At 44.1% G+C, this 144179-nt stretch overlaps 1 protein-coding gene across 2 annotated transcripts; it reads right to left on the reverse strand.

Moving 5' to 3' along the window:
* Nucleotides 1–18866: 18866 nt before the first annotated feature.
* Nucleotides 18867–110866, reverse strand: OGDHL (oxoglutarate dehydrogenase L). Of its 2 annotated transcripts, none has more exons than XM_066600418.1 (23): nucleotides 110776–110866; nucleotides 99043–99264; nucleotides 82562–82753; nucleotides 81573–81675; nucleotides 74079–74194; nucleotides 73780–73934; nucleotides 72590–72736; nucleotides 70019–70109; nucleotides 69694–69873; nucleotides 69480–69608; nucleotides 69195–69374; nucleotides 68347–68499; nucleotides 66715–66817; nucleotides 66500–66628; nucleotides 54280–54430; nucleotides 49768–49895; nucleotides 36583–36761; nucleotides 33763–33834; nucleotides 33295–33420; nucleotides 33145–33217; nucleotides 21388–21551; nucleotides 20492–20646; nucleotides 18867–19659 (listed from the first exon to the last, which is right to left on the reverse strand). In XM_066600418.1, the coding sequence occupies exons 2-23, from the start codon at nucleotides 99241–99243 to the stop codon at nucleotides 19536–19538; spliced, it is 3051 nt and encodes a 1016-aa protein (XP_066456515.1). In that variant the 5' UTR covers nucleotides 99244–99264; nucleotides 110776–110866; the 3' UTR covers nucleotides 18867–19535. The 2 variants fall into 2 exon arrangements, with proteins under 2 accessions (XP_066456515.1, XP_066456516.1); XM_066600419.1 differs by lacking the exon at nucleotides 81573–81675 and adding an exon at nucleotides 81755–81854.
* Nucleotides 110867–144179: the final 33313 nt, after the last annotated feature.

Raw genomic sequence — 144179 nt, forward strand, 5'->3', positions numbered from 1 at the left:
GCAACGGACTCCTCCGCAGCCGCGCCTCCCGTCCCCGAGGCTTGGGGAGGGAAACGGAACTGCAAGGGTCCCCTGAGGGACTCCTGAGCCGCCGGCGAGCCAAGGGAGCGCTGTCCTCCGCGATAAGTCTCTCGGGCGGTCTTGCCCGACGTGCCCTCCGCTCTGGCTCACGTGGTCCCGATACCTCCGCTGCAGCTGCTGCCGCTGCTGCTCCGCTCCCCAGCGCTCCTGCCACTTGAGCCTGTAGCCAATCTGGCCCGAAGCGTCTTGCCGCTGCCCTGAGGTCCTCCAGCATCTTCTCCACGTTCTCCATCTCACGAGGTTAGTTTTTACTGCTCTGACAAACTGTACTCTACTCTCCGCTATCTTCTCTCTAAGGTGACCTCCCCCCCTCCCACTAAACTTTCCACCTATCTTCTAGCACTTTCTACCCCCACCTCCACCCAACATTAACCCCTTACTGACTACCGGCTATCTGGCCCCACGCGTCATGCCGGGCTTCCTCTTAAAGGGGCCACGACCCCTCCCGCTCCAGCCCCTGACTTTCATGCACTTTAGAGTAATATACAGATAAGGGAGCTAACTCAAACCCTCCACAGTACCACCTATTGGAAGACAGCATTTCTTCAAATTAACGTTAGACTCTTTATACAAGCCTTGTAACAATAACCAGGAATTGAAAGCAAAGACAGCGTCCTGTGAAGGGGATTGGATCTTTGTGGCAGATTGTGGTGTTACCCGGAGGCGGTGAATGGCCTTCGTCCCACCTTGTGGGGTGCTTGGCCATCACATGCCTGCACATGCTGGTGGTGGTGAGGCTGGTAGTGGTGGCTCCCCGGCTGATCTTGGTGCGGCACACGTTGCACACCACTGTTTGTCGGTCGTCCGTGCTCTCACTGAAAAACCTCCACACCTTTGAACATCTAGCCCTCTGCACAGAGGCTTGCCGCGAGGGGGTGCTGTGGGAAACAGTTGGGGGATTCTTTGCTGCACACATAGGACGGTATAGCTGCAATGATCTGCAGTGGGCCAGGAAATATTTGCGTACTATTTAGCGATGAGAGTGGGCCCTCTGCCTAAGTCATTACACACATATAACGGTATAGCTGCAATGATCTGCAGTGTCCCCGGAAATATTAGAGTACTATTTAGCGATGAGAGTGTGCCCTCTGCCTAAGGCACTGCACACATAGAATGCTATAGCTGCAATGATCTGGAGTGGGCCAGGAAATATTTGCGTACCATTTAGCGATGAGAGTGAGCCCTCTGCCTAAGGCACTGCACACATAGAATGGTATAGCTGCAATGATCTGCAGTGGGCCAGGAAATATTAGAGTTCTGTTTAGCGATGAGAGTGAGCCCCCTGCCTAAGGCACTGCACACATAGGGCGGTATAGCTGCAATGATCTGCAGTGTCCCAGGAAATATTAGAGAACTGTTTCGCGGTGTGACCTCTGCCTAATGCACTGCAGACTGAGAGCTGTAATGCTCTGCAGAGATATATATATATATATATATATTTAAAAAAAGGTGCACTACTGCTCCCAGCCAGCCACAACTGTAATGCACACGATGGGGAGTAGCCCTAAGAAGGACCGTTGGGGTTCTTGAAGACAGGATCCTACTCAAACACGTTCCCTATATAAGCAGCTCTTTCCCTCAACTCTGCCTAATGCACTGCAGAAGGAGAGCTGTAATGCCCTGCAGAGAGATATATATTTAAAAAGAAAATTGGTGCACTACTGCTCCCAGCCAGCCACAACTATAATGCACATAATAAGGAGTAGCCCTAAGAAGGACCCTTGGGGTTCTTGACGACAGGATCCTACTCTAAGGCCTCATGTCTACGGGCAAAAGAAGAATTAAAATCCGCAGCGGATTTTAACTCTTCTCCCGCACGCGGATCTGCACCCCATAGGGATGCATTGACCACCCGCGGGTAGATAAATACCCGCGGATGGTCAATAAAAGTGATTTTTTTAAAAATGGAGCATGAAAAAATCTGGACCATGCTCCATTTTCGTGCGGGTCTCCCGCGGGCTTCTATTGAAGCCTATGGAAGCTGGGTGGATCCGCGGGAGACCTAAAATAGGAATTTAAAAGAATTAACTCACCCGCAGCGGACCGGGAAGGTCTTCTCTTCCTCACGGCCGGATCTTTCTTGCTTCGGCTCGGCGGATGTGCCCGGCGCATGCGCGCGGCACGCCGACGTCGTGCCGGCGACGTGCCGCCGGCGTGACGAGTTCATCCGCCGGCCGAAAAAGAAGATCCGGCCGTGAGGAAGAGAAGACCTTCCCGGCCCGCTGCGGGTGAGTTAATTCTTTTAAATTCCTATTTTCAGTGCTCATGTCCGCGGGGCAGGAGGGACCCGCTGCAGATTCTCCATGGAGAATCCGTAGCGGGCTTGATTTTCCCCGTGGACATGAGGCCTTACACTTTCCCCATATCAGCTGCAGTACTTTCCCTAATCACTGCCAGCATGCGTCTGAGACGAGCCGTGGGCAGGACCATTTTAAGTACTCGGCGGTCACCTGATCGGCCCAGCCACTCACTGCTGTTGGCGGGCAGAGGGCTGGCACGTCACAGCAGGAAGTGGTAATGCCTTCCCCGCATGTTTATTGGCTAGAAAATGGCGCTAAACATGCAGGGAAGGGAAATGGAATTGACTCGAGTACCGCGTGGTGTTCGTCTCGAGTAACGAGCATCTCGAGCACCCTAATACTCAGACGAGTGTGCTCGCTCATCTCTACTCGTCAGTCTGTTTCCTGTTTTTATACAAAACCTCTTCGTCTTCTGTACTTGGTTACTCTTCCTGTCCCAACCTTCAGCTTTCAGGTAGTATGTTGTGTAGACTGGAGGACACACAATGTTAGTGACCCTAGAATAGAGACTGAACCCCCATAACACTTGTCATGTAATGTGAGACAGGATTTGGCATAATAGGTGGAGTGATATGTTCTCTGTTCTCTGTATGTGGAGTCCACCAGAGTTTCTGTCCCTCAGCAGCTGCCGCCATGTCTTTAGGAGATGATACACATCTTTATGTATGCAGGATAAGTCTATTTGTACTTCTGGAACACTAATCAGCAGCAATCGCTCTCATTATGGCCAGCACATAAGACGATAAAAAACAAACATCACAATATCTATATTTTTAATGTCTTTATTGAAATAGCAATAAGCAACATTGTAATAAAACATTACCGGCCCTTTAATAAATAATAGAAGGCTCTCAGAGACTCTAATGTCAGCGCGGTGGAGACCACAGAACTTGCTGCGCCCGTTCACACCATTGTTCTGAGATGAGAATCCCTGGACCCCGAGATCCAGAGGAAGGCGAAGAAAACCCCCGGAAAGTCATCAGGGGAAAAAAAATTCCTTCCTGACCCCAGATGTGGCGATCGGATATCACCCCGGATCTAATCTGTCCTGCTGCCTATTGCTGTATCTGTATATTATTATAAGCTCAGGATCCTGTAAAGAAAGCGACATGTTATACAACCTGCTCCTAAGAGCTTACAATCTAGTGTACAATAGAAAGTCTGCTCTTAAGAGCTTACAGACTAATATGCAGTAGAAACTCTAGTCCTAAAAGTTTACAATCTAAGGGCGCGCCCAGATGTCACACATCGTATAGCTGAGAAAGTGTGTACGAGGCCTCAGCACTAAGCAAGGAGTCGCATACTTGGATTCGTCCTCTTCAGGATGTCAGGCTGAAATGACACAAGGTGGTTCAGCATTAGAACTTTAACCAGCTGCACCAATTGTGACATCACATGATGTCTATGATGTCATCTGCTTGTCATGTCGCTGCTGTTGTGTATAAAGTTTGAAACATTAACCCTTAGTGACCCAGACTGTTTGTGCCTTAATGGCCAACTAGTTTTTCTATTTTTTTCATCATCGCATTCCAAGAGCCATAACTTTTAAATTTTTCAGTCGACACCGCAGTATGAGGTCTTGTTTTTTGCAGGACAAGTTTCATTTTTAATGACATCATTTTTACATATGTATAATGTTATGTACTGTAGAACCTTTATTAATTATTTAGGGGGATTGGGGGTAAAACAGAGAATTCTGTCATTTAGTTGTTTGGATTTCATTTTTATAATATTTTACAAAATACATACCATGATAACATTATTCTCGGGGTCAGCACAATCCGGAGACACGAAGTTTAGACGGAACTCTATAAAGGCTTGTTTTTTTGTGAGATGAACTCTAGTCTTCATTTATCCAATTTTTGGGAACATATAAGGTTTTGATTGCTTTTTATTTCAGACTATATTAGACAGTATATCTGCTGAATGTAGTCAGGGAGCAAAAAATTCCCTCTTACTTAAAGAGAATGGTCAGCTTTTAATTTGGTATTCTAATAATGCTCTGCATGTTCGCAGAGAAACTGTTTCTTGTTTTTCTTTCCCACATGCTTCCCGGTTTTTGATCCCGATAAGTGGATTTCCTTTTTTTCTTTCAGTATCCACCCCAAAATTTATAAATAAAGAATTTATACAAAAAAAATCTGCAATTTTGATATGTTTTTAATGTTATTTTTAACAGTGTTCACCATGCAGTATATATAACATGTTAATATAATTCTGCAGGCTAGTACGATTACACCAATACCAAATTTATATAGTTTTGGGGGGGTTTTGGCAACTTAATTTACCTTCTGTTTAGCTAATTTTGCCATGACCGCGGTGTGTAAAGAGTTAAATAGCGGGAATTAGGTGTCTCTTCGGTCCCTGCGAGTAGAGCAAGTGCCCGTCTACTGAGCACCCCACCCTCCGCCCCATGTCCCACAATACATTACCTAAGAGGCGCTGTCTGCTCCACTGCACGTCTCCTTGCAGGCCCCTGGCACACTTGCTTGTAGTTGTTCCCCAGCGTTTCCTTGTCAGGGGTTCAAAAACCCCGCATCCAGGAAGCACTGGCTCTGATTGGTTCTTGAGCGCCACAGCTCAGGCAATCATGGCAGCAATCAATGAACCAATCACAGCCATCATGACTTTGTAGCAATACAAAATCGCAGCAATATCGCACAGAACACAGTTGTGAGATCGCTGTAGCCTGTGTTAAAGAGGCCTAAAGCTGAGGCTCTTCAGCAGTATCTCCCTACAACGGTGTTACTGTGGTCTCTGATTATTTCCCTCATTGTTACTACCTATAATATTTTTATTACTTTTTACCCCTATTGATGCCCTTTAAGGAGTTTCATGAAGGTTTTATCACAACATAAAATATATTTATATGCTCTGCCCGTATTACCGTAATGATACTCACCCAACCCTTATTCTCTTGACACATCCAAGTACGTACACACCTAAATATACATGTGTATACACACATATAAGCACATATAGATACTCACAGGCATACTTCTACTAGTTCATCTGGCAGCTTAGCCAGCGCCATATCTAGAGTTCATACTGCCCGTATTGCATGGTGTATTGCACATTTGCGCATATATATTAAGTGCACATTTGCACACCTCCCATAGACTTCTATGAGGCCCTTGGTGCGCAGATACACACAAAAATAGAGCAGGTCCAAGACACACTCATGAGAATGAACCTACTGATATGAATGGGTTCTATTCTCTGCATATTGCAGAAAAATATTTCACACATGCAAAAACACAAGCAAATACAGTCGTCTGAAGCCGCCCTCAGGCATTTAGATAGCGGTCAACGCAACACTTGTGAGACCACCAGCTATCCTTCCTGACTCCCGTGCAGAGGTGAAACTTCAGTACATATACTACTTGTATTTAAATGAGAAAGACTTTAACAACTTATCATTTTGCCCAAAACATCCACTTTAATGGATTTCCATTGTTTCGATATGAATGAAAATGATCCAAGTCTCCACTTTACTGTTAAGGGCTAATTCCCACGAGCGGATTTCCGCCGCGTATCACGCAGCGGAAATCCGTCACATAGCCCAGCAGCTATTAGGTTCTATTGAACCTAATAGCACAATGCTCATAGTGCGGAATTCCACCGTGGAATTCCGCATCGTGAAATCATACATACTTACCCGTGGCATTTTCTATTTTGCCGCGGGTGTCGCGCGCGGATGGCTTCCATTGCAGTCAATGGAAGCCGTCTGTCACGCTATTTATCCGCTGTAAGCACAGCGGAAGATAGAGCGAAACCGCTTCCCCGCCTACCGCCAGCCGCGTCACATGACACTGCCAGCACGTCATGCGCTCTACTGCGCATGCGCTCCGGAGCGTTATGCAGGACGTTGTGCGGCGGATCCAGAGGTAAGTATGGGGTCTCTGGGGAGGATGCCATGACAGGCTCCGCTGCGGTATTCCACTTGCGGAGCACGGCACGGCCGTGGGCAGTAGGCCTAAGACGCCTTACATTATTAATCGTCAGTAGAGATAAGTGAGCACACTCGTCCGAGCTTGATGCTCGCTCGAGTATTAGGGTGCTTGAGATGAACACCACACGGTAACTCACAGCACCTTAGGTCACACAAGGAGAGCCTGGGATTGAGCCTGACCCTGGGTCCGCTCATGTGCTTCCCACACAGAGTATTGCTGCATTGTGGAGATGTGTAGAAGTGCTCGCACCTGAGTCCCCTTTATGCCTACGTTTGCGGCTCCTGACAATTTTTGTGATGGAGGTGGCACAAGATTGGAATGATGATGGGCCTGTGGAACTTTTTCCTGGCTAATCCAGTCTTTGGAGCGGTGAAAGAAAGCGTAACTGATTTATTGAGACCTTCACAGGTGTACTAGCATCAAAGTCCGCTTCATGCCTGCGATTGCTGAGGGTGTGGGCTGAAGCCTATGTCCTCGGCACAGTGAAAGTCTGCCATGTTTGGGCACTCTGATTTCTTCATGGTTCATGTCTTGGGTTGCCTAGGACCCACCTATGCTGTGGGTGCACACAGACTTCCCATAGCGGTGTTTGACCTGTCTGACACAAAGACACTGACTGAGTTGGGTAGAGGGCATTGTGCAGATGGCTTTCCCCTTGCGGTGTCGATTGAGCTATCCGACACCAACACAAAATGAATAGTGTGTGGGCACATAGATTCCCCATTGCTATGTAACTCGCGGCACCTTGGGTCCCACAAGATGGAGGCTGGGAACGAGCTTGACCTTGGGCCCACTTATGTGCTTCCCACACTGAGTATTGCTGCATTGTGGAGATGTGTAAAAGTGCTGGCACCTGAGTCCCCTTTATGGCCACGTTTGCAGCTCCTGACGGAGGTGGCACAGGATTGGAATGAAGACCGCGCCGTTTCAAAGAGGGTCGCTGCCTGGCCCTGCCAACTCTCTGCAGTGTGTGCATCCGGTTACTGCTCATCCACTACGCACTTATTAATAGACATGAGGGTGGTGTAGCTATGAAGAGAGCGTGTGGCATGAGGGCAGCTGAAGGCTGCGCAGGGAAACTTTTGTGTGTGCTGTGGACGTAGGGTCGTGCAGGGGGTTGGGCAGCATGTAACCCAGGAGAAGAGGCAGCGGTGTCACCCGCAGGCAGTGATTGCCCTTGGTTGCAGATAGTGTGGTGCTTAGCTAAGGTGTGCCTTGCTAATGAGGGTTTGTCCAAATTAACAATTGTTGGGGGGGGGGGGGGGCAGACTATTGCCCCTATTGTGGCTTAATAGTGGGACCGGGGAGCCTGAGATGCAGCCCTGCATGCTGCCCCTGCCCTGCCCTATCCCTTTCTGTGGGGTTCGTTACTCGAAACGAGCTCTCGAGCATCGCGAAAAGTTCGACTTGAGCAACGAGCACCCAAGCATTTCGGTGCTCGCTCATCTCTAGGTACAATCCATTTAATAAACTGAATGCTATGTGAGGCTGCAATTATCCCCAATGAAATCTAGTTTATGGGACCCCAAATATTCTGCTGTACCCACTCTAGTAACCAACGGTCTATGAAAACTGCTTCATCTAAATGGGCCAGAAGTCTTAGAAGAATATGTATGGCCTGTATATATTATATCTTTACTGTCAAAGAGTTTTTTTTTATTGTTTTAAAGAAAGTTTTGGATTTATCCTAAACTGACATTAAACGTTTTACTAAAAGAGTATATGACACTGCCAATATCGGTCAGTAAAAAAGTATTAAAAGATGTTTGTTCAATCCTGGCCAGCAGGATTTGGCTGTTTGAAGCGCTACCACAATTTTTCCAGGATTCATATGACCTGGCAAGTAGATGCACTGTGGCATCAGAATGCTCCTGTGCCAATTCCACAGTACTTCCAGGGGTCTGTGCAGTCTTTTATTACATGCTGATCAGCTAGAAAATTCCCCTCGGAGAGGGTGCAATAATGTAGTTTCACAATACAAACAAAATATTTAAACAATTAACTTCCATACAGATATTTCTGTTGTTCTCTTTCAGTCTTTCTCTCCATTTGTCCATAGATCTAAATGAAAGATTAGAAAAAATTTAGAAATTTAATAGATTATTAGAATAATAATATTAATACATTTATTGGATGTCTCGATAAAGGTATTAGTTATGGTGACAATATGGAGGTTTTAGCAGTAGTCAAGAACTTATATATTTAAATCTGCATGTGATAGAATATCAGTTTTTAATCCCTTAACGACCAATGACATATAGGTACATCATGGAGCGTCGGGGGTATGTATGAAGAGAGGTTGCGTGGCAACCTCTCTTCATACAGTGCGGGCGTCAGCTGTCTATAACAGCTGACACCCGCGGGCAATAGCCGCGAGCGGCCGCGCGGCCGATCGCAGCTATTAACCATTTAAATGCCGCTGTCTGAAATTCTGACAGCGGCATTTAAATCGTCCCGCACGCCCGCCCCCACCCCCCCGCTGTGAGATCGGGGGGCCGTGCAGGTGTCATGGCAGCCGGGGGCCTAATGAAAGGCCCCAGGGCTGCCTTAACAGACTGCCTATGAAGCCATCCCCGTGGGGTGGCTTCATAGGCTGCTTGTCAAAAAGCAGTATGACGTAATGCTATAGCATTGCGTCATACTGCAGGAGCGATCAAAGCATATTAAAGTCTCCCAGGGGGACTTCAAAGCAATGTAAAAAAAAGAATCAATAAAGTTTTTTTTAATTGAAAAAAAAAAGTTGCAAAAGTTTAAATCACCCCCCTTTTGCCATATCTATTATTAAAAAATCTAAATAATAAATAAAAAATATGTATTTGGTATCGCCACGTCCGTAAAAGTCCGAACTATCAAAGTAGCACATTATTTTTCCCGCACGGTGAACGTCGTCTGAAAAAAAAAAAAACGCCAGAAATACACTTTTTTAGTTACCCTGTCTCCCAGAAAAAACGCAATAAAAAGCGATCAAAAAGTCGTATTGGTACTATCAGAAACTACAGAACATCCCGCAAAAAATGAGACCTTGCTGATCTATGTCGATGGAAAAATAAAAAAGTTACTGCGCGCACAAAATGACGGCAGAAAATAATTGGAAAAAAATTAAATGTCTTTGAAAAAAAATAGAGGAGTATAGTAAAAAAAAAACCTATACAAGTTTGGTATCGTAGTAATCGTACCGACCCATAGAAAAAAGTTATCATGTCATTTTTTTTGCTGTTTGTGCGTCGTAGAAACAAGACACACTAAAGGATGGCGAAATGTAGTTTTTTTTTCATTTTACTCCACTTAGAATTTTTTAAAAGTTTTTCAGTACATTATATGGTATTTTAAATAGCACCATTGAAAAATACAACTCGTCCTGCAAAAAACAAGCCCTCATACAGCGACGTCGATGGATAAATAAAGGAGTTACGATTTTTTTAAAGGGGGGAGGAAAAAACCGAAATGGAAAAAGAAAAAGGGCCGCGTCATTAAGGGGTTAATGGTAATAAATTTTATATAAAGTCATGTATTTTTGGATTTTAAAATGATATTGCTATAATTTATATAAATTATTAGTATCTAATGGTATTAGGTTTATGTAATAACTATAAGAGAACGAGTATATTAATGTAGGGTATATGATAGTGATAAGATCGATGCAGTACTGGGTTAAAGATAATAGGAAACACTCTGCTATAGTAGAAGTGGAATTTAAGAATGAATGGATACACGGAACGCATAGTGCGTTCCATTACGGAGAAGCAGTGACGTATGTGGTCACGTGAGCGGAAAAACATTCCCTCTGACTACGGGGGCGGGAAGAATGATGAGCGTCCACCGCAAGCTCTTTTTGAAAACTGTGTGTGTTTTTACTTAAGTATATATAGATGTAACTTGTATATTATGTGTTGTATGCTTAAGAAAGGCAAATGAAGATTGCCGAAACACGTTGCATTAAATACTTTTACATTTATGTGATACGGAGATACGACTGGTTTATCGGAGACTCCAGAGCGCGGGGATCTTTTTTCTTTCTTGATTGAATTACTTCAGCCCTTAATGAGTGTATTCCCCAGGACAACTCTCCAGGGAACTGGATCGGGAGTCAAAGATACCTACTGAAGGAGAACGTGGATGTGGGTGCTGGTGGTTTCTCTTACCAGATAAGTCCACCGAGCACCAGGTGAGTGCACACCGCCCATTCACGTATATGAGTTCGGCTGCTGTTTGTTTATCACGAGGCGCTTATCTGTTTTTGTTTGTCTCTCCATTTGAGGGGAATGTGAAATCAAGATTAGAACTATTAAAACTATGAAAGATGGTAGGGGGAACTAGGGTCAGGACTTCAGTTTCCGACATATGTCCCGTCTTACACATTCCTTCTGCTCGTTTTCTATCCCATATTGAGAACTCTAGGCAGTCCAGGTATGTCCAGGGAAACACACCATGGTTGCCAAGTTTTTAGGAATAACTCCATTTTGTCCATATAGCATCATTCTTGAAACCCTAGCTACCATTGGGTTAGCTAGAAGAGTGGGTGAGAGCCATTGAGAGGCAATGTATATTCAGGCAGCCATACAGATGAACTGCGAGAGTTTATGCTGTTGATTGTTGAACCCCATGGGTTTGTCGACCAGGAGCCAAGAGGATGGAGAGAGGGGGAATGGTTTGCCTAGGGCTCTGGAAATGAGGTTAGTCACCTGCCTCCAGAGAGACCTCACCTCCGGGCCTGTCCACCAGATATAAGGGGGTGTCCCCAGGGAGTTACAGCCTCTGAAATAATTTGGTGAGGTGCTTGTATTTGTGGATTATCGAAGGAACTAAATATGTCCTATGGAGTATTTTTAATGATGTTTTAGCAAGAGTTACCTGATGGCTGCCTTTTGATATGAAAGTGCAGCAGTGATGCTATCGAGGTAGGGAGATCTTTAGATCTGATTCCAAGCATAGCATGAATGGGAGCTTATCTTCCAGTGACAGACAATTCATATTGGTATATTGATGTGTGGTATTGATATCACACTGGGTTGAAGGGTGGACCATATACATAGTCTCTCAAAGCCAGTGGGTTTTGCAGCGGGGTTGTTGTTGTTTATTAGGGATCGGATGAAGCTATACATTTGTAACAATTCTAACCAGAGATGTCCTGGGATGGAGTATTTATGAGTTCTTGTGGTGCAAGGAGTCTGCCATGCGGCATGTAGTAGTAAAGTTAAGCCTCCATTTCGTCATCATAGGAGGCTGTTTTCTTGAGAACTTAATGCAAATGCTTCATTGAGGATAACTGGTAGCAAAGGATGAAGATTTTACATCAGTGAGAACTTGCATCTACAGCTCCTCCAGATGAAAAAGAAATAGTATGTTAGTGGTGATAGGTGTTCAATGGTTGAGGTATTTACTTTTTTATCCCAAAAAATTGCTTTGAGGTGGATTGAAGCTATAAGAGATGTTTTTATTTCCATCCATAGAGGAGCTCTTAGACCAGCCGACATGGGGGGAATTTGTGACAGTTGAGCTGCTAAGAAATTTTCGCAAATTAGAGGCTGATAGACCTCCGACCCTTTTATGGAAGTGCATAACTTTTTGTTTGATGCGGAATCTCTTGTTTCTCCATATAAATTGGAAGATTGCATGTTGCACTTCCTTTAGATCGGGGGTGGGAACATTGATGGGTAGACATCTGAAAAGGTAGAGGAGGCGGGGTAGTACTGTCATTTCAATGGAATTTATACATCCTGCCCTGGAGAGGGTGGGTTGGTCACATTTTTTATGTCAGCTTTCTGCTAAATTGTGGGGGGTAGTTCCATTTATATAGGGATTCTAAGTAGAGGGAGAGTTTGATACCTAAATAGATAATGTGATGTAGGAGTGTCTGAAAAAATGAGATTGGACGATAGTTTTTAGAGGAGGTAGGGTCTTTATTTGGTTTAGGAATGACTGTTATATGGGTACTTAAAAATTCCTCAGGGGTATCTTTTCCAGTTAGTATATCAAAGTAAAAGAGTGTTAACGGATGGGGATAGGAATGTGGTAATTTTTTTTGTAGTAGAGGGCTGTCAATTCATCTGGGCCAGGTGTCTTGCCTAATTTGAGTTTTTTTAATAGTCTAACCCACCTCCTCTTCAGTGATTGGATGGTTAAGTTGTTAGTTTTGTTGTGTGGTGAGTTTCGGGGGAGAGAGATAGTTTTCAGAATATCTGATGTGGTAGATGGAGTTTTTTGAGGTTTGTATTTATATAAAGTACGTTCGAAATTGTAGAATGTTTGGACGATTTTATCTGGGTTCGAGGTGGAAGAGCCATTTTCGTATCTGATGGAATGAACTGTGTGGATTCTCTCTTTTGCACTTAATCTCGCTGCTAATATTTTGTCAGGCTTATTGGCTAATCTGAAATATGTAGCTTGGGTCCAGTGGAGGGCTTCTTCTGGCAAGGAAGTGTATAGGAGGTTAGGTTTTAGTTTTGTGTCCTTAATGTCTTTTATTTGTGATATACTAGACCTTTGCTGGTTAGCCATTTCGAACAGGGCGAGACATCTTTCCAGTGCAAGTTGGGTCCGAGTTTTTCTCTGTTTTTATGGGAAGCAATTTGAGAGATCTGGCCCCTCATGAAGGCGTTATGGGCCAGTCAAATCCAATCAGTTTGCAAGTCACCATTCTTTGGTGCAAAATATGTCATAAGTTGTTCTGTTATATTTGCAAGAGATATGGGGTCCTTTGGCAGGGATTTGCTTAGTTCCTTTTTAAACCTCACACTTTGTACTAGGCTTGATAGTCTATGTTTTTCTGAGCTCCATTCGTCTCCTCTGTTCCAATGCTTCTGTTTTGGACCCAAGCCACCTGTCCTGCATCTATTGCTAAGTTTGTAGTCCTGAGGATCTGTCTTGACCTTTAATTTATAAAAGTAGTTGTCCTATTTCTAGCTCTTTTGCTGCAGAAAGCAGACAGCTCTCTACAGTGTTCAGTGGCCCAGGCCCTACTGAAGTGTCTAAGCCACTGCTCAGTGTATGCAGCTGTCTGCTTCTTGCAGCAAAACAGCGCGAGAAGCGGGACAACGCCTTTAAAACCTTTGTTCATCTGATACCGGTCATATCATTCCTGCTCGTCGCACCCTAAAGAGGGCCACAATCTTGCCTGAAAGACCCTCATTCCACAACAAGTTCTGGTCTTCTTTCTTCCAGAGTCTAAAAGATCACAATACCTAAAGTCCCATTTAAACAGGACAAATGTCGGGCAAACTATGCCCAACACTCGTCCCCGCCTGTACTCACTCTCATGCTGTTGCACAGGAGCATGTATCGCTGGCTCGCAGCAGGGTGACAGGAGATTTAACTCCTCGCTCTCACCCGCCCCTCTCCATTCACTTAACACAGTGGCTGTTTACACTGAATGATCATCCTTCAACTTATCTTTCATCATTTAGGCTGCATAAATAATGAAAGATGAACGATGATTGTTCAGTGTAAACAGCAGCCGTTCAGTACAGATCAGCCACTGTGTTAAGTGAATGGAGAGGGGCGGGGGAGAGCGAGGAGTGAAATCTCCTCCAGCCGTCCCAGACCCTGCTGGCTGCTCTGTCGGAGAGCCAGCGATACTCTCTCCTGTGCAGCAGCACGGGAGCGAGTAGGTGCGGGGTTGCGCGTTGAGCATCATTTGCCCAGTGTGAATAGGGCTTGTCTTTTTTTGTGAGGAATTTAATTGAGAGATTGGATTACAGGTACTGTCCCCACACTTGGAGACATTGTTTTAGTATCACTTTGCAGAAAGGGCCACTTTCTGTAGATGATTTTGATGAGTTTTGGGCATGTTTCCTTAACCTTTAGGAGATTACAAACACAGTGAAGAGGGTAGAGTTGGAGTTGAAAAGAGTTTGGAGAGTGTGCCCCTTCCACAGAGGAGCAAGAAAACGGTTGTGTAGCTTTAGTAGTGACCTACAATTCACAGCTAGAGGTACTAAGGAAAACCGCAAAGAAACTCCATCATACCCTACACAATGATGACTGTCTGAAAACCCTATTCCTGGAACCTACCATTCTGTGTTACAGGCAACCTCCTAATTTGAGGAACCTTATAATTAGGAGTTCATTGCCCCACAAAAAGGAACTTATCCCTGCAATGTAAGGAGCTGCAAGACCTGCTCACATGTACTGACCAGGGACAGGATACAAATCGCCAACACACAGGACTACAAGATCCTGGAGACATCCACATGTTCCATGTCCAATATTATGTACCTGATCCGATGCAGTAAATGTCCTGTTGGCTTTTATGTGGGAGAAAGAAGACAAAAACTGAAAGGAGGATGAGATCGCATCGACACACGATCAAAGAAAGACAGAATTACCTGTGGCAAAGCATTTTTCTAGTCACGGACACAACATATGAAAGTTATTATACTTATAGGCAATTTTAAGTCCCAACGTCAAAGAATTTGGGAATATACGTTTCTAACCACCTTTGTTACCATCAGAAACGGTGTGAATCGCAGTTTTTACATCAGTGGAGATTATGAGATATGAAAAACCCAGAGCAGAGGTAAAAACACTGGCCTGTTAACCCCCTAACATCAATTTACAGACTATAAACTTTCCAATTCCTTGTTACTGAACTAATTATTTACTGTTATGGTCATCCCTCCCGAGTATTTTTCTAAGTGCTATTAATCACAACATGTGTGTGCCCTCTTATCCTGGCTCTGGTATTTATCCATGTGCAAATTAGGTTCACCATGGTTGTGTCTTCCCATGTGATCATGTGTATATGTTTTAATGTAAATACATCTTTAGATTTGTTCCATTATGCCTGAAGAAGAATCCTAAGAGGTTCAAAAGCTCGCAGTAACATCATGTTACTCAGATTACTGGGTTTCTCTTACTGAGAACAATCACACGTTCATCTGTAATAAAAACCAAGGGAAACTTAGTAATGCAGTACGACAATGATCTGAAGAGCAAAAACCAAAATCTACCTCTAAACAGGTAACCTTGGTATAAAGTTTGTAGACAGGAAAATATAGGAGCAAGATGAATTTTTCCCTCAATTGAGAGGATTTAAAATGATATTAGATTGATATGACAATTTTGCTTGAAACTTTTATAGAACTGTATACATAAAAAGACTGAAGTATTAGAATTTACGGCTTTGGGCTACCAGGAGGCTGGCAAGAGAAAGCAAAAATTATAACCTAAAATAAAATATTCTGTCACATGAACACAATATAAAACTATACATCACTGTAGGAGAAGTTTTGTTAATACGTAGATCTAATTAGACAGAGAAAAACAAAACAATTGAACTAATTAGTGCTGTGCACCAGTACATTAGACCCATTATACATTTCTAGCTCAACATTGAAACAAATAATCCAATTTGAGCCAGCGGTTAATAGCTTTCTTCAAAACACAAGAAGTTCAAATTCAAAACAGCCATAGTGATGTCAGACAAATCAGTCACCATTACTTACCAATATGCTTCTTCTTGTGTATAAATGTACACTTTCCATTAGATTATTAAGGCTTAAACTGCACATAATTAGGTTGTTGATATCTTCAAACCTATTAGGATTTAGGCATTATACTCCATTTTGTTGTCTTCATTTTTGAAAAACACATTTGAGTTTAGATTCTTTAAAAACACCTTAAAAGTTTTCTGTTCCAAGTGTACGGCATACAGGTAGTTTATAGAATTCATGTTGGATTGGAGAGGATCCCAGCGGTTAGGCTGAGAACTGGGGACCTATGAACCTCACATGGAAAGTGTTCAGTAAGGATGTATAGTATTGCTTCTTTCTGCTCTCTTATCCCAACTGAGCAGAAAGTTGCAAACGGACAGCCATTTTGGAGAAATTGTGCAGAGTTGTCCTATTTGCAAGTATGTATAGATATTTTTCTGAGCTCTCTCTCCTCACCATTTTCTTTCTCCATGGCTGTCAATTTTGTATTTATATTTTAATCCCTTTCCACAAAAATAGTTCCACTTTCACAGACTAGAACCTAAAAACATAAACTTTTAATAGAGCTAAATATAAAATCAGAGCAGATGACACAAAGAGCAAAAAATACATATCCAGTCAGGACAGACTTTTTAGACTTTGTGTATTAGTCATGTTCCCAGTCGCATTGCCTACTTTGACAAATGTTCCAGTTCACAATAAACCAATAAACTCTAGTAGGGACAAAAGAAAAAAAAAGGTAATTCCACCCTGTATGCAGCAAACAAAGGTCCAATTGTCAAAAATTGATGTAGGCAAAAATAACTGCATAGCCAAATAAAGGATGATAAAAATATTCACCAGGCAGAGATCTATAGTATCCTAGCATTATTACTGAACAGATCTTTATATAAACTGATCACTATTCTAGATAAAGAAATAAAACCAGCCAGACTCAAATTGGATTGATTTCTATCTAGTGTGGCAAAGTGGTGCACAGAATGGCTTGCAGGGAGCTGTAGACTGGCATTCAGATACTAGAAAGGAGAGAGAACACCTGTAGGTGGGGCAGGAAGTAAGATAAAAGTATCAGTTCTTCACACACTCAAAAGCGGAAGTTGGCTGAAAGCCGGATTGAGAGGCCGTGATGATAGCATCAGGAGCTAGAAGCATGAAGTCCGGTGCAAACAAGACTAGGGACCATCATGTGTCTAACACCTCGGGTGGGGAATTGTGATGGGGACCCTGAGAGTTAGAAACCTTGAAATCATATGTTCCAGTACAGGTTTTCTGTGTGTGAAATAAAACTGGTGGAAGCCAAAATATTAAGTCATTTGGTGGTCCTGAGCCATTAAGCGTGTGGAGCCAACCCTCTTGAATAGAGAAGATGGCTATCACAGAGAGCGACTAACCCACCCAGATTGCCAGATTTATGTGTTCAGAGCTCCGCCTCCTTATCAGGGGGCTCAGCCCCTACCTCCAAGGAGGAGCCACAATGTGAGTGCTCGGGTACCGCCCAGCACTAGCACCATACACCACAAACAGCTTTGAATGTTTAGAATCTTTATTACCCCTTCTGTGAGAGTGGCCTTCCCACAAATAAGATGTACCATTCTGCCCTAATTGTGGTACTCTCTCTACAATAGGATGTTAAGGTATGTCCAATAGATGGTGCAGTTGCTATGTATGTGCTATCAGTAGCAGATAGTTAGCTGTAAATTGTAGAATTACCATTAAAAGGGCTGGGATCTAAGTGGTTTTACCGCTCAGAAGGGGTTGTCCCGCAAAAAAAAAAAAATTGTTTATAGTTAGAGGTTCTACCAGAATTAACATTTATCACCTATCCATAGGATAGGTAATACAACACGGTCCTGTGAGGGTCTCTAAATTTGGAGAACAGGGGATCCTGTGTCTTCTGCACCCAATGCAGTAAGAAGATTGAATGGAATGATAGTTGTACATGCATTTTGTGTATTTCCATTTAAAAACGTTTCTATCCTCACATATTTCAGGAATGATGTTAAAAAGAAAAAAGGTTTGGTATTGTGTTAGCCAGAAGAGCAAAATGTGATTGTTCCCAGCAAGAGAAACCAAGTGATCTTGTATTTTTATTAGCCATTAAAAGGTATCATATTTACATGAGGTTATAGTGAGCTTTTGAACCTACTCAGGGTCTTTCCTCAGACATAATAAAACAGATCCGAAGACGCATACATATATACGCACATAGATATGAAAAGGCACAGACATGGCGTGATTAATTTTCACTTAAAACAATACCAGAACAGGATTAGTAGAGGAGTAAATACTTAAAGGGGTTGTCCTGCGAAAGCAAGTGGGGTTCAGCACTTCTGTATGGCCATATTAATGCACTTTGTAATATACATCGTGCATTAAATATGAGCCATACAGAAGTTATTCACTTACCTGCTCCGTTGCTAGCGTCCTCGTTTCCATGGAGCCGTCTAATTTCAGCGTCTAATCTCCCGATTAGACGCGCTTGCGCAGTCTGGTCTTCTCCCTTCTGAATGGGGCCGCTCGTGCTGGAGAGCTGCTCCTCGTAGCTCCGCCCCGTCACGTGTGCCGATTCCAGCCAATCAGGAGGCTGGAATCGGCAATGGAACGCACAGAGCCCACGGTGCACCATGGGAGAAGACCTGCGGTCCACCGTGGGTGAAGATCCCGGCGGCCATCTTCGCAAGGTAAGTAAGAAGTCACCGGAGCGTGGGGATTCGGGTAAGTACTATCCGTTTTTTTTTTTAAAACCCCTGCATCGGGTTTGTCTCGCGCCGAACGGGGGGGGCTATTGAAAAAAAAAAAAACCCGTTTCGGCGCGGGACAACCCCTTTAATTAGTCCCCTGATAAGGATTGAGCAATAATCGTTGTGTGTAAAAGGGCTTTAACATACAAAACCATGTGAGCAGCCACACATGGACAACCATATCCGTATCCAGATGGTTGGGTGTCGCATAGAATGGTTATGCAGCCCTGATTTACAGCAATGTACTGAGGAAATAGAGAAAAAACGTGATGCAAGAGGCCCAGGGAATTCTCTTTACCAGTATTATTTCATACATAAAGACCAATCCACAAAAAATAAAGCCACTCTAGACAACACTGCGAAATAGATCTACATTTATTAACAACTGAAAAGCATCTGATACAAGATTTGGAAAAAAAATTAAATGTATATATTGCCAGTAGAAGAACAATTTATCTAAAATTTCCACTAAAATGTACATAACTATTAATAAGGAGCTACTCAATGAACTGACTGGATGTTAGTAAACCAGCTATCAACATCCACCAGCCACATCACATCCACCAGATCATTAATATAATCAAGGATTAAAGAGTTAAGTGAGTGTTCAGTGCATATACACTGATCAGTTATCCCAAGTTTCCTCATCCTTAAATGGTACGGACCAGCAAACAGTTTAGCAATAAGTTCATGTAGATAGGACTGGAGAAGGCGCAGGTTACTGAAGATATACACTGAGGAAGAAAAGACTGGTTGGTCTAAGTAAAAGTAGGATTTGGGGTTACATTTGAATTAAAGAAATAGAAAAGAGCAAATAAATTAGTCAAGTGTTTAATACTACAAGAAAAACTAAAGGTCTTCTTTATGTCATGAGTTCTAACAGAGGAAATTAACTCTAAAAAACTCACTGCCTTTTGAAACAGATGAAAACAAAAAATGCTGAAGTACTTCACTAATTTCGTTAGTTGTATTCACATACAACATTTCCATAATACTTTATAATATGCATTTTAGTCTGTGCCTAAAGCGTTAAAAGGTCTTCCCTTCAAAACACTGAAGATTAAAAGCACTATCCAAGAATCTTCTTAGTTCAACATGATGGGTATTTTTATTGCCTGTAGCTGGTGCAGCTGCCGGGTCACGGCCAACATACCTGGAAGAAAGAACATTGCAATCAGAGAATTCAAATATGTTCTAGTACTGAAAATACATTATGAATACATAGTAAATAAAAATCAATATGTATGAAAGGACCTCTGAACCCTAAAGAAGCAAAAATGATAAACTAACATCTTAGCTCCTCAACTCTAGAAGGATATCTAACCCCGGCTCATCTTTAGGAATGCATCTTGTGGAAAGTTTAAAAAGCTTAAAAAATGTTACATAATTTATGCAGCTAACACATATCTGCCCAAGTAGAATCAAGCAACACATAACATGCGTCTCAGCACAAGTCTACAAACCAGTTTGTCCCTACTTGTATAGCACGGGATGTGCCATAAGGATGGGATGTGCCAATTATGAAGGAAGGCAGATAAATTTACCATTTGATGATATCGCAATTAATTTGGAGTTTGCACTTGCATTTATATGTTCCACTGCTTGTGCGGATTTTTCATGCCAGGAATCGCTTGTCTGTCCTCCTCTCATGCTGTTCCATTGCAAATGACAGGCATATGAGCATTTACACACGGCGGTGTGTGCTGCCGACAAACGGTCATTTTTATGTCAGCGAACAAATATAATTTGTTATTCTATATCTGCAAATATTTAAGCTGGGCAATCATTGGTAACGATTGTTTGGGTGATTATCTCCCTGTGTAAAAGGCCCTTAATGAGAATCCTTACAGCATAGATAGATTAGACAAACGTAGAGGAAGAAAAAAATCCCATACTATCAGTCTAGTCTATGTAATCTACTTCTAGTCTATGTAATCTACTTGATTAGACATATGCAAACTAAAAATCTTTATACATATAATTACCAAATTGGTTTAGTATGATTCAACATTGTGAGGAAGCGGGGTTGGATGTAATCATAATAACCCATATTCTTGTGCTCCTCCTGGCACCACACTAAATCTGCTTTGTGGTACTTCTCGACTTCTTCTTTCACCAAATCAAATGGAAAGGGAGCAATCTGCAATAAAAGAAAGTGAAAGGCATGGTCATGTGACCTAGAGGCTAAAAGAAAAGTGCAGAATACACAGCCTGGACGGGACGAGCTACAAAGAACTGGATTATTTTTATTTTATTTTCCACACAGTTGTACTGAAAAAGTGCAGTCTACCATTTTTTCAGTGCACTTTAGGTGAAGGTATAATGTTGTATACTGGCCATTCTTTTGGCACGTTTGGCTAGTGAAAGTCTATGGACACAAACATGTTGTGACTGCGGATACTATACACATCCATGTATTCCTTTAAATTCTCCAGGTCCATGAAACATTTCACACCTTCTAGTAACTCACATGGATCTTCCTTCCAAGCTACACTCAACGTAAACCTTTCCATCATGACTTCTTGCTCCATGTTGCAGTCAGAGGATCCATAAAACACACACCTAAGCTTCACTAGACACATGGAGGAAGCAGATGCTACAGAAACCTGCCTATATTTTTGGGCCAAATACTTAAGACGGTCTTTCATAGTCATATATTTGTCTGCCAGGCTAGCCATATAATAAAATAAATTAAGCTTCAGATTTGAGTATTCCTACTTTGAAACTAATCAGGGTCAATACACCCTGTACATTATTGTATTTGCATGGCAGTAAAAATAGCCCCTTTTGCTGTCACATGTAACCTGATAATTCATTTTGTAACAAATCTTGCTGTCAAAATATTCTGTGCCAAACAGATTACGCCCGAGAAATATGTTACCTGCTCCAGCCTTGTGATTGCTACTTGGCTTTCCAACTGTTTTTGATGCCTTTCCTTGACAAGCTCATAATAAACCTTCCCAGTGCAGAAAATGACCCGTCTCACATTCTCCGGATTCTGACAAGCTGTTCCACTCTCAGGAATCACGCGGCGGAAGACTGTGCCTTGACATTAAATAATGAAACTAATGGTCAACGCTTTAGAATATGCATACAAATTGGCACACTGGAAAGCAAACTAAAACAGCAACGTGTTCTACAATAATAAACAGTATATATGGTCTTCAGGATATAGACAGTCCGGACGACATGCTACTACTACTCCTTGTGGCCACAGCATTCAAATATAGTCACATGATCGGTGCCGTTCTTGGTCTACCACTGTACTGTATATTGATTATATGTAATAATTACAGCATGGAAGGGGAAGCTACAATGCACTTGTACAGGTTATCTGACCACTATATTCCCCTGTGCAGAACTACTTCAATTCATTAACTTAATTCAAACTAATTCATTATTGAATTTGTCCTTCCTAAAAACTAGCTTTTTTACCAATTCCTACAATTGAGTCATGGCTTTGATGCTCAAACTAGGACACTGTCCCTGCAGACTGTCCACACCCCGTTATAGACCTTAGAATGGGAATGGGAACTGGAAAGAGAAAGGTTTATATATAGCTATATATTTGTCAATATCTGTTGGAGCATCACACACAAACTGTAAGACCGACTGACATGAAATGTTACACATTGTATAATCTCCACCTGGAGAAGTTTATAGGCTAAAAAAAGAAAGCAGAAATGGTGTTTTATTTGCATTTTTTTTGCCTTTGTTTGAATTTTAATGCAGCAACCTCCAAATTTGCTTTCACCAATAGATTCTATGGACCCGATTTAGTATTCTTGGTTATTTCCAACAAGTAATGCCTACTAGAAGAGTCAGACTGAGCGGTGAAACTTTGAGTTTCAGGAAATGACCTGTCCCCAGACAGGAGTACATGGAGCAAATTTATGAACACTGGCCCTCATTTATCAAAACTGTCTAACAGGAAATCAACAAAACAGTAAAAAACAGTTTTTGGGGGGGCGTGGCCTGACTGATGGAGAGCTGAGACGTGTGGCGCCTGAGCTCAGTCTTTCCCACGGCATATAACCTCTCAAAAACGGCATCCAGCCACCAAAATACCTCCAGAAGCAAGGACATAGGAAAGAGGAGCGGAGGCACCAGCAGGTCCAGGGAAGAGGACTCCGGTCCCCTGGACCGCTACATAACCACTGGCGGTGACCGCCATATACAGGGAGGAGAAGGCGCGAAACCGCCCAACCCGGCGGGAGCCGCGGAGGAGAGGGGAAGAAGGCGCCGGACAGAAGCCCCAGCAGACCCGGACACAAGAGACGGCTCACCACACAAGCCGGGGGGGGGGGGGGGGCCGCGATACCGCCGCCTGCAGCGGGCCAGACGGAAGAGAGAAGCGTGGACATGATGGCGCCGGGAGACGGCGCGCCAAACAGCGGAGCAGCAAACGAGCCCCAGTACCGCCTCAATGGCGATCCCAGACCTCTGCCCACACCCAGAATACTACCTACCGGAGAAGAGTCGGGCGCCGGCGCCTAAGCCGCGGGAAAGGAAGGTTGCGCCGGAAGTCAGGGCCCGGCCGCCATCTTCCCTAACTGCCGAACCGGAAGTACAGGTACACAGAAGCCCGCTGATGCGAGAGACGTGCCAGGACCTCCAGAGACGCAGGGGGCAATGAGACAACACGCAGGTACAGGGGAGGGAATGCATACCAGTCCCCCCTACACCAGAAAGGCTGGCCCAAGACTCCCCAACACAAGATGGGGGGCGGAGGAAAGAGAGGGGGCAAACAATAGATCACCCCCACCTCAGGACTATACAAATGAAGGGGAAGAGGAGTGGGCAACTACACCCGGACCCTCACCCATACCCCCTGAAAGGGGAGAGAGCAAGGGGAACACACACCACACACAAAGCAAAGACCCCTGAGGCAAACAGACTCCCCAACTGGGGACCCTGCAGAAGGCGACAGAACGGGCAGTAGCCCACCGCAACCAAACACAAACAACAAAGAAAGCGAAACGGGCAAATATGCTAATCACACATCTACCATCAAATACCAGCAAGGCCCACAAAGACCAGATAAGCAAGCTCCAATTACAAACTAAGGTCAGACAGAAAAGAGAAACCCCAAACAAACTAACGCGAATACTACAGATGAATGGGATTGGAAGGAACACCTTAGATCGATCCCTACCAAGGAAGACCTTGATAACTACTTCGCTCAATTTACCTCCTCACAAAAATCCGCGCTAGAATCCCTACAGAAAGAAATTCAGCAAATGGGGCACAGTCTTCAAGAAACAAGAAACACAAGACCTCATGCTTCAACATATAAACGAACACCATGACATACTAAGCGAACACGCTAACCAAATCGCAGAACTAGCCACCCAGCTAGATGATATCGAGAACCGCCATAGGTGAAACAATATAAGGATCTGGGGCCTAAGCGAAGATATCGAAAATAAACACCTGGAAACCTGGGCGGTCAAGTGTTTCGGAGAACTCCTCAGCAGACCCCCAAACGACATAATAGAAATTGACAGGATCCACAGGGCCCTAGGGCCTAGACCTGCGGGCCCAGAAAAAGTGAGAGACATGGTATGCAGGATCCACTTTTTCAAAAGAGAAGGAGGAGATACTACGCCAGATCAGAAACAAAGGGACGATCAAATTCCGCGACAGGAATAGCTGATCCTACCAGACCTTTCCAGGAAAACACTCCAGCAACGCCGAGCCCTCAGACCACTACTATCACTCCTAAAAGATAGAGAAATTCCCTATCGTTGGCGATATCCATTCCAATTGGTGGCGGGAAGAGGGAGTGAGACAGCCATTTTCAGAACCCTTGGAGACCTTCCTAAATTTCTTACCGTCCTCAAATTACCAATGGTCTCACTACCAGACTGGCAGAAAACGAGCTTCCCCACAATCACCCCGCCCAGGGGGCAGTGGCAGACAGTGAACACTAACCGAAGAAAACCAAATGCCAATGACCGAGATCATCCAACAAGGGCCCACACCCCATGAAGAATGAACACAACATACTTTGAAACAAGAACGAAGAGAGAAAACGAAGTAGCTCCGGGAAAGCAACGAAATAGTGACTTTTCAACCAACAATAGACTCCCTCTCACAATAATTAGAACGGACTCTTGTTCGGATCCAAAGCCCAAGACATACGATAAAACCATGTTTGGAACAGATGGACCCACAAGAATACGTCGTCTTTGTCAAACCGTAAAGACAGGACATTCTCACAAACTCACACTAAGCTATACACCGACTCTTCGGGACCGACTACAGATTCCCACTCTACAAGTTGGGGATTCCCCCTCTCCTCTCTTCTTGACTTTTCTCTATACACTTCTCTACATTTCTTTTTTTCTCCTCTAACTCTTTGAATGACAAATAGGTTTGGATGCCCTTCACAACGTTCTTCAGCCGTCGTGGGGAGGGTGGACGAGGCCCGGACCTGGAAGCGACCGGACTCAGTCATTCCCCCAGTAGGGACCGCAGCAGTCCACCTATGATGACAAGATTTCAATATGTTACAAGTGGTTGTTTGTCCCCCTTATCCTCTCCCCCCCCCCACCCTCGTTTGACCCTTCTCCCCCCCCCCCAATCCAGGTTGCGATACAGAAGTAAATATCAGCCTACAGCACTCGCTGGTCCTCAACATAACCTCCAAATATGACAGGATGGGACGATTAAATGTATGCTCTTTTAATACAAAGGGGCTTAACAGCCCTAACAAGCGCAATCAGGTGCTATATAGACTCCACAGGAAGCGGGTTTCAATTGCCATGCTCCAAGAAACACATTTTCCACGCACCGGACCTCCGGACTGCGGGAAAAACAGATTTTACCCCTTATGGTTTCATTCCACGCACCCGGAAAATAAAACCTGTGGAGTCTCCATAGCATTTTACAAATCTATGACACCCGTAATCCTGTCTCAAGAAATAGGAGACGACGGGAGATACATATTCCTGAAGGTATCCATTAACAATAGGATTCTCACAATCGCTAACCTATATTTCCCTAACCAAGGACAGATGGCCTTCGCATCCAGAGTTCTCCGCGGACTAAAGGACTTCGCAGAGGGGACCCAGATCATTCTGGGAGGAGATTTTAACATGTGCATGGACCCCCGACTAGACTCCTCCACGAGACGCTCTGCACTCAATAGAACGGCCATCCGCAGGATTCAGAAAGCGTTAGTGAGTATGGACCTGATTGACCTGTGGCGTATCATCCATCCGGGTAAGCGTGATTACAGTTTCCACTATATGGCACACAATTCTTATAGTAGAATTGACTACATATTCATTTCACATAGTCTACTTGACAGGGACCCACAATGTTCTTTAGATGTATTCCTGTGGTCAGACCATTCTCCTGTCTTTGCATCCATGGGCCCGGGGGACACAGAAAGGACACCCACATGGCGCCTTAATGATCACTTAATTAAAGACGCGGCCTGCCTAAGCGATGTAAAGCGAACGATAGAAAATTTCAAAATAGATCACGCCACAGACACCACATCTGCCCCGATAAAATGGGAAACCTTGAAATGTATATTAAGGGGGGTGTTCATATCCCATGGAGCAAGAATTAAAAAAGATCAAACAGCAAAACTCACCCATCTGATAAAAGACCTCAATATTAAAGAATCCTCAAATAAATCCCAGGCGACTCCCTCCCTACAAGCCGAGATATCAGAACTCAGAAACAAAATACTAGACATCTTAGACCAAAAAACCCTGGCCAGAAGAGATAAGATTAAGGCCGGTTACTATGAATACAGCGACAAGAGTGGCAGATGGCTAGCCAGATCACTACATCCCAGAATGGCTCAGCCACACATACATTCCATCAATTCCTCAACGGGCAGACGAGTACACTCCCCGCGGGAAATAATGGAAGAATTTCGCCTCTTCTACTCCACACTATATAATATTCCCGAAACACGGACTGAATCGGACAGTCGGTGTGGACAGAGTGGAGGAGTACCTGGACTGCCATGTCACGAGACACCTCTCTACGGAGGAGGCTCAGGACATGGAAGGAGATATTGGGGAGGAAGAACTTACAGGGACGTTGAAAGGAATTAAAACCGGGAAGAGCCCAGGTCCGGACGGGTTCTCCCCGGGATTCTACAAAACATGTGGGAGCCTGTTCTCTGATGTACTCCTAAAGGCCTTCAACGCAGTGTCTAGGGGCTGCCCCTTTCCTCCACAGGCCCTACAAGCACATATCGTTCTGATTCCTAAGCCAGGAAAAGACCCCTTAGCGTGTGCCAACTACCGCTAGATCTCGCTCATCAATTGTGATTTAAAAATTTTCTCCAAAATTATAGCAAACAGACTAAGTATTTCAATACCCCAACTTATACATGGTGACCAGGTTGGCTTTGTCTCGGGGAGGGAGGCCAGGGACAACGCTGCCAAGACCCTGTCCTTAATCGACTGGGCAAGAAGAAGGAAAACGCCACTCTGCTAGCTCTCTGTTGACGCAGAAAAAGCGTTGACAGGATAAGTTGGAGATTCCTGGAGGAGACTCTTCAGAAGGTCGGAGTGGGACCTAGGGCACTAGCATGGATCATGGCACTATATAGAAGCCCCTCGGCACAGGTCAGGGTCAATGGCAGCCTTTCAGCCCCATTTGAAATCAGGAACGGTACGCGACTGGGCTGCCCCCTGTCTCCTACCCTATATATACACTAGTGATGGAAACTTTAGCTAATGCCATCAGAAGCAACCCCTCAATTAAAGGAGTACGGGTGGGTAAAGAGGAACACAAAATTTCACTCTTTGCTGACGACCTATTAGTGTATATAGCCGAACCCCGAATAGGCCTCCCCAACATCATGCAAGAATTCACAACCTTTGGTAAACTTAGCAACTATAAAATTAATGCACAGAAGTCAGTGATTCTCAACATCTCGATCCCCAGAAAGGAAGCCGACGACCTATCTGCGGGGTTTCCATTTCTCTGGGAATACAAGTCATTCAAATACCTAGGGGTCCACATCCCAGCAGATCTAACCCAGATATACGAACTAAACTATAAAACCTATCTTATTAACCCTGAAGGGAGACTTGGAAAGATGGTCAAGGGCCCCATTATCATGGTTTGGCAGAATGATCGCGATTAAAATGGACATTCTGCCGAGACTACTATATATTTTTCAGACTGCACCGTGTAATCCCCCGGGTATCTTCTTCGACAGACTACAAAGCCAACTACTCAAGTTCATATGGAAGGGAGGATCCAAAAGACTTAGCTATAAGAGCCTCACCACACACCCCCAAAAAGGGGGGATGGGACTCCCGGACTTTCGTGCATACCACAAAGCGACCATAGGTACTTTTGTGTCAGACCTATTTCACCATAGGATAGGCAAATTCTGGGTGCAAATAGAAAACGGAAACATCCTCGAGACAAGGGGGGTGTTTTGGATCCCCGGAAATACTAACTGGGAGAAAGCAGACGCTTCTACCATGATGCGCACACTGATAGGGGCATGGAAGGGAGGTTGTAAGATCACTGTTCCGGGGCCCCTCACCCCATTGGTCGGGAACCCACACCTTCCGGCAACACTGACGATGCGTAGTCTAGGGTTCACACCGACGGGCACAGAGGCCAGGGTAGGAGAGGTAGTGGAGCCCGGAGGCATACTGGACCTGGTGTCCCTGGGAGGAGCACGGGAGGCTCCCCCGGGTTCATGGATGCAGTATTTGCAGATACGCAACTATCTAAAAAAGATAAAACCCAATCAGGGATGGAACATGAGTTATACTCCCTTCGAGAGACTATGTTGTGCCTCGGAAACTCCCAGACACACAGTCTCATTGCTTTACAATCAACTGCTAGAGGAACGTCTGGAAAATCACCAGCCCAGGTGGATAAGAGCTTGGGAGGAGGCGTTGGGAAGGGTGGTCCCCGGGGAGCTCTGGAGCAGGGCGTTCCAACTTACCCATAAGAGGTCTATCTCTAGCAGGCTCCAGGAGTTAAACTTTAAGATCTTATCACGATGGTACTTGACCCCTGAGAGGCTACACACGTTCTTCCCCTCATCCCCGAACATGTGCTGGCGCTGCCGGGTGGAAGCGGGCTCGAGGCTCCACATCTGGTGGGAATGCCCTATGGTGACACCCATGTGGCAAGATATGGAACGGCTATATGAGGCAGTATGCAGAGAACCACTTACCTTAACACCTGAGTTGGCTCTCCTGTCCATCCCCTCAGGCGATGCTCCATCACTCAAAAAAGGCCTATTAAGATATTTTATAATGGCAACTAGACAGCTGATACCAAGGTTCTGGAAACAGAGCTCAGGTATACCCAGAAGCGCATGGGTGGGGGCGATGGACGAGATAGAACGAATGGAGAGGCTTAGGCTAATGGAGGACGCAAAAGGATACGACCAGTTCTATCGAACGTGGGCCGTTTGGACAGATACCCGAAATACTCAGGGATTCTTGAGAAGGTTAAATACAGGCTCCTGGGAGTAAGAAAGGTGGACCACGTATAATACCTGCAACCTGGTACCCCAGCCCCCTCCCCCCCCCCCCCCTCTTTTTTTTTTTTCCTTCCTCTTTTGTCCTTGTGCCCGATATACCCTACCCCCCGTTGTTTGTGTGTATTATAAGTTACAACAAAGCCAAAGAAACTGGAGGTATAAGGAACTTTATTTGATGTTTCATTCAGTAATATTCCAGTTTTTCCTTTATTATCGACAAGTTCAACTTACAAGGTAGTTCCCAGGTTTTATGTGAATATGTAATGGTTCTACAAGTGATGTTAACAAAAAGCAATAAAAATACTTTGCAAGAAAAAACTGTTTTTGTTGCCCATAGCAACCAATCACAGAGCAGCTTTCGTTTTACCTCAACACTAAGAGGATTAAAAGCTGTTGCCTATAACAACCAATCACAGAGCAGCTTTCATTTTACCTCAGCTGAATAACAAATGGAAGCTGAGCTATGATTGGTTGCTATTGGCAACAAAAAAATGCCAAATTTTACCTTAATCGGACCAGAACTGGGGATTTGTATATGACACAAACAAACTGATTTTGTGTTTCAAATATCTGAGATGGCAAGTAGGCGAAAGACCTGTTTGGGCAGAAGGACAACAGCCACACTTAAAGTAGCAGCCGCTTCAGTAGCTGCAGCGCCGGAGCAAACTAACGCCCGACTCTAGAATCAACGCACTCGATAATCTGCTGCTCGACTAGCTGAGACGCCATAGCAAACTAACGTCCAACTCGAGAATCAACGCAAGCGACAAACGGACGCTCGTATTGTAGAAACTGACAAAGTGAAGCATGCCTGTGATTCTTCAGACCGAGAGAGACACTCAATTTTGAGAAGAACAGCTTGGAAATTCTTGGAGGGGGAAGCTTTTAGATACAATAACTATGAGTGTCATCCCCAGCTTTCTATTGGCCGGATGAACAAACTATGTTCATATTGTAATGCTTTAAAGTGGCCCAGGGAGACCCCTGGACTATGGTGCTGTGGTGGAAAGGCTTTACTATCAATGCTTATGACTCCTCCTAAACTAGAGACTCTTATGTCAGAGCCATCTTCCAGATCTAAACATTTCCTAAAAAATATATGAAAGTACAACTCATGTTTTCAAATGACATCATTTGGCGTGACAAAGGAATTGAGTGACGGTGGATTTTGGTCGACGTTTTTCTAAAGTTCAAGGGCAAATGTATCATTGTGCTGGTTCACTACTACCTGAATCAAATGAGGAACACAAGTTCCTGCAGATCTACTTGCAGTAAAAATTATATATTAAAAATCCTAAATGAAAGGCTCATTGAATTTGTCTATTTTAAGTTAATACATTAACATAGCATTAATCAGCATAGGTGACCGCCGTATTTATGCGCATGTTCTGATACCATCTTTTCTTACTTAAGGCCCATTTACACGGAGCGATCGATGATCATTCAAAAATCGCTCAAATGACAGTTTGAGTGACAGCTTTGAGCTATCATTTTGCATACATTATTAAGGAGCTACTCAACTACTTAATAGATTATTAGCGTGCAAATGAAGCCTTTAGCTGAATGCAGTTAATAGCCGGAGGGCTGTTATCTGCATTCAGCTCCTTTGTTCTCCAACGGGAAAATGCTATCAGCACTATCTGTTGAGAACTTAGTGTGCGGTCCTGATAAGACCGCACAATAATTTTTAGGCTGGCTTAAATTTATCGATCAGCTGGCAGTGCACGAAAAGTGCACGATGGTCGCGTGTTTAGATGCAACGATTGTCGCTCAAAAGATTGCTTTTGCGTGATCATTGCTTTGTGTAAATGGGCCTTTAAAATGTCACGTTTTGTTTGCACGCGTTCTATATCAGGTACCCGGGCTAGCGCATATATTATACTATATAAACACCTACATACATACAAACATACACACACACATTCATTTGCCATCAGCCTATCTACATTATTTTCCAGCAAAGATAAAAGATGAACTAAAATTACTTCTCCAAATGTGAATCCATTAGAGGGAGGTGGATTGCTGCAATTTGGAATCAAGATCCATAACAATTACACATCTAGGTGTGGTGCAGATTATCTTCAATAGTCTTTTAAGATCCTAGGTGGGTGGTGGTAAGCACATTAATTTTTTTATGATAGCTCTATGATATATAGTGTAATGTGTGAACCCCATAACGAATTGGTTGATTGTTTGGGGTCAGTGGATAGAAGGCAATTAAATATTAGTTTAGGGTCCCATGATATATTTTGTAGGGCCATTTCTACTTTTTCATTCTGATACTATTGATATGTGAACTGATGTGTGTAATGTATTACAGCCAATCTTGTGCTATATTTATTTTTGTGAAACAGAACATAGATTAGATGATTATTTTTTTAATCACTTAATTTAAACACTTAAGGAGTTGTCCAGTTGTCCTTCGGACAGGCGATCAATAGTAGATCACCAGTGCACCAATATAGGCAGACCACACAACTGCTATGGGGTCTGTGCACAGGCTGCTACTCCCCCTGCTCTCAGTGTAGTGCTGCCGAAAGAAAGAGCGGCTTGTTCACGGACTGAAACAAAAAGCTGAATGTAAGTGAAGCTTCTGGATGTTTGGGGGAAGGGTGGACACCAGTGCTATGGAGGGCCGCATGGGGGACCAGCAGTGCTACTGGGGATAGGGGTGGGGTACTGAGCAGTTCATTAGGGATAGTGGAATGCAAGGGCCCTTTTACACGTTCCAATCATCGTTCAGAATCTCATGATAATCTGACCGATAAGCATAGAGTGTAAATGTCGTCAGCGACTGAGAGATGAATGAGAATTTGTTGATCTTTTAGTTTCCGCAGTATAAAAATCAGACAATCAGCCTGATTCTATGATCAACAGCCTGTTTATTTTAAATGGAGGCAGGCGCCAGAATGATCTCCACCCGATCCACCTCCATTCAGTGAGCAATGAACGTTCCCTTGTAAAAGCACAGAAGCGATTACCGCTGGGATGACTATCACTGAGTAGACTGGTATCTGACTATTATATGGTGACTGAATTGTTTAGAGGCAACTCTGAGCGGAACTGCGTTTTACTGTAGAAACACTGCATATATATATATATATATATATATATATATATATATATATATATATATATTTCATTAAATAGGGAAGGGGGGCCATTTTAAAATGTTTTAATAGGGACATGATGATTTCAATGTGCACCCCTGCTCACAGGGATCCCAGAGGTTGGATCCTCACCTATCATACAGTGATGGTACATCCTAGCAATACGCCATCAGTTTATGAGATGGGTGTAACTCTCTAACTTGTCTCAAAGAAAATATTTTTTATTTAATTTTGTTGCCTGGATGCTGAACCTATTCTATACTCAATACTAGTGGAGTTTAACAGATTGAGGTCTGGAGTAAAGGAGCATGTAAAGACTGATCAACCTCAAGACAACAGTTAAAGCATACTTGAGATTTCAGATGATTTGTCAGAATAAGCTGCCGTGTGTACAAGAGGAACAACACTCTTTCTGGCCATTAAATGTCTTGTGTCCCGTATGTTCCCCTCTGCAGGGTGTGTAACTGATTCTCAGTCCTCTCAGGACTGGTGGGAGTTATCTGCTGCTGTGCTATGTATGATGTGTTCTACAGACTGTACACAGAGAACTGCAGATTCTGATCTCTGTTACAGAAACAGACATTATGTAGCAGTGCACTCAGTTTTTAACAGTGTACAAGTGTTTACACAGCAGCGGATGTCTCATTATCAGCTTGAGCATTCACATCTGTGTGTATGTCTCTCCATCCCCTCACCTCACTACATACAGTTCAATGAGCTGGATGGCTCATTTCCCTGCTCTGCCTTCCTAGCATCCCCTGTCAATCATGTAAGAGAATACAGTGGACCACAAGCTAGGGGGAAGGGAGACAGCGTTTTAGAGTAATTTTTCAGCACGTAAAAGGTTTTTTTCTATTTTAGGTAAATATATGATAGCCAGCATGATAAATGGCAAAATTATTTAAATGAACACAAGTTTTTCAAACTACTTGTGTCCAAAGTAAAGGATGGTGTGATTGTGAATAGAGCACTACATTTAAGTTTTTTATTTCTATTATTTCTAGCTAGAGTTTAGAAAAAGGACACTATTTTTACCAACCTGTTTTCATTTCTTCAAAACTTGATTTTGCCTCCGGGTGCCTCAGCAAAGACTTTGGTGTAAAAATAATAAGCTGAAAAAGAATAGATTTGTTATTCTGGAAACAACCAATCATTCTCCGAATGTTCATGATCAAGCAAATTAACATACCGGCTTGCGAAAAGGCAGTAAAATTTGCCGTCTGAGGACGTGAAAGTAGCTGGCAGGTGTTGAGCAGTTCACCACAATCCAATTGCAGTCATACAGTTGGGTCACTTCATAATCCTGTGTGAATTCCTAAAGAAACCAATAGCAAATAAATAAATACAAAATGTTACAATTGCAGATTTTGAATGTGAAAGGATTTGTTACAGTAAGGTTACAAATGAATAAAAACTGCATGGACCTCAGCAGAATCTCACATTTGCAGTAGACTGGTTAAAGCCATATAGAACTAATAGGATCTACGTAGACGAGAGTCACAGCCTATATTTTATTACACAATAACCAGATTGAAATAGAAAAAAAAATGAGCAAACACAATGTTCCATAGCCCATAACATAATGAATTTTGAGCAGGTACAATAAGAAAATGAGGTCACGATGGAATGCAGCATAGCGTTGGGCAAATCAACTTACAGGATAAGCATCACAGTCATCATTGCTCATCTGCAGGAACCTTTCAGGTCTGGCTGAAGAATGCTCCGGCCCCTGGTAACAGCATTAAGTAAAAGAGTTTAAAAATGCTTGTCTCAGAATCACATTACTGATAGCAAGGGAAAAGCAGCAGCATTAAAGGCTTCTAGGAAGCAATTTATTCTGGTGCAATAGGAAATGTCCCTCAAGAAATATGAACTAGCAGCTGGAAAGGGTAGCCAAGGTTATCATTAAAAAAAAACAAAAAAAAAAACAAGTTTTTTTTTTTTTTGTTTGTTTTTTTTTAAACCATGAAAATTCTCTAGACTGGTTAATACATTGGAGAATCACTTTAGGATGCATCATATGTACTCAACTGACTGTAATGTATTGATGGGTAAGAAAAGGACATGAAGGATAATGTAGGCAACGGGTTCTAGTGAAAGAACTAGAGCACGCTTACAAAATACAGTACTTCAATTCAAAATTGATCTTCAAGTGTCTATGAAGGGCCAACACCTGCAGGAGGCGACCTAACCGTTTGGGTTGGAAGTATTTTGTTAAATTACTCTGCATTAAATGAAAACTAGCTTTTATAAGTCACAGCTAAAAGGTCGTCTCATGAGGACAACCGCACTCCTTAAAGGGGCTTTACCAAGGAAAAAAAAAGTATGGGCAGAGGATGACAGTTCTGAGTCCAGAAGCTGCAGTGATCACCTTGCTCATGTGGCTACTGCAGCCAATCATTGGTCTGAGCAGACACATGACTGCTGCTGGAGTGGCTGTGCTGGACACATCTGATCGGCAAGTAGTGCTCATTTTGTTCACCCCCAGTCCATGTAACTTATTTTTGGCTCTTAAAAAATATAGAGGAGATGTTCCCTTTACAGGGATATTAAGATTTAAGACCAGATACTGATAAATATTTTTTAGCATCTGTTTTTATTTTGTTGTCATAGAGTTTTTTACTATATATATTTTCTGTACGTGATTATGGGGCATCTGAAAATCTGAACAATTTAAAAAAAACACATATCTGGTATCACTGTAAACCTAAACGTATGTTAAATTAAAAAATAAAAAAATTATATACATATATATGCATGCCAGAATTATAATATCCAAGCTTCCAAAAAATTTGAATTAAAAAACACAAAAAAAACAAAAAAAAAAAAACACAACACTTCCATAAAACAAGGCCTCACACTGCCCAACCATCGAAAAGAAAAACGTGTTACAGACTCAGAATATGGAAAAGCAATTGAGAAAAAAAAATGTAAATTTACTTCATAAAAATAGATAACACAATTTATATAGTTTTTTTATAATCGTTCTGACCCATAGAACAAAGTTCATGTTATTTTTACTGCACTGTGAAAGCTGTAAAAATTAAGTCCCCCTCAAAATGGCGCAATTGCTTTATTTGTCAAGCACATAATTATGATTGTTGGCTCTCACTTTATACCTTTTAACAACCACCATTTACAATGTGCCTTTCTAACAGAGAAGTCAAAGCGCAATCTGAGAGTAAACACGTCTATTTGTTAGAATTTCGTGTGTTATTTGTCCTTATAAACAAACTACGCAGATGCATTTTGAAGGCTCTTGCACTACGTGTTACGTTGGCTCCTGTGGTGGTAATGGTTTATTCATTCCTGTTGATTTGAGAGGATGGCTTTAGGAGGTCTTAGAAGTAGCCAGTACCCAAGTGGCTTACGGCGGTAAGTCTAGGCTTACACAGGTCATAGAATGCATGTTAGTGCAACACTGCAATATTCACATTATAACAGGACCGTGGCACAACAAAGAATACAAACCTATATTTTGGTCACACGATTTGTCTAAGACGTGATGCTGTACGACCTGTGTAGCCCTGGCTAAGTGTCAGGCTACACAGGTAGCATGTACATTTCAAGTTATCATTAGTTTAGTGTTCAGCTAGTGCAATGTGAGAAAAATTGGTGTTATTGGAGCATGTCGAGCGTGTTTGGTTAAACAGTGCCCAGTCTTCTTCACCAAATATTCTAGTAACCAGCCATTCTAGTTGTGCATAATATAGCTAATAAGAATATTTCTGGTGCATCACATCTAATAGTGGACATAGGCTGTCACTGCAGCAATGTTTTATTAATTGTCAGTGTCATTTAACCCTTTCCAATCCAATTTGTATCCTGGTTTTCCTAGGGGGCTTACTCTTTTTCTGCCGTTATACAATGGCGCTATATGCTGGCTAAAGCCAGTGCTGCATGAGGTGACACGTTGGATAGGCTCTGACAGCGGAGAGGCTGGCAATATACAGTAAGAGAACCCCGACGGACGTCTTCTAACATCGGAGATGTACAGCCTTAAATCATAATGTCTTCACAGGTCAGACAGTGGATTGGAAAGGGTTAATAAAGCTATGCACCCCCTCTGGACGACAAAAGTCAGGTGGGATTGTACAGTGCTGGTTGTTAAGTATGTGCCTCTCCATACATTAGGGTCATCTTGCTCCTGCGGAATGGATATTAAGACCAGTGTTTGAAATACCGGTCATGAACTTATGAAAAAAAATGCACTGACCCCATGTTCCTTTTTCTTAAATCTTTAAAAGGTAACAGACCTCACTAGTTGTTTCTTAGTCACTCATTGTCGTATATTATTTTCATTATCAATGGAACTAAATCTAAATAGCATAGAGTAATTTGCGTATAGATAAAAGGGTAACTTCATAATGAATAGTTATTCATGAGTTTGCCCTCCTGGGGCACTGAGCATTTAACTTCCCCACTATGTAAATCAGTTAGCTACTGATGAACAGATGTGAGATCAGCATTTCCATACCATTCCTTCCATCCCATGAGGTAAGAGCAGTACGATTCCATTGTGACGCACCCACTTTGCCTGTCCAGAACTGATAAACTGGTCAATGATGCATTGTGCCGTGTTGTGAAAGTCACCAAACTGAGCTTCCCACAATACTAGGGCATTGGGACTTGCCATGGCAAAACCAAGTTCAAAACCTAAAAGAAAAGAAATGAGGTAATTATTTCCATAGGAATCAATGTAAATCCAATTAATTCATTCTAGACATTCTAAAATACACACCAAAGCACATTTAATGGAGAATAAATATAGTCTTTAATACCAAAAGGAACAAGAATAAATGAATATAAGACTACTGTAAAGAATAAATGAACATTTAATGTTATTGAACAGGTTACTGTGTGTTATCTGTGGTGTTACATAGGACTGCAGGTCACATCTATTATCTGTCCTCAATGTTATCACTGTGTTCTCTGTGGTGTTACCTAGAACTGCAGGTCACATCTATTATCTGTCCTCAGTGTTATCACTGTGTTCTCTGTGCTGGTACATAGGACTGCAGGTGACATCTGCTGTACTACAGTACATCATCTGTCCTCATCGTTATCACTGTGTTCTCTGTGGTATTATATAGGACTGCAGATGACATTATCTGTCCTCAGTGCTGTTACATTGGAGTGCAATTGTACAATACTGTACTGGTGTATTGCCCGTTGCTGATGATGGAGAAGGGTAGGTGGCAATAGAGCAGGAGGAGGAGACACCAAGCCGGAGACCACGTAGGTTCAGCCAGCAGCAAGGTCACATGGGCCGGCACACGCCAGTGTTATTAGAGGCAACCAAAATTTTGACAAAAAAAAAAACTGGCCTAACTCGAAATCGGCCTCAGTAGATGTCAATACAAGTAGAGGTATTACTGTATATTTACATTCCACATGCCTGCCTGCAGTCAATAGAACAATGATTGCATTTAATTAAATCCCTAATAACAGATTCCTTATTAACACCACAAGAGTAACTACTCACTTTATAAAAAATGTATAAAGCTCTAGAAAAACATTTCCCATTTTTAATTTTTATTGTAGTTTTACAACAAAATAACGCTCTAAGACGGACATGGAACAGCCATCCAGTGAGAAACAAAAGAATGACCAGTTAGAAATGTAAGGCATGTGTCACTTGGAAATATAAATTAGCAAGTTGAAGTATGAAAATTCCTCAGATGGTAAAACTAGAGTTGATGACCAGGTTAATGCCAGCTCAAAATCTAAAAAGTAAGAGGGGAAGGAAGAAAAAAGGATGGGGGGGGGGGGGATCTCTTTCAGGGTGGTAGCCATGTAGAGTCAAATAAGACAGAGGTAGACTTTTGCACTGCATTGTATTGAGCGAAGTGGACGTTTGAGGAACATTATATTGAGAGAAGGTATCTACTATGTTGAGACGGAAGGATATAGTCTAACCAGGGTGTCCAGATTTTTTTTTAGGAAATTAACATGAAAGTCTGCCAGAATAGAAAGATAGAACACCGATGGCAGCAAAAGGCCATGTGGTCCATCTAGTCTGCTATTATATTTAGATTTCTTTTAGGATGTTATATACTTATCACAGACATGCTCAAATGCATTTATTGTTGCTTTTTCAACTACATCTGCTGCATATTTGTTCCAAGAATAGATGTCCGTTTTTCATTAATCATATACCATTTACATTGCTTTTTGACCTCCAAGACTAGATTGTTTTTATTCCATGCATGAGAAATTGTTTGCTTGGAGGCAAGGAAAACAAGGGGGGGTCGTTTCACACCTGAGCTCAGTGTTCCGGCTTCCTGCTCCTTTTGAGTAACCGGAAAGGGGAATCCCTTGGCCCAACAGCTCCATCTTTGGACAGAACCGAACAGAGGTTTTATTGAAATACATTTTTCTGACAGACGGAGGGGCCTGTAACAGTGGTGCCACCTGTCTTTGAACAGTTGGTGCTATTGGTCAGATGATCCTCTCTACTAGTAGTCTGTTGAGGGTATCCTGAGCCTGGTCGCCTTGTCTGCCCTCACACATCCACTGGTCCTAACGCCTCCTAACAGTCTAGTCAGAATGGCCAAGGTGGTGGGCAGTTCATTGATATGACTATCCAGCTTCTCGCATTCCAATAATGTGCCCCCGCTCTTAACTGGGCGAAATCTCTTTGATTGTGTCATAGGGGCAAGCGTAGTGGTTAACAAGCTCGACATAAGTGGAAAACGTGGTCCACTACACACAAGTAGCATCTGTGAGCCTTTTTACGGGCCAAAAGAGAAATCACTTTTAGGACCTCAGTTGAACGATTTTGCCACCTAACTGCACCACAAGTCTAATCATTTACATATCTGCTTGAGATGTAACTGCATGCAGAGTTTTGCAGCAAAGCAACAACTCTTTCTAGGGGCTTCAGGTTTTTGTTTTACAAAGTGTATTCCATGGTGTTATAGGAAGCACCTAAAGTCCTAAAAACAGCAAAACTATCATTTTGTTATGTGAATATACAATTCCAAACATGCTTGTTACTATTTAGTCTAAGGGTTGCCTCTTAGTGGTTGGTAAAATTGCAATATCAATATTTCAAAATGTAAAACTACTAGATCATATATGTGTTCATTTGCACCTTATAAATGACTCCTTTTAACCCAAATGAGCTAAATATTTGATTGGAATTAGCTTCATTAGCAAACTTATAATAATGGGTTTAACTAGGTTTTATTAATGACAGCTTCAGTAAGAAAAGGGCTGTTTTGAATTAGAACATATTAGATAAGTTCACTTTAAACTTGCTGATGATGCAGCAATGTCTTTTATTTAATTAGCCCTATCCTGCCAAGTGTACTGTGCATATGGGCACAATGGAGTGGATGACAGGCAGGGGCAGACTTCTTGTTATTCTACACACACAGCTTGACACAAATAGAAGCCACCACTAAGCTCTCAATGGCAGGTGTCATGTATCTGTCATTTCTACTATTACCAGGTCAAATTCCCTCTGGGAAAGAGCCCTGCAGGATTTTACCTTACCATTGAGATGACAACGTTTATTGAGCATCAAAGGACTGATTTAATGAATATCAAATCATATTAAGGAGTAGGAAAAACACCAAATAGATTTTAGGTGTCAACATCGATTTTATGTTTTAATTAAACAGAATCTGAAATATAAAGTCAGCAGCCAAAAATACGCATTTTCTGAAACACGGTACAAATTCTAAAATTCTGCCTCAGTGCAGAGAAAACAGCAGCGCCAGCCCCATTGAAAACATAGGGAATACAGCGGGGTTGGCACTGCTGCGGCCCCATTGAAAGCAGAAGAGCTGTGTGACATTTATTGAATTCACTGCTCCCAACACCCCCCAACAGCTTGGTCAGAATGACCAATGCTTTCCTCATTCCAATTATTCGCTCTAAAAGTCGGTTAACTGGGCAAAATGTCCAAGTGCATCATAGGGGAATGTATCAGTCAATGACTTCTCAACAAGAGGTACACTACACAAAAGTTGCCTCTAAGAAACATTTTATAGGACAACTAGTGGAGCACTTTTATGGTCTCTAGTGGCAAGACCCAGTGTCTAATCCGACCACAACACTAATCATTTATATATCTGCCATATAGAGACATAACTGCATGCAGAGTATTGTAGTAAAACCGTTGAGACTGAAGATGGAGTAGACACACCCGTGATGGCATGTCACTGCTCCTTGCCTCCTCCTGCTGTGCCGACACCGCATACAAAGAGGAAGACGAAATGCCCCACAAGTGCAATGCATGGACTTTCAAATAGACTTATCAAGGCGAGAGGAGTGGAAAAAAAAATTGTCATCCCTCCTCTCTAATACCCAATGATGCCGTTTTTTCTCATCCCATTGGTTTACAGAACTATAGCTGCTTAGCCATGCACCTCAAATACAAAGCTTGTCCACTCTTGGTCTAGTCAGATGATGGCCACAGTCTACCAGTTGAGTACCCCTAATCTAGGGGTGTAGTTAGTATTCTGGCCCTGCTGGTGTTTACGAGAAAATAAGTGTACAATGCATTTTACAAAGTGAATATTGCAGCTGTTCCATAGATATGCCACTTCAGTGCTAAATATGTTGTGCCCAGCTTGTGACACTGGAGACACTCCATAAATCTTTAAGCAGGCTTACCCGGGTACAACAATGCCATATATACAGATAATTATTGTGTGGGCATGCTGTAGGATTCAGAAGGGAAGGACCATCATTTGGTTTTTGAAACAGAGATTTTATTAAACAAACTTTCAGGTGTCATGTGGCTTATGTAGAGCCTCCGAGGTAACTGTAAAGTGGAAACCGAGAAGTGACCCCATTTTGGAAAATGCATTCCCTAACGTATTCATCTAGCAATTAGTAGTAGTTTTGTTTGGGGTTCTGCTGACATTTCCATTTATAATGTGGGGTCTTCTCAGGGCGAGCATTGTGCAGCATCATTATTTTCCACATAGCTGTGTCCGGCACATAACCATGTGGCAAATCAGGCCATTGTACAAATCAGACCATCCAGATGGTCCAGTGTTACCTAATCTGTGGCTTCTTTACTAGCCATTGATGTAGGGGGTATTGCCAAAAAATGCTGTGTATATAAATTAGTCGGGGGACACCATTTTGCGCCAGTGAATTCTGAAAGACAAGGTTTTACCCATTTCATCAAAGTAGCTAAGTAACAGTTTATTTTTGTTTGGCATCTTTAAAGTATCGCCACTCTGGCAGGTGAACAATGTTTTGAGAAATGTATTTTTAAGGGCTAATGCCCACGGCCGGATTTCTGCCGCGTTGTACGCGACGGAAATCCGCGGCATTGCCCTGCAGCTATTAGGTTCTATTGAACCTAACAGCTCAATGTTTCGGCTGCAGAATTCCACCGCGGAATTCCGCAGCGTGAAATAAACTGCCGCATGTTCTAAATCCCATGGGAATACGCGCGGCTGGTTTTCATTGTAGTCAATGGAAGCCGGCCGTCACGTCATACTTCCACTGACACATCACGCGCCGTACTGTGCATCCACACCGGCCCTCCATGCGGGACGCGTACGGAGGATCCAGAGTGGCAAGTATGGGCGTTTTGGAGGGGCACCGTGGCGGACTCCACTGTGATATTCCGCTGGCGGTGTCTGTCACGGCTGTGGGCATGAGCCCTATAAGGGAAAGCAAAAAATTCCACCATTGTTTTAATGCTTTGTTTGTACAGTGTTATTTGTGTAGTGTAAATGACATGGTAAATTTGTCCTGCGATTCTGTACCAAATCGGGCAATACGAGATTTATATAGTTTTTTGTTTTACACATAGCAAACTTTTTAGGTTGCGCCTCTGTATTCTAAAGCCAAACTTTATTTTCCTGTCAACACAGCTGCGAGGTTTTAATTTTATACATCATCCTGCAAAAAGTATTTTTAGGTTCATATGACCTTGTACATTTTTTATTTTTGCAGAAGAGGCAAGGTGAGCTAAAAACCAGCAATATTGTCATTGCTTTTTGTTCTTAAGGGCTAATGCTCACGGATGGATTTTATGCCGAGTTTCCCGAGCCTTAAATCTGCGGCGGAATAACACAGCTATTAGGTTCTAATAAACCTAATAGCTCAGTCCTCACATGTGGGATTCTGCTGCGGATTTACGGAAAAAAATCGTGGCATGTTCTATTTTATGGCGTTTTCGTGTGGCGGGAGGTCTCCATTAATATAATATTAATAGAGACCACAGAAAAAAACGGTAAAACATGCGTTTGTCCGCGATCGCCAGCGGGGCCTTTTTTTTGTACATTCCCGTGGTGTAAAACTGCGGATGTATCCCCTAAAGTGGTTTATAGTTCTGGTGATTACAGATGTGGCAATAACAATTGTGTATAGCTCTTTAGAAAAAGATAATCCTATTCTAAAAAGGACTTGAGAGGGGAAAAAAGGCAATTGATTTTTTTCGGTGGGGGTCGAACTTTAATTGAAATTTTTGAAAAGTATAAATGTTTCTTTACATGTCCACCTATAAGGCTGTCTTTATGGGAAGTACAAAATTTCATCCCAAATTTCCAGAGTATACTAACTGAAATTTCCCCTGGCAGCTCTTAATCCAAGTCTAATTTTATCTTCCACATTATGAGCCCATTTGTGTTGATTGGGAGATATGGCTGAGAGACTCGCAATATGATAGATCTGTTTCGGCTTTTCTGCACATATGTTGCTCTTTATTTAGGCACTGTGATAAATGTAAAACATTTCAAGGTGATCATTTAGTCTTTTAGTCTCTTTTTTTGCAAAGAAGCTCAGTAAATAGGTTGTCTGAGACATCTAAACATTTTTTATAAATGCAGGAAAAGTAAAAAAATAAAAGCATTTGTACTCAGCAGTTCAGTCTTCCACTACTCCATTGCCAATGCTCCAGAGCACCACAGAAGCCTTGCCCTGTTCTCCAAAGCTTTCCTACAGCCCCCCATATGCCTCTTCCTGTACACTCCTAAGGCCGCTTTCACACGGCCGAGAAAATTGCGTGAGATTTCTGCGTTGCAAGACACACAAATATGAACTCCATTCATCAGGGTGCCAAAAAAAAATTGCGGCATGTCCTACCTTTGGGTGTTCCCCTGGAATGCCTCGCCCATTGTTTTCAATGGATCCGGGAAAAATAAGGCACGGCGCATGAGATGCAAGTGACGCAGGGTTTCCCATTGAAAACAAGTAGGAAACACTTGCCGATCCCTAAGTCAGTGATGGCGAACCTTTTAGGCCTCATGTCCACTAACAAAATTGAATTGCGGATTCCGCTGTGAAATCCGCATTCAATTTTGCCCATAGGGAATCATTGGCCATCCGCGGTCAATTAAATTGAAATTTGCACCCGCTGATGGCATTTTAATGGATTCGCATTTTCTCACGTGCAGGAGAAAAAAACGCAGCATGCTCCATTTTCTGTGGGTCTCCTGCGCGGATGGCTCCCGCAGGCTTCCATAGAAGCCTATGGAAGCTGTCCGGTCCCGTGGTACACCCGCAGCTGAATTTCTGCTTTCCAGCGTGATAAGCGGGGCTCATCACAACGTACAATTTTACCAGTCTTTCTAAAAAGAACAGGGCCGCTTCAAAATAGGCATCAGGCAGATTTTGACGGCTTTTAGGATGCAGAAATACTGCAGAATGTCCTCAGCGGAATTTCTGTGTAGCATTTCCGCATCCAAAAAGCAGTCAAAATCTGCATGCTGTATATTTTGAAACAGCCCTGCCCATTTCCATCACATGTAAACATACCCCAGAAATAATGGTGACCACCCCCAGCGGCCCCAGCGATAATAGTGACCACCTCCAGCAGCCCCAGCGATAATAATGACCCCCCCCCTTCCCCCACAGCGGCCCCAGCGATAATAGTGACCATCCCCACAGCAGCCCCCAGTATCACAGTGACACCCCCCCCACAGCGGCCCCCCAGTAGCAGTGACACCCCCTCAGCGCCCCCCCCCCCCGTAGCAGCGCCACAGTAGCACAGTGACACCCCCGCAGCGGCCCCCCCCCCCCAGTAGCACAGTGACACCCCCGCAGCAGCCCCCCCCCCAGTAGCACAGTGACACCCCCGCAGCGGCCCCCCCCCCAGTAGCACAGTGACACCCCCGCAGCGGCCCCCCCCCAGTAGCACAGTGACACCCCCGCAGCGGCCCCCCCCCAGTAGCACAGTGACACCCCCGCAGCGGCCCCCCCCCCCCAGTAGCACAGTGACACCCCCGCAGCGGCCCCCCCCCCCCCAGTAGCACAGTGACACCCCCGCAGCGGCCCCCCCCCCAGTAGCACAGTGACACCCCCGCAGCGGCCCCCCCCCCAGTAGCACAGTGACACCCCCGTAGCGGCCCCCCCCCCCAGTAGCACAGTGACACCCCCGCAGCGGCCCCCCCCCCAGTAGCACAGTGACACCCCCGCAGCGGCCCCCCCCCCAGTAGCACAGTGACACCCCCGCAGCGGCCCCCCCCAGTAGCACAGTGACACCCCCGCAGCGGCCCCCCCAGTAGCACAGTGACACCCCCGCAGCGGCCCCCCCAGTAGCACAGTGACACCCCCGCAGCGGCCCCCCCAGTAGCACAGTGACACCCCCGCAGCGGCCCCCCCAGTAGCACAGTGACACCCCCGCAGCGGCCCCCCCAGTAGCACAGTGACACCCCCGCAGCGGCCCCCCCAGTAGCACAGTGAAACCCCTGCAGCGGCCCCCCCAGTAGCACAGTGACCCTCTGCAGCGGCCCCCCAGTAAGCACAGTGACCCCCCGCAGCGGCCCCCCAGTAAGCACAGTGACCCGCCGCAGCGGCCCCCCAGTAAGCACAGTGTCCCCCCGCAACGGCCCCCCAGTAAGCACAGTGACCCCCCCGCAACGGCCCCCCAGTAGCACAGTGACCCTCTGCAGCGGCCCCCCAGTAGCACAGTGACCCTCTGCAGCGGCCCCCCAGTAAGCACAGTGACCCCCCGCAGCGGCCCCCCAGTAAGCACAGTGACCGGCCGCAGCGGCCCCCCAGTAAGCACAGTGACCCCCCGCAACGGCCCCCCAGTAAGCACAGTGACCCGCCGCAGCGGCCCCCCAGTAAGCACAGTGACCCCCCGCAACGGCCCCCCAGTAAGCACAGTGACCCCCCGCAACGGCCCCCCAGTAAGCACAGTGACCCCCCGCAACGGCCCCCCAGTAAGCACAGTGACTCCCTGCAGCACCCCCCCCCCCCCAGTAAGAACAGTGACACCCCACAGCGCCCCCCTTGAGACCCACATACTTACCCCCTCCTCCTTGTGGAAGCGCCGCGCCTCCTCTGCTCGACGTGCTTATTAACTTTTTCCACACCACTTCTCTCTATTCAGCAAATCTAGCCACCTGATTGGTTGTTTGGTGAATCAGTCAACCCAAACAACCAATCAGGTTGCTGGAATTGCTGAATAGGGCAGAAGTTGTGTGGAAAAAGTTAATAAGCCTACCAGACGCTTCCCCCCCTGCTTTCGTGGAACCAAATAGGAGACGTCGGGGGAGGGGGGAGGAGGATCCCGGCTGCACACTGACGTCACAGTGTGTGCCGGTATCAGTGCAGCTAGCAGTGCTGCTTAGTGAATGCCTGCAGGGGAGCTGTGGCCCCTGCAGGTATTCACTAATGTAGTGAGCGGCCGACGGCAATGCGTGCCAGCGGGGAGGGCCCTGCGTGCCCGCCTCTGGCATGCGTGCCATAGGTTCGCCACCACTGCCCTAAGTGATGCAAGGTGCTAGACAAGACGTTTGCGAGACGTTTTTGTGTCAGTCAAAAAACAGCAAGCGCAAAACGCATTTCGGGGGCCGAGCCCCTTCGCGAGTTCGGCTGGATTAAACACAGCTGGATGCCGGGGGGGGGGGGGGGGAGGGGTGACACAATACCAAAGGTTTTTGGATGTCCTGTTTTTGGAGGTCCTGTATGTGGCAGGGGGACAGGGAGGAAAGAAGTGCTTCACTTTAGGTAGGGAGGTGGCAGCCCATGTATATATGCGCTGGCTTGTTCAAAAATTAGGCTCAATCTATCCATATCTTTTAGGTTGTGTGTGTGTGGGTTCTTTCATCAGGTACTGGATAAATGAGATTGCATTGTATATTATTCGATTTCCACTGTCTTTTGTAGAATTTCTTCTCCAAGCTCTGTTAATTGTTTTCATATAGTGAAAGAGTAAAGAGTGGTGACTATTAAAGGCCAAACGATAGATATTTTGAAAGTCCCTATACAAAAATGTTTGTGACGTTTTAGGTTAACTTGCACATTTGAAGTGAAAGAAGGTAATGGAGTCCACATAGCATCAACCCCAGAGTTCTTAAACTGCTCTAATTTGTGATTGCTGTACAAATTTGTTTAACTAGTTCCTTCTAACAGGTAATGTTCCAATTGTGTACCCATCCATAAGAATGGTAGTAGAGAAGAAGCCGGGAACTACGAGCCATTTAGCTCAACATCTGCTGTAGTAAAATAAAGGAATCTCTTCTAAATAGAAGATAATTGACTAGTTAAAAACCAACAACTTATTGGATCCCATACAGCATGGCTTACTGAGGGCAGATCATGTCGAACTAATGATTTCTTTGACTAGCTCATATAAAGTGTTGAATGAAGGTGGTGCCGTGGGCATCACCTATCTGGATTTCAAGCAAAGCTTAATACAGCTCCACTTAAATGTTCAATCATAATCTAGGAGTTCTTTAAATTAATCCCTGGAAAGTTCCATGAATTTAGTTAAAGAATGGATCCAGTCTAGACTAGTTACAAGTACTGTACAACAAGGCTCAGTTCTGGGCCCTGATCTTTTTAATATGTTTGTAAGAAACATGGGAAAATGTTTGGTAGGTAAGGTTTGCAGATGACAAAAATCTGTAATAGGATTGATACCACTGGTGGTGTCCGTATTAAAAATGGTTCAGCTTTACTGGATAAAATGGTCAATGCAAGGGAAACTGCAAATACATTTTTCCAGCTGTAAAATAACGCAGTTGGGTTGCAAGATTCCTCAGTTTGAGGATCGTATTAGTAGTTTGGGGTTAGCCAGGACTTTAGAAGAAAAAAAGATTCAGGGGTTTTGATGTCTGACCATTTCAAAATGAGTCCACAGTACAGCCAGGCCATGAGGAAAGCAAGTAGGATTCTTATCTGCATAACTAAAAAGGTAGAAAGAGTAGAAAAATGAAGATTGTGATTGCATGTATAGAAGTAAGGCAACATCTGGAATACTGCGTTCAGTTCTGAAGATCTCACCTACAAAACACACTGATAAAACAGAACAAGCTGTCGAACGGGCTACAAAAATGGGGGAAGGACTCAAGCACAAAAAGTTATCAAAACAGACTTTAGAGAATTATGGGGAAAATTTATTTTGACAGAACTTGTATACATTAGTCTAAATCCAGCATGCACTAGAGTTGAAGCAAATTTATTAAAAGGCACACGTCTATTAATAAATTTGGCACATCTCGTCTAATGCTGTGCAAAAATGTAAGGTTACATCGGCTTGGAGGAAGTGTAGATGTCCACCAGTTTCTGGTGTAAACTGTAGTAAATCTCTCGGCAGCAGCAGACCACATCCCCTTTTTGCTAAGCTCTGACCATTTCTACCCAATTGGCGAATATACTGCAATACCCCTCAATTTGTATAGCATGGAAGAAAAAAAGGGAAAGGGGAAACATGATCGAAAACTGTAGACATGTTTAAAATGTTTCAATTTGCTTCTAGAGGAAAGTATTATTACGAATCTAAACACAAGCACAATCTATGGTTGTTTGGAAGGGAGATCAGAAGCAATATAAGAAATATTATTTACATGAAGTTAAATTATAGTGGATGCTTGGAACAAACTTCTATCAGATGTGGTCGGAAGAGAGATTACAGATAGAGAGAGATGCGCACACATGGCGATTCAAAAAGAAAGCGCAAAAGTAAAGCCAATTTATTCATAAGTGATTTGATATACAACAGCAAGAATAAAATAAGAAGGAAGAACAACTCCAAGTTTTTAAAAGCACCTTACAGATGTTCGATGTGGGTGCTGTTCAGGACATTAGACGACCTAAAGCAACGCATGTGGTGAAATCAATAAACTGACGATAGCCTAGGATGCGTCTGGGCATAACTGGACAAGTGACCAGACACCTGCCCCGTCACCAATGGTGCCCAGATCGAACATGCGTAAAGGTGCATTAAAAACTTGAAGCGTTCTATCTTTACGTAGCTTCTTTTTGAATCACCCTGTATAGCCATCCTAATAGAAAAATGAAAAGGAAATATGAAGAGTTTTCTGCAGTCAATCTTCTATATTTATAGCTAGGAAGGGAGGATTTAAAGGGGAACTCTAACCCCTTTAATACTTGACCTAAGCCTTTAATTTTAAAGGGGTTGTACCAGTAGGAAGGAAGAGGCGAGACACAGAACCCCTGTTCTCGGGATCGGTGAGATTTTCAGCAGCGAGACCCCCATCGATCACACTTTTATAACCTGTTTTATGGATAGGCGACAATTCTTTTCTGATAAATCCCTTTTTTAAATTATCATAAATCACCCCATACACTAACACTTTAGCACAACAGAACAAAAAAAAGGAAACAAACATTTTAATGCAATATTAAAAGCTACAAAAATAGCCGGCAAACCAAATATACGCAATAAGACATAACAGACTACAATAGGTAATCCAGAATGACTAATAATCATGTTTATGACAAGACTACTGTATGATAAGTGCTGTTCACAAACTGATGCCAGATCAGTTTGTGAACAGATACCAGCAAGTCCGCATGTACTTTAATAGGGTATGTCTGAATTATGATATCTGACAGCAAGAATAGTGCTGTAGACTGTGTTATTCTTACCCTTACAAAAAAACAGAAATTCCAATGAAATCTCATTAATGTAAATGTGAATGAGGATTTGTACTGGTGGCCACTTGCTAAATGGCTTCTCAACTTTTGAGAGTTCCGCTAACACACTCAGACTAATTAATATGAACCTCTAATTCCTGCCTCCAGGGCAGCATCGGACCTCTGGAACGCTCTATCCCAAAACATCTAGACAATCCCCGATGCGCAGAACTTCATGCGTTCCTTAAAAATGCACCTCTTAATAGAGGCATACCAAACCACCTGATCTAGTCCCCCATCTCCACAATATGCCCCCTGCCCTTCCCTATGGATTTCCACTTTTACCTATCATGTACACTTCCTGTCCCACACCTCCTGTACTACCCCCATCCTGTTTGTGTTCCAAGAAACTGTATATCACATGCTATCGATGCATTGCGGTGTTCCCCCTTGCTCCACCACCTGACCCTGTACCTTCTGTTATCACCCCCACCCCTTTGTGTTCAAGTAATTGAATACTACATGTAACTTTTGTAATTTTCATATTGTTTGTGTTTCCCATGTGCCTCAAAAGCTCTGCAGAATACGTTGGCACTATACAAATAAAGGTTGTAAAAAATGGCAGTGCACTGAGAATACTTGATTTAGGAGCAAAAATAGTTTTTTTCTATCAAAAAGAACATTTTAATCAGTAAAATACCTAATGACATGACATGTCGGACATGGTCACAGTAATACACGTGACCTCTTTACATCACGAAAGTCCATAATATAATACTTGTTTCTAATATGCAAAAGACGTTTATTCACATTTTCCAGTATAAATTTGTGTCAGGCTAGCCCATCCGGATGAACTTACCCAGCACACCATACTCTGAGAGCGAGCTGTTACACACAGTGTACGGAGCTTGGTCTGGCCAGAGATGATTCATTGGAACACAGATCCTACGATCAACGTCCTGATCGTGTAAAACGTGATGACGGTGGCTTTCAGGGAAGAAAACAGTTAGTTAAGGTCACTGACAACTGTGGTCACTTTTACATTAAAAAGGGTTAGGAATAGAGATCAGCGAGCACGCTCGGATACAGCAGTGACTCGAGCGAGCATCGCTCTTCTCGAGTAACTGCTTACTGGTCTGAGCGTGCTCAGGGGGTGGGGTGGCAAGGAGAGAGAGTTACCACATGGCAACTGTTAGGTTGATTCGCAACTGGCTGAGTGATCATACTCAAAGAGTGGTCATAAATGTCTGCACATCCAAGCGTGGTACCACAAGGCTCTGTCCTAGACCCAGTGTTGTTCAATATTTTTATAAATGATCTGGAGGAGGGAATTGATGGGAGACTGATCAAATTTGCTGACAACACAAAGCTAGGAGGGATAGCTAACACTAAGGAAGACAGAAAGATCTAGAAAAGCTTGAGTGGACGGCGACTAACAGACTGGTATTTAACAAGGAGGAATGCAAAGTCCTACATCTGGGCAAGAAAAATGAAAAAAAAAAAAAACAGAATGGGAGGAATTGGGCTAAGCAGCAGCACATGTGAAAAAGACTTGGGTATACTAATAGATCACAGACTGAACATGAGTCAACAGTGTGGTGCAGTAGCAAAGAAGGCAAACACAATTCTGAGATGTAGCAAGAGAAGAATAGAGTCTAGATCACGTGAGGTCATTATCCCCCTCTACTCTTCCTCAGTCAGACCTAATCTGGAATACTGTGTCCAGTTCTGGGCACCCAACTTCAAAAAAGACATAGACAAACTGGAGCAAATTCAGAGAAGAGTTACCAAGATGGTTACCAGTCTGCAAATCATGTCCTATGAAGAACGGTTTAGGGAACTGGGAATGTTTAGCTTGCAAAAATGAAGGCTGAGAGGAGACTTAATAGCTGTCTACAAATATCTGAAGGGCTGTCACAGTGCAGAGGGATCAGCCCTATTCTCATTTGCACAAGGAAACACTAGATCAACGGGATGAAACTGAAAGGGAGGAGACACAGATTAGATATTAGAAAAAAACCTCCTGACAGTGAGGGAGATCAATGAGTGGAACAGGTTACCACGGGAGGTGGCAAGTTCTCCTTCAATGGAAGTGTTCAAACAAAGGCTGGGATGATTTAGTGAACCCTGCACTGAGCAGGGGGTTGGACCCTGGAGGTCCCTTCCAACTGTACCATTCTATGATTCTGTGTCGGGGACCGGGGGGAGAAGTGCCTCTTAGGTTATGTATGTGTACTTTTTTTTTTTTGCATCAAGGGCTTAGGTTATGGTTTTGACAGTAAGATTTCCTCCTGCAAAGTTGCATTGCACCGCTCGAAAACCGTGTTTTTGTGCCATGCGATGCAACAGAGGAAGGCTCCATAGGGAAACATGGGCTACAAAACCTCACGAGTCGCGTGCATATCGCCGAACCTGCGGGGTTTTGTGTCTGGTTGTTGCATTCTACAAAACATTGTAAATATGAATTAACCCATTGGAAAGTATGGGCTTCACAAAGATGCAATTTGTAGCATTGTAGTAACGCGACAAAAATCGCACAACTTTTTTGTCCGTGTGAACGAGGCCTTAGCAATATAAATCACATGTAACAATGCAATGTTTTAAAAGCAAACAAGTCTTCTCTCAAACTACTTGGATAAATGTTGCAGCTACTTTGTTTCAGCCTTAAATTGAGCTGTGAATACGTCGGCTCTATTCACATCGGCATTCATGGATTCCGTTTTGAAGTATCGTAATGGGAGCATAAAAACTGAATTCCTGCCAGAAGCAGATCCGTCCTATGATGGAACAGAAGCTAGACGGATCCCAATGACTATAGAGGGGTCTACATGGCTCCTGTAATGCTATTCAGCAATTTCCCAGATAGGCCAGCAGATTATGGTGGAAGGGATCAGTGCAGAAGCTCCAAACAGTTCCTCCAATGCAGATGTGAAGGAAACCTCATTTTAGATCACTTTCTGTTCATGTAAGGGATTAATGAATTAGATTACTTTACTTATTTTTCCCTTATATGGGTCCAACTTTGGTCCGCTTAAGGCATAAGTAAATAATCTGATTATTAATAAAAGCATATTTTATGGAAATATTATTGCCTTTAAAGGAGTTACAATAATGGACATACATTTCCTACAATGTTACATAGGTTTTACATCTGCATCCGAGGTTCTGTCACAGATGTGGCTGCAAACACCAGAAGAAAAAGCACTGCATGCAGTGACTGTTCTTCCGTCCAAAAGCTGGCCAGCTCAGTGGAAAGAGAGCGGATCCCATTATAGTCAGTGGGGTTATCCCGGCGCTGTTCGGTTCTGTCCATAGACGAGTCATTCAGCCATGGGGAATCCCCTTTCCTGCTCCATTCTGGGAATCCCCAGCACAGATGTGAAAGCACCCATACTGGTGTAAGACATATTCCAATAGAAAACAAAGTATTATGCAGTAAAAGCAGCAAGGATGCATTTGAAAATATATATATATATTTTTTTTGAATTTGTACACAGTTCACTTTTTTAACCAAGATTTGAGGTTTCTGACTGTCCCCCACAAACTGCATTTTAATGCCATTTTTAATTTTATTTCTGATTTATCACATTTTCTGCTACTATTTACACAATTTTTATACAAATAAAAGGTTTTAGAATTGTTGCTTGCAAATTAAGTCTCAATATAGCGTTCTGCAATGCACTCCACACTTGTTTGATGCTTGGTTTTCACGCTTACAAATACGTTCAGTGAATGAAAAACTGGATCCCGATACAAGAGAAGCTGATATTTCATTAACCAGCAGTCCAACCCGACAAACATATTGCATGGCTTTTAGAAGTGCCTGGTAGGGATATATTTCCACTCCACCTCCTTTCTGCAGAGCTTGTAGGGTTCATTAATCAGCATTAGAATGGGAGGCAGAGGCACATTATGAAAACAGGGATGACTGAAGCAATTACTGTAATCCATTAACTCCCTGAGTAATGAGTGAGGCTAACTGACTGAATCACACCAATATGTTCAGCTCCGCAAGCGCCCAGGCAAAATGGACTATTACACTGATAATACCTATTATGTGTATTACTTGCTCTGTAGCTGCCAGTGTCAAACAGAGTGAAAGCGATGCCCCCCTCATCTACTGTAATGTATGTCACCGACAAATTGCCCTCTCAAACATGTGTGGATTACTGGCATAATTAAAGACAGGTGGAGCGGTAGAGGGTTAAGTAAATTTCTGTCAGCGCTCCATAGATCAAATCATTCTGAATGATAAACAAAAATGGATTTGTAATTCATGATATCAATGCTAGATACATAAACGGGTCCTATGTGCCATTCAGTGCGTTGGGGATACTGTAGGGCGCTCGTCTGACTACGCAGAAAGCATGTGTGAATAATAAAAGTTTTTACTGTGACCAAAATCTTTCTATGGCTCTCCAAAGAACGAGCAGCAAGGAACAATTATTTCCAAGCAACGTGTCCTCCAGCCAATTAGTTTAGAATGGCTCAGTGAATCAAAATGAATGTTGAAAACTGTATATAGATATAAAATAAAAAATGATCAACTTCTCCCCTTCTCAACAATGTAATGGTGAAGCCTGGGGGGGTCTGCAATTATTTATAGTAGTATTAACTTATTTATGTTCCCAATATGAAAAGTTTTCAAAGTTTGGCGTTAATGAACCACATGTACTGATATCTGTATAAACCATTAGGATGCCTTTTATACCCTAACCCTTAGGAGAACCTCAAGTTATGTAGCACCTCCCATTAATTCATACAAGCCTTCCGAAAGGGATTACAGCAAGTCTCAGAACTCTATACTATACATATTTGGGGATGAAAAGTGGTTATATTTTTAAAAGGCCTATAAAAAAAATGTTCTTTTTATAAAAAAATGAAATGTTGCCTTCCCAATTAGGAACACAAGGCATCATAAAACCTCTGCAATGCTGTGAATTTTCCACTGCAGAAAAGCCACCACATTTTGCCAGCAATGTGAATGAGGTTTCAAGAACTCATTGCAAAAAAGCCAAAGTATAAAAGTGACCTGAAATGAACAGTTTAAACCCAAAGCATGTCAATTTCTGCTGTGGATTTTTCATAAAGGATTTCACCCGTTTAAATAAGGGGGTAAAATCTGTGGGGAATCCGCAAAGTCTCCACATCAAATGTCGCATCTGCGTCAGATCTGCAACATGTGAACATACCCTAAATGGCAAGTACTGGTATACAGTATCAATGCAAACAAGAGCCTTGTATGGCTGCAGAAATGCAGTCCTCATGAACTGAAGGTTACGGGTTCAACTCAGACTTCCATCCTTCTGTCGCTGTACAGAAAACAGGAAGCTTTCTTGAAATATGCAAAGATTATATTTAATAAACGTACCTAAAGGTTCCCCTCTCCACATCTTGGCCACTCAGTCGAACATGAATTCCTGCTTTTAGCAATGAACCAAATGCCATGTACTCAGCTAATGCCCAGTCTACGAGACAATTGTTTGTCATTTCCAATCTTGCCTTCAAGATCCTGGAGAGTCCTGAAATATAAAATTAGATTAGTCTACATTAGTGGGATATAGCTACTGCCACTAGGAGGCGACACTAAGGAGTGTTCGCTCTGCCCATTGGCTATATCCCCTCTTGCTGACACCAGGCTAATCAGTTTGTATGCCAGCAGTAGGAGTAGCCACACAGGATGGAAAGACAACAATAGTTAGCAATATGACACAAAGGTTATCACTAACGAAAACACAGCACCACGTGCAACTTACAGAACCACCGTAACAAAAAACGGTGTCATATAAATGAGGGGTGGGTGCTGTGTCTGCCAATAACGAGACGAGAAAGATTTTACAGTGAGTAAAAAATCCTCTTTTCTCGCTCGTGTCATTGGGGGACACAGCAAAGACCATGGGACATTCCAAAGCAGTCCCCGAGGGAGGGAAAAGGAAAATCATAAACGCATGTGGTCAGTTTACAGCTGTCGGTAAAACGTTCCGACCTAGCGAAGCGTCGGCTGACGTAAAAATGTGAATTTGGTAGAACCTAAAAAAAGTGTGTAGGGATGACTAAGTAGCCGCCCTACACACTTGCGAAGTGGAGGCACCATGGCAGACTGCCTATGAGGCCCCCACTGCCTTGGCAGAGTGTGCAGTCACCTGAAACGGCAGTGTCTTACCCTTAGCCCAGTAGGCCTCAACCACAGCTGAGCAAATCCAGAGTAAGATGGTAACTTTGGAGGCCGCAAGACCACGTCTCGGACCTTCCGGTATCACAAATAAAGAATCAGAGCATTGGAATAATGAAGTCTGTTCCAAATAGATCTTCAGTGCTCGCACTAGGTTTAAAGTGTGCAGAGCCCATCCCCTTGGGTGGGCTGCCGCTGGACAAAACGATGGCAGCACAATGTCCTCATTGATATGGAAAGTAGACACCACCTTTGGGAGAAAAAAAAGGAACTGGACACAATGCAACCTTATCCTGGTGGAAAAATCGCAAAGGGCGGCTTCGCCGACAGTGCAACCATCTCTGAGACCCTTCAGAGGGAAGTAACCGCCACCAGGAAGGCTACCTTCCAGGACAATAACCGCCATGGTAATTCTGCTAATGGTTCAAATAGATGAGCCTGTAGGGCGTCCAAGACCAGATTCAAATCTGAAGGTGGCACCGGGGAGCGAAACAGGGGTGCAGCATGAGCGACTCCCTGCAGGAAGGTGTGCACAGCCGACCTGGATGCCAAGGGGCACTGAAAAAGGACAGACATGGCAGAAATCTGTCCCTTGAGGGAACTGAGGCTGAGCCCGATCTCCAGCCCATCCTGAAGGGAGGACAGGAGGTGGGCCAAAGAAAAACACATAGGGTAGAATGGATTTCTAGCCTCAATCGTTTGGATGACCGGGTCCACAAAACCTCATGCCTTTAAAACCGCGGCCTTGACCGCTATGCCGTTAATACAGCATGGACAAACTCGGGCAGTAGAGGGGTCCTACAGAGAGAAGATTCTCTCGCAGAGGAAGGTGCCAGGGAGTGTCTGCCAGCAGAGCAATGAACTCTGCGCACCATGCCTGCCAAGGCCAATCCGGAGCTATGAGAACTACTGGAAGCCCTTCCTTCCTGATTCTCTTGAGTAGCCGGTGAATAAAGACTGCCGATAGCACAGAAAGATGACCCTCGGCCCATGACAGGATCCATACCGGACTTCCCGTCAGCTGGGGTGCAAAGTACTGCAGCCGGAGAATTGCCCGCAGCTTTAATACAATGATTAGAAGACCGGACTCCTGCCTGGACCAGCTCAAACTGGCAACCGTGGAGAGGACTTGCCACCGTAGGGGCAGGAGTCACTTGCCCCGCTAAAAGCATAGAGAGTCCAGCCACCATTGAGGGGAGCGCTGCGTCCTTGGTGGAAGCCTTATCTTCCAATCAAGGGAGCACACTGACCTGTCCCATCTCGACAGTATGGTCCACTGCCGGGGGCAGATGCCCTGGGTACACAGGTTGTGGACAGCTTGAAGGCAAACACCGGCCCTCCCCGGATCCTTCGGCTCAACTATGCTGAACTGGAAAGGCAGTCACCCCCACCCTGTCCGGGACGGGTGGGGGCTGCTCCTCATGCAGAGGACTTGGTCCTGGGGGTCTTAGCGGACTGAGGCTCTGACTTCCAGGATGGCCTTGGCTTCAACGATGGTCCTTCCTGACCTCAGACCTGCGAGGCCTCGCCCGGTGAAAGGAAAACGCCTACGCTGTCGGGCCATCGATTGCTTCATGGTAGATGAGAACGCTTTCCTCCTGTAGCTTCCGAGATGAGCTCATCCAGCCTGGTGCCGAAAAGGTGAGATCCTGCAAAGGGAATGCTGGTCAGCTACCCTTTGGGAGGAGGCGTCCGCATCCCAGGACTTCAGCGGGTCGCCACAGAGGCAGCGGATGCTCGTGCAACAAGCTTAGCTTCGCAGAGAAACTTGCCCCCCTGTTCAATCTGCTGCGCCATATTTCCCGGAGAAGCCCCCCGCAAGGATTTCCCCATGCAACTGCTTCACCCAATTCGTGATGGCCTTACTTACCCAGGACGAGTCGAATACGGGTCTGAGAGCTGAACCCGCTGCCTTAAACACGGACTTTGCCAAAGACTCCAGCTTCTGATCTCGAGAGCCTTTAAGAGAAGAAGCATCCGCCGTGGGCAGAACAGTGTGCTTCGCCAAGCGGGAGAAAGGCGGATCAACCACCAGCGAAGACAACGACTCCTCCACCAGATCTTGTGGAAAAGAGTACATCACATCCAAGGGGGAGGGAGATGAAGAGGCAGATGAAACGTCCAGCAGGGAGAGGAAGGTGGAAGGAGGGAAGGGGCTATAGAGACAGCTGCTTTCCACCCAGTGGAACCCCTGAAGCAGACTAGGAGGGAAACAGGAGGATGCCAGGAACTCCAGAGCACCCCAACCGCAGGTCTGGAAAAAAAGCCCTAACACTAGGGGGTACAACAAAACAACCCCACCCATCTCTGAAGCCTTTTTTTTTTTAAACAAAAAAGGGAGGTAGGAAGGGGAGGGGAGATATACTCACCTCTTGGACTCTTGAAGGATGGTGGCTCCCCAGCTCCAGCAGAGCCTTCCCCCTAACATCACCTACCCCACACAGGGAGTGGATGCAGACCACCAGGAAGAATACGGGGGGGGGGGGGGGGGGCTCTATGGCTAGCGGAACACATGCATGTGCCTCCTTTTCTTCTAAGGGGGTTGGGCAGACAACAGCCAAAACAACTCCTGAACGGTTTGCTCTCCTCGGTTGGGTTAATAGGGAGATCCTGCCTCCCTGTTAGCCATGGCCCATCCAAGGGAAACATTCAGCCCTTACGGGCGAGACCTTCCTCCTCCTACGACACTAAGCTTAAAACGGATTAGCCTGGTGTCAGCAGGAGCGGATATAGCCAGTGGCTAGAGTTAACACTTTTTTGCTCAGCGTCGCCTCCTAGTGGAAGTAGCTATATCCCACAGTCTTTACTGTGTCCCCCAATGACACGAGCGCGAAAAACCATATTGTGGTTAATTATGCATAAAATCCTACAGCTGTAGACTTTGTATAGTTGTACACCGTGAGATACTTAACGCTACTTGTATAGTCGTATACCGTAAAGTATTCACCTGAACGAATGAGCAAACAAGGTTACAGTTTGCTTGTTTAGTCAGGCGATCAGGGTTAATACAAAGCTAAAACCTTTTTTTTTAATTTATTTATTTTTTATACAAGATTGTTCAGTTCTCTGCACCATGTTTAATAGCACTAAGATAAATGCCAGAACAGAATGAGTAGAACAGTATAATAACATATAATAGCATTTTTCTAGTCATGGATACAACATATGAAAGTTATTGTACTTAAAAGGTAATTTTAAGTCCCAACATCACAGAAGAATTTAGGAATACAAGTTTATAACCACCTCTGATACTATCAAGAACGGACTGAATCTCGGAGGGGGCTTTTTGTATCAGTGGAGAATATGAGAAACCCAGAGCAGAGGTATTTATCTAAGTGTTATTAATCACATCAGGTCTGTGCCCCCTCATCCTGTTCTGGAATTCGTTTCAAGCGCAAAATTAAGCACACCATGTTTGTGCCCTCTCATGTGATCATGTGTATATGTTTTTATATAAATAAATCTTTAGCTCTGTTCTATTAAGCCTGAGGAAGTACCCTGAATAGGCTGGAAAGCTCACTACATCATTATGCCTTTCGCTAGCCATTAAAAAGGTATCAAATCTAGATTACTTGGTTTCTCTAACTGAGAAGAACCACACTTTGCTCTACTAGCTAACACCGTACCAAACGTTTCTCGTGATACAGTGCTATCGCTCAATATGGACAAAAGTGCTATAAAAATACTATTATTCCTGGAGCATGAGTTTTACTTTATGGTTGCATATTTAGGGACTCTATACTGAATTAAATCTTGTGATGAAGCAGACACAAGTCAAGTGTCGTTATACACCGATTTGGATTAAAGAGATTGTATGCAGAAGTAGTAAAACTGGACCACAAATTGATATTGCTGGCTACTTCATTTATCACAAACCTCAAGTCTTGTGTTAGACATCACTAAAAAACCAGAATTAGACCTCATCGCTAATAAAGAGCCACAGCTGTTAAAAGGCTCATAAATCTTATAGTTCACAATTAATAGCAAAAAAAACCCCAATTACATTAAATAAACATGTAAGGCGATTTCCAGTTTATTACTTAACCCCTTGAGTGGCACGCCCGGAAAATTTCCGGGGACGAGCTCCACTGCTCATAGTGACATAGCCCGGAAGATTTCCGGGCTATGTATCACTATGGGAGCTGCAGAGCACAATGCCACAAGCTGTGACAGTGTGCTCTGCCTGCACAGACCCACACAGAGCAGTGCAAGGGCTTTGAAAAACCAGCAGAAGATATTGCCGACATGTCGGCAATGTCCTGCTTTGTTTACAGGTTGCCATAGAGACCATCGGCTTGTCAGAAGCAAGCCGATGGTCTCTGTGGCAGGGAGAGCTGGTTGTTAGCTGTCAGAGGACAGCTAGGTACTAGCTCTTACAGCAGAGATCAGAGAAAACCTCCGATCTCTGCTGTGTTAACCCTTTACATGCTGCAGTCTATGTGACTGCAGCATGTAAAGGGTTGTCACTGCAGCATGTAAAGGGCTGTCACCATCGGACCCCCGGAATGTGATCAGGGGTCCTGATGGGTCCCTGTGGAAGTCCCCTAAAGGGACAAAAAAAAAAAAAAAAAAAAAAAAAAAAAAATTTAAAAAAAAAAGTTAAAAAATTATTTAAAAAATAAAAAAAACACTTGTCTCCCTTTACTTTGTAAAAAATCAAAAATACAATCACACATGTGGTATACATGCGTCGTAATGACCCAGAGAAGGAAGTTAATACATTATTTAACCCCTTAATGACATGGCCCCTTTTTTTCTTTTTTCCCCATTTCTTTTTTTCCTCCCCCCTGTTTAAAAAATCACAACTTGTCCCGCAAAAAACAAGCCCTTATATGGCCGTGTCAATGGAAAAATGAAAAAGTTATGGCTCTTGAGACGCAACTGCAAAACTAGTTGAAATTCAATGATTAGACCATTTTAAAAAACCTGCCCTGGTGGGCACGACAGGGTGGTAGGAAACCTGCCACTCAAGGGGTTAAAGGAGGTTTTGCACTAGTTAAAACTGCCTCATAACCACTCTGTACTTTCTGGTTGTTGCTGACCAGGACATGTGACTGCTGCAGCCAATCACTGTCCGTAGGTGATCACTGTTGTGGTAAGGGATTGGCTGCAGCAGTCACATGTACTGGTCAGCAGAAACACGGAAGGACAGAGTGGTTGTAAAGCAATTTTAAGTCATGAGAAAACCCCTTTAAACCTTTCCAATTTCCTTGCCACTCCCGCACTCCTCAGCTCCTTTTTTGGGTGGAAAAGCGATTGTGGATTCCCTGGATTATACACTTTGAAGTCCGACTCGAAGCTGAGCTCCAAATCAGGGAAGTGGGCAGCGGTGGCCTTTCCCCACCTGCAGTATGAATGACTTACAACTTATACACAAAAAGGAGAGAAAGCTGTCAGCCTTCGTGCAGCAAGTGGGAAGAGGCTGGTGCAGCCCCCGTGACTCAGAGCTCAGAGTCAGACTTCAAAATGTATTAATTCTGAAATGCTGCAGCATCACAGAATAAAACACACATGGGAGCAAAAGGCATCCCTGTCCCGGGTTCACACCGTTTGTGATTCAGGCAGCGTGAGCCCGATGACAGAATCCCTTTATTAATCCAGAGGATATCCCTGCTAGAATTTGAGAACAGATATTCATCATGCAGATTTTTTTTTAACACTCCAAGAATGGAATTAGAATTCTATTTCTCTGATGCATAATATATATAGATTTTTAACATCTAACACTTCTATCATAACACTTGATCTATGTGAGTAAATCATTCACGCCAGTTAGATTTATCCTTTTAAAAGGTAACATATCTTTAGAAACTTATACACCTATATTTAAGAAACAAAAATATTAAAATACAGAGCTGTCCGTCCTTGCCATTTCTCTTAGTTCGACATATCCTAAGATGTGTGGCATGAGCTGACGGGTTTTGAGAAAAAAAATAAATTGGAGTTTTTAACCCCTTAATGACATGGCCTATTTTGAGCTTAAGGACCAAGCCTTATTTTTCAAATCTGACATCTGTCACTTTCTGTGCTAATAACTTTTGAATGCTTTTACTTATCAAGGTGATTCTGAGATTGTTTTTTCGTGACATATTGTACTTTATGTTAGTGTAAAAATTCCATCAATAAATTTTGTCCTCATTAGGAAAAAAAATCCAAATTTACTGAAAATTTGGAAAAATTCACAATTTTCAAACTTTGAATTGTTTTCTTTGTAAGATAGAAAGTCAAACACCACAACATAGTTATTAATTAACATTTCCCATAGGCCTACTTTACACAGCAATCATTTTTTAAGTGTTATTTTACTTTTTGCAGACTTCACAAAGTATATAAATTTAGCAGTAATTTTTCACATTTACTAGCAAATTTCAAAATCTAAATTTTTTAAGGACCAATGCAGTTCAGACATAGTTTTGCCGAGCCTGTATATCAGAATCCCCCATGAATTGCCCCATTTTAAAATCAGCACCCTTCAAAGTATTCAAAATGGCATTTAGAAAGTTTATTAACCCTTTAGATGTTTTACAGGAATTAAAGGAAAGTGCATCAAAAATTAGAACAGTTCCTTTTTTCTACTGATTTTCAATATAAAACCTTTTTTTTATATAAAACAGTAGGAGTTAGCAAAGAAACAAAACTTGGAATGTATTACCCAGATTCCGCAGTTTTTAGAAATGCCCCATATGTGGACGTAGCCTGTTGTATGGGCACATGGTAGGTCTCAGAAGGAAAGGAGCGCTTCTTGTCTTTTTGAATGCAGATTTGGCAGGAATAATTTTCAGACCCCATGTAGTGTTTGCAGTGCCCCTGAGGTAGCAGTACATTTGAAACCCCCAATAACTGACCCCATTTTGGAAACTACACCCCTCAGGGAATTTATTAAGGGGTGTAGTGAGCGGTTTGAACCCACAGATGTTTGAGGAATTTTTTTTAACAGTTTGAGTTCAATACGAAAAAAATCCAATTTTTCACATAATGTTTAGCTTTAGGCCCAGATTTATATTTTTTTACCAGTGGCAGAAGGAAAAAACGTACCCCATGATGCGTTACCCAGTTGCTCTCGAACACGGAAATGCCCCATATGTGGACGTAGCCTGTTGTATGGGCACATGGCAGGACTCAGAAGGATAGGAGCGCTTCTTGGCTTTTTGAATGCAGATTTTGCTGGAATAATTTTCAGACCCCATGTAGTGTTTACAGTGCCCCTGAGGTACCAGTGCATTTGAAACCCCCAACAACTGACCCCATTTTGGAAACTACACCCCTCAGGGAATTTTTTAAGGGGTGTAGTGAGCGGTTTGAACCCACAGGTATTTGAGGAATTTTTTTTAACAATTTGAGTTGAGAACGAAAAATTCACATTTTTCCAATAATGTTCAGCTTTAGGCCCAGATTTTCATTTTTCACCAGGGGCAGAAGGAGAAAACATAGTCCATAATGCATTACCCAATTACTCTCAAGCACGGAAATGCCCCATATGTGGATGTAAACTGTTGTTTGGGCACATGGCAGGGCTCAGAAAGAAAGGAGCGCTTTTTTTGAATGCAGATTTTGCTGGAATAATTTTCAGACACCGTGTAGTGTTTGCAGTGCCCCTGAGGTACCAGTGCATTTGAGACCCCCAACAACTGACCCCATTTTGGAAACTAAACCCCTCAGGGAATTTTTTAAGGGGTGTAGTGAGCGGTTTGAACCCACAGGTATTTGAGGAATTTTTTTTAACAATTTGAGTTGAGAACGAAAAATTCACATTTTTCCAATAATGCTCAGTTTAGGCCCAGATTTTTATTTTTTACCAGGGGCAGAAGGAGAAAACGTAACCCATGATGTTACCCAACAGGGAAATGCCCCATATGTGAATCTAAACTGTTTTTAGGGCGCAGGGCTCAGAAGGGAAGGACTTAGCATGTGGCTTTATGTACAAGCTGTGCGAAGTACATCAGGGTAAAACGTCAGGGCAATAAAAAAATTAAAATTTCAGGGACGTGTGGTAGATCTTAAAACACTCATTTATACAGAGGCCGGGTTGTGTGGGGCACGTTTCATACTGGTATATGGTGTCTTTTCTTATCCCCTGTTTGTAGCACACTCTGCACCTCTTTTGGGTCCTTCCCTTCGTCGCAGTGGAGGGAATTTCACTGAGAAAATGCTGCCCTGGTACAATTCTTGTGGCCTCGCTTCCAGAAGTACTGGGCCTCTCCCCCACCTCCTGGTCCCCAAATATTAGGTCCTTGATAACTTCCTCTTGAAATTCAAGGAATGTCCCCCTGTGGCCTGCACCTCGGAACAGCACGTAGGCATTATACAGTGCCATCTGTACGAGGTGCACGGCCTGTTTTTTGTACCACACCCGTGTTTTCCGCATGGCTCTATAGGGCTCCAGTACCTGGTCTGATAGATCGACCCCTCCCATGTACTTATTATAGTCGAGGACGCAGTCTGGTTTGGGGGTCTCTGCACTGGTACCTCGTACTGGGCAGGGGGTACTGCTGTGGCCGTGTATTGTCGTCAACATAAGGACATCCCTCTTGTCCTTATATTTAACGCACAATACATTGTCGCTGCATTGGGCCCGGCTCTCACCCCTTCTGAGCAGTTGCCCAAGCAGCGTCTTAGGGAGGCTTTTTTGATTTTTCCGAACAGTGCCACATGCCACTGTTCCTCTGGAAGCGAGGCACTGAAACAGGGGGACACTGGTATAAAAGTTATCCAGGTACAGATGGTAACCCTGGTCTAATAGTGGGTGCACCAGTTCCCACACTATTTTCCCTGTTACTCCCAGCACGGGGGGGGGGCATTCTGGGGGCTCAATTTTAGTGTCCTTCCCCTCGTAAATACGGAACTTGTGGGTGTACCCTGATGTACTTTCGCACAGCTTGTACAACTTCACACCATACCGTGCCCGCTTACTGGGCAGGTACTGGCGGAATTTTAGCCTCCCCTTGAAGTGTACCAGGGACTCGTCTACTGCAATGTTTATCTGTGGGGCATACGCCTGGGCAAACTTGGCGTTAAAATGGTCTATTACGGGCCTGATCTTATACAACCGATCGTAATTGGGGTGATCGCTGGGGGGGCACAGCTGGTTGTCATTGTAGTGCAGAAATTTTAAAATACACTCAAAGCGCGTCCTCGACATCGCCATGCGGAACATTGGGGTGTGGTACAAAATATCGGTAGATCAGTACGCCCTGATTGTTGGCTTCTTTATTAGCCCCATGGTTAGTATAAGCCCCCCAAAATTTTTTATCTCTGGTGCATCCACAGGGGTCCACTTATCGGGTCTGGCATAGCTGGAGGTGGGATTTTCTTCTATAAAATTCTGGGCGTACAAATTCGTCTGGGTAACAATGTGGGCAATGAACTCTTCAGAAAAAAAGAACTTGAAGAAGTCCTTCCCTCTGAGCCCTTCCGTGTCAAATTGAATCCCTGGGTTCCCAATAAAATCAGGGATCTGGGGTCTGTAATCTTCCGGGGTACTCCAGTGAGCATCTGATGCATTGGGGTCAGTGGCGGTCCTTGGACGCCTTCTCGGGGGTGCAGGGAGCTCAGACTCGCTGGATGAGGATGAGGATGAGGATGAGGAGTCGGAGAATGCCAAAAAAGTGGGGTCGTCATCACCACTACCTGAGTCCGAGTCTGATGCAATGATTGCATACAGTTCCTCTGAAGTGTACCTCCTGCGGGCCATATTTATATAAAATGGGGCACACGGGGAAAAAGTTTTATTAGATGGGACACTGCGGGATGGGGTGACCACGGGACGGGGGTCGGAAAGAACGCGGAAACTTATGTGGTGTATTCACGTAAGTGTTTTTTTTTTTATTTTATTTTTTTTTACACAGACGAATACACTGACACAACACGGACTAACGACACACTACACACTAGACGGACTAACGACACGCTACACTAACTAATAACGGGTGACGGGACAGGTAACGAAATGGGAACAACAGGAACTTTTTTTTTATTTTTTATTTTTTTATTTTTTTTTACACCAAGGGATACACTGACTACACGCTGCGCTACACTACACTGCTGATCGCACGCTACAGATCCCTCACTCACTACACTACACTGCACTTCTGATCACTCACTACACTCTGCTACACTACACTGCCTGATCAATCACTCACTACACTCACTACACTACACTGCCTGATCAATCACTCACTACACTCACTACACTACACTGCCTGATCAATCACTCACTACACTCACTACACTACACTGCCTGATCAATCACTCACTACACTCACTACACTACACTGCCTGATCAATCACTCACTACACTCACTACACTACACTGCCTGATCAATCACTCACTACACTCACTACACTCACTACACTACACTGATGACTAACACACACTACACTCCACTACACTCCACTACACTCCACTACACTCCACTACACTCCACTACACTCCACTACACTCCACTACACTCCACTACACTCCACTACACTCCCTGCCTAATCTACACACTAATCGCTCTTTTTTATCACAGTAGGTGCTCTATCTACAAGCACCGGATGCTTGCACATGGAGCCCCTACTGTAAACAGCGCGAAGTCCGCTGCTGCGCTGTGATTGGTCAGGGAGTTTTTCCCTGACCAATCACAGCGATCGTGGGGGAGGGACCGCTCTGATTGGTCCCCAGCCCGGACGCAGCACTTGTCTGCTGACTATGTCAGCAGACATCACTGCTGTGTCGCCGCGATTGTCACCGCGGCGACACTTTAATGGCATGACGTACCAGGTACGTCATGTTGCGGGAAGTATCCCGCTACCATGACGTACCAGGTACGTCCAGGAGCGGGAAGGGGTTAAAAGCAGTTTTCCCATATAATTTATTTTAGACAGCTGGCAATGGTAAAAAATAATAAAACAGCTGATCGGGGGAACCAGAGTGGTGAACCCCTGACTATTGATGACTATTCTGAGGATAGATCAATAGTTAAAGAGTACCTGCACTTTTCAGAAACTTTTGACATGTCAGAGAGACATGTCAAGAGTTTTGATCAGTGGATATTCCACTGCCGAGACCCCTAATAATCACTAGAACCAGAGTGCTGCAGAGCTCACTTGAACGCTTTGCCCCTTCAGACATCTTTGATCATTTTCGGCTCCTCACAGCAGTTGAAAACAGCCCCATAAAGGTCTATAGAAAGAGCCATACAACTCTATGCGGGTCATCATCTGCTGCTGAGAGGAGCTGAAAAGCAGTGAAGATGGCCAAGGGGTCACAGCACTCAACTGACTCCTGCAGCTTCCTCAATCTAATGATCAGAAGGGGTCTCAGCAGCAGGACCACCACTGATCAAGACTTTTGACATGTCAAAAAAGTTTCTCAAATGTGCAGTTAGACTTTACATCCTGAAAACACCTGTAATAGCATTTGTTGATGTCAGATTACCTGAATGGATTTTAAAATTCTCCACGGGCACAGAGCTGGCTACTTTTCCAATATGGGAAAGCATATCTTCAGGAATCCCAGTGGGGGGACAGGTCATGCATTTAGGTTCTCCCTCCAAGGTGAAAAAACCTGGAAGGAAAAACACTAAAAATTCAGCACTGTGGCCCTCTTCATTATCGCACAAGCCTACATTAAGATTGGAGAATTGCTCCTACCAGGCCATGGGGAGTCCAGCCAATGTTTTATATTAAGTATTTTCTTGTCTTTGGACTGTGTATATGATTCTTCGCAGATCTTGTCATACTTGGCAATCTCTTCCTAAGACAAACATGTTTTGAAGAAGTATGAAATAGACTTTGTATACAATCAGTATTCATCATATACACAATATATAACATATATGGAGACTAGTCAACAGCAACAGAGAAAAAAAATAATTACATGAATTAAGGGATTTTGCCCAGGTTGCAACAGTACTTGCAACAGTTATTCAGCATGATATTCCAGCATGGTGCTAAGGAACCTATTCTGGTACAGTTTAATCACCCACATGCTTGCAGTGTTTTGTGCAATTGCAGCACCATGACTGGTCACTAGTGGTCATGGGTCCCCTTTTCATTCATGAGATGGAGACATAGTGATAACTCTATGATGATGTATCTGCTGCCTGGGAATGCAAAGGTTCACATAACGTTAATCAGATGTGGTTAGTTCAGAAATAATCATGTGCTCCTAAGTCATGATTGGTCAGCTTGTATTTTAAATATTCCGTAATGTTTGATGTCTGTAATCATAGTCTGTAGTGTAAGGGCGGTTTTTCCCTGAAACATAGGTTGGTCCAGCAGCTTTTAAAATCTAATAATAGGACAAAAGAGTTTATTCACTGGTGCTGGATATTAGCATTTATTCTTCTAGTATAGTCATATTAGAGAATTTTCTGACATAAAGGAATAACTTCAAAGTTGTGATCTCATAGGGACCCTATTGAATGACTTGTTTTTCTTTTATTTCAAGGGGGTCACTACCCTGGATGAGGAAATTACATGGTCTGTTCCATGCAGGCTCTTTACAGGGAGCATATATTTATTTTCAGCCCCACTTCAGCACTATTCACCAGTCAGGTTGCTGGAATTCTGAAACAGACAACCCAAACAAACAAAGGGGGAACAAACATCAATTTACTGCCAGAGGATGCCATCTCTGGTCACTGGAGTCACCATCATTGTGTAGAACTGGTATCTGACCATTATATAGTGACCTCTTTATTTAGAGCTATACCATAGCTGAGATGCTCCAAGCATGCTGTGTTACACAAGTGGTCTTACAAAGCTTTATATAATATACATACAAACTTTCCTGTAGGTGAGGGGGGGGGGGCAAATTCGGAGTTTGGCTATATGGCCCCATACGTTCTATGTATGTCCCTGATTATAGTAGGTCATAAGTAGCCCTCAAACCAAGTGTGCATTTTTATGAAGGGGTCAGTGGCCAGTGCTCCAATAAGGGGGTTTCTATTGCCTTACTGCAGGGCCATGGCCAGCTGGTGACAACACAGGGGGCACTGGCAGCTGCATAATAGCGCAAGGGGCCCTAGAACACAGCACCATAGTATAAGAATGGCAACAGTCTATTCAGACATTTACATGTGGGATAACAAAAAATATATATATATATATATCACTTGTCGTGGTAAGCCACATCCCAAAACCATGTCCCTTTTTGCCATGGCCAGTATTTTTTGGTGACAAAAGTGGCAACCTTACCAAAAGGGAAGCGGTGAGCATCTGTCAAATGATCATAGTGTGAAAGGTGGGCATTTGCTTTAAAACTAGATTAGTATACTGCACCTCAAACTCCTGAAGAGAAACAATGCCCTCAGAAATCAACTTGTCAGCATACTTCTTTAAAACTGGAACCTGCTTGTGGATCTGCTTGTACATTAGTGGTTGAGTGAACATGGGCTCATCCATTTCATTGTGCCCACTACGTCGGTAGCAAACCTATAAAGCCAAGAAAAAAACATAACAGGTGTCAGATATGAAGAAGAATATGGCACACCACCTAGACATAAAGCACAAGGAGCAAACTAGTTGAACTTTTAGAAGTTAGGGGGTAAATATTTCTTCTTCTGAACAGGATCACAGAAGAGTGCACCGCCATGGTGTAGGAGTCTTATATAGGGCATGTAATACTCCCTGGAAAAAAGCCATACAAATAAGCTATGAAATAATCCTCCATAGCACTACTTAATGGAATGGTAGCTACCCTACCAGTATCCGGTAGATCTACTGTATCCGGTCTTAAATATGACTAGTGGTGGGAGTCTTTTTCCCACGGAGCATTGCATGACATTATACATATAATGGCTCCCTATATCCTTGTGGTGCTCTATAGGAGGAGAAATATCAACCCCTTAGACTGACACTGCTGGCCTCTCACCTTGATTCTACTGTACACTGATGAGGGGCAATAACCACAAAGCAGCTGTATATATTGACATTTTGGACATCCCTAGTCATATTTCAATGCCAGTTAAAAGGTCAGATAATGATTCATAGGGTAGCTACCATTCCAGTAGGTGGCGTTGTGCCGGATTATTCCATGACTCATTTGCATAACTCTTAAGAAACAAAAAGACAACAAACTTGCTTATTTGTAACTGTGAGAATTTTGAAAAGTCAGTAAGAATACCCACCAAATCCACCACTACATCTTTGTTAAAGGTGTTTCTCCACTCCGCTGCGACACTGCACACATGCATTACAGCTTCAGGATCATCTGCATTTACATGAAATATGGGCGCATTAACAACACGAGCCACGTCAGTAGGGTATGGAGAAGAACGAGCCATGCGAGGGTCAGTGGTGAATCCAATCTGTACAGAAACATCATGACATTGATAACAGTCATGTTCATAATGTTGAAAGCTATCTACCTATCAATCATACAGAATGTGAAAATTCAAAAACATCTGGCTTACCTGATTATTCACTACAACATGAATGGTTCCATTGGTGGTATAGGAGGGAAGGTCGCTAAGATGGAAGGTCTCATACACAACACCTTGCCCTGCAAATGCTGCATCCCCATGGACTAGAATTGACATTACCTACGAAAAATTAAAACACTGTCATCTAGAATGAAGATCATATAGGAATAATTTTTATAGTTCTACTGTATCTCTCAGAATTCACCTTTTTCCCTTCATTGTCACCCCGGTAGAACTGCTCCGCCTTAGTCTTTCCCTGAACAACAGGATCCACTGCCTCCAGGTGAGAAGGATTTGCAACCAAAGATAGGGTAATTTTGTTGTTTGTGGCTCGATTAATACGCTCATGATACATTCCCAAATGATACTTCACATCGCCTGAACCCTTGAAAAGGTAATTTTTTTTTAAAAATTCAAAAATGCTATGAAATGATGTTACTAGAGTAGAAGTCCAGTTACACTTTCATAGGAAATGCACATTAAATATTAATCATGAAATAAAGAAGAAACAGAAAAGAGAAGACGATTACCTCATCTGAAGCTTCCAGCTTAGGGTCAAACTGGCAAAAGATCTGTTCTAAATCTTTACGGATTACGTTTGCCAAGACATTTAGTCTCCCTCTAAAAATTACAACAAAAAAAAAAAAGCCACAAATCTTTAACATTTGAAGAAAACGAACCCATCAACTGTGCAGCGAGAAATTAATATTTCAGGGGGAGCAGTGAGTGAGGAGACTTAAAAGGCCATTCGTGCTCTTCTGGGTAATATGCGAATAAGGGAGATGGAACAATACCTCTGCAGCACCACCTATTGGAAGGCAGCATTCCTTCAGATCAATGTTAGACTCTTTATACAAGCCTTATAACAATGACCGGGAATTGAAAGCAAAGCCAGACTCTATACACAGACAGCTTTTCGGGGGGGGGGGGGGGTGCACAGTACAGTCAGAAACACTATCTTTTCTCCTTAGGGACAGCAGTGAGTGAGGAGACTTAAAAGGCCATTCATATGTGTCTGGGTAATATGCGAAACCAGAAACCTACTGCACATTGATGAGGGCAAACGCCTATCCCCACACGACCATTAACTACGATCACGGTTGATGGTCACCATCGGTCCTATAGACTATATATATGAAGAGGCAGCACACAAGCTCAGCTGCTGCTCCATTCAGACTCCTCCTCTCCACAGTGGTGCCAGGGAGGCTCTAGGGCTCTGTTCTAATAATCGGTGGGGGATTAGCAGGGGGATTGCAGCGATCATACATTTACAACCTCTTATGTGGATACGTGCTAAATGTACTTTGGAAAACCACCTTTAATATATTGTGATTCATGAAGTCATGAAGGCCTTAGGCTAGCCACACATGGGATAGCCGTGATTCACGGCCCAATATAGTCCTCACTACCATGGAAAAGCGCCGTGGACGCGAGGCATTTTCATGTGAAAACAGCCTTGCATCACTGTGGGGATGAAGGGAATTCCCACCGCGGCTGTCACTGCCATGGCAGAGGATCGTGGGGTTCTTCCACTGCTTTCAACAGGGCCGGCGCTGCTGCCGCTGCCAGCCCCATTGAAGACAAAGGGGCTGTGATGTGAAAGCACACAGGAAGATAGAACATGCCGCATTGTGTTTTCCGCATAGCATCATGGTACCATGTAGGAAAACATTGCTCATGTGTAGAATCCCATTCAAATGAATGGGGTTCATATTTGTGCGTCTCAAAACACACAAATCTCGCACGACTTTCTCGGGCTTGTGAAACCAGCCTCAGAGGGACATTCACGTCTCCCAATCCATAGAATACTGAATAACTTGCTGATCATTGGGGGGTCCACCCACTGGGATCCCCTTGATCCTGAGATACCACTACTGGTGTGTTCTGAAGTTTAGGCAGTGGTGACCAAGCATGCTCTATTCACTTCAATCAGACCACTGGAGATTGCAGAGTTTAAGCACTCTGCTATCTCTGGGGGTCCCAATGAAGTGAATTGAGTGATGGCTTACATGCACGGCCACTGCTACCTCAACCTTGGGGAAGGTGCCAGGAAGGAAATCCCTACTCTAAATGTGTTTTGAATTTCTCTGTTCTATGTGCTGAAATTTAGTACATAGCTCTTGTTGGGAGGCTTCTTGTTTATCTGTATTACACCATGACGTCTTCCCTGACGTCTGCTGTGAATTCTGTTTTGTTACTTATTTAAGTTATTGTGCTGCTTTAATACAGCATAAATGACGACACGACAATATATTTTATGGTAAACTTTTCATTAACTTTTTTTTTTTTTCCTTCAAAACAATAAAGAACTTCCCATCTTATAGAGCGATGGGATATAGGTATGATATACCACTCACCTCAGAAGGTGGGAAAACTTCTTTAATGTACAATGCCACAGGGTCAATCTGCAGTACTTGTGATTGGATGAAATTTTACAGATGAAAGACTTCTGTAAATTAGCACGTGACTTTAGTGATATCAGTGGGTGTTGTAATACTCAAGTACACGCACTGATTTGCAGTCTTGCAGCGCCTATCTGAAGTACGGTACAAGAGCTTTATGGGGCTTATTTACTAACACTATCTAAAGGTTAGAGAGTGCACACAGACTAGGACAGTCTTATATTATTCATATATTTGACGCATTGTAACTGTTGAATTTTAGGACTTTAATATAAGTTTTGACTACCAATTAGTTGGCTTAGATTTTGCCAGAATTGACAGCGGCATTTAAAGGGTTGACAGCTCCAATAAGCCACGTTGCTTATCGGAGTGGTTGCCGCTGGGTACCAGCTGTAATAAACAGCCGGCGCCCGCGTTGTATGAAGAGCGATTGCCCCACGAGCTCGCTTTATCCATACCCCAATACTGCAGGATGTAAATCTACGTCCTATAGCAGGAAGGGGGTAATACCATGATGATTCTGACAGGTTCCCAAAGAATAGTATAGAATATATAAATGTGGGTTCTCTAAACTAGATGACCTCTTTAAAATGTACTGAAAATTAACCATATAGAGCACTTTCCAGATATAATAATTAGTTTTGCTATAAAAATTGATGATTCTTGTTTTGAACATGCCCTTTGTGATAATTAGCATACCTATGAGGCATCCCCAAGATGACATACTCCAGTCCCATCTCACTCGACTTATCAATGATAGCTTTCAATGCAGGGATCATTACTTCACAGCCTTCCAAGCCAAACCGCTTTTCTGATGACCACTTACGAGCTAGGAAGTCCTCAAACCTCAAGAAAATAGGATGCAATAGTCTGAGTGGTCTACATTTTAGGTAAAGACAGTACAATTATTTAACCACCCAACAGTCACGTTAAAATTGGAAAAATACCCCCCAAAAGGTCACTTATGTTGTAGATTTTGAATGTCTCATAAATAAAAAAATCTACAATAAAAAAAAAAAAAAAAAGTTTCCAAAACACACCTGTTAAAGTGCTATGTTTTGGCCATGTTAAAAAAATTCGACAAAGATGAATCATTTCAGATTTATTTCCACCCTCTATGTAACCCATTATCTGTACAATTCCATTGAAAGACAAACTGAAATCATTTAGGATGGACAAATATAACTAGAATGATGAAGTTGCATAAGCGTGAGTACCCCCCTTTATTTGGGGATGTGGTTGTGTTGAGTTTTATTGTGATTGCCTAATTCTGAAGTTAAAGTAGTACTCAGTACGCCGCTAAAATTATGCAAAGTGGTTCTGATTTATCCCATATAAAAGTTCAGTTCTTCTAGGAGAATATTCCTGAAATATTCTTAGCTGCATTTTTCAGCAAAAGCCAAAAAGTGCTTACTGCACATCAAATTCGATGCAGGTGTCCAAAATCGCAATGCTTGTGTAAATGAGACCTAAAGGTGCATTCTCATCATGGAGTGCTGTCATATCACCAACATATGCCATCAATTTATGACTGATGTTGTTACGACTTCTGGGACCCCCACCAATCCTGAGAATGAACGGGCTACAACACTGAGCGCTTAACACTGGTGCTTCGGCCACCCATGTGTGGCTTAAAAATACTAGAATATGGTGCTCTTCTAACCCCCCATTTTTTAGCCTTCCTCTTGAAGTCCTCTCTTTCTTAAAGTACATAATTTATTCATCAACAAACTGGATAAGTAGTACATTTTTTTTCTTGAGAAGGCTTTTTTTTCTCCAGGTAACCTCAGAAAATCTGGCCCCCCTCAAGGATTTCAGAGATTATGTTTTGTTCCAGTGTTCATCCAAATAGGAAGAAAAGAAAAGTTGTCAGAATTAGCTGCTAATACCTTGTTGAACGCACCAATCTTGCTAAAAGGGTTCTCTTTTCCTCATTTGTAAATTTCATTGAGCCTGGGGTCTCAAACTTTTGTCTGATCCACTGGCACTGCTCTACATCATTGATAAACATAAACTCCAACCCAATGTGCTGGCAGTATGAATTCTGTAAGACAAAAACCCAGGCAAAGCATGGAAACCATCATTGTCATAAATTGGTTAATAATCAATTTGTTCACAAATCAGGAAGACAACCTGGGAAGGAATTTACCATTATTCAAGTTGAGGTTGTACCCACAAAATAACTTACCTCCAGTCTTCTAATGATTTCTCTTAAAGACAGTGAGGTTTCACTACCACCAATGTAAGTGGTCGTTGGAAGCCGGAAAACTTTATCCAGGTCACCTTCGTGCAAGCCATAAAAACCTAAGATTTTTTTTTTTTAAATAAAAGACAAAAAGTAAAGACAGTAGAGATACAAAAGTAACAACAAATGACAATATGAATAAAATGTTAGCAGCTCTGGGGTAGCCATGCAAATCTGCTTTATTGATTCTAATTGAACAGGACACGTGCTCATCATGGACATGCTTGTTTTGAGTGGTTATCAAAGTACAGAATAAAATAGGAACATGAAGTTAAAATGATGGGGAAAAAAAATGCACAAAAACACATCACACAAGACTTCACAATAGGGGATTCAATCTGACAAAAAAAACTGGTCAAATGCTTAATTTCTAGGTAAATTTCAGGAGGATTGGGAGAATACTAAAACATCTGTCTCTGTAGATGTTCTCCATTTGACTGCACAGACTTAGCACATTGATATGTTGGTGTAGAAGATGCCTAACCTCATAGAGCTCATGCTTCGAATACTAATGTATACTGCAACATACAAAGAGGACAAAAAGGCAAGAAGAAATTCCAAAATACAGGCTCAGGTTTTCTAGATTGATAAATTAACATCGTGGATAGAAAAGGGAAAAAAAAAAAAGAAAAAGAGGAAATGCATAAGGTCAACGCTTAATAGAAAGTGACTGAATTTGACAGTTTAAATACACTATGAATTACTGTCCTCTAAAACCAGCACAAGGCGATCAATATTTGGATGACTTAGCTCACAGTTTCTGTATTTAAGAAAATAATGAAGATAAGCAGAAATGACAGCACACATATGCTATTTCATAGAAAATGAGGAAAAAACAGCCCTACAGAAACCCGTTACAAGATCTAGAAGGTTCTAGATACAAAGAAACAACATCTATAATACTAGGTTTCTAAATAGTGTTAACAGCTGTTAAAAAAAATACCTAGTGCAAAAAAAAAAATAAAAAATAAATGTAAATGTTATAATTGACCATTTATTGTGCAATTTAAATAAAAAGGAAATAAATGTCATGTTCTAGATCTGTAGGACAACGACATAGCAATCTAAGGAAGGAGGGGTAAGACCATAAATCAACTCCTTAAAAAGAAGGGGGCAAAAATAAGAAACAACAAAGCCTCTTGAAGCGATGTAAGCAGCTGGAGTTCATTAATCCAGAGGTTTATTATGCACGCTACCATTCAGCCGCTACAGATCATCCACCTCTTTATGACAGATGCAATACCTTACACTGAAAAACACAGCCATCAATCACTCACACAGACTTCTGGAAGCGAGACAGTTCACAGCCCTGAGAAATAATACAAGGAAGCCGATGGAAATACTAGAGATTTGGAGACATTCGGAATAACTAAGAATCCTCAAAATAACTGAGTGGTTACAGCCGGCTTCTTGGCGTCCACATCAGATACAATAGAACAAACATGTTCGGTAAGTGGTGGCGTTTGGGAAGAGGTTTATACAGTCCTGGCCCCAAATGTTATTGCTTGGGGACACATCATAAAGAGACTATGGTGAGCGCTAGTTTATTGTGGGCGATTGTGATTTGTTTTCTCTTTTTGTTTTAGTCCGTATGCCAGTGCCCTTGGGCACAATTTGTAGTCATCAGTGGTGAGGTGCTGAATAATACACGGAGTCAGATATTTTGCTTAACGTGATGTGAACATGATATTATTAAATAAAGCAGGGAGATGAGGCAATTTTCTTCAACACACTCCGTGAATAAGAAAGTATACTCAGGTTGCAACAATGAAGACACCGGTGTCTAACATATTTATATACTGGGAGCTTACTCTGGATTTCTTTTCTCTGTCTCTCTTCGTATTTCCATCTTTGTTTCTTTATCTCCCTCTCTTTATATTTACATCTCTTTTATTGTTCCTCCAATCACTGTCAAGGCTGACTCTCCTTCTCTGTTACTCAGTTTCTCCGATTTCTCTTTCTTCTCTTGTCCCTCTCTTTCTATTGCTCCTATTTGTTCTTCTCTCTCTCTCTCTCTATCACTTCTCTCTCCTGCCTGACATGGTTCTTTCTGGCCTGGCGCTTCTCTGCCTCCTCCCTGGCACTTTCTTCTCTTTGGCACCACACTTTTTTCTCCTCCTGTGACCGTTGTCTGGCTATTTATCGGCCTCTGTCACCTGACCAGTTTGTCTGCAGCCAATCACAACCTATCTGGTTGCTAGGCTACCTGCCTCATCTGGGTCTCTAAGCATTTTTTCTAACCTGGGCAGATAAATAAAATGACTAACTGGTTGCTAGGTTACCTGCATCAGCTGTGTAAAATGACTCAGATTAAACCCCCAAGGGCCGGTTATTATATTTCCGGTCCCCACAGCTAACCAGCGCTATGTAGTGCCTTTTTTCAGGCCACTACAAGACCCTTAAGTTTCACATATAACGTTAACATTAGCTGAGGAACACATAGTAACTGTACTTATTGCACTCTTTCACTTATTGTGCCACGGATCTACCAATACTGAAGCCCCTGACACAAGCAACGCCTGGAGGACCGGGTTATCAGCAAATCCGCTGCATAGTAAGTGAAACGGAGATTAGGTTCATTTACATTCACCAGTTCATGTTAAATTTTTTATGTAAAACCGTAGAACCATTTTAAGAGGTATACAGTGGATATAAAAAGTCTACACACCCCTGTTAAAATGCCATGTTAAAGAATCCAACAAAGATGATTCATTTCAGATATATTCCCACCTTCAGTGTTAGGGCGCCTACCCACTGGCGTTGCCGATTTTCGTGCGTGAAAAACGCAGCATTTTCCGCGGCGTTTTTCGCGGCTTTTTTCGTTAATTTCCATTGACAATCATGGGTGCATTAAGAGAAAAATAAGGAGACATATGCAACTGACAGTTCCTATGTTAAAAATTGCAACGGACCGGAAAAAAAACCCCAATGGACAAGAACACATTCTATACTAATTGCTCTTCAGAAAAAACGCAAAACGCAATTTAGCATTGCAGGAAAAAAACGCCAGTGGGTAGGCGTCCTAACGAGTTATCTGTACAAATCCAATGAAAAACAAACTGAAATCTTATAGGTTCGAAAAATAAGAACAAAACTAATGTGGTTACATAGGTGCATTTTAAGGTTGGCTGCACACAGGCGGATTTACATTGCAGAATCTGGAGTGGCCATCCGCCTCCGGATTCCACAGAAAATACTGCTATTGAAAAACGCTTTTTTCTCTACACAAGTGGAAATCAATTGCGATTTTTCACTTGCGGAGGAGAAAAAAAAAAAACAAAAACACACAGCATGTTCTATTTTTCTGCGGATTCTGCAATGGAAGCCGTCCAATCTGTGGCCCTTCCACAATGACATTGAGCGAAAAACAAACAAAAAAAACAAACAAAAAAAAAAAGCAGATTCCAGGTCATTGCTAGGCGATGACGTGGGAAAAGCAGAGAAGATTTCAGAAATGCGGGTAAGTGAGGATGCCGGCTGGGCACAGGGTCAGATTCCGCATGTGGAATCTGACCCGCCTGTGTGCAGCCTTCTAATATTCACTGTAAATGCTCTCCCAAACTCACCTAACATGTTTACACCATAATACATTATTTTATATTTAAACGGACACCAGGAAGCCTGTTGTCCCCATTCTGTTATTTTAGGGATTCCCACTCGTTAAGAATCCTTGCAGAGTTTGTAACAACCTATTTCCTTGTTTAGTTCATTTTCCCTCTTAGAATTTTTGTAAATAACTGCGTTTCAAACACTGGTTTCAATAGAATTCCCATTGGCATACTATGTACCTAATGTATGAAGTGGTGCATGGCTCTTTATATATATTAGATGCACCTCGGCTCCGCCATGTGTCACCAGTTTCTGGCGCAAATCATAAAGAACCCTGTTGGTCCAGGACAGCCATGCACTCTCCCAACAAGCCATGCCCCTTTTAGGGAAGTGGCAAGGGAGGCATAAAACAAGAAAAGCAGCATATTTTGTTGCAAGTGGAGCTTGAGACACAATTTGCGTCTTTTTAGCATCAGAGGCGTAGCAGCAGTCATAAAATCCCCATTAATGTGGCGCTAGGCTGATGGTAAGGTTTCTGTGTGGAAAAAAACTCCATGAAGACATGGACCCCAGTTGTTAAAGCACTGTACAGGATGGAGGCGATTCCATACTGGTGTGTGGTGTGTTCTCATTGGATGGGTTGGGTCCACCTAAACACAACATTGACCAGTGTCTGCTACATTTCACAGCTTGGTGACCATTTGCTGCCATTCATTGACTTCATGTACCTCTACAATAATGGGATATTCCATCAGGATAATCCACCGTGCCATTGGGCTCAAATTGTCCAGAATTGGTTCTAAGAGAGTTCTGGAGAGTTACTGCAAATGTTGTGGCTTACATGTTCTCAATCACATACCATAAATTCTCAGTTGAGTTTATGTTGGGTGAAGTCCATTTTCACCTGAGATCCTGCATCTATAAATACCACGGAGCTATGGTTAGCTAAGCATTCGGCAAAACTCAACATCCCTTCAGACGTCTTCAGTCCTCTTGTGGATCCGATGATACATCAAGTTGATGCACTTCACCAGACTAGAGGAGGTCCTATACAATACTAGTTGCAGTCCCATGACTTTTGGTATAGCAGTCTAAGGCTCAGTTTCAGTTTGGGGAGGTTGGGTCTGTATTTCCATCTAGCTTTCTGGTATAGCAGTTTGCAGTTTCTATTTATTTCTGGTTATTTCTACCAGAACCTTGAAGAAACACAATTTGATCCATCAATGTCTGTTCAGATTGTTTTTCCAACAAATCCAGCAGTCGTACATGGAGTCTGGCTTTGCTTGTAATTCCCAGTCATTGTAACAAGGCTTGTATAAAAAGTCTGGCTTTGGCTTGAAGGAATGCTGCCTTTCAATAGGTGGCACTGTGGAGGATTTATTCCATCTCCCTTATTTGCATATTATCCAGAGGAGTGTGCATGGCTATTTGAGTCTCCTTACTTAGTTTATAGTTGCTCTCCCAAAGGAGAAAAGATAGCGTCTCTGACCCCCGTCCCAGGCCTCTCATTAGCAAAGCCAGACTCCTACTGTACACTGATGATTTATTCCATCTCCTTTATTTGCATACATGTACATGGCGCAGGCCCATGAGCTGACTGTAATTGACAGCCTGGGTCCAATTGCAACCACCAACTTAGGAACGACTGCATCGACCAAAGACTCGAGCATTCGGACAAACTGATGGTCTAGGGGTGTCATTTTGGTAAAGGGTCCATGTCATTTGCATGCAGTAAAAGGAATGGTGATAAGTTCCTGTGTATGAATGTGATTAAGAATTGCTTGTTGAACCAGTGCAAGGAATGATTTCCATATGGGAACAGCATTTTTATGCAACATAGAGCTCCTTGCCACACAACAAAACGTGCAACGCATGAGTTTAACAATTCAGACTTGAGGTGCTTCCATGGTCAGGTAACACCCCAGACATGAATCCAATAGAGAATGCTTGTTTCCCCTATCACTGAAGGGCAGTACTGATTCAACCAAATAATTATTTCCCACTCATAGAATAGAATCAAAAACAGTGAAATAATAGTGAAAATTGAATTACCAAGCAAAAAGCCAATAGAAGAATAAACTAAATAATGCATACAAAAAGAACCAGGACAACAATTCACAGTCACATGCCATGATCCAATCATTGCTACAAAAGACAGGTATAAAGAGTCTGACATTGATTTACAGGAATGCTGCCATCCAACAGGTGGCACTGCAGAGGTATTGTTCAATCTTCCTTATTTGCATGCAATTCCCAGAGGAGCATACATGGCCTTATAAGTCTCCTTACGCACCTTCTAGGTGCTCTCCTTAAGGAGTGATGACACCCCTCATGACCCACCTCCTAACTGGAAGAACAGCCTGGGTCTTAAATAGAGCATGGAATGGAATAGAATCCCACCTCCTAGAAGCAGATGAAGGCAATTCAAACCCTATTCATAGTAGGAGATACTGCATAGCTAGAATTGCTCAATAGGGCTTACTATGCAAAATATATCACATCCCAACTAATATTCCCCTCAGCAAGTCATCAAAAATAATATTACATAGCCCAAAGAAGAAAGCCGAATTCCTTGACCTAATAAACTCTCTGAAAGAAGTGATATTGCAGACCAAAAGACAGTGGATGTATAAAAGCGGTTTCTGTACTGATAAATGAACCTGCCAGGTCAAAGGGGCTAGGCTCCTAACTAGAAGTAACTGAAGAAAAAAAAAGCTATGGTTCTTGGAAAGTTGGAATGAAAAAAAACAAGCAAAAATGCTGCATTCTCAAGTCCAACATTGGCTATACGAGCTCCATTTATATAACCCCGTGGGCATGCCTGTTACAGGCCCCTTCAGAACATTTTCAGCAGTACAGAAAGGTTTTGCAAACTCCTTGTGGCCCCCAGACGACAGGCCGTACACCTCTGGTACAGAGCAGGATCTGAAACCCATGTAGTATCAGTGCTTCTAAAGTTGGTCATACAATAAGTCACATGTCTTGTCAGCGACTCTGTTCCACCAAATGATGTGCATTAGGTTGTGGTAAAGCCATTACTCTCTGCCTTTTTCCAACTAGATGCCTCATTATTACGAATCTTAGGAAGAACCTTCCTTCTGTTTTTGTCCAAAAATGGAAGCATATCCCAGAAAAAGGAATAAAGGAGCCCTGTAGTTTCTTCTAATAGTTTTTAAAATAAAAAACTACAGATGAATTTTCCTACAGAGCCAAATTTTACTACCCTTTAGACCTCCTGCTTGAAAATGGTTTCAGAGAAAATCTGCCTCATTTATCAAAACTGTCTAAAAGATAAAATGGTCTTTGTCGCACATATTAAACAATTGCATCACAGCTTTCATTTATCAAACTTCTCTGCTAAAATGAAAGCTGTTGTACGATTGGTTGCCATGGCCAAGAATGAGTTTTTTGTTGTTTTTTTTTTTAGGCAGTTTTGATAAATTAGCCCTAAATTGGTTTCTTGTTGAAAACTGAAAAAAACTGTTGGGCTTCATCCAAATCCTCCTCAGGAGCACCGGCACATGCATTTGACGTCACATCTACTTCACTACAGCACACAGGACTGTGGCAGGACAACACAGGGATCATAAACTTCAGCTATATTACCTATGGATGTAGCCATTATTCATTACAAATTACACATCTTAGCAAATATAAAATCTGATTATTTCTCCTCTATATTTTGAAGGACTACATCCATAAGCAATAACTAAAATATTGCTACAATCACCAAACAAAGCAAAATCATAACGTGTGTAATCTGTGCCATCATCTACAGAACTACGCAGTGACAAGCACATAAAGCAAAGTCAAGGAGAAAAGCACAAAGTCAACAACTAGGCACGCACGGCGCTACCTGCTAGGCAATTTACAGGCTTCAATTCTCACCAAGTTTATCAAGTGTGGTAATAAGATCAGATGGCACAAAAGAGTCCAAGTCGGCATCCAAAATCCCAAGAGGGTCCAGTTGAGCCACATGATGCCCACGGATCTGTCCAATTTGAAGAGGTAAGCCAAAGAAAACAGAAATTACAACATAAGGTCATCAAATGGGCAGGTATAATGCTCACCAATGTCTGTGTGCCCCACTGTCTCTTCATCCATGGTATCATCAAAAGACACTTGATTAATTCCTAATGGATCCAAACTTGCAGCATGGTGCCCTCTGATCTGCAAGTAAGGACAAAACTGCTGGCTGAAACCCCTGCTATTATCAGACAGCTAGATGTACCGCCATATACTATACAGTGGTTTTCATGTCTGAATGATTCCTTCCAGAATTAGAAAGAATATATTACCAATAGTTATTTCTGTCGATGCAGTTTAAATCGATGCCATCTATATCCAAGGTCACGCATTGTGAAATACTATGCATTTGTTGCAGCCAATTAATATAATTACTATGTTATGGTATGGTCATTGGGTATATACACATGACACTATCAAGTAATAGCCCAAACTGGAGATTAGATGCCTAACAACTTGGACATCACAGTGGCTCAATGGTGAGCAATGCTGTCCTGGAGCACAGAGATTTTGTGTTTGAGTGGCACCGGGTTTTGGTGGATTTCCTCCCAGCCAATAGAAAGACTGTGATTACGGGTCTACATTGAACTCAATAATAAAGCAGTATGCAATAAACACTCCCCCTAGTGGTGGCTGCAGACCGCCAAAATTTGTACTTTAAGCATACGGAGGAGAAGCTATGGAGCTCTGTATCGGAAAATCAGCTGAGAATGTTGGACCTGAAAATGAATGGTGTTAAAAGGTGAAGATGTACTTTATTAAAAAAACAACAAAAAAAAAAACACACACTTGGATAAAACTACAAAAAAGTAAAACCATCCCCAAAACGTCCTTTTGTTGAATGCGCTCACCTGATATGCTCTGATTAATGACTGCACTGCCAGATGGTCTTCCACCAGTTTCTCCGCTTTGGCCGGAGCCATAGCAAGACCTTGGCTGCGAATCAATAAAGCTTTATTTTGCATATCAGCTGGATTTGATATCTGATGGGCTCCACCAGGCGAGTCTCCAGCGTCAGCGTTGCGGAAGAAAGTATCCCAAGACTGTTAATAATTTAAAAAAAAAAAAGACAGAATTGTAATTTAGCAGTCATCCTCATGAGACTTCGGGAACCTCATTCAAGAATCACAATTTGAAATATATTAAATGTGGATAAAAGAATATTTACACATTTAATTAAAGAAAAAAACTTTGTAATCCTTGCTATAGTTCAAATAAGCATTTACAATAAATGGGTAATAAATGCTAAGGGGTGCAAGAAGTGGAATAATCTTTGGAACATATTGCTGGAATGACGCATTATCATAAAGCTGAGCATCACGAAAATTATCAGAGGAGGGAATAAATATTAGAACTGAAGACACCTTAAAAAGTCATGTTTCATTCTGCTTAAGATGCAACACGGAGTCTGCAATGCATTACAATTATTGAGGCGGCAGCGTGCCGATGCAACGGACTAATACACTTAAATAAATGTAATATCTGTTCTCCTTAAAATGGACATCTGTTCGGCTGTAATAGCTGCTGCACTGACATAAAACAGGCGGGAATAGCACTTTACATAAGTGAGGCGGTTAGAAAGCAACTCTCAGTTCTAACACCTGGTGCACACGGCAGAACCAGCTGGGCAGCAGCGCACCGGCTCCAGAGTACAGACCCACAGTGACTTCAAGATGCTCCGGCTGCCGGCACATGGAGGTTCATCCCATAGCCTGGATTTTATAAAACAACCATATATGGATAATCGCAATTTTTTACTTTTCAATAGGTTCATATGGAAACTGAGAAATTAATTCTGTATGGCCGTAGTACAATTACATTGGGCTAAAAAAGCCTCTCCTTTCACTAAAAGAGATATAACAGTGCTTTAGAAAAAGGTGTTCAACTGAAGAGTTTTGTCAACTTTGAACACTTTTTTTTCCCTAAGAGGGTCTTCAGAAAGTAAGTTGATCAGAAGGTGCCCACTGTGATCAGCTATGAACTGTGGGTGAAAGCATCTGTTCCAATTCATTTGCAGCCACTGTAGGTCCAATTATACATTACACTGTTCTAACTGAGATCCGTGAGCTGTACATGTTGGGTCCCGCAGAGCAAGAGGCGGCCTTCGTAGTGTTATAGTAATAATATATCTATTCTATTATAGGTTATATCTTTTCATATGTTTCTCACATCAGCCTATGCAAACAAATAAATAAATATATATATATATGGTGAAAACCCTCGCTGACTGACTGGCCACTAATTCTCTAACTTCCCGATGTCGCACAAACATGAAATTTGGGATGATCATTCTTTAGGTTTTAAATAGGAAAAGTAAAGGGGGTCACAACTTGATTATTCAGTGCTTAGTGCAAAAGTATTGGTGCCAATGTGTAATGTATCAAATCTAATTCTCTCACCTCCCGAAATTTGGCAGGATTATGAGGAGAGTGTAACACACACACGCGCACACGCACACACCTCATTATAATCAATTTGGAGCAGACAATGAAGTCAGAGGGAATAGGATTGGTTCCCATAATAGTAGTTATTCTCTACACTGAATAAGATGAGGGTCTTGAGTAAGGACTGCCCCCCTTCCTCTGTCAAAGTGGTATTACCAAACACAGGATTTGAAAATGGGTTTTCGAAATTTTGAAAACAATCATCATTCTTTCACATTTTCAACTGCAATATCTCAAATATGTGCAAACATAATATAGAAACTTTTGATAAGATATATATTTCCATCTGTTTACTTTATTTTGGGCGCACATTGGAAAAATCTCAGTTTTTTTTAACCACTTAGGAGACGTACAAATTTAACCTTAATTATTAACATTTTGAAGAACACTGTAGTTTCCAACACCAAGCCAAGATTGTAAAGACTCATAGGTGTCAGAATGATAGACACCCTCACAAATGACCTTATTTTAAAAACTGCACCCCTTAATGTAGTCACTGAGGAGGGGGGGGGGGGGGGGTCAGGAGTATTTTGACCCCACCGTTTCTTTTCAGAAATTAATGCAATTTAGACTAGAAAAAATAAAAATTTCATATTTTTGCAAATATGTAATTTTAAAAAACACAGGATTTTTTCTATAGTGCACATGAAAATGAGGATTTGCACCCAAAAATTGATACCCCCATTTGTCCTGTGTTTAGAAATATATCCGTTGTGGCCCTAATCTTTTCGGTCAAAACGATAGAGAACCCCCACAAATGGCCCCATTTTGAAAACTAGACCTCTTAACGAATTCATCTAGGGGTGTACTGCGTATTTTGACCCCACCGTTTCTGAATGAATCGAAGCAAAGCAGAAGGAAAAAGATAAGATTTTTGCTTTTTTGGCAATTGTGTCATTTTAAAACTAGGGTTTTTTGTACAGCACACATATGAATGAAGAATTTCACCCCAAAATGGATCCCCCGTGTTTGTCCTGTGTTAAGAGACATACCCATTGTGGCCCTAATCTTCTGTTTGTATGCAAAACGGGGCCCTAACCGAAAAGAGCGGCGGGTGGTTTTCAGAACAGACATTTTGAGTAAAAGGTGTTTTAGACCCCACTGCCCACTTGTAGAGTCCTTGAGAGGCCAAAACGATATAAAACCCCCACAAATGACCCCATTTTGGAAACTAGACCCCTTAATGAATTCATCTAGGGGTGTACTACGTATTTTGACCTCACCATTTTTAAATGAATCGAAGCAAAGCAGAAGGAAAAAAATTACGATTTTGTTTTTTTGGCAATTGTGTCATTTTAAAAATAGTTTTTTTTTGTACAGCATACATAGGAATTAAGACTTTCATTATGGCTACCCTATAAGTGGTTATGCATATATGAGATCTGAATAAATATGAGAACCCTAACAAGACATTTTTCATGTCTTGCCACAACTGGGTACATGATAGACCCACCTTTAAGAACATAGTTATAATGGAAATATTCATCCAATGTTTATAAATATTGTGGACAGACATGCACATCTGTATGTATTGGAATCTCTATGCTTGTTTACAATGTACTTTATTTCCACTGTGAAAAATTAATAAACTATTTGTTTAACCCCTTAACGACTGCCCCATCGGGAAACTACGTCCTCAGAAAGTGGGCTTTAATCCTAGAGGACGTAGTTTTATGCATCCTCTTTGGATTGATGCCCACCTGCCTGAGGACGTGACAGCTCCATGCTGTCGGTGCCCGCAGGTAGCCGACAGCATGGAGCTGTCATCCCAGGATGCGGGCAGTCCCCCCCGGCATTGCGATCGCAAAAAAGTAAACAAAAATGTGTAAAAAAGTAAAGATTCAGCTGCCCTGATGGATCGGATCCATCAGGGAAACTGAAAATACTCACGCGGCTTGTCCCTGCTGTCCCCCGGAGATCGGGTCCTCCCGGACCCGCCAGCGGTCTTCTGCGCATGCGCGCCAGACGATGACGTCAGGCGCATGCGCAGAAGCCCGGGAGCCCCCGGCAAATTTGAAATCTCCTGGCTCCTGAAGGTAGCCGGGAACCAGGAGGTGTTACCGGTCCCCGGGCACGCGATCGCCGCTATGCATTGGATAGCGGCGATCGCGAAAAAGTAAAAAAAAAAGTTTTAAAAAAAGGCAGTTTCACCTCCCCTCATGGATCGGATCCATGAGGGGAGGTGAAAATACTCGCCTAAGTCCTCCCCGATGTCCCGGAACCGAATCCCCGTCTGCGCATGTGCGCCCTATGATTGACATCGGGCTCGTGCACAGACTGGCTCGAGCCCCGGTAAATTTAAAATCCTTCTGCTCCTGGCTGCCATGTGTAGCCCGGAGCAGAGGGATGTCACCAGGGACATGATCACTGTCATCCAATGGATAGCAGTAATCATGTAAAGTTAAAAAAAAGTGTAAAAAGTAAAAAAAAAAAAAAAAAAAAGTTTAAAAAAAAAGTTAAAAAAGCCTGCGTTTCATCTCCCCCCACGGATCATATCCGTGAGGTAGGATGAAAGGACGTACCTAAGGCCTGCGGATTTATCCACGGACCTTACCCCAGCTTCTGTGCACGCGCCCGTCGCCAAAATGGCGAACGCATGCGCAAAAGCCGTGGATTGCCAGGATAATTTAAAGTCTCCCTGCTCCTGGCTACAAAACTTAGCCGAGAGCCTGGAGATTTCACGGGGGGGCGCGGTGAGTGGTTCCTCGTCACGTGTTCGCCGTTATCCAATGGATAATGGCGATCATGTAAAAGTTAAAAAAAAAGGTGAAGCTTCATCTCCCCTCACCGATGCGATCAGTGAGAGGAGATAAAACTTTTTACCGGAGGCCTCCGTATTTGCACCCCGACGCGATCTTCTCCCGTGAACTTTCCCGGATCCTGCGCATGCGACCGCTGGCAAAACACCGGACACATGCGCAGGAGTCGGGGAGCCCGGGAAATTTAAAATCTCCTTGCTCCCAGCGACCATCGGTCGCCGAGAGCCTGGAGCAGTGACGGGTGGCCTCGTTGAGCTGTCCCCGGTCACGTGATAAATAGGTAGCGATCTACCTTAGGCCGGTCTCACATGACCGGATAGGAATTATGGATTCCGCATGCGTCTGATGCGCGGTAATATGCAGATGAAGCGCATTGGATTACACAATTCCGCTCACATTAGCGGGTCGGAATTGTGTAATCCACTCGCAGAAAAGAGAACGCAGCAGGTTCTATTTTGCCCCGGATATCTGCAACATAGAGCCTATTGTGCTCCATGGTTGCGGATATACCCGCTGCCCATACACAACTACATTGTAAACAGGCTGCGGGTACCTGCGTCATCGCTAAGCGACGGTGCGGGAAATACAAACAAAAAAAAAAAAAAAAGTACTGCAAATGACCGCCTGTGTGAGTAGGCAGTTATGCGCAGTACATTACGCGGCCATACGCAGGGTCACAGCCGGGCTCACAGCTGGGTTCCGCTGCGGGCCACCGCAAGCGGATTCCACCTACGGCTGTGTGAGCCCGGCGTTATTCAGACCGCTACCTGTAATACGCAATTTACAAGAAGCCCCGGGAACGCTCGCCTTCATGCAGTTCCAGGAGCACCTTGTTGAGCGTCTTCTGTGCGAGACCGCCGCACCTCATCAAGCTTATGGAGCCTCACAGAGCGCCACTTTTTACACCCCATACCCGCTACTGAGGTCACGAAATACCCCCAAAAAAGCATGAGGAGAGGGGAGGAGATACCCGGTTTTATTGCCCCATGTACCCATCCCAACCAGCCTCCGTAATTACCCCTGTCTTCGGAAATACCACACAGTTCACATTATTACTTTTATCTAAGATTTGGGGAACACCGAAAATGGCGTGGAGTGTGTGTGTGGATGGGGGGGGGGGGGGGGGGGGGGGGGGGAGGGGATATTTTTAGGGAGTCAATTTTTATTCCGTACAAATGAACAATGGGGCCTGGGATTTATTAAGTTGTGCCCTGCAATCCAACGGGTGTTCCCTCCATTATGGGCCTAACCATGTGTCCTATAAGTAGATTGGGGCCACAATGGGTATGTTTTTGAACACTGGACAAACGGGGGATCCATTTTGGGGTGAAAGTCTTCATTCCTATGTACACTGTACAAAAAAACAGTTTTTAAATTGACAAAATTGCCAAAAAAGTGAAAATCGTAATTTTTTCCTACTGCTTTGCTTAGATTTATTCAAAAATTGTAGGGTATAAATACACAGTACACCCCTAGATGAATTCATTAAGAGGTCTAGTTTTCAAAATGGGGTCATTTGTGGGGGTTCTCTGTTGTTTTGGCCGCTCAAGGGCTCTACAAGTGGGCAATGGGGCCTAAATCACTTTCATGCTAAATTTCTGTTCTGAAAGCCACCGACTACTTCTTTCATTTTGGACCCCGTTGTACATCCAGACATAAGAGTAGGGCCACAATGGGTATGTCTCTGAACACGGGACAAACAGGGGTATCCATTTTGGGGTGCAAGTCTTCATTCATGTGTCTGCTGTACAAAAAAAGCAGTTTTTAAAACGACAGAATTGCCAAAAAAAAACGAAAATCACATTTTGTTTTCCTTTTGCTTTGCTTGAATTCATTCAAAAACTGTGCGTTCAAAATGGGCAGTACACCCCTAGATAAATTCGTCTAGTTTTCAAAATGGGGTTACTTGTGGGGGTTCTCTTTGGTTTTGGCCGCTCAAGAGCTCTACAAAAGTGCTATGGGGCCTAAAACGCCTTCAAGGAAAATGTATGTTCTGAAAGCCAGCAACTACTCCTTTCATTTTGGGCCCCGTTGTGCATCCACACATAAGATTAGGGCCACAATGGGTATGTCTCTGAACACAGGACAAACGGGGGTATCCATTTTGGGGTGTAAATCCTCATTTTCATGGGCACTATAGGAAAAAAATATATATGTCTTTTAAATGACATATTTGCAAAAATATGAAATTTTATATTTCTTTCTCCTCTAAATTGAGTTAATTCCTGAAAAAAACTGGTAGGGTCAAAATACTCATGACACCCCTCAGTGAATACATTAAGGGGTGTAGTTTTTAAAATTGGGTCATTTGGGGGGGTGGGGGGTGGGTATCTATTATTCTGACACTCATGAGCCTTTGCAAACTTGGCTTGGTGCAGGAAAACAAAGTGTTCCTCAAAATGCTGAAAAGTAATGTTAAATTTGTACGCCCTATAAATGGTTAAAAAGAAAAAAAAAAGTTTTTCAAGTGTGCATTCAGAATAAAGTAAACAGATGGAAATATATATCTTATTAAATATTTGTACAGTATGTTTGGACATATTTGAGATATTACAGTTGAAAATGTGAAAAAAAGACTTTTTTCAACATTTTTCCAATATTGGTACTTTTAATAAAATATACACAAATTATATCGGTCTCTTTTTACATCCAAAATGAAGTACAACATGTGGCGAAAAAACAACGTCAGAATCACTTGGATATGTAAAGCCTTTACGGAGTTATGCTACGTTGAACGACGCATGTCAGATTTCAAAAATTTGGCTCCGTCACTAAGGCGCAAACAGGCTTCGTCAGTAAGGGGTTAAAGGAATAAAGACTTTCACCACAAAATGGATACCCCCGTTTGTCACGTGTTCAGAAACATACCCATTGTGGCCCTAAGGGAGAATGCAGAAAAGCACCCCTGAACATAAGGCTTCAATAGAGATTGTGGAGAATAGGGTTGCCAATCAAGAGGGTTCAAGATCTTAATTCTACCAATTTTCCTACTAATATAAAATTAGTAAAAAGCAAACAAAAAAAGGTTAGTTGAAGGCTATGACTTCTTCTAATCCAATAAAGAAAATATTAGCAGAAACGTAAGTACTTATAGAATGGTAGAATTAGATGGGACCACCAGGGTCATCGGGTCCAACCCCCTGCCCAGTGCAGGATCACTAAGTCAACCCTAACAGATGTCTCTCCAGCCTCTATTTTAAGACTTCCATTGAAGGAGAACTTACCCCCTCCCATTGCAACCTTTTCCACTCATTGATCCATGTACGGTTTAAATCAAGTTTTTATATTTGGGGGGACAGCTTCCCTCATCCTTGTACAGGTCACACGTACACAGGATACTCCCATAGAAGTCAATAAGTCATCTCTAGACCCATTTTCTTATGTCCATGTGACTGCTGTAAAGCAAATCTCTCATCTGATGTTCATGTAGAAGAACAACAGCTCAGGCAAAATACCTGCCTCCATCATCATAGACAGAAAAGAGAATAAAAAACATACTATAGAGTATAAAATAGATTAGAAAATAAGTGCGTTTCAAAATTTGGTATTAATTACATCCATATACACCAACCAGCCATATCATTAAAGCACAGAAACGTTGGGGTGAGGAAATATTATCAGCCAAGTCATTACAGATAGTACGGGAAAAAGCAGAATTAAGGTAACGTCGGAAAGCACTGGGTATTACTGCTAGCAATTCCAGTTAGGAGTCTTTAAAATGGCCCTGATGGGAAGAAGCATACCAGAAAGATATAAAACCAATACCAAGCTATAAAACTTGTTTATGATCAGTCAGCCTGCTCTTACTTTAGTTGCTCCTGATGGTTCTGTTCCAAGGCTCTCACCGTCATGTAGTGTTACAACAGTAGGGCCAATTTAGTAAGAGAGTAAAAGACTCAACATGCTGTCTTCATGAGTGTAACCCCGAGATCATGCTACAAGTGAGAAATCGAACATGTCCCCGTCAAGAGAAAGGGGCCTCACTTGGCCAGCAGAGAGGCGTACTATGATATCGTAGCATTTGATCACATATATGCACACTGCACAGTTTGCACACACAGGATGGTAGGGATAATTTTATATAGATATATATATATATATACACACATACATACATACATACATACATACACACACATATATATACATATATATACATATATATACATATATACACACACACAACGTGGAAAAGAGCTAAAAATAAGGCAGAATTTGTTTTTTCTTCCTGCCCCCCACAGAAAAATTAATAAAAATGTTATGCAATACATTCTATAAAAACTACAGTTAGGCCAAGTTCACATGGACGAGCACGATAGCAGGACGTGAATGATGACTTAATAATCGCACTCGCCAACATGCGATTTCATATCAAAACTGACTCACATTACTTCGGGGAAAGTAGCGATCCTCCGCATTGCATCGCAACCCACCGTGTGCACCTAGCACATGTTGCAATGCTGCCACTGGCCTCATTGAAAACAATGAGCGATACGAGGGCACACCCAAAGATAGGACGCGCCACAGTGTGTTTCTTGCATCGCGGTACAATGCGATTAAAAAAAAAAAAAAAGGCTCATGTGTATGACTCCATTCAAAAGAATGGGGTTCACATTCGTGCGTCTTGTAACACAAATCTCACACAATTCTCTCAGCCTCCACCTTGCAAAAAAACAAGCCTTGTATGGCCATGTTGATGGATAAATTAAAAAAATAAATAAAAATAAAAAGTTATGGCTTTTCAAAAGTAGAGCTGAAAATCCCCCCAAATTTGTTGTGTCTTTAGATCTTATACAGGTCGTGTCACTAAGGGTTAAATAATGAATGGTCATCAATATTTAACATAGGTCAACCAGCATGACCTACTACCACCAAATCTTGGCTATCCGAATACAGCCTTAGGCCGGGCTCACACAGGCATATGATTACCGCGTACTATGTGGGTGCTGTACGCTCCTGTGATAAGCTGTAACTCGCAGGCAAAATCGATTGCATTGCCTCACACAGTTCTAATCGCATTATCATATCAGGATTGCGTAATACGCACGTTCTATTCTGCCACGTATATAAATCAGATAGAGTCCATTGTTCTCATACGCAATCACATTGGTTAGCCCTCTGTTTAGATTTCTCTTTTCTGTGATTTAGATTGACAGTGTAGAGACTCTCACATAAACGAGGAACCTTGACGCAGGCTTGTGTATTTTGACCCAAATATTTACCAATACCTAGTATTTATTGATATCTATCAGTACGTATCAGTAACATGCAGTACAGCTGTGAATGTAACATTTGCCCTTTTCCAATCTTCTGGAACTTCTCCTGTTCTCTAGAAATTCGGTTGGTTCAGCAATTACCTCTGCTGCTTTCTTCAGTATCCTAGGATGTCATTCATCTGGACCTGGAGACTTTAATTCATGTAAGTTAGATAAGTGTTCCTCGACTTCAATGAAAGCCGTCCATGCAGAATCCGTGCAAGAACGGAGCATACTGCGATTTTTCCTCCATGGGACCCAGCCACCCGTAATTTCTCAACCATTCTCTTCCTGTTGGTAAGAATTAGGTCCAAGATCACAGATCCCCTTGTTTGCTCTTCTACCTTTTGGAGGATAAAGTTGTCATCAAGAGAGGGTGGGAATTTGTGGGACCCATTTTTTTTACCTGAGAGATTAGAATAAATGCCTGGATCCATGAGCACTATATCGTGCTTTCAGAACTTGGCCATCTGATATAGAAAGTGTTCATCCATATTTTTCGTTCATTCAGTTGGCCTATAGTAAATGCCTACAATGGGGTCCTTTCTGTTGTTCTCTCCTTGTATTCTTACCCAAACAGTTCCTACAGAACTACCATGCTCTGAAGCTTGAATCTTTCCTGATGAGTGTTTTTCTAACATACAACACAACACCTCCTCCCCTTTTATTAGGTCCATGTCTTATAAAAGGTTGAATTCTACAAGCCTTGTATTCCTATCATGTGCATCATTCCACCAAGTTTCTGGGATGCCTGACATCATATTTCTCTTGTGTTAGGAGCTCCAATTCTCCTTGTTTGTTTCCCATGCTCTGTGCATTTGTGTAGAGGCATTTTAGTTTGTGATCGGTGTCTCTTGCTCCTCTACTTTCCTTCAGAATAGTTTGTCTTTGTTCCTTCTTGCCACTTCTAGTAGCAAGGTTCTCAAATGTATTAATTAGCTGTATATTTTTACCTGGCCTTTCACTTCCCTTCCCATATTGTTCTAGTTTAAAGCTCTCCTGATGTGTAACAAGGCACCAGCCAAATATATGCTTTATAGAATCTTAGTATATGAGCCACGCGCATGCATACATCCCTGCACCTGCCCCAACTAGATCAAGTACTGGCTGATTTTAGATTCAGTGGATTTGTTACATGCTCATCACCGCTGTAAAATCCCCCCCAAAATGGAGTTTGATGCAGTGAGTGACCTGTGAGGGCTGCCCAAAGTTTCTATGTTAAGTCTATGGGCGCGTGCTGCTAGGGAGAGTCAAGTCTTGCTAAGCGACGCTTAGCGTGGAGCGATGGCAGAGAGAGCGGGAGCACAGCTATGAGTTCCGCTAAGAAAGCAGACAGAGACCGCATCCAGCTTCACCAGAGGGACCCCAGAGCAACATTGGAGACTTGGCCAAGGAGGTGAGCGATGAAGCCAGCATCCAAGCGGCTAACAGACTTCTTCCACGCACAGGAGCCAGTGGAGGAGGAGGAAGCGCGAGACACACTCATGGGGGCACCGAGCACAGCAGTCAGTGAAATGCAGAGGGGGCGGTAGCTGCAACAGACACTCACCGGAGGACAGAAACAAAGCTGGCAAGCTTCAGCCGCCTACAGATGGGTGGGCCGGATCTGGCTGTGAGGATTCTCGCAGCGGGACCCGACCCGAGCGCCTGCAGAGAGCAGCGTGTACTCACCCGCGGCTCCGGCTGTTTGTTGTGCCGGCTTGCCGGGCAGCCGGCGCATATGCAGACCGGAGCCGGCGGCCGGGCAGTGACGTTTCTGTGTGGGGCTCTGCGAGCCCCGCAGAGAAATAGAACATGCTGCGGTTTTGTTTGCCGCGCAAGATTTCGCACAGAGAAACCACGGCCGTCTGCCTAGGATTGCATCCTATGGTAGCTTCCAAGGGCGGAAATTCCGCGGCGGAATTTTCGCCCGTCTGCAGGTGGCCGAAGAGAAAAATGAATAAATCGCAGAAAGAGGGACCGCGGCGGCTGTCAAAATTTTTCCCGGCGCAGGACACACAAAAGGTGCAGGCTGCGGATGCAGGCACAGTACAGCCGCAGATCTAGGAGATTATGGGCCCTGGGAAATCCCCGCGACCAGATGCGGGTAAGCGGGCTTCCGTTTCCCTCGCCTCCCACGCAGAGAGACAGCAGGGAAGGCAGAGAAAGAGAGAAACAGAGTAAGGGCTCATGTCCACAGGTGGATTTTTGCTGCAGAATCCGCAGCGGTTGTCCATCTATAGGATGCAATTTTAAATTGATTCTTCCACGCATACAAAGTGGAAATGAACTGTGATTTCCGCTCGGAGAGGAAAGAAGTAAAGTAAAAGAAAAAAATAAATAAATAAATAAATAAAAATCACAGCATGCTTTATTTCGGAGTGTTTTCCTCTCAGATGGCTTCTATTGAAGTCAATGGATCCGCGGCCATTCTGGAATGTCGCAGGACCTGCGTCATCGCCTAGCAACGGTGTGTGGAAATCTGTACTACGCATGTGCGACAACCGACACATCCGTACAGAGCCGCAGACCAGAAGAAAGAAGACAGACAGGTACGCAGGATAGCGGGAATCTGTGCGTGCCCATGTACATTAGAGAGAGAGGGGCAAAGAAAGACAGAGGGTCAGACAAAGAAAGAGGCAGGGAAAAACAGAGAAAGACAGAGACACAGAAAAAGAGGAAGAGAGAGAGAACCGTTTTTCCAAACCTTTTATGTTCGTGTAGCGAACACGGAGTCAATCTAGTTATGTAAATTAGTCTGCATTCATTACAATACACTTGTAAGATAACTGTATGAGAGCAACATGGCTGACTCTGGCCAAGCCCAATTCTCCTACAGTGTCCATCTACCCCAATAGTACATATGAACACAGGATGTTCTCATTACACAAACGCTCATTTCTGCTAACTGTAGAGTGCTACGGCAGAGTAAATAATAATTATTACATCTGGAAAATGTAACGCTGAAGTCAGACCGTTGTGGTGGATCAAGTTGTAGAACGCAGATAAATGAGGAGTTTACTGAGCTGCAAAGATTGATTACTGGATTGAATCAGGTCTCCAAAAAGAATTAATACACCCCAGACAAAAGGATCTCTGAAATAACATGGTTTAAAGTCCCATTCAGCAGCTTACAATGCTGCAGCATCATTCAGACAGAAATACATCAATGTCATAAATACACTTAATGGAAGATTTTGCCATCAGGCCTAAAATACTTTATAAAACTGGCTTTCAGGAGAATAATAATGCTAATAAAAGGAGATGCCTCTGGAATAAAAAACAGAGAGCCCTCAATAATATATAAGAACACTGCAAGCTTAGTTCACAAAAGATCAAAAAATAAGTTTTGACAAAAGCAAAAAAAAAAAAACCATATAATGCATACACAGAAGCACAAAGACATTAATGAACATTTGTGTACACCAATAGTGCGTAAATCTACACAGCATATCCCTAAAAACTTTGCATTTGTGTGTCCGGTCTCTAAAACAAACTAGTTGAGAGATGGATTCAAGCCAGATTGCACTCCTACTCTGGACTCTGCCCGGAAATGTATTAACTTTAACCCCTAAATACTATAGGGCATACAGTTACAACCTGCCTCGTCGGGGTATGTATGGAGGGAGATTGCGGAACAATACCCCTCTATACAGCAAGGGTGTTGGCTGTTTCTTACAGCCATCCCCCGCCCGCTTCTTACAGCCAATTCCCGCCTGCAGCAGCTCCGACAAGCCACGCGGCTCATCGGAGCTGTTGACCCTTTAAATACCGCTGTCAATTCTGACAGCGGCATTTCAATGCCCCGACTCATGTTTAGGGATCTCGTATGGCCCCCCGCCATATAACAGTAAACCATTCTGAGACAATTCACGTTTGGGATTGCTTTTCATCCAAGGGAGTGGGTTCAACCCTAAATTTCACCCAAGAACACTGCCATCTATAAAGAAGGGCATTTAAACGTCTTCCAAAAACCGCCTTCTCCCAACCATCCAGAAGCAATGTAGTGATTAACAGTACTCTTTCCAGCATGATGGAGCTGCGTGTCACAAGGCAAAAGTGATAACCAAGTGGCTCGATAATTAAGCATTGAAATTTTGGGTCCATGGCCAGGAAACTCCCCATATCCAAATCCCATTAAGAGCATGTGGTCAATCCTCAAAAAGCAGGTGGACAAAACAAACACAAAATTGTGATAAACTCCAAGCATGGATTAGGCAAGAATGGGTTGCCAACAGTCAGGACTTGGGCCAGCAGCGAATATCCAGAATGCTAGAGCGAATTGCAAGAATCTTGAGAGAAAGAGGTTATAAAATTATCTATTTATATCCAGGTCCTTTGGCAATACCAGCTAATTGTGTATTGGCTTTTAGATCAAGGTCCTTCATGTGCACCTGTCAGCTCTTCTGAAAGGTCTGCTTCAGTAAATAATTGTATACCCCATACTATAACAATTCTGTAACATCTTGTCTTATTCTTATGAACTGTTCTGTTCCTGTTATTCCCACTACAAATTTATGAATAAATTGGGCATTACCAGTTTGGAGAGCTGGATAGAGGGGGGGGGGGGGGTTGTCCTAGGACACTCCTATAATGCTCAGTCAGTGCTGCCTATGTTAAGGCCCATTTACACACAAAGACAAACTTTCAAATGATTGAAAGATTGACAGTTTTAGCAATCATTTTGCATAAAGTGTTAATGGACACTAATGTCCATAAACACTTCATTAGCTTCCTTTGCATGTTAAGGGGCCTCCAGGAGCTGTTCGCAGAGCACAGCATGTGGTCTAAGCTCTACACACATGTCCAGTGTTCTCGCACGGGCTGTCGGCAGAATAAAATGTAATCTGACTCCTGTGCAGAACACAGCGTGCGGTCCCTGTTTCCCTCTTTCCGGCTTAACGATGGATTTTAAGATCACCTTAAAATCATTGCTCAGCCGAAGAGTGGAAGATGGCAGCGCTCACACGCAACGATTATCGCTCATATGCCATCATTTGAACGAATTTTGAGCAATAATCATTACATGTAAATGGACCTTTAGACAGTGTAAAGATATGCAGCTTTGATAAGGGGAACAGTAATACCCAGTTGTTAAATTTGTTTTGGTAAATCAAATTTTGTTAAGAGAATCAATGAAAAAAAAAAAATAAAAAGGTACAGTAAACTGAGAAGGGCAGCATACCCAGTACAATCAAGTATGTCCGAGTGACAAAAGACCATGAGTGCGTATAGGTAATCACATCCAGAACTGCCCATGAAATCGCTTTAGTTTTCAACTGAGCAAACACCAATTACTAAACAGGCGTAGAAACAAACACAAGGAGGGGGAGAGAAGGGGTTAAGCAGATGTCCACAATGTTCCATAGTACCAAGTGGTAGAAGCTCAGGATCTGTACCGCCATCCAACCACATATAACGTGGGAAAATTTCAAAACCTATCCCAGGGATCCCAAATAGCCCAAAAGGTCTCATATGTCTCATATGTGGTAGATGCAGGGGCAATCATGTCCTTGATACACATGATACCATTGAACTCCTTAGGCCAGCGCACTCTGGAGGGAGAGGAAGAAGACATCCAGAACCTGGGGATTACCAGACGCATAACTGCAAGGAAGCGATCAACAAAAAATAAACTTTTGATCCAAGCAATTTAACCTGAAAGGAAAGGTAATAGAGCAATTTGCTTTGAAATCTAAGTCTAGGGACCCTCCATATAGGTTTATTGTACAAGTTGGTAATATCCAGCCAGTGCGTGTTTGACTGCCAGCCTGACCAGTGTGCGGTACCATCTGGATAGAATTTTCTAACTGTTCTCTTGTATTCAGTTAGAGATGTACAGTTTGTGTGTTATCATGCAGGATTTCTCCCTGTCAGCCACGGATAGAGATTCCCAAGGCCTTGTCTCAGCTGGGGGCAAAAGAAGGAAGTCGAGTAGTCCCATCTTCCAGGAGCAACCCGTACAAAAGAGCAATCAAGTGTGGAGGGGCCTATGTACCAACACAGACATTCAAAAGGGAATTAAGTCCCTTAACAATGTTCCTCCACCCCTGATATAGTCAACGGACAAAACTAACCAACCAGTTGACCATAGACATAGCAAACACCCAGGGGCGGAGACCACAAACAAACTGCGGAAACAGTAGAAGAATACCACCCGAGAGCAGTTGAATGATGAGGATACCCTTAGATTGCATCCGGCCCAGAGGTCATTCTATCAATAGTCCGTGAAAGAACATGGGATGGCCAAAAACAGAGGACGACCCACTAGGAAGAGACTTCTGACACTCCCAGAATTTCAATAACATACTGAGCAACAAAAAGAGAAAGGATTTGCCCTAGTTGTCAATTTGGTTATACTATGCCTTACCAAAAGGTATTTATTCCACCCCCACCCCTCCTTTAATTGGCGTTTTTCATGCTCTGTTTTACAACTTAAACAGTTTTTTAGGGGAGGGGGAAGATTTGATTTACATAACATGTCAACTACTTTAAAAACGCAAGGTTTTTTTTGTACTATGACAAACATTTAGACACAACCCCCCCCCCCCCCCAAAACAACAAACATAGGACTTTAGCAGTAGGTCTATTGATCCTAATGAAGAAAATGGAGAGCAGAGGAACGCATGTATATCCTCCACTGCTCACCATTTCGGGACGCTCCGAGACTACAATTTACGAGTTGTTGTCAGACAACCCCTAAAAACTCGGCTTTCCTATTAATTAGTTAGGATAAGGCAGCCATAGGTACATACACTCTTACTGTCAGACTCCAATACTTTTCTCCTTACTGTTTCTCACTAGAAGATCACAACATGTTGGAGAAGGTTTTTAGCTATTTTCCATGCGTTAATTTTCCAGCATTTGGAATGAGATTTGCTAGCAGCCAACTTACCTTGTGGACACTTTTTGGATTCTCCAGCCATGCATAATACATCTCTTCCACATAGCTTGAGTTGCTACCACTTAAGAATGGCTCTTTGGCCCCAGATGAATGCACACAGCATCGTTGTATTGAAATCTTCGATGAGTCTTTCCGTTTTGCCAATAAGCCAATGCAACAAGGCTTTAACCTAACAGCGAATGTCCTGATCATCTTCTTTCAATTCGTGTTAGCCTAAAAATAAAAAATGAAAAACTTCAATCTTGCATCAAATATAAGTGTAATGGCACAGACACAGCAAGATTTCAATATATTTGCATTCCATTGTTTTAAACCTATATATTGATGCATTATTCCCATACAGCGCTGCAGACATTGCGCTGTGATGGCAGCTGAAGTACCTTCACGGTTTCACAGGACCATACTTCCATAGTATCTGCATTCTCCTATACAACATTTTTTTCATCCTGCTTACAACAGCCGCAGATGATTGGGAAATGGTTATACCTGCTCTCATATCATCAGTCCTGCTCTCATGGCCCTTTTACACAGGTCGATGATCGGGCCCGAACATTCATTTTCCTACTCACTGGTCCATGCGAGTATGCACACAACCAACCATAGAACAAGCATATGCTTGTTTGTTGGCTGGTGGAAGCTTTCATCAATTCATACAAAATGCTCACTCGTTGAATGCATTCTCGATTAACCATCGCTCAGCTGCATACTAAAAATCATTTTCCTATTTTACATATTTTAATGAGTGTCAACTAACATAACTAATGTCAACTGGCGCTCCTTACCAGGGGGCAGATTATTTGCCAATGTAAAATTACCCTTAGGCCTCATGTCCACTGACAGGTCAGATCCCACATGCGGGAGCCCACAGCGGTATCCGACCTTGCTAGCAGCGGCGTCTGCGCGTAACTCACACCTTTCCTTTTTTATACTGCGGATGGTCCGCACGGCTCGCCAGCACACATGTGCAGGACAGGTTTTTTTTCTTTTAAATCTCCTGCTTTTCCAGCAGAATCCATGGCCGGCCGCAGTGTTAACTGCGGATGGACCCTTGGGTCGGACGGCTTCCATTGACTTCAATGGAAGACGTTCTTTCTGGATCCACAGTAAAATGCAGCATGCTGCAATTTTTCATCCGTGAGCAAAAACCACAACTGGATTCCACTCGTGAACATTAAAAATCATTTTTCCATAGCATGCTATGGAGGGTTATTGCTGCAGAATTCAGAGAGGAATGCCTGCTCTGGAACTGCAGCAAAAATCCGCTTGTGGACATTGGGTCTTAGGCTAGCGACACAGCGGGTTTGTCACACCACAGGGGCATCTATAGGAATGCACTGAGTTATACAGTGCAACTGCTGCAACAGAATCTGCTAAAATTACTCTATATAAAAACCGACCATTATATCCTATGACTTGTCACCTGCAATGCAGAACTTTGATTCAGGAAGAAAAAAAAAAAAGGGCAACATAAGTAAATCAAAAAAGTTGGTTATGCACATAAAAGAGCTGTCAGCCGAAGGAGTATTTTGTTGACTGCTATTTTCTGCTATTGCAGCATAAACATGTATACTTAGCAGGGTAAGGAAGGAGGGGGGGGGGGGGGGGGGAAGAGATAATCGCCTGCCAAATACGCCAGGCAGTAATATCCTGTCCAATCAGAATCAGGTTTCATTCGTGTGAATTAGATAGTGGGAAGAATAACGGCTTATTCATATGGACTATTTTAACGTCTGTTTTCCAAAACTATTAGGCCAATTTCACACGGGCGACAAAATTGCGCGATTTTGGTGCGATGCGATAGGGTGAGAAAATCCATGTATGTTAAGCCCATGCTTTTCAATAGGTTCCTTCACATTAGCACCGTTTTCTCTGATGCTATCTTGCGAGGAAAAAAAAAAAATAGCGTCATGCTCTTTGTTGTTTCTATATATTCCATATTTTTTTAGCGTTTTTTTCAATTACGCTTTTTTTTAAGGCAACTGACGTAGATCTTCAAAGAGTTCCTGAAAATAGCCCAGAATTTGGGATCGAGAGTGAATAGCTTAAAAATTAGGGTTGCGTATTTGAAAGGAACAACCCAAATCAGAAACAGCAGGGACAAAATTCATGTTGTAATTGACAAAGCTGCATAAGATGGTACAAATCGTCAAAAGGGAGACTACAAACATAAGATTCCACTCCGATTGTCACCATGATCATCGTTAAAGCATGTGGTATCCGATTGTTGAGAAAGTTACATTATAAAGTGAGAGATTCCACATATTTATTAACAGCCAATAAGGCTTGAAAGACGTCAAAATCCCTTGTGGGAGAAAAACCAAGATCTTTGGATCTGTGATGGGGACAAAAATGAAAACTGGACATTGCGTTAAATGTGCGTTTTCCTTCTCTTGGATCTTTTATGTTTACGGCCCCGTATCCTGGTCCGTTTGATATAGAGAGGATGAAATATTAACATTATTAGGAGATATCTACTGCTTGAACTCCCTGCAGGGAACTGTCAAATACCCTCAGAAGCTGAAGTGTTGATGGAGTCCGAGGTATCTGTGTTCGAGAAACTGACTATAACTGCGTCTACCGTTCTCAGGGTTACGGTTCTTCCTCAAACTAGATTAAAGTTGGCGATTAGATTTCCTGTCTCCAAGGATATAGTTTTGCCAATGAGCATTCTCGACCCCCGACCTCCCTCCATACAAACTCTGAACCTCAAGGACTCAAACGTATGTCCTGTAGTTTTAATGGGTTAAAGAGTACCTGTACTTTTGTTTTTGATGTCTTGATATATATAAAGTTTTATATTTTCAGATTAGAGGGCGCAAATAGTGACGGTTTTTGTTGGCGTCAGCGGTGGGTAATTTTCTTTATGTATATTTTTATTCTGTCACTTTTTAACTATTTTTTACCATCTATGACATTACGTCATAAGACCTCTGGGGGCCATTCACAATGGTTTTTTTTTATTTCACTGCATACTTTTCCACTATAGCTGGGGCATCCATAGGAGGCCCAGTTACAGGGGAAACATCCCCTTGTAGTGACACTAATCACTAACAGAGCTGATCTGGGTCTGCTAGAACCCTGCTGCTCTGCTGTGACAGAGGGCATGCAGCAGTCACGTGATCACTGAGTCACATAGTGGAAATAATACTTAGTTTCATTCTTTAGTACATAGCACTCATTGAACACTATGTAGCATGGAAAGTAGAAGTCAGGAGTGGTTATGTTGGTCCTTAAGGGGTAAAAAAAATAAACAAAATGAGCACACTGGTCCTTAGAAGGTCTTAAAATTAAGCAAATACAACCTCAGATGAACAGATGACAAATTATGCCATGTCATTTAACAAAACCAGGTCAAAATGCAGAAGCAGTGTGTGAAAAACGAAGTACACCCTTACAGCAGCCATAGGAATTAGGAGGTTAAGTAGCAACAAGATGCTACTAATCAAATGCCTTAACGGATCAGCAGATATTCTGACCACAGCTAGAAGAGCAGAAGTTTGGGCAGTTTGCTAGTTTTGAGCATCCAGGCATGTATAAACACAATTCCAAAGAGGAAAGACATTAACAACGATCTTAGAGAAGCAATTTCTGCTGACGATCAATCTGGGACGGGTTAGAACGCCATTTCCAAACAATTTGGAGTCCATCATTCTACAGTGCTAAAAATTATTCATGGGGATGGGGGAACATTCAAGACAGTTGACAATCTTTGCAGGAGTGGATGTCCCAGCAACTTAACTGCAGGGTCAGATATTACATAGCACACAGAAACTGCAAAAGAACCAAAGGCTACATTTCAGACTTTAAAGGCCTCAGTTATGTTAAAGGGGTTTTCCAAGTAGTGGTTTTTTTTTGTGAAACCCTGTTTCCGATACAGTAAAATAACTGGCATATACTCACCACTCCCCACTGTTCCCCGCTGCCGAGTCCTCTGCTTTGGCGTTTGTTTATATGCTGCAGTCCTGCCTGTTTACAGAATGTCACAGGCACTGCAGCCAATAACACTGCTCAATAGTCAATTGCTGTACTCAGCAATTGGCTGTAGCAACTGGGGCAGCCTATAAACAGGACGTCAGAGGGGAGACCCAGAGCACTGGGGAGAGACCCCTTTAAAATGTACAATTTCCTGGCAATTAAAAAAAAGACTGAACAAGTTTGGCTTGTTTGGAAGGGATGCCAGGAGAAAGCCTCAATTTTCGGTGACCAAGTCACGGCTGCTTCTTCCGTTTATGCCCCCGTTCAGACGGCGCGGATGCGGCAAGTATGTGGAGTCCAATGCATCAGGTGGTCGCGTATATCGGCTGGCCGTGAATACGCAGCCGATATACGCTCCTGTTATAAAAGCTCTAAATAGAACACATCAACACAACAAATGTTTGTTAAGTTGCATCTGAACAAAGCACAAGACTTCTGGATACAATGTCCTTCGGTCAGACAAGGCGAGAGTGGAGCCATAGTGCCCATCGCCACATTTGGCGAAAAAACAAACAGCATATTAGCACAAAGACCTCATACCAACTCCTAAGCACAGTGGTGAAAGGTTGAAGATTTGGGTTCGTCTTGCAGGCACAAAACCTAGGCAAGTGGCAGTCATTGGTATATAGAGGAGTTCAGGGTCCACTCAAAAGTATTCTAGAGTCAGATGTGAGCCCATCTATCCAAAAGCTAAAGCTTGACTAAAACTGGGTCATGCAACTGAAGAATGATCCCAAGCACAGGAGCAAATCTACATCAGAATGGCTGAAAAAGAAAAGAATCAAAAGTGTTGCAATGACCGAGTAAAAGTCCAGAGCTCAAACTAATTGAAATGTTGTGGATGGAGCTGAAGAAAGCCGTGCCAAACAAATGCCACAAAGCTCAATGAACTGAAGCAACGTTGTAAAGACGAATGGGCCAGAATTCCTCCAGAATGATGTAAGAGACTGAGAAAGTCATGCAGAAAATGTGTCAGACAGACAGATGTGGATCTGCCTTTCCGGTTTAGCTGTGGACTACGGTCCCCTGTCCACGGCCATGATGGAATATCGCTAGCGATATTCCGCCGCGGGGGAGCAAGAAGGAGAGCTGTCAGGCTCACGCGGAGAATCGTGGCATGCCTCGATTTGAATCCCATGAGCGGAAATTCGCTACGATTCTCCGCTCGTGGACAGGGGGTCTGCGCTTTCCATAGCAACGCTATGGAAAGCGGTCACTACGTTCCCCACTGCCAGATTATCACAGCGGGTAACGCAATGAACTATTATCCGTGGACAGGCAGCCTACCTGTGATTGGAGCTCCTCGAGAACTTCGGTTTTCATGCTTAACCACGTGGGACATAGCTTGGGGATCCCGCAGCAAAGCTGAATACACAGATAATCCCGGTTGTGTGACTGCTGATGCTGTACTGGGCCAAGGCAAGGTACCTGAAGGTCTGATTAGGTGTGTTGGTATAAGACAGGCTAGAGCTAGGGCTGGCAGCACAGGTGAGGAAACAAGGTTCAGGCTGCAGGTTAGAGCAGCCAGCAGACAAAGCAAAGTACTTAATTTTTCACATACTGCTTCTGTAGTTTGGCCTAGTTTTGGTTAAACAATGACATGGTATATATTTGTCATATGTACCCAATTTTTAAACCCTACAAGGACCAGATTTTTAAAAAATTATGTCCCAAAACATAAAACAGTAGAATTCAAAGAGGGTACTTAGTCGAAAAATGTATACAGACATGAAAAAGCCATTTGTGATACAATCTTTGACCAGGAGGAACAAGTACTTTTCAGCTACGTGACGCAATTCAGGTCTTACAGCGTGTTTGACGACATCAGGACACAATGATATTCAAATCCCTTCCCCCATTGCTGCATCTGGGGGTGGAGCACAGTTCATCTAGCAGTGAATGACACTTTCCCATATGAATGGGAAAAGAAAAGACCCATAATGATAGACAACCGAATTGCTGATTTGTTGCAGATCAATTAAATAAGTAAAATGTCCAGGAACTTTGAACAGAAACACAGTTTCGACCGGTTCGCGCAGTTACATGTTGATACTGAAATAATTGTCAAAGTTATCTATACGTTAAAGGGGTTGTCTCGCGCCAAAACGGGGTTGTTTTTTTTCCATAGGCCCCCCGTTCGGCGCAGGACAACCCCAAAGGATGTGTTAAAAAAAAAAAAATGTTATTACTTACCCGAATCCCCGCTCTGCGACGTCTTCCTTCTTCCTTCACCAAGATGGCTGCTGGGATCTTCACCCACGATGCACCGCGGGTCTTCTCCCATGGTGCACCATGGGCTCTGTGCGGTCCATTGCCGATTCCAGCCTCCTGATTGGCTGGAATCGGCACACGTGACGGGGCGGAGCTACGAGAACCAGCTCTCCAGCACGAGCAGCCCCATTCACCAGGAAGAAGACCGCACAGCGCAAGCGCGTCTAAAAAAGCAAGATGACATCAGAATTAGACGGATCCATGGCGACGGGGACGCCAGCAACGGAGCAGGTAAGTGAATAACTTCTGTATGGCTCATATTTAATGCACGATGTACATTACAAAGTGCATTAATATGGCCATACGGAAGTGTATAACCCCACTTGCTGCCGTGAGACAACCCCTTTAATGCATTTTGAAGGAAACACTTGACAGATTGTTAATGTCCATGTATGGAAACCAAAATGAAAATGTTAAATAAAGAATTTAAAAAATAAATAAATAAAAATAAGTAAAATGTAAACCATGTAACCGAGTACCACCAGACAAAGCAATGGTAAGACTTACAGTGGAACGGTGAATGCTTCGAATCATTCATTCCTGCAAGGCGAACCTTTGTAAGTTACAGCATACATGTACTAAAAGTGCTGATTTTATTTATTTTACACGTTTTACAGAATATGTGGTATTTCTGTATTAAGCTTAGTGTTCAGACCTGTGCTAAATTCATGTACAGATAATTAATAACATCAGGACGATAACTTGATGTTCAATACGTTAGGAATTAATTACAATCTACTATGCTGCTCTATATCAAGGTATCGGAATGTGCCAGTTGTGTTAATGATTACTACATCTGGAGGTCCTGGGTTAACTAGCTGATCTGTTAGTTAACATGGACCCGTCTGGTTCCCCCATGTCTGTTGTAGTCAATACCCCTATTCTTCATGAAATAACAGTTCTAGAGCATCTTTACTTAGAACGCTGCATTGTGCCGTTCCTATGTTTCTCCTAGAAATTGATGGACAACCGGGTGTTACCAGGTGGGAGAATGAACATGATCAGACTGTGTAGGGGCAATCAGTGCTGCCAGTCTCAGACTGTGTAGGGGCAATCAGTGCTGCCAGTCTCAGACTGTGTAGGGGCAATCAGTGCTGCCAGTCTCAGACTGTGTAGGGGCAAGGAGTGTTACCAATCATTGTCTGTTGTCTGTTCTTTATGCACGGCCAAATGACTGGACCAAACTGCACCAAGCCTGCCACATAGGCCAATCGGGCACTTGGGAAGGCTTTAGAGCGGGTTTCAGCTCTCTAGGACCTACTGTTCGACACATTCACAAAAATTTGCATTAAAAAAAAGCAAAGATGAGCTGAAAATCCACGTAAAACCTGCTGATTTACCCATGCGGCTAATTTGCTGTTTGTGTGTACTTAAAACCATTGGTGCTGTTAGGATGTTGGCTTCATATCAGCAGCAAATAAACAGTTACACAGAAATAGACCCACGCGAAGCCGTGTAATAATCCTACATTTCTAGGTCGAATAACATAGGTATGACAGAGTTCTAAGAAAACGGTTTCAGAATGGCTACATTATGTGGAATCCAAGCATTTGCTAAATTAGACACATTAAACAGCTGACAGGTCCTGTTTAAATTAGCTTTTCCATACCTTCCAGAATCTTACCACATTTATACATTTAGGGACTGCCAGAACCCAGTTAACAGAAATAGTTTATACTCATATACTAAATAGCGGGGCTGGGACATGTCAGCACTGTTTACTGTGATTGGCCCTGTGCACCACATACATTAGGGGTCAGATGCCCCCAGTTCAGGCTGCATGGAGCTGAATGAGGTCACTGAATGTATCAGAAGAAGTGGTTACATATCCCCTTACATCTAGAGGAAAGAAGTTTCTACACCAACATATAAGGGGTTCTTTACTGTAAGAGCAGTGGGACCGTAGAACACTCTGCCTGAGGACGTGGGGATGGCAAATTTACTAAAAGTACAAGAGGGGTCTGGACACCTTTCTTGAGCGATACAATATTATGTTATAATCATTAATAACTTCAGAAGGATGGGTGATCCGGGGATTATTCCAATCACCAGATTGGAGGTGGGAAGGAATTTTTTCCCTTATATGTGGAAAATTGGCTTCTACCTCAATGGTTGGTCTTATATACTATGTTACTATAAACAGAGTACTAGACTCTGGAGAAAGCCACCATTTAAAGGGAGGGAAGTCCACTATGGTAAACTGGGGAGGTTGGGTGGCTGTTATCACTGAGCCAATTAGAGGGGACAAACTTGTGCCTAGTAGGAAAGTGGATATTGCCATATTTGTTGGGGAATGGGAAACACAGCTTTTCCCATAAGAGTCAAGAGGGCACTGCTGTAAGTATTGAGGAAAGTTTTATTCTGATGACCAGGGAGGTCAAACCCTCATGCAACACACCAGGCTGGCTAATACTTTCCTGCTTGCAGAGCATTTGCAACTTTAGACAACTCAAAGACTTAGATTCATCGTCTATTTATTAGTATGACTTGTTTTTTCAAGACTTCAAAATGAATTCTCGCTGATCAAGCTTCTTTGGGGACCTTTGTTGACAACGATCTGCTCCTCCGATTGCCAACTTGTACAAAAACCAAGGCTATAAATGATGCCACTACTCAGAACACGACCCATCTGCAGCAATTAAAGGTCTCTGATTTATATATGGAGCGCTGCGCTGCCAAAAGATCCATTTTCACTTTTTAATTTTATGTAACAATTTTCTGGCAATGCTTTCCATTTCTCAGCAATAGTGTGCCCAAAATAATAAAATGACACATATTCATTATGATAAAAGATTGCAGCTCAGCCCGCAGAACAGCAGAACTTAATTTGATTTCATTAACTAAATGGAGCCAAGAGAGGGCTTAGGTAGGTCCAGGAGAATTTATTTTCCTTAGGACAAATGGAAACGGAGTGCGTGTGTCATCTTTCTCAAGGCCATTCAGTGATGCCAGGAAAAATACATACTAAGCGCACCGCGCATTGGGTCGCCATCAGCACGCCATGGAAGGAAGGTTACAAAAAGAACCTGAAGATTCTAGAAATAAGTGAGGAGCAATTGAATCTTTATAAAAAAATAAAATAAAAAAATTTTGTGCAACTTTCCTAAAATTAAAGGGGTTGTCCTTGGGGGGGGGGGGGGGGGGGGAAATCAATCAATAAGAAAGCTACTCAACCATAAAAGTTGTCACACTCGCCCTCGCTCGCATTGCTCTGGAGGCCAGCTCCCGTGACTTTGCACGTCCTGCTGCAGTGATGACATCACAGCAGTGACATGTGACCGCTGCAGCCAACCAACTGCTCACTTCAGCTGAATTGGACAGCTCCAGCGCTCCCCTCACCTCTGAAGTCTTCTTACACCCTCTAGTGAGCGCAGTGCTGTTGGTCAGGTGATGCCACTTTCACGTCACATGACAAGCGGTGCTGTGCTCACTAGAGGCCGTCAGGTGATGGGTGAAGGGGGTGCCAACAATGTGAAGACTTCGGAGGCGAGGGCTGAATCTGCTGAAATTAGCTGTGGATGCACATGATTTCAAGTCAAAATCCACACAAATGGCGCAAATTTTAACTTATATAGAATTCCTTCCGTGTAAATGTACCCTGAATGGCGCGGCTTTATGCCATGTAGGGACTGGTGCCTAGCACACATTCAGAGGTAGCAGAATTAGTGCGGATTTTCTGTAGCAGAAATTTGGCCCCATTGGTGTGGTGTGGGGGGGGAGGGGGGGGGGAAATCGCAGCACGCTCTATTTCAGTGTGGATCCCTCCCGGACGGCCATACAGAGACCTGCTGTAGACACCACAGCTATACGGAGGAGGATGGCACAGGTGCAAACTACTGATGAACAACCACACACACACTCCTACCACATAATGGGGGGCTGCGGAGTATTAGACCCAGATTCACAGAAAATAAAACCTACCCTGAAAATATAACCTAGTTACAGATACAAAAAAATTATTATCGGGAATGCATTGGGTGCGTGAAAAAGGACGTAAGAACATGATTGCTGCATTTTTACAACACTTTTGCGGGTCAGCCAAGTCAATCCCCGAGGTCTGTGTGTGAGTGGTTGTCATCAGTATATTGTATCGTTGCGGTGCCCCTCCCCCATGGGGTGTACACCCGTCCTCGATTCTGTAAGCATGGCCGCCTGCTGGCATTTCTGAATTGATGTCTTGATCTGGTTTGGAAGAATTTGGGAGCCACCGACCAGCCGCAGCGGTAACCACGTTATTATGGCGGTATTAGCCGGAGATACTGTCAGAAAAGAGGCCCGAGGCGACAAGACGTGCGGCGGGTTACTAGATGGCGCTCCTGTATTATGTAGAAGGCACCAGTCTGATAAATGTTGCTCTTCTGCCCCCATTGTGTACATCATTGTCAAGGCCTGCGGGCCGAACCCGACCCACCACGTCACTTCAGGAGGCCCGGCTCTCCGCTTGACCCGGAGGACGCAGCTAGTGCCTGGCAGATGGGGCGGCACAGTACAGGAGCGGCTGCCATCATGGATTCTGAGTTTTGGCAGCCCACAGGCGACGGACCAGCGCCAACCCCTACTAGACCCCCCAGCCGCCCGCCGTGGTACGAAGCTAAAGATGTAAAAGCTAAAAGGGTAGAAACCATCCTAGTGCAGAGCGCGCCGGCCGTGTGAGGGGGAGGGGCACTTGGGGGTCATTCACACCGGCGCATGCGGTCTGTGAAATACTCAGCGTTTTCATGGACAGAAGCCGTACACATTCACTGCGGAGTCGGACCTTCTTGCCGCATATTTACTGCAGTTTTCATGTGCGCAAAACCCCCAGCAAGAACGGCATGCAGATCTTCTGACTTCATGTGTAAATACACAGCGGATCCTCAGGGATCTACTGCACTGCCCGGTGATGGCAGGCGGCGATACCGGCCAATATAGGGCGTGTAATACAGAAGGGCGAGGACGAAGAGATACCCATACTCCCCTCTCCGGATCCGCCACAAGTCTCTGCTAGCGAGCCGGCCCGAATGCGCAGTGCAGCACCATGACGCGCCGGCGGTGACACAATTTCCCGTGATACTTCCGCTGTGCTCACAGCATGGAGTATTGCGGGGCGGACGGATTACATTGACTACAATGGACGCCGTCCGTGCGATTGACCGCGATGAGTAGAACATGCTGCGATTCTACGCTGCGGGCAGGGGAGAATCTGTGAACATAGCGGGTGTCTGACGGCAAATCCCACAGCGATTATCCGTCCGCGGGCATTCGGCCTTAATCTGTGCGTAATACGGAGCCCGTACACCTGGGAGGAGCCCGTAGAAACGACCTTCAGGTGAGCAGAATGCTGACGAGGAGCGCGCCCCCTGCTGTGTAGGCAGAGTACTGCTTGTAGCCCCCCGGGGTGACCCTCAGCCACGGACAGAACACCTGCAGCCTGTGACCCGCCCGCCGTCTTACCGCCTCCCAGCCCCGCGCTGTCCCGGCGCCCCGACACCCGGTTACCTGAGGCCAGACTCCCGCCGAGACCTCCGTGCCGCCGGCCGCTGACGTCACACATGGGGCGGGGCACTCCGCGGCCTCGGCGCTGTCCTCGGTGCTGGCGGGCCTGAAGTCTCCTGTAGGGGGCGTACAGCACGCCCGGTCCGCCCTGTGGCCGGGCTACTCACCTACAGCCGCTCCCTCAGTGCCGGGGACCAGCAGCACGTCTGCCGCCCCAGGTGTGTCACCAGGCGTCTGCTGCCCCAGCTGAGGGAGCAGTCAGTAGTGACGGGTGCCATGTTGTCAGCACCGGGCTGATACTGATGGATAGGCAACCCTTCCCCTAGGGAGCGTGCCGGCCGTGTTTTACGTTACGCTGTGAGGTTCCGTCTCAGGTGCCGAAAACAGCGCAATGACCGACCAAACGGACACAACGTAACCGGTCATTAGTGAGACGGCCAGCACTGGGGGGCAGGGTCACAGGGTTTACGTTTGGGGTTCAGAACCGCGCCGTCAGATGATTCTCCAAGTACAGGCGGGGGTCAGTCACTACACGTAATGGGGGCCGCAAGACCAAATGTCCATCAGCCAAGAGCCTAATGGTTCTGACAGACACAGGTGTAACGATGGCGCCCCCTGTCTGTGGATGACAGACAATGGAACAGTTGGAGCTGCTGGTGCTTGTTGAACGCTCAAAGGATCCTCTCTACTGGTGGTCTGTAGGGGGCGTCCTGTGCTGGGTCACCTTCTGCGTGTCCTCACACATCCCCTGGTCCTAACAGTCTGGTCAGATGGTCCTCTCTACTGGTGGTCTGTAGGGGGCGTCCTGAACCCGGTCGCCTTCTGTATCTTCACACATCCACTGGTCCCAATACCTACTAAAAAGGTCCATTTACACAGGCTGAATGTCGGGTAAACGATGCCCGACATTTATCTCTGTGTTTCCTCGCTAGCAGAGCTGTCTGGTTAATAGAGTGGCCAGCAGGGGGCGGGGCGCCTCCATTCACATAACACAGTGGCAGTTCACTACTGAACGGCAGCTGTTTAAACTGAACAATGAGCGGTGAGCCCATCGATTACTTTTTTTAAAATTTGTTTTATTTTGAAAAGAGCATTGCAAAATACAGAATGAAGAAAAAAAAAAAGCTTCTGTTAGGTACATCCTTGTTCATATATACTTATTCCGTTATGGTTAAACCATCGATGACCTTTTATGCTGCATAACACGATGGATGATGAAGCTCATCGCTCATTGTGCAGTTTAAACAGCCACCGTGTTATGTGAATGGAGAGGGGCATTATCAGAAGACGCGGGGTTTTTTGACGGCACCGCAGATTTAAGCCCCTTAGCGGCCACGGTCAAATGACGTGTGGGCGGTCGGTAAGGAGTTAAAGGAATACAGGTCAAGAAAAGCAGATCGAAGCATATATACACTGCAGTAAAGAGATGGCTGGAGGAGAAATGAATCCCGAGTGTCTCACGTGTCACCACAATCATTTAGGCCTCTTTCATACGGCAACAGCGATATCAACGTGAGAAAAATCGCAGCAATAACGCAGAGGTGTTCTGTGCGATATTGCTGTGTTTTCTTGCGGCGATATCGTGATTTTGTAGCCCTCTATTTGTGGCATTTTCGGCAGTGCTTGAAATATAAGCCCTCCCCTAAAATAAGCCCCCTCTGCATTAAACAAAACAGTACATTACCTAATAGCACTGGCACTGATTGATTTTCAAGCGTCGCCGCTCAGCCAGAGCTACCTGGAGGCGGAGTTTTTGAAACCCTTGACCAGGAAGCGCTGGCTAAAGACTACAAACAAGTGGCGAAGCTGCGGAGGAGAAATGCGGCGAAGTGGACAGTGCCTGTTAGGTAATGTATTTTTTTAATGCAGCTAGGGTTTATTTTAGGGTTCGAACAGTAGGACTTCTTACTGTAAAAGTTGCATCGCCCCAACATGAACAGTATTTTAATGCAATGCAACAAAAAGGAAAGCTCCATAGGGAAATATGGGCTACCAAACTTCGCAAATCGTAGCTGCATAGAACATGCCGCGATTTATTTCTTTGGCAATGTAGCAGCCTACAAAACATCGCTAATGTGAAGGAACCCATTAGAAGGCATGGGCTTCACATACATGCGATTTTGTTGATCCTGTGTGAAAGAGGCTTTATAGTACCCTAATATAAAACAAACAGGTATATACTAGCAGGGAGTGGTAATGATAGAGAAGCCGTCAGTGTGTTTAAAGGTAAAGATGCAATAAAGGCAGTGTAAAATATATAAACCTCATTGATGCTTGTGTGTATGGTGCGAGTGTTTATTATGACTTTGTTTGACGCCCCAATTTAGATGCTGGCAAATAGCTTAATTAGGAGCAAATGCTCTTCTTCTAGGAAGAGAAAAAAAAAGAGCCCCTATTTGACAATCAGGGAGCAAGTATGTTCTGATTGATAAGCTAGGGTAAAAGCCACCATCACACCATCCACTGCACAATAATTTCTGTAAAACGCCTGTAGCTTCAAACTACTTACTATACCCCTTGATAAATTGCTTGAGGGCATGCAGTGAAAAATCAGTCATATAAATGAACCCATTCAAATAATTGGGTTCACTTTCTATGTGAGTTCTGTCTGTGTCAGGCATGGACCGATCTTGTGCAAGACTATCAGCCATGTAAATAGAGCCGCAAAAGGGTTAAGAATCACAGAGGTCAGTTGTTAATAAGCAGCCAATATATCTACGTGAAACCCATCAAACACATAGAAGAACCCTCATCAGGCAGAGCAATGACATCGGTGTCAGAGCGCTACACCCGCCTGTAACAGGAGCAGGACTTCTTTTATATGGTAAAGAACGAATAAGGTGTCTGCAAGATGTAGAGACGAGCGTGTGCTGATGGGTTGATGACTGCTTGCGTTCTGACATGCTTGTTTATACACCATCACCCATGAAATAGGCAGATGTTTTAATTTTTATGCAAATATCTTCTAGAGGGAATACATAAAATAAGCAAACTCCAAATGTCAGTGGGTCTACACCATTGCTTAAGAAAGTAGGACAAAATTTGCACTTCAAAATATAGAATGTTGTATAGAGCGTAAGCAGATCGCAATTTCCAACCAAAAATATTTTTTTTTATTAACTTCGAGTTGATCTCTTATTGCATTCACATCATCTGGCCTGGAGCCAAAGTCAGTCATATATTATGGACATGCCCAACTAGCAGGTACCTAAAATAATCTTACTAGAACTGGGAACATTGTAGCAAAGGCTTGTAGGGCTGCAGGGAAGTTCAGATATCCCAGCAGGACAGGCCGTTTACTTGTACTGCAAATACATGCTTTAGCTCTCCAATGGTTTAAAGGGATTGTGCCAAATTTAAAAGTGATCCCCTATCCAGAGGATAAGAAATAAGTGTTCAATTGGGTGGGGTCTGGCTGCTGGGGTGCAAGAGTACTCAGTCTCCAATAGTCCCACAAAGATGAATGGAGCAGCAGCAGCACACATGCTCCAGCACTGCACCATTCAGGGGCATAGCTATGGTGGATGGAGGTGTAGCAGTTGCTATCGGGTCCTGGAACTTAGGGGGCCCAAAGGCCCCTCCAGCACATAGGAAGACACCCGTATTATAAACAGCATGTGGTAGGTAGGCGGCCCATTACAGATTTTGCATCGGGGCACAAAAGTTTCTAGTTATGCCTCTTGAAAATTCATTCATTGGGACACAAGATTGTTTTGTGTGGCAAACTGTAGTTTTTATTGGTACCATTTTGGGGTATATATGGCCTATTTGATCACTTTTTTTATGTTTTTTCTCCAGAGTGGAAGTTAACCAAATAAGAATTTTGGCTCCATTTTTTACTTTAGGTATTCATATTTTTAAACAATTTGACGTGCAGGATAAATAGGATGCTCAGTTTATTGTTCAGGTCATTACAGATCTGAAGATACCAAATTTGGGTGTGTTTGTTTTGTTTATTATATATATGTATATGCATACACACACACACAAAGAGGGGAAAGTGCACTAAAGGTTTTTTTTTACATTCCTGTAGGGAACTTTAACGAGAAAAGTTATGATTGCTATGATAATGCATTGCTGTACTGCACAAGAACATGGAGGGAGTTCGCCGAGGGGCATGAACGACTAACAATAATAATACTGCACAATAGCGATCAGTCAGATGACCGGCTTGGACACTATTGTCTGACGTTTGTTGTTCATACAACGCTGCGGCTCAGAGCCCTCGCTTCCTGGAGGCGGGATTTATGAACCCCATAACCAGGAAGTGAGCTGGTGTTAGCAAAATATATATATATCTTTTTCCCCCCCCCCTTTTTTTTTTAAAGTAATGCAGCTACGGGTTATTTTCAGGGTATGGCTTATATGTCAAGCCCCCTGAAAATCCTAATACAGTAGGGTAGGAGTTTCTTATGTTAAAGTTTCATTGCATGAAAACTGCGATTTCATGCAATGCAATGGAACTAAAACAAAGGCTCCATAGAGAAACATGGGCAACAAAAAACAAATTGCGGCTGTATAGAGCATGTCACAATTTTTTTTTTTGCGGCAATGTAGCAGCCTACAAAACATCCCTAATGTGAAAGAACTCATAAGAAAGCATGGGCTCCACATACATGAGATTGGACAGTGATGTCACAGTACATGGATAATAAACACCGAGAAGTCATAGGAGAAGGTTATTACAGGTAATGTTGTAGTCACTGCAAAATAGTGCATCCCAATTAGGGATGATTCACAACCTCACAGTACAGTAATCACTGCCACAGTGCATCACAATACAGGGAAAAAGCTCTACAAAACCAGAAGTACAATTTCATCACAGTACATCTTACATATAAAACCAAAATCTGTTTGTGCCATATATAAATCCACAGTTGTGGTCTAATTTGAGCGACATTTTGCGTGAGCGGTCAGCACCAGACGACGAATACTGGTGAAATTAAAAACTCACCGACTTCCCTGTAATTTTTGCTGCCAATAGCAACCAATCACAGCTCAGCTTTCATTTCTTACACGGCTGAGGTAAAATGAAAGCTGCGCTTGGTTGCTAGAGCTCAGCTTTCATCTCTGTGCTGAGCTCATTTATTGGCCCACTTTGTCTATTCCAGGACTGCTCTTCATAAAACACCTCAATGAAGCCCCTTCTTTTTGGATTTGCATGTTTGTAACATTATCATGAAAACGTTCATAAATCGTATATTACGTCAGACAGTCGGCTAGCACACATGTGCAGTACAGATTATGCCTTTGCTAGGAGACGACGTGGATCCCACGACACTTCCACAATGCTCATTGCGAACAGGGCAGACGGCTTCCATTAACGTCAATGGAGGCCATCTGCACTGATGCTGGACAGAATCGCAATCAATTTCTGCTTGTGTAGGGGAAATCACGTTTTGCTATAGCATGCTATGGGCGGCATTTGCTGCAGAAAACTGATGCAGACGCCAGCTCCGTATTCCGCAATGCAAATCCTCCTGTGTGTAGGCGGCCTTAAGGCTCCTGCCTACCGACAGATATTTGCTGCAGAATCCATGGCAGGTGTCCGTACCGCGGATCCGCAGCATTTAGTGCCAAAAGCATGTGATTCTTCCTGCACACTTGCAGAAATCAAGTGCAGTTTCCGAAAGCAGATGATAAAAATAAAAAAATTGCAGCATGCTCCATTTTTGTGCAAAATCCACACTGATGGCTTCTGTTGAAGTCAATGGAAGACGTCCGATCGCCGGCCCTTCTGTAATCACGGTAGGAGTTTCAAAAAAAATTTTAAAAAATCTGTACTGTACATGTCCGACAGCTCACTGTGCAGACCATCCGCAGTAGAGATGAAAAATGAAAGTAACAGGTACGCGCGGATGCCGCTGCACCCAGAGCTGGATTCTGCTGTCGGAATCCGGCCTGCCGTGTGTAGGAGGCCTTATACAGCAGAACACATATGTACCCAACAGTGTTGCCAAATAAATAAATAAATTTAAAAAAAAATAAGACAATTTGTCCCAAAATAAACAAGAGAAAACAACAAGCCCTCATTTGGCTAGGTCACCAATTTATGGCTCTTGTAATGCCGCTGAATGGTCCTGAAAGCCTAATGTCAGGTGCGTAACTATAGGGGATGCAGGGGACGCGGTTACAGCCGGGCCCAGGAGCCTTAGGGGGCCCATAAGGCCTCTCTTCTCCATATAGGGAGCCCCGTACTATGAATAAAGCATTATAGTTGGGGGCCCTGTTATGGATTTTGTATTGGGGCCCAAGGGCTTCAAGTTATGCCTCTGCCTAATGTCCATGAGCAAATTTGAATTGCGGATGACCCACAGTTCAAGCCGCCCATAGTAAGACATGGTTGTCTGCAGCTGAATTAAAACATGTGGATTTTTTTGCACACCTTTTGGTCCGGAAAACAAATCGCAGCATTCTCCCTTTTTCTGCGGTTCCTGCACAGACGGCTTACCGTAAAGTCAATGGAAGCCGTCCTATCCGCGGCCTGTCTGCAATTGAATTGCGGACAAGCAGCGGATTCCGCAGGAAAGTGGGGGATTTAAAAAAAAAAGATCAAAAACAAACAAACAAAAAAAAACCAAACACCTCTATGGCACGCACACTTCCGCAGTGAAGACCCAGGCAGCTAAGCACTGTCCTCGGCTGCGGGTAGGGTCTGATTCGGCTGTGAGCTTCGCATACAAAACAGATCCGCCTGTGGCAATGAGGCCGAAGGAAAAAACAGGCTCCTCTCAAAGGGGTCAATATTGTGAAGTCAAAAAGGAAAGTTATTGCTGATGACAGTAGATAAGTTTCTCCCTGTGCCCAGCTGCAAACCCTAATAGAAATGAAGCACATTATTGTGGTCAAAGTAAATTTTAGAATCAGTTTCACAATTTGTGATATTTTGCTTTTATTTTCTCTTGATCTGGAGCAGATGGATACAGTATGCTCCCCGTCACTCCGGTGGTGCTGTGATGATTTCCTAGCGTCGCTGACTTGTACTTTTCCACACTCCTCTAAGCCTTGATAAGAGATTGGCAGCGACATATTCTGTGCAGCTCTATAGAATGCACAGAAGCCCTCGAGCCATACACAGAACCATGATATAGACCTCAAATGGAGCTACAGAGAGGGAATAGAGATGAGCAAGCACGCTCGGATAAGTCAGCTACTCGAGAGAGCCTCGCTCTTCTCGAGTAACAGCATTCTTGTCCGAGCGTGGTCAAGGGGAGGGGGGGGGGGGGGGGGGTGAAGAGATCTCTCTCACTCTCTCCCCTGTTACCCCCCCAAAGCACGCTCGGACAAGAATGCAGTTACTCGAGAAGAGCGAGGCTTGCTCGAGTAGCTGACTTATCCGAGCGTGCTCGTTCATCTCTAATAGGGAACTACTGTGCACCAACATGCATGCCTCCAAATGAGAATACACCTTTAAGATAGTAATGTCATAGCTAAATGCTGGAGACCCCCGTGATGTTCCAGCACAGAGGTTATATGTCAGAGTGGACATTGGATCACCTCAGGAACTGGGGTTCAGGCACCGTAACCTCTGTACCCCCCATGTCTTTCTAGGAAATATATAGAATATCCATTTTAATTCTACAGCAAGTGAAAACGTAATTTCCAAAAGGTGGAATTAGATATTCAGTTCCCTCTCTAAACAGACGTACAACTATTGCAGTGTTATGGCTTCCCCTCAATTGAGCTGTAAAATGGCTAAAAAAAATAGCTACACGGTATGCGTTAGAGCGCTCGGCTTCCAGTAGTAACATTCATAATTAACGGACCTAATTTCACAAAAACTTGCTGTATAAAGAAAGCCACTCCTTAATAACTTTCAGAGGACAAGTTAATAAGAAATGAGGTTACAATTCAGGTTTCTGCCATATAGTAAATAATACAAATATTCTCTTTATTCCTCGCAGTTACTGGGGAATGACTGTTTATTAACAATTACAGCACATTTTCTAGTGATCCATTATCAGCGAAGTATATTGTTTGAATCAACACAGCCATTAAATTCAGGCTGCTGCTTATTTGTCATGTCAACGTCTGGAACATGAAGTAGATTTGCTTCTCAAAAACAGTCATAATTAGAAGTCTTGTACTGTATTTCATGAAATATTAGAATGCCGAGTGCATAAATAACACTGATCACTCGAGGTTAATGTTCATTGTCTAGACAGTTAAAGTTTGGGAACCTGCTAAATTAGTGTGAAGTTATGAAAACTGTGGAGCACATATTACCAAGACACCTAGAAGACGCTTTAAAAACATCTCAGCATCTGACATACCTAAGAGCCGGGACGTCAACTGCAACGAGCCATAATAAGTCCCACATCTATTAAACGTGGGATGAAAAATGGTTTGCTGGACGGTAGCATCTGTTTTCTGTCTGTGTGTATTGCACAAGATACACAGGGAAGATTGTGAAAGGTCGTTAAAGAGCTGTCATATATTAACTAGGAGCCAGCGCCAGTGATAAATATGGCCAGCCTACAGGCCTCTAATCAGGAATACCCAGCAAGTAGAATAACAGAATAGTGATTAGTGCTACTAAATGCGAAGAGCAGGGAAACAGGGTGGACCATAGACATCAGTCCGCCGCTGGAAGACAGTGGACTGCTGATATAGTAGCAGTTACGAGAAGTACTACCTGTAGATACATTAAGGCCAGCTTCACATGGTATAGACATATTTATGTGTGCATTTAAGCAATGGCGTTTCGTTTTTGCATGTGTATATTTACTGTATTTTTGCGCGCACATTCCTTGCACATTTGCGCATGCAAAAAAGCATTCACTTAAATAGGACATGCAGCTTTTTTTGGCGTGACCAAAATATGCGCGCAAAATCCATACATGTGACCGAACCTGTTGAAATCAGTTGGTTCTACTCAATGGATATTGCACACGTAAATTTTGCATGCATGATACACAGCACAAATATGTTCATGTGAATAAGCCTTAAGGCCGATTTCAGACGGGCGACAAAGTTGTTCGATTTTCTTGTGATGCGCCAGCGCTTCAAATCACATATATGTGAAGCCCATGCTTTCCAATGGGTTCCTTCACATTAGCGATGTTTTGTAGTCTGATACATTGCAAGAAAAAAAAAACACGGGTTACTAAATATTGCCACGATTTGCGAGGTTTTGTAGCCTGGGTTTCCCTATGAAGCCTTACTATGTGTTGTGTTGCACGAAAATGCGAAGTTCTACTGTAAAATAAGCCCTAAAATAAGCCCAGCTGCATATAAAAAAAACGGACGGATGGAGATGATGATGGATGGTGATGGGTGATGGGTGATGGTAATACTACTACACCACCTAAGAGGTGCAGCCCAGAACTCCGTTAGGCCGGGGGAAGAGACTTTAGCTCTGCTAAAGTCTATTCCCCTCCCCTTGCTGGCTGATAGCGGCAATAGAAGCTCTCATAGAAGCCTATGGGGGCTGCTGGTAAGGGGAGGGGGGGGGGGGGGGAAGGGCTTAAACAGCGTGAACCGCTGCTGAACTCTCTCCCCCTTCCCTTCCCTCACGGCTCTCATAAAAGTTTATGGGAACAACCGGCGTATTCCCGCAAAAGATAGGACCATCTTTTTGGCCGCGTGTAAAAATGGCCAGCTGGAATACGCACAATATGAGCCAACTTGTCCGCGGGGCCGATTTTATGCGCCAGGAAATTGCCCATCTGAACAGATGCATTGGTATCCAATGCTTCGGATGGTCACGATTTTCAACCAGCATTTTATCACAACAAAATAGCCACGATAGAACGCTGGTGTGAAGGAGGCCTTTCGTTGAGCCTGAACCAGGGCTTAGAGTCCTCAGGCCTAAACCAGTCCACTGACTGTCACCTGATAATATTTACGAAAATCCGGATGGCCTGCACCGCCACGAATGTTTGGTTGAGACAGTTTTCATGTGAATACTGGGTTTGCATGAGCCCCAAAGTAATGAACCCCTTTATGTAACTATCGGAAATAAAGAGAAGGGTACCTGGATCAAAGTCATCCGGAATATATAAAAAGCGTAGAATATCCATAGCATTTTACCAAACCCCGAAAGGTGCTTTTTGTTATATTCTTGCAGAGTTAAGATTGGTTTTTGTAAAAGGGGAGTGTAGTTTAGAGTAGAGTAAACTAGGTGATATACCCGTACGTTGCACGGCTCTATAAGCGCAGGGACTTGTTATTGCAAATTGGGCTTTCAAAGTTATTTTCTTCTTCTACATAATAACTGATGTTACTGCGCCATTTTGCAGCGGTCCCAAATCATTCGTTCGTTTTTGCCTTGCAATGTTCACGTGGAATTCCACAGCGTGAAAGAAATCGCGGCATGTTCTATTTGCCACAGAAAAATGCATAGGCAGCTTTCATTGTAGTCAATGGAAGCCGTCCATCACGCAAGACTTCCGCTGTGAGCACAGGGGAAGTATTGCGCGATTATGCGTCACGAGCGCCGGCACACCGGACGAGACTCTTGCGGCGGATCCAGAGAGGCGAGTATGGGGTCTTTGTGGGGTGTCGTGTCGGACTCCACTGCAATATTCCACTGGCGGAGTCTGATACGGCCGTGGGCATTAGGCCTTAATATTAGGAGTCACCCTCAACACAACAGCCAAATGTTTCATGACCAAATTAGAGGTTATTGCAAATGATCCTCCTACTTTGAAGCGCCTGTTTAATCACACTAAGGGCTTATTGCGACGTCCGTATATGCTCAGTGCACTGCTCCTGACCCGGGCCGCCTCCTCCCCCTGCAGAGAGAGACAGCGTATATCGGCCGAGCATGAAAACCCAATTGATATACACACGAATAGGCCCTTAGATACATCAGGTTGATATCAGTTGAAACAAACTTAAAAATTTTCATTTAGCAAAATTGTCTTAACTTTAAGACTGTTCTTGTTGCCCATAGCAACCAATCACAGCACAGCTTTCATTTTTCAAGCTGCTGGTAAAAGTCATCTTTTTGTAAGCATATGCAAAGTCTTACGGAAACCAACGGTTTCATGAATCTTTAGGCCTCCTTCCCACGGGCAAAAGCGATATCACCGCAATGAAATCTCAGCAATATCGCCTCTCTGTTCTGTGCGATATCGCTGTGTATTCTCACAGTGATATCACGCTTTTGTTGCACCTCAAAGTCGCGCGACGTTGTATAAGCCCTACCCCGAAAATAAACTCTAGCTGTAATAATAAAATAAAATTTAAAAAAGCGCTTATACATTACCTAACAGGCGCTGTCCGATTCAATGCGATGGCTGGGATTTGGCTGAGCCACAGCACTTGAGAACCATCAGAGCCAGCGCTTTCTAGACGGGATTTTTTCTAACCTCCTGACAAGGAAACGCCTAGCTGAAGACTACAAACAAGTACTGGAGCTGCAGAGGAGAAGTGCAGCGGAGCGGACAGCGCCTGTTAGGCAATGTATAAGCTTTGGTTTGTTTTTTTTAGGACAAACAGTAGGACTTCCTACGCGTTTTTATGTGATGTAACACAAAGGGAGCTCCATAGAGCTACAAAACATAGCAAATCGTGGCACTATTCAGCATAATGTCATTTTTTTTCCTTGCAATGTAGCAGGCTACAAAACATCGCTAATGTGAAAAACCCATTGGAAAGCACGGGCTTCACATATATGTGATTTGTAGAGCTGTCGTATCGCAAGAAAAATCGCGTGATTTTGTGGCCCATGTGAAAGCAGCCTTAGCCTGGGTTCTCACATGCCGGATTCCTGGCGGAAATCTCGCGGTTTGGCCGCAGCAAAAAACCACAAGATTTCCGCCGGGAGAAGTGCTTCTTCAAAACCCGCGGCACTTAGCCGTGGATTTTGAAGCGGCCTGGCCGCTTGCTCTTCCGCTGCGGTCGGCGCTCCTATAGAGGAGAGCGCGGCCGCAGCAGAAGAAGGGAAAAAAACGAGCATGCTGCGGCCGGCGAATTCTGAGAAACCTTGTCCACATGGCTGGCTAATCCCAGGATTAGCAGCCGCAGGCAGATTTGCCACAGCAAAATTCCGGACGGAATTTCCGCGGCAAATCTGCCCCGTGTGAACCCAGCCTTAGTGTTCAGTGATGAAGTCGCCTTTCACATTTCAGTCACAGGTGAACATAAGGTAACTATCTAGGGGAAGGAAAAACCCACATTCCTACGTGGAGCGTATGCGCGACTCCCCCAAGGGCAATGTGTTTCATGCCATGACCTGTAGAAAAGTACATAGCCCCTACTTTTTGATGTAAATGTGATTTTTTTTTTTTTTTTTTAAGCACCCCAATAGAATACGTCCCCCCAAAAAAAGCTGAAGATCATTTTGAGATATTAAGACTACCTGAAATGTACCGGATTTTTAAGCTAAAAACACTGTGCCCAATAGGCCTAAAGTCTGGCTTTGGTACGTGGAATACACTGTACCAATCTCCCATGTTGTCGCTTTCACGAATTAAGCAAAAAAGCATGCAAAAAAAAATAAAAAAAAAATAAAATCACAGCATGTTCTATCTTGGCGCGTATTAGATGTGCATACATGCCAAGATAGTACATGGCGATCAGCGTCACACAGCAAGTACACAATGTTATTTATTGCTTACTTGCTGTGTGCCGCACACGTGTCTTGCAGGTGGCATACTATGAGCCCAGTCTAAGGGCGCCTGCACACGAGCGGAAATTCCGCGGCGGGATTTCCCACTGAATTTCCGCTGCTGGAAGCCTGCAAAGGATTGCGTTAACAAACGCAATCCTATGCAGACGGCCACAATTTGGCCGCGCGAAATTTTGCGTGGCAAACAAATCGCGGCATGCTCTATTTCTGTGCGGGGCTTGCAGAGCCCCGCACAGAAATGTCACTGCCCGGCCGCCGGCTCCAGCCGGCAAGATGGCACATTAAAAAGCCGGAGCCGCGGGCGAGTACGCGCCGCTCTCTGCAGGCGCTCGGGTCAGGTCCCGCCGCCGGATCCGACCCGCCCGTCTGCAGGCAGCCTAAATGAGAGTTTTCAAGGCATTTTTTTTTTTTTATTGAATGTGTGTTGTATCCTATTTTAGTGTTGTTTTTAGTATACAATTTTCATGCATATATTTTTTAGTATTCTAGCTTCCAATGTAAAGAGGGTTTGCTAATGACTAACTCATCAGTGTTCTGCACATGTGTTTGCTGTGCCTCCATTAGCAGTCTGGCTGTCTGCATGTTGGGGATATGTGGTGTATATTTCTGCCCTCTTGTCAAATTGCTAACGACCACTTGTCTGTACGTTTGTGTGTGAGTGGCTCTGATGCTCCGCCCCTGGTAATCACTCCACCCCCTGGTGATGTCATCGAAGGTCCTACAACATAAATAAAACAGAGTCTGACCAACAGAACAACAACACAGTTAGGGCTCTTGGTAGGGGAAGACAAAAATAACACACTGAGAATACAACCAAGCCATTATTATCTCTAAAGACACAACTCAGCAGTCCTGACAGAAGACAACAACCTACCACCACAACAGAGATCCAGTGGGCTAAAGCAGTGTTCCCCAACCCCAGTTCTCAAGGACCTCCAACAGGTCATGTTTTCTGGATTTCCTCAGTATTGCACAGGTGATGTAATTGTTGTCAGTGCCTCAGACATTGCCACAGATGTTCTTACCATAGGATATCCTGAAAACATGACCTGTTGGTGGTCCCTGAGGACTGGAGTTGGGGACCCCTGGGCTAAAGGACCTGTGGTGATGTCACTGTGGGAGGAGCCAAGCTGTGTGTGTGTGATGTGTGGGGTGTAGTGGAGCTACTTGTGCATGTACCAGGTTGCAGATCTGTGTGGCGCATTGCACCACCAGAAACACTGGTACTATAAATTCCTGCACAACTCAGCAGTTCTGACAGAACACATTGACCTACCACAGAGATCCGGTAGGCTGAAGGACCTGTGGTGATGGCACTGCTGTGGGACGAGCCAAGCTGTGTTTGTCTTTTGTGGTAATCAAGCTGCTATGTGTGTGATGTGCCACCAGAAACACTGGCACTATAATGTCCTAATAATTACTAGTATTAGTATATAGCCACTTTCTGTGACACAAGGCACAATTGACAGTTCTTGAAGTGCAGGTATTAAACAGACTTGAATAATAGTACCTCCACACGGTGATCCCAGACTTCCGGATGGCTGGGTGTGACAAATAAAAAGGAGTACCTCTACGTGGTGATCGAATAACTCCAGATGGTTGCGTAGGAAAAAAGGTCGGAAAGTACCTCTGCACTAGGCCTTGGAAAAAAGTGCACTTACTGATTGCTCAATCTCTCTCCGTCTCGCCACTTGGGGCTCACTCTCCTCTCATCACTGGTACACTAGGGAACCACTCCTCTTCAACCATGAAGGTTGAAGGTACCCCCATGTGGCTGGCACTTTCAGGAAGCCAGAAGAATGCATACCACATGACAAGACATAAATTGATACATTCACAGACAAGCTTCAGGCTTTTGCAGACACTTAACCCCTCATACGATACAGCTGTGCAATACATATAACAGAATGACTAGACACTTTTGCACAGCGCACCAACACAAGACATGTATGACATTTATGGAGGGGGCCAGGAATATATGTACTGGGCCACTATACAAGCATCATGTGGTCTGACACCCTGTAGCTACTTTTTTGTGTTGGAATAAACATTAAGTAGCCCTCCCTTCAATATAAGGAGGGTTTGTGAGGGGCTGCCTCATCAGTGTCCTGCACATGTGTTTGCTGCTCCTCCATTAGCATTCTGACTGTCTGCATGTTGGGGGATAAGTGGGGTATATGCCTGCACTCTTGTATCAGTGCGGTCACAGTGTTCAGTGATGAACGGACTCCCCGCGGGAATGAAGGAATCCCCTGCCATAGCAGTGGCAGAGGAGCGCAATCTTCTCCCTGTGTTTCTAATGGGGCAGGCGCTGCTGCCGCCGGCCCCATTGACAACCAGGTGAAGCCCCTGGATGTGATAGCATTCAGGGGTTTCACATGCAAGGAATCCTCTCCCATTGCTTTCAACGGGGCAGGCACTGCTGCCGCCGGCCAAATTGGAAACAATGGTTGATATCGCAAAGAGAATGGGCATGCTGCGATTTTTTCCCCCCGCAGCATCGCAACTGAGAATGCAACCATTGAAATTCATTGGTTTCGTAATCATGCTTTAACTCATTCTTGCATCACATGAAAAACGCGTGATTTCCTTGACAATGGAAAGGGGCCCTCAGCTCCGCATGTAGGGCATATGGGAATTTTAGACTGTGACTATGCAGCGTATTCACAGACTGAAATACGCCAATTCCCTGCACGTTTATGCCTATTGGCAGTTGGTTTATTTACATGCCTAAATATGCAGCGTGCTAAAAAAAATGCACAAAATCCCATTGATTTGGTACATAAATATGCATGTTTCCTGTGTATTTACGCATGCTCTTTGATTTTGATGGGCTATTTCAGTATGTAATATGCACCAAGATAGAAAAAAATGCAGCTTGTCCTATTTCCATCCACTGCATATTATGCATGAAAAACCATATGCTGCATATTTATATTCATGTGAAAGAGCCTACAGAAAAGAAGAAAAGAAAAAAAAAAAAAAAAAAAAGAGACTGCAAGTCTTATGTTGGTGTGTACTATGATCCAAAGTAGCTCATATTAAACTTAATTGCCGATTGAAATCAGTAGCAGCACGCTTGCGCTTTTTTACTGCATGTATATCTGCTTAAAAAAAAAAAAGAAGTAAAACTGAATAAGCCCAAGTGAATGAGTCCTGATAGTGCACAGGTACTACAGATACAAGGCATGCCTGGCGTACGTACACAACTTCCTCTGCCTAAGATATTCTTTCCCGTTATCACCTCTGAGTGCACTGTGGACGCTAGTCAGCTGAGTGAGAACCACACACTTTTCTCAGCTCACAGCAATGCTACACTCCTTTTCGCTGCCCACCAATGGGAAGGGCCATTTTTTTTGTTTAGGCCTTTGTTTTAAAACAAAAACAAAAAACAAAGATGTACACTAGAATATATATTTTTATTTCAGGGGGGGTTGTTTTTTTATATGAACAATTTGATTGAAATATGAATCATTTAAGTTAGACTCAAAATAGATTAATTACTTTCATCAGTTTCCCAATTTAGGGAATCCCGCCCCCATATTGCACTCGCCATCCATATGAAAACGCCTCGCATCCTCAGGGATTCCATGGCAAAACAGCCTAGCATTGTTTCGGAGAAGAAGGGAATCCCATACCGTGGATCACAGTTTCTCCCGTTGTTTGCAATGGGAGATCTTGCATCACGTACACCTAGCATGGGGTGTGACTCTCCCGCTGGCCCCATTGAAAACAATAGACACTATGATGGCAGAGCATGCACAAAATAAAACTTGCCACCATTTATTTTCCACACAGCATAGCATCACAGCGCCATGCAGGGAAATATCGCTCATGTGTGAAGCTGGCCTTGCTTACTATAAGCTAAGGGTGCATTCACACGGATGAGCGGAATATCAGTCCCAGAGACTTGTAACAATATCACACTCTTAGGGCTCTTTTACACGGGCGTATTTTTCGTCAGTATTTTGTGAGCCAAAACCAGGAGCAGAACTTACAGAGAGAAAGTAGAATGGGAAGATTTGCATTTCTTCTGTATTTTAGACCCACTCCTGGTTTTGGCTCACAAAATACTGATCAAAAATACACCCGTGTGAAAGAGCCCTTAAACTTAAAACCAATATGGAGAAATGCACAGACCACTCATCCACACGTTACACGCTGATCTTTTTGCTTCCCAGCATATTTAAGACAGATCAAGAGGTGCTTAGGAACATTTTGATCAAATTGTATAAGCCCCCAGCCACATCACAGCGAACTCTATTAGTGGCGCTCTAAACTACTGGGCGCAGCACCACACAGCAATCACTACCCCAACAAAGCAGCCACAAAAGGAGCAACCTACCTGTCCAACAACACCACTGATGCAGGGCTAAGCCCCCACGACTCTGGGTCATGCACCCCACAGTAACCTATGCCACCTCACAGCACTACTTAGTGACCTGGTGGCCCCACAACAACCATAGAAGGAGCAATCCAGCTATCCAACAGCACCACCGCTGCCAGGACAGTTTTGGGTCATGCACTCCACAGCCATTACATTACAATGACCTGGGCTGCCATTAATCACCACACCATGTGAACAGCCCTCCAGAGCTTACCTCTCCAAACGATGCCTGGAACTAGACTGAGATGCAAGTAGGTAAACCACTCCTGCTAGTTAAAAACACCTGGGCCCAATAGGTTGGAGTGCTGATGCCAAGAGAAAAGTACATAGGGCTTCCCATTGAAGCTAATATGGTGAAAAGCCTAGTCTGCATATCTAGATATTAGGGTGCGTTCACACGAGCACATAAACGGCGTGTTTTTGCGCCCAAACGTATATACGTGACCATCTGAGGCAATGGTTTTGAATGTATTCGTTCACATGGGCGATTTTACGGCGCGTAAAAACGGCAACCCGCGGAAAAACGGACATACGCGACCGAAATACGTGCCGGCGAATATTCGATGGCCGAAAAGACCGTTTGAAAAGTAGGAACAAACGAAAATACGCTTTCTAGCTCTGGTCGTGATCGGCGAAAAACGTTCTTTCCGGCGATTATACGCTGCGCTCGTGCGAACGTAAATACGCCTACGCTCGTGTGAACGCACCCTTATACATTAATCTTTTTGCTTCTCAGATGTTATTAAGCACCTCCCTGTTCTGTTTTAACTATGTTGAGAAGCAAAAACATGAACATGTAATATGCAGATGTGTGGTCCGTGCTTTTCTCCATATTGGTTTCACTCGGGGGCTGCATTCCCACGAACGTATATCGGCTTGGTTTTCACGCCGAGCCAATATACGTCGTCCTCATCTGCAGGGGGGGGGGAGGGAGGAGGATGGAAGAGCCAGGAACAGGAACTGAGCTCCCGCCCCCTCTCTGCCTCCTCCCCGCCCCTCTGCACTATTTGCAATGGGGAGAGGCGGGCAGGGGCGGGGCTAATTTGTGGAACTTAGCCCCGCCCACTTCCCGCCTCCTTTCATTGCAAATAGTGCAGAGGGGCGGAGAGGAGGCAGAGTGGGGGCGGGAGCTCAGTTCCTGCTCCTGGCTCTTTCATCCTCCGCCCCCCCTGCAGATGAGAACAATGTATATCAGCCGATATACGTTCGTGTGAATTCAGCCTTAAACTTGCGATTCTGGATGTGGGCGCAATGCATTTTTGGTTAAAAAATGCAACATATTGCGATTTTCACATTTGTGCGAAAAAATTGCAAATACTTTCAATAAAAATTGCATTGCACTCACATGCAAATTGCATGACAGGCGAATGCGATTATTTTTTTTGTAAGATCCCATAGGAAATAATGGGAGATTAATTACGCCTAAAAATAGGACATGCAGCAACTTTTCAATCTGCAAGAGAAAAATTGCTCATGTGAATAAATACATTGTAATCAATGTGTTATTTTCATGCGTGCATTCTGTACATATTGCCATCGAACAGAATTTGCATGTGAAAATACATACTTTTGGACTTGTCAAATTTATATATATGCATCTGCTGTTTTGTATCCCTTTGTACTTTTTAATGACATTGTACCTTTTTGTATTGCTCTTCCCCTCTTTCATGAATCCTTTCTGATCAGACTCCTCGCTTGGAGTTTTTATGATAATTTTAATGCAAATTTTAAAGGGGGCACTCGGACCTCTCTATAGGCACGTGCGCCATTTGTTACTAGTACTACTAGAATAAGGTGACCAGATGTCCCAATTTAGGTGGGACAGTCTCACTTTGCTACCTTGTGTCCGACTGTCCCCAGGGTTCGTAAGCGGGACAGCCTTTTGTCCTGCTTTCGGAATGTTGGGTCAACATGATAGTGATTACCAGCCGGGGTCCCACGGCTTCCTGGCTGGTAATCACTCAGCGGCACTGTAGTGTCCCAGAGCAACATCCTGGTCCCCTCCATAATTGTCATACTTGTATTGTCTCATGTGGATGCACTGTGCAAAGCTGTCATGTCAATTTTCTGTATGTATGTTGCACAGCTGTGGCGTCTGAAGGGTTAACTCTAGAGATGAGCGAACGCGTTCGTCCGAGCTTGATATTCGTGCGAATATTAGGGTGTTCGGGATGTTCGTTATTCGTAACGAACACCATGCGGTGTTCTGGTTACTTTCACTTCCTTCCCTGAGACGTTAGCGCGCTTTTTTTGGCCAATTGAAAGACAGGGAAGGCATTACAACTTCCCCCTGTGACGTTCAAGCCCTATACCACCCCCTGCTGTGAGTGGCTGGGAAGATCAGGTGTCACCCGAACATAAAAGTCGGCCCCTCCCGCGGTTCGGCTCAGATGCCGTGTGAGTTAGATGAGGGACAGTGCTGTTTGTACCGGAGCTGCTGTAGGGAAAGAATTGGTAGTTAGTGTAGGCTTCAAGACCCCCCAAAGGTCCTTATTAGGGCCACTGATAGCTGTGTGTTGGCTGCTGTTAGCAGTGCCATTTTTTTTTCTTCTCAAAATCGGCTCTGCAGAGCGTTGCACCCGGCATTAGGGACAGAAGTGCTGCATAGGCAGGGAGAGTGTTAGGAGTGAGTGTAGCCTTCAAGAACCTCAACGGTCCTTTCTAGGGCCATATTTATCCGTGTGCAGTACTGTCCAGGCTGCTGTTAGCTGTGCTGCATTTTTTTTTGCTTCTCAAAATCGCCTCTGCAGAGCATTCCACCCTCCATTGATACTGCAGGGAAAGAATTGTATAGGCAGGGCCACAACACAGTTATTATTCATTGAATATACGCAGTGCTGCCTTTTGCTTGTAAAACAAGTGAAAATAATTCTATTTGTCCTGCCTCTGTCCGTACTAACGCCGGTGGACACGTGTCGGTTGCGTGTGCAACCTGTAAAAATCATACGCACCCAGCTACGTTTTACTCCTGGCTTCGCCATTTGCTTTCCTTAATTGGGAAAAAAAATACCTGCTCTGCCACAGTTAATAACTCTGCTACCCTCACGTTCTGTGACACATTAGCAGGAAAACAGCACAGTTATTAAACTTCTCATGTTCATAGAATATACGCAGTGCTGCCTTTTGGTGCAAAAAAACGGAAAATAATTCTATTTGTCCTGCCTCTGTCCGTACTAACGCCGGTGGACACGTGTCGGCTGCGTGTGCAACCTGTAAAAATCATACGCACCCAGCTACGTTTTACTCCTGGCTTCGCCATTTGCTTTCCTTAATTGGGAAAAAAAATACCTGCTCTGCCACAGTTAATAACTCTGCTGCCCTCACGTTCTGTGACACATTAGCAGGAAAACAGCACAGTTATTAAACTTCTCATGTTCATAGAATATACGCAGTGCTGCCTTTTGGTGCAAAAAAACGGAAAATAATTCTATTTGTCCTGCCTCTGTCCGTACTAACGCCGGTGGACACGTGTCGGCTGCGTGTGCAACCTGTAAAAATCATACGCACCCAGCTACGTTTTACTCCTGGCTTCGCCATTTGCTTTCCTTAATTGGGAAAAAAAATACCTGCTCTGCCACAGTTAATAACTCTGCTACCCTCACGTTCTGTGACACATTAGCAGGAAAACAGCACAGTTATTAAACTTCTCATGTTCATAGAATATACGCAGTGCTGCCTTTTGGTGCAAAAAAACGGAAAATAATTCTATTTGTCCTGCCTCTGTCCGTACTAACGCCGGTGGACACGTGTCGGCTGCGTGTGCAACCTGTAAAAATCATACGCACCCAGCTACGTTTTACTCCTGGCTTCGCCATTTGCTTTCCTTAATTGGGGAAAAAAATACCTGCTCTGCCACAGTTAATAACTCTGCTACCCTCACGTTCTGTGACACATTAGCAGGAAAACAGCACAGTTATTAAACTTAGATTATTCATTCACTAGAGGCAGTGGGGCCTTTCGTTTTCAAAAAAGGGAAAAAATTATATTTGGCCTGCAGTCTTGCGCCAATTTATTAGCTGCCTGTGAAATCAAATCACTGGTAATACAGCATGCTGAGGGGTAGGGGTAGGCCTAGAGGACGTGGACGCGGCCGAGGACGCGGAGGGCCAAGTCAGGGTGTGGGCACAGGCCAAGCTCCTGATCCAGGTGTGTCGCAGCCGACTGCTGCGCGATTAGGAGAGAGGCACGTTTCTGGTGTCCCCACATTCATCGCCCAATTAATGGGTCCACGCGGGAGACGGTTATTAGAAAATAAGCAGTGTGAGCAGGTCCTGTCCTGGATGGCAGAAAGTGCTTCGAGCAACCTATCGTCTACCCGCAGTTCTGCGCCGTCCACTGCTGCCAATCCGAATCCTCTGTCTGCTGCTCCTCCTTCCTCCCAGCCTCCTCACTCCACTATAATAACACCTGCTCAGGAGCGGGAACACTCCCAGGAACTGTTCTCGGGCCCCTGCTTAGATTGGGCAGCAGCGGTTCCTCTCCCACCAGAGGAGTTTATCGTCACTGATGCCCAACCATTCGAAAGTTCCCGGGGTCCGGGGGAAGAGGCTGGGGACTTCCGCCAACTGTCTCAACAACTTTCTGTGGGTGAGGAGGACGATGACGATCAGACACAGTTGTCTTGCAGTGAGGTAGTAGTAAGGGCAGTAAGTCCGAGGGAGCAGCGCACAGAGGATTCGGAGGAAGAGCAGCAGGACGATGAGGTGACTGACCCCACCTGGTGTGCAACGCTTACTCAGGAGGACAGGTCTTCAGAGGGGGAGTCAAGGGCATCAGCAGGGCAGGTTGCAAGAGGCAGTGCGGTGGCCAGGGGTAGAGGCAGGGCCAGACCGAATAATCCACCAAGTGTTTCCCAAAGCGCCCCCTCGCGCCATGCCACCCTGCAGAGGCCGAGGTGCTCTAAGATCGGGCAGTTTTTCACAGAGACGCCTGACGATCGACGAACAGTGGTGTGCAACCTTTGTCGCGCAAAGCTCAGCCGGGGAGCCAACACCAACAGCCTCACCACCACCACCATGCGCAGACATATGATGGCCAAGCACCCCGCAAGGTGGGACGAAGGCCGTTCAGCGCCTCCGGTTTGCACCCCTGCCTCTCCCCCTGTGCCCCAACCTGCCACTGAGATGCAACCCCCCTCTCAGGACACAGGCACTACCGTCTCCTGGCCTGCACCCACACCCTCACCTCCGCTGTCCTCGGCCCCATCCAGCAGTGTAGTTCAGCGCACCGTCCAGCCGTCGCTTGCGCAACTGTTGGAGCGCAAGCGCAAGTACGCCGCCACGCACCCGCACGCTCAAACGTTAACCGTCCGCATAGCAAAATTCATCAGCCTTGAGATGCTGCCGTATAGGGTTGTGGAAACGGAGTCCTTCAAAAGTATCATGGAGGCGGCGGCCCCGCGCTACTCAGTTCCCAGTCGCCACTACTTTTCCCGATGTGCCGTCCCAGCCCTGCACGACCACGTCTCCCGCAACATTGTACGCGCCCTCACCAACGCGGTTACTGCCACGGTCCACTTAACTACGGACACGTGGACAAGCACAGGCGGGCAGGGCCACTACATCTCCCTGACGGCACATTGGGTGAATTTAGTGGAGGCTGGGACAGAGTCAGAGCCTGGGACCGCTCATGTCCTACCCACCCCCAGAATTGCGGGCCCCAGCTCGGTGGTGGTATCTGCGGAGGTGTATGCTTCCTCCACTAAAGCACCCTCCTCCTCCTCCTCCTCCTCCTCCTCCTCTGTCTCGCAATCGAGATGTGTTAGCAGCAGCATGTCGCCAGCAGTCGGTGTCGCGCGGTGTGGCAGCACAGCGGTGGGCAAGCGTCAGCAGGCCGTGCTGAAACTACTCAGCTTAGGCGATAAGAGGCACACGGCCCACGAACTGCTGCAGGGTCTGACACAGCAGACCGACCGCTGGCTTGCGCCGCTGAGCCTCCAACCGGGCATGGTCGTGTGTGACAACGGCCGTAACCTGGTGGCGGCTCTGCAGCTCGGCAGCCTCACGCACGTGCCATGCCTGGCCCACGTCTTTAATTTGGTGGTTCAGCGCTTTCTGAAAAGCTACCCACGCTTGTCAGACCTGCTCGTTAAGGCGCGCCGGCTCTGCGCACATTTTCGCAAGTCCCACACGGACGCTGCCACCCTGCGCACCCTGCAACATCACTTTAAGCTGCCAGTGCACCGACTGCTGTGCGACGTGCACACACGGTGGAACTCTACGCTCCACATGTTGGCCAGGCTCTATGAACAACGTAGAGCTATAGTCGAATACCAACTCCAACATGGGCGGCGCAGTGGGAGTCAGCCTCCTCAATTCCTTTCAGAAGAGTGGGCCTGGTTGGCAGACATCTGCCATGTCCTTGGTAATTTTGAGGAGTCTACCCAGGTGGTGAGCGGCGATGCTACAATCATTAGCGTCACCATTCCTCTGCTATGCATCTTGAGAAATTCCCTGCAAACCATAAAGGCAGCTGCTTTGCGCTCGGAAACGGGGGCGGGGGAAGACAGTATGCAGCTGGATAGTCAGGGCACCCTCCTGTCTATTTCTCAGCGCGTACAGGAGGAGGAGGAGGAGCATGAGGAGGATGAGGAGGAGGGGGAAGAGACAGCTTGGGCCGCTGCTGACGGTACACTGGCTGATTGCCTGTCATCCTTTCAGCGTGTATGGCCTGAGGAGGAGGAGGAGGAGGAGGATCCTGAAAGTGATCTTCCTAGTGAAGACAGCCATGTGTTGCGTACAGGTACCCTGGCACACATGGCTGACTTCATGTTAGGATGCCTTTCTCGTGACCCTCGCGTTGCACGCATTCTGGCCACGACGGATTACTGGGTGTACACACTGCTCGATCCACGGTATAAGGAGAACCTGCCCACTCTGATTCCCGAAGAGGAAAGGGGTTCGAGAGTGTTGCTATACCACAGGACCCTTGCGGACAAGCTGATGGTAAAATTCCCAGCCGACAGCACTAGTGGCAGAAGGCGCAGTACCGAGGGCAAGGTAGCAGGGGATGTGCGTAGATCGAGCAGCATGTACATCCCAGGCAGTGCAACAGTCTTTAAGGGCCTGGCCAGCTTTATGGCTCCCCACCAAGACTGTGTCACCGCTCCCCAGTCACGGCTGAGTCAGCGGGAGCACTGTAAAAGGATGGTGAGGGAGTACGTAGCGGATCGCACGACCATCCTTGGTGACGCCTCTGCCCCCTACAACTACTGGGTGTCGAAGCTGGACACGTGGCCTGAACTAGCGCTGTATGCCCTGGAGGTGCTTGCTTGTCCTGCGGCTAGCGTCTTGTCGGAGAGGGTGTTTAGTGCGGCTGGGGGAATCATCACAGATAAGCGTAGCCGCTTGTCAACCGACAGTGCCGACAGGCTAACACTCATCAAGATGAACAAAGCCTGGATTTCCCCAGACTTCTGTTCTCCACCAGCGGACAGCAGCGATACGTAAGCAATACGTAGGCTGCACCCGCGGATGGAAGCTACGTTCTCTCTCACCATCCAAAACGGGGACATTTCTGCTTCATCAATCTGTGTCTAATATTCCTCCTCCTCCTCCTGCTCCTCCTCCTGAAACCTCACGTAATCACGCTGAACGGGCAATTTTTCTTAGGGCCACAAGGCTCACTCAAATAATTTTTCTGAACAATTTTTATAAGTTTCAATGCGCTTAAAAGCGTTGGAACTTTAACTTGAACCAATTTTTCGTTACACTGGGCTGCCTCCAGGCCTAGTTACCACTTAAGCCACATTAACCAAAGCGATTAATGGGTTTCACCTGCCCTCTTGGCTGGCCATGGCCAATTTTTGGGATGTACATTAGTACTGTTGATACAGCAATTTTTGTGGGCCCTCGCCTACAGTGTAATCAAATTAATTTTTAGCCCACCTGCATTACAGCTGACGTTACCTCAGCTGTGTTGGGCAATGCAATGGGATATTTTTATGTACCGCCGGTGGGTTCCAGGGAGCCACCCATGCTGTAGGTGCACACGGAGTTTTTAATACATCTGTCCACTTCTAAAGAACCCCAGTCTGACTGGGGCATGCAGTGTGGGCCGAAGCCCACCTGTATTACGCACGACATTACTACCTCAGCTGTGTTGGGCAATGCAATGGGATATTTCTATGTACTGCCGGTGGCTTCCTGGCACCCACCCATGCTGTGGGTCCACAGGGAATTATAAATGCATCTGTTTCCACTTATAAAGAAACCCAGTCTGACTGGGGTATGCAGTGTGGGCCGAAACCCACCTGCATTAACCCTTTCCAGTCCACTGTGTGACCTGTGAAGACATTAGGGTTTAAGGCTGTACAGCTCCGTTGTTGGTAGACGTCCGTCGGGGTTCTCTTACTGTATATTGCCAGCCTCTCTGCTGTCGGAGCCTATCCTACGTGTCAGCTCATGCAGTACTGGCTTTAGCCAGCATATAGCGCCGTTGTATAACGGCAGAAAAAGAGTAAGCCCCCTAGGAAAACCATATACAAATTGGATTGGAAAGGGTTAAGCACAACATTACTACCTCAGCTGTGTTGGGCAATGCAATGGGATATTTTTATGTACCGCCGGTGGGTTCCAGGGAGCCACCCATGCTGTAGGTGCACACGGAGTTTTTAATACATCTGTACACTTCTAAAGAACCCCAGTCTGACTGGGGCATGCAGTGTGGGCCGAAGCCCACCTGTATTACGCACGACATTACTACCTCAGCTGTGTTGGGCAATGCAATGGGATATTTCTATGTACCGCCGGTGGCTTCCTGGCACCCACCCAGGCAGTGGGTCCACAGGGAGTTTAACCTACATGTGTCCACTTCTAAAGAACCCCAGTCTGACTGGGGCATGCAGTGTGGGCCGATGCCCACCTGCATTATGCACGACATTACTACCTCAGCTGTGTTGGGCAATGCAATGGGATATTTTTGTGTACCGCCGGTGGGTTCCAGGGAGCCACCCATGCTGTAGGTGCACACGGAGTTTTTAACACATCTGTACACTTGTAAAGAACCCCAGTCTGACTGGGGCATGCAGTGTGGGCCGAAGCCCACCTGTATTACGCACGACATTACTACCTCAGCTGTGTTGGGCAATGCAATGGGATATTTCTATGTACCGCCGGTGGCTTCCTGGCACCCACCCATGCTGTCGGTCCACAGGGACTTCACAATAGGGAGTTGTACCTGCCTGTGTCTATGAATTAAAAAGCCCGGTCTAACTGGGGCATGCAGACACCTTGACAGAATGAATAGTGTGTGGCACATAGGTTCCCCATTGCTATGCCTACGTGTGCAGCTCCTGATGGCGGTGGCACAGGATTCTATTTCTCATTGCTTCTGTACAGCATTGTGGGCTATCGCCCCGCCACTTTTAAAGAGGGTCGCTGCCTAGCCGTGCCAACCCTCTGCAGTGTGTGCCTGCGGTTCCTCCTCATGGCAGACGCACTTCTAAATAGACATGAGGGTGGTGTGGCATTAGGGCAGCTGAAGGCTGCGCAGGGACACTTTGGTGTGCGCTGTGGGGGGGCGGGGGGGCGGTTGGTCAGCATGTAACCCAGGAGAAGTGGCAGCGGAGTGTCATCCAGGCAGTGATTGTGCTTTGTTGTAGCTAGTGTGGTGCTTAGCAAAGGTATGCCATGCTAATGAGGGCTTTTCAGAAGTAAAAGTTGTTGGGAGGGGGGGGGGGCCCACTCTTGCCGGTATTGTGGCTTAATAGTGGGACCTGTGAACTTGAGATGCAGCCCAACATGTAGCCCCTCGCCTGCCCTATCCGTTTCTGTGTCATTCCCATCACTTTCTTGAATTGCCCAGATTTTCACACATGAAAACCTTAGCGAGCATCGGCGAAATACAAAAATGCTCTGGTCGCCCATTGACTTCAATGGGGTTCGTTGTTCGAAACGAACCCTCGAGCATCGCGGGAAGTTCGTTCCGAATAACGAACACCCGAACATTTTGGTGTTCGCTCATCTCTAGTTAACTCCCATAAAGTCTTTGCCTGTCAGCTCTGCTGCTGGATGTATCTATTCTACTGTGTCATGTGGTACAAGAGATGTTATAAAAGTGAGTGTATGAGATCAGGAAGAGAGTCTTCTTCAATCTGTGTTAGAGTGGGTTTCCATCTTGCCTGTTGCTGAGAGCTAACACAAAGCCGCATGGGAGCACCTTTAGCTTCCATGTTGGTGAACATGGAGGAAGAGGAATGACATCCTGTAGCGTCTGAAGTATGGATAATATAGGAGTGAGTGGCTTCCAGAGAGAGAGTGCAACCAATCCCAGTCCACTAAAACAGGTACCCGGTCACACTACATGCATTATTTCCTGTGTGGCCGTCCGCCATTAGGATCACCACACAGAGCTACGTAATTGTGACACCCACGCAGATGATGTGCGGGCTGCATCTAGGCTAAGCCATCTCTTTAAGTATTTTTCTGATGCCAGAGTGTATGTGGACTGATCCCTGTCTTTTACCTCCTCCAGAGTATATTTAATTTCCAAGACTAGTGACATATAGATAACATGGACAATAAGGCCGTATTGTTCCTGTATTATCCTCCCAACCTCTGAGCTTCTGCCTGTAATTTAATGCAAGTGAATTGTACCTGTAACTGCCTGTTATTGCAAGTTTGTTCAGGTAAAGTTTACCGGGTCAGCCGTTCCTGGGGTCCCGAGGTACGACACACAAGTCTTTGTGTTTATTACTCCACCGTATAGAATAACGGTGTGGGAACAGTGGTGTCACGACGTGATATATACTTCTACAAACATTCCCCCTCGTGTTACCACTTGGCTACACCATGACAGGGACTAGGCCTCCGGCCATACCCACAGTAAGTGACATTGTAGCCTACACAAGTCCAGTGTTCCAATGTCCTAGTGCCCTATTACAGCACTGCTGCAGGTGCACAAACTGATGGCAGTGTGTGCAACCAGGATCCTCTTCCCCTGACCTCTCCTCCTTGGTTGCACAGAAGAAAAGGAGAAGAGAGGAGGAGTCCGGGTGTACACACTTCTGCTTTTAGCAGCTCCGAGCAGAGGAGCGGCGGCGCTTGGAAGACAAGGAGGAGGTAAGTATATCGGTCTCAGGGGGGGTGCTATTACTATTAGGGCTACTGTGGGGGTCACTATTACTACTGGGGTTGATATAGGGGACACTATTACTACTGAGACCACTGCGGGGGTCGCTATTACTACTGAGGCCACTGTGGAGTCGCTATTACCACTGAGGCCACTATGCACATGGTAGCATAACTCAAGCTGACTTAGGCTGCTTTCACATGGCCATGAAAATCACATGAGAGTTGTGTGTTGTGAGACGCACAAATCTCTCATGAATATGAACTGCTCACGTTGATTTCAGTGAGAGCCAAGCTTGCAGTTACAAGTGCCGGCCACTACACAGAGGTTGGAGCAGAGATTTCCACTGCTGCGCTCCGACCGTTGTGCAATTGCGGTGCCGTCAGCAGGTGCATAATCAACTGATCGGTCGGTATGTCAAGCGACAGATCCCAGCCGATCAACTATTGCTGACCTATCCTGAGTAAAGGTCATCAATACTATTTTCCTCAGAAAACCCCTTTTAATAATGTGAAAATTACATGTGATAAAATGAATGTGGTTGCTGACCAATCACTGAGTGATTTACCTAGTGCAGTTTTGGATGAAACTAGTGTTATTGCTACTAGCAACCAGAGGTATAGTGCATTACAGTCATATGTTCCTAGGTTCTGTGGGAGGTGTCAAGAGTGAGACAGTGTTAGCTAGGCTTGAGGAGCTAGCTAGTGTTAGGGTGGTGCTAGACTGACAGTGTAGGGTTAGTGATGAATGAAAAAAGCGTCAGGCAGCAGGTTGTCGGTGCAATTTGTTTTTATGTATCCATCAGAATACAGGCTAACAGCCTCCACATCACACAAAACACGACGTTTCGACCTTCTGTGCTGGTCTTTGTCAAGCTAATACAGTGTGTATTCCTAGGTACTTTTATATCCCAAATCTCCACCCACACAATTAAAAACATTTATGACAGGTGAGGAGCATACCTTACATGTGAGCCCAAATGCATAGATCTTCATTGCCCTTACCTCATGATTAGTAAACACACAGTGTCTCTGTTGACATAGTAGCCATCACAAGCAGCGCCGGACCTTGTGCATGCTCTAGAGAATTAAAGGCGTTGTCTTGTGAAATGAAGTGGGGTTCAGCACTTCTGTATGGCCATATTAATGCACTTTGTAATATACATCGTGCATTAATTATGAGCCATACAGAAGTTATTCACTTACCTGCTCCGTTGCTAGCGTCCCCGTCGCCATGGATCCGTCTAAATTCACTGACTTCTGGCATTTTTAGACGCGCTTGCGCAGTCCGGTCTTCTCCCTGGTGAATGGGGCCGCTCGTGCCGGAGAGCTGGTCCTCGTAGCTCCGCCCCATCACGTGTGCCGATTCCAGCCAATCAGGAGGCTGGAATCGGCAATGGACCGCACAGAGCCCACGGTGCACCATGGGAGAAGACCCGCGGTGCATCGTGGGTGAAGATCCCGGAGGCCATCTTGGTAAAGGAAGAAAGAAGTCGCCGCAGAGCGGGGATTCGGGTAAGTAATAAACTTTTTTTTTTTTTAACCCATCCCTTGGGTTTGTCTCGCGCCGAACAGGGGGCCTATTGAATTTTTAAAAAAAACGTTTCGACGTGAGACAACCCCTTTAAGGAGCTATCCCAACCACTCCATGCGCGTCATCTGACGTGCATCACATGACGCACAGTGTCTCTATTGCCATAGTAACCATCACGAGCGGCGCTGGACCTTGCGCATGCGCAAAGGGCCGGATGTCTCCTGAATCATCAAGACTGAAGGGGATGAATAATAGTCTCCCTTAACGGAACCCCTTAGATGTTGGATCCATAACATACTACCACAACCTGTGTATGCTATTCAGAATTCCAATTGAATATTCATACATTTAATTACATACAACGGGAGAGGGAAAGGGGGGGGGGGGAGGAACCAAAAAGGGGGAGTGGGTGATTTAATCCCTCATACCTTTATCCTAGACTTCTATTTATTTCCCATTTTGTCCTTAATTATATTCCTATCTTTTAAAGTAAGTTATGGATCCACAATCACAATCCCCATTTATTTCACCCTTGATTAATTACCTTATTGCTGCTTCTATGGTTTGTTAGTATACATATATAGCCAAGGGGTACTGACAACCAGTGCAACATATGAGGAGGACTGACTTTAACAATATATGTTTTTTATTAAGTCATTTGCAAAAATACATAAAGGGAATGGGCATCATTTAATATTCAGTAATCACAGATATTCAGGGCAGCATAACACCAGCCCATCAAATCTAATGAAACAAATTCCAAAGGCTCCCAATGCACAAGGTAATTCCATATCAAGGTATACTCCATCTCCATATTACATATATATACAGGGAAAGTAGGTCAAGAGGAGGCGAAAATTTCACTGAAATGGAAAGGTGTTATAATCTAAATTTAAGCCAGCTGGTGTCAAAGTATCTAAATTGAAAATCCAGCCGGCCTCCTTTCTCTTTAATATTTTGATTCAATCACCACCACGTATATTCTCAGGGACGTGGTCTATGACCCTGAATTTAAGTTGACTGATGCTGTGTCCAAAAGCCAGAAAATGTTTAGGGATAGGAAGCATTGTATTCTTTGTTCTGATCGTGCTCTTATGTTTTGTGATCCTGGAATAGATCTCCTGAATTGTTTCGCCCACATAATACAGGCCGCATGGGCACGATATTAGATATACAACATAAGAGGACTGACAAGTATATCTATGTTTTATATGGAAGACTTTTCCTGTCCTAGGGTGATTGAATGTATCCCCCCTGCTCATATTGCTGCAACAAGTGCAGCTGAGACAGGGGAAATTCCCTTTCTTAGTTGGAATAAGGGTACGTTGACTCGGGGGACTAACATCAGGCAAAAAAGAGTGTACTAGTTGGTCTTTGAGGTTTTGACCACGTCTGTATGCCATTATCGGGAATGAGAGGAATTCGGGAATGTTTACACTGCCCTTCGATAATAGTGGCCAATGTTTCCTGATGATTCTCATCACCTGGTCACTTATAGGGCTATAGTTCGAAATAAATGGGATACGGGCATTATCTGTTTCTCTATCCTTAGGAATAAGTAATTGTTCACGTGGAAGTGATCGAACCTTATCCATTAGAGGTGACAACAATTCACATGGATAACCTCTTACTATAAATTTGGAGCACATTTCCTCCAGTCTGACATCGATCTTATCGTTACTAACTATTCGTCTTACTCAGAGAAGTTGGCTCCATGGTAACGATTCAATAGTTTTTTTTGGATGGAAACTATTGTAGACCAACAAGTTATTTCTATCTGTGACCTTCGTGTACAGGTCAGTCTCCAACACTTCACCATTCTTGACGATCATTACATCTAGAAATTGAAGTTCCGTCTTTGATGTTGACATTGTAAATTTCAATTCTGGGAGGATCCCATTCAGTTCATTATGAAAAGATATCAAATCCTCATCTGAACCATCCCACAACATAAAAACGTCATCTATATACCTCCACCATCCTCGCACATAGTGCCAGGATGGGGAGGTATATATTTTTGTCCTTTCAATATAATTCATAAAAATCACGGCATATGTTGGGGCCACGTTTGACCCCATTGCGGTGCCGCAACATTGCCGGTAGAAGATGTTATCAAAAATGAAAAAAATATTCATCCGAATAAATTTAAGTAATGTGAGAATAAACTGTATCGTCCCATTATCCCAGGCGGAATCTATTAGATATTCCCGAACCGCCTCCAGCCCTTTCTCGTGAGAGATAATAGTGTATAGCGAGACTACATCTAGTGCCACCAGTATCATTTGTTCACTAACCCTTATATCTTTTAACTTATTTAAAAAATCGCTGGTGTCACGTATGTAGGATTTGTCATTTATCGCGAAAACTCTCAATACTCTATCTAAGAAGCGGGATATTGTGCTGAAAAGAGAATCTCTCCCAGAAATTATCGGTCTTCCCGGGGGATTCTCCAAGCTTTTGTGCACCTTTGGCAAAACATAAATAGTGGGCGTAATAGGATGTAATACTAGCAGGAAGTCAGCTAATTGCTGATCAATAATCGCATTCTCAACTGCCTCTTTAATCAGTATATGCAATTGTACCTGAAAACGCAAGGTGGGGTCAGATCTTAATTGTTCATATGTTTTGGGATCATCCAATTGACGCCTGATCTCATTAATGTATTTGTCCCTATCCATAACAACGATCGCCCCACCCTTATCTGCCGGTTTTATTACTACTGATTCGTTCTTACTTAGATTCTTAATAGCCATGATTTCATCCTTATTCATGTTTGCTCTACATGGTTTACATAGCCTATGAGATCTTAAATGGGCAACATCTTTTTTTACGAATTTGCAAAAGGTTTCGATCGTATGGTCAGTTGTTGGAGGCTGAAACCGACTGGGGGGGCGGAGGCCAAGATCCCTCGAAGAAAAGACCTCAAGGGAATTGGCCCGAGCCCCGCTTATCCGTCCCCTTTCTGTTGAAGCAGAAAAAAATAAAAAATCATGAGTAATCAGGTGACGAGCCTAGCGGGGAAGACAATCATGGTGCATGCATAATGAGGATGATGGCGTTCAATTACTAATCATGAGGTAAGGGCAATGAAGATCTATGCATTTGGGCTCACATGCAAGGTATGCTCCTCACCTGTCATAAATGTTTTTAATTGTGTGGGTGGAGATTTGGGATATAAAAGTACCTAGGAATACACACTGTATTAGCTTGACAAAGACCAGCACAGAAGGTCGAAACGTCATGTTTTGTGTGATGTGGAGGCTGTTAGCCTGTATTCTGATGGATACATAAAAACAAATTGCACCGACAACCTGCTGCCTGACGCTTTTTTCATTCATCTGTAACTACAAGGGATTTGGATCCGATCCCGGCCAGGCGTGCACATTATTCATCCTTGAACAAGGACCCCCCCCCCCCCCCCCCGGATAGGTAGTGGTGAGTGCTGCTGATACCTTCTTTACTAGTGTAGGGTTAGTGTCAGCCTGCAGAAAGAGAGAGCAAGTTGGAGAAAGTGTTTTTTTCACACAAGTTATGGGTTGACCAAGGAATTATGCGGCTGAAGATAGAGGTAAATTTTGAGAAAGAGTGCATGGTTCTGGAAGAGGAGTGTGCCCACCTCAAATATGAAGTTGTGAAGGTATGTGCTGAAGTAGAAGAGAAGTGTTGCTCTGTAAAAGAAGGATACTGGAAGCAGAAAGCAGGGGAAGAGAACTTGCAGGAGAAGCACGAGGGCTCACATAGAAGAAGCACAGAGGTAACGTTTACTGGCAGAAAAGAAAGCTGCCAGATTGTGCAGTCTCACTCAGAAAGCGGAGAGGTGAAGGTCTGTGGCAGAGGAAG

The sequence above is a fragment of the Eleutherodactylus coqui genome, chromosome 4 (assembly GCF_035609145.1).
Source record: "Eleutherodactylus coqui strain aEleCoq1 chromosome 4, aEleCoq1.hap1, whole genome shotgun sequence".
In the NCBI taxonomy this organism is placed as follows: domain Eukaryota; kingdom Metazoa; phylum Chordata; class Amphibia; order Anura; family Eleutherodactylidae; genus Eleutherodactylus; species Eleutherodactylus coqui.

Bases quoted from the DNA above. Each gene is read 5' to 3' on its own strand.
- OGDHL (XM_066600418.1), bottom strand. From the start codon at position 99,243: ATGATCAGGACATTCGCTGTTAGGTTAAAGCCTTGTTGCATTGGCTTA. The intron at 33,835-36,582 runs GTATGGAAATGC...TGCTGTTACCAG, and splicing joins CTCATGGGATGGAAGGAATG to GGGCCGGAGCATTCTTCAGC. The intron at 33,421-33,762 runs GTAAGTTGATTT...TGGTTTCTTTAG, and splicing joins ATGACTGTGATGCTTATCCT to GAATTCACACAGGATTATGA.